Genomic DNA, 144,179 nt, shown 5'->3' with positions numbered 1-144,179 from the left:
AGCGCTGTTTGCTGCTCGTGATCTCAATCCTACGTGATGTGGGGTGCAACATGGAGCACGTGACATGATTTCAGGCCTGACTTGGCACGTGCTGACAACATGATTGAAGGTTGATAATGCGGCCACGAGATGATCCGCAGGCATCATTACCTAAATTTTATTGAGCAAAATTCAATTGTAAAAACAAACAAGGACGTACTACTGCGACAGTCTATTGACAAATTTTCAGAGTCACTCGACGACCAGATAGAAAAGCTTCTTGTTGAAGACTTCTTGTTAAGGATATTGCAGATGTTAAAGACTAAGAACAAGCCGGAGCTCTGCACTGGTGACATCAACACCACATACCCACATCATGAACCTCTGGAGGAGTAGGGAAAGGGCAGGTCGAGAAAGGTACTTTCAAGAAAGGATTATGAGAAATTGGTGACTGTGCCAAATAACAGTAAAGGCCAAAATATGCCCTAAGAATTTCAGCCGGGATAAATGGCTAGACTATTGTGGCACTCTGTTGACAAAGTCATTGTGGCTCTTAGGTCTCGTGCCGCATCTTGCGAGCTATGAATGGTAAAAAGAAGACTAGCAATAACCTCGACAACATACTAACCAGAAACGGTGTGACTGCCGAGGAATCAGAAAATGAGGCAGCATGCACAATTTCTCCCGCAACCCTGAGCTACCACTCGATATTTACACCCAGGTGCCGTCTGATAAATTCGAAGGCACCAGTGCACCACTTCGATTTTTCAGCTAGCCCTCTCGCAAGTGAAGCGGAACAATACTCCCGGACAAGGTGAGATTTCCTGGAGCATGTTTCGCAGCGCAGACACAGACACTAAGCACAAGATGGTGGAGTTAAGAAGCACTGGAAATCTAAGCACTAGATGCATTACGATGCCCAACTTATACCAAAACCTGGCAAGGAACAAACGCGGCTCGGCAATGTGTGACCATTCTGGCTTACCCTAACCCTTTGCACATTGTGGGAAAATGGTTATCACACACTTCTCCCGCCATCCCAAGGAGTCCGGCTACTTCCACCCCTTCCAGACCTCAGTGTGGCCGCAGTTAGGCATATAGGACAGTCCTACATTCTGTATACCGCCATCAATCCACAGAAAAGGTTTTACAGAGGACGACTGCACACTTCAGCAGCAGTTGACTTGATGAAAGCTTTTAACACTATTGGCCAACCTGCTATTTTCAAACCTGTCGAAAGTATCCAGGCAAGCACCAGAATGGTCGACATTGTAAAGTTATTCTTAACAGAGGACGTATGATTACACATCTCTCCCGATCATTTGGCCCGGCACCTCACGAACTCTAGGGTTCCCTTTGTTCAGCCTCATAATCACCAGACCAAGTTCTCAACGCCAGCGTACGAAGACGAGCTGTTCGACGGGATTCTTCGGCAAGACACCAAGTTTTCGATACAGAATCATCATTGTGCAAGACGAAGGGTAAGAAAGTGTCCAGAGGTCTTCGCGGTAACCTTGCATACAGGAGGTAAAATGGCCTATAGTTCGTGGCTTTGTGTTTCGCCGTGTTGTAAGCGTAAGTGATGAAGGACAGCATGTCGTCCCAGTTCTTATGATTGCAGGAGACGTACCTGGCAAGCATGTTGGTCAGCATTCTGTTTGTCTTTTCAATGAGGCCATTGGCTTGAGAACGATACGGCGTGGAATGACGGAACTGTGAAGTGTACAAACGAAGTAACCCTTCAATGGCATCAGCAGTGAACTGGCGACAACGGTCGCTGATGATGACACGTGGTGGGCCATGACGAATGACCACGGAACGGAGCAGAAAGACCGCCACGCAAGCAGATGTGGAAGACGGTATGGCTTCAGTTTCTGCATACCATGTAGAATGGTCTACGCAGGCCATTATCCAATTGCTTCTAGCTGTTAGATAACGGGAATTGAGCGAAAAGGTCAATGCCTACTTACACGAACGGCGTATTGGGCGGTGTCGATGGCCGAAGGGGACCCAGTGCTGCGGTGGTCGGTCGCTTGTGACGTTGGCACGTTTGACAAGTAGCGACATAGCGCTTGGTTTTGTGCATCTTGGGCCAGCAAAAGCGCTTCTACGTGCGGTGTAGCGTTCGTACAAAGCCGAAGTGGCCGGATGTCACATCGTCATGCATGGCGCCTAGAACGTCGCAGCGCAGACTCTCGGGGACAACAAGTAGAAAACGCGCTCCATGCGCGGCGTAATTAGTTTTGTACAACAACTTATCATGCACAGTATAGCGACCGCTGCCTTGAGAAGTACGGGCGTCGACAAAATCTGATCGAGGGTAACATCATTCCGTTGTTCTCGCTGAAAGTCCGCTGCGTCAGGAAACGTAGAAGTAGCAGCAGCGAGACAGTCATCAAAATTCTCTGCATCGCAGTCGGCAGTCGCAAGAGGAATCTGAGAGAGGCAGTCTGCGTCAGCGTGACGACGGCCACTCTTGTACGACACCACAAAGTCGTATTCCTAAAGGCGCAGCGCCCAACGTGCGATGCGACCAAAGGGATCACGTAAACCGACCAGCCAGCACAAAGAGTGATGGTCGGCGATGATCTTGAATGGTCTACCGTAAAGACAAAGCCGAAACTTCTGTATGGCAAAAATAGCTGCCAGGCATTCCTGTTTCGTTCCTGCTCCGTATGAACAATATAATTGCGTTCATATTTGCTTATGCAATGCTCGCACAAATATTAAATTCTGAGGTTTTACGGGCCAAAACCACTGTCTGATCATGAGGCATGCCGTAGTGGAGGACGCTGGAAATTTCGACCACCTGGGGCTCTTTAAAGTGCAGCTAAATCGAAGTACACGGGTGTTTTCGCATTTCGCCCCGATCGAAATGCGGCCGCCGGGATTCGATCCCGCGACCTCGTGCACAGCAGCCCAACACTATAGCCACTGAGCAACCACGGCGGGTAACGGCGGGCATATGCGATATGTTCTGCGCTACTGTGGCGTTGTACAAGCACCGCTCCTATCCCGAGTCCACTAGCATCAGTGTGAACTGAAAGTGACGCGAGATAGTTGCTGAGGTTAGTATAAACTTCAGTTCTGAGAATGATGAGTTCAGAGAACTTGCCGACGTTCTGGTGTCTAATTGAAAGACGCGTATTGTCGCAAATTACTTGTCAACGGATAAACGATGTCGGCAAACCGGGGAACAAAACGACGAAAATACGAATATAGGCCAATGAATAAGTGAAGTTCTCGTGCTGACTGCGGTTGTCTGAAGGAGCTCACCGCTTCAATCTTACGAAGATCGGGTCTGACGCAATCTTTGTCGACTAAGAGTCCCAGGACAAATGTTTGACGTTCGCGAAACCGATATTTTTTTAGTTTAGGACAAGTCCGGCTTTCTTGATGCAGTCGAGAACAAGGCTAATGCGCTTGTTATGTTCTTCAAACGTGCGGCCAATGATTACATCATCGAGGTAACACATGTATATCCCCTACTTTAGACCACATAGTACTGTGTCCGTGAATCTTTCGAAGGTGGCAAGAGCATTGCAAATGCCAAAAGGCATAACATCAAATTTGAATAGGCCATCTGGAGTCGCGAAAGTGGTCTCTTCCTTGCCGGCAGGCTCCATAGGTATTTGCCAATACCCCGATCGCAAATAAAGTGTTGAGGAGTAAGAAGTAGCGTGTAAGCGACCAATGACGTCATCGATTCGCGGTAGTGGATAGACATCCTTCTTCGTCACTGCATTTAGATGTGTGTAATCCAGGCAGAATCTCCAGGAGCTTGACAGGAGTTTGAGAGGCCGGACTGCGGTACGATCACGCTACGGCTCATCGTCCATCTCCTGTAAATAAAACAATTTTTTTCGCTACTCTTCGTAACAGTTGTGGTGGAAGGCGCGGGGTAATCGACACCCGAAGGCGGAGGCTGAACCACAAGTCCTTCGACGGAGCCGTCGCCTTGCTGAACTCCCATCGAATCCACCGGAGTTTAATATGTACCACGACGCAGACGAACAACGGCCCGTTCCAACTGCCACGCCGACCAGTTCCGTTCTACAACCGGGAGATGCACGTCCCTTCGCCGGAAGATCAGACGAAGACGTCGAGGAATCGTTCATCCATTATCAGCAGGTGATTGCCGCCAACAAGTGGACCAGTGCTTCTCAGCTTTCGAATGTTGTGTTCCTTTTAACGGATACTGCGTTAGTGTGGTTCGACAATCACGAGTTAATGTTCACAACATGGGGAAGATTTGTATCGGAAATTGAAGAGCGATTTGGCGACACTGCGACAAAAAAGGGCAGAGCAGACGCTACTGCAACGCGCGTAAGTGCCATGTGAAACCTGCACGACCTACATTGAGGCAGTAATAAAACTGTGTAGGATGGTGGACTCTGGAGTGTCTGAAGAAGACAAAGTCGGGCACATCCTAAAAGGAAATGCCGAGGATGTTTACAGTTTCCTCATCGCAAAAGGCAACATGGCTTCCATTGCCCACATCATTCGGCACTGTCGCACTTTCGAGCAACTGAAGACGAGGCCGAAGTTACGCTAGTTTGGCCTCGCCGAATGCCGAAGTTTGGTAGGCTAGCCGATGTGACGACCGTTGCAAGCGTGGACCGCAACCGGCCCCTCGATCTTGCATCAACGACCCGACAAATTGTGCGGGAAGAGCTATGCCTGCACGCGCAAGTGATGCATTCATGCACTCATAGCTTCCGCCTACCACCAGATTTCTGGCCAAACGTGGCATACTTCTCCCCGTATCCTGCGAGGAGGGGCATAGAGGATTATGAACTCGCGCCCCGGCAGCAGCCTCGTCTCTACGACAGAAGCCCTACTTATAACGCTCGGCCACAACGAGAACAGACGCGGGTTTACCCGGAGGACTTCTGACTTATGTCAGGTCACGACAAGAACAGCACCGACTGTACGACGTGACTTATGGCCGATATAACGGACTTCAGCGAGCAGCAGACACACGTTATCCACATGACAACGAACTTTCTCGCCACCCGTAACAGCCTAGCATTCGTTTCGAGGAAGATTCTGTGCACCGCGACCCTCCCGTGCGCTACAACTGCGGTTGCACAGGCCATATAACTCGCTATTGTGGCCAAGGCTGTCAATCGGGAAGGACACCATCGATATTCTCGCCACCCCGAACCCATACTTGATATGACTTTCGGACGACCGATTTTATTCCAGTGGACCACTTCTCACACGAGACCAGACGCAGCGATTCGCCAGCGTCTGAGCGGAGTTTGATGCCACCAACTAACCGACCTGGCACCTCCACCACAACTCTTAAGAAGAGTCGCGCTGAAATGGTCTTATTTACAGGAGATGGACAATGGTCGTAGCGTGATCTTTCTGCAGTCCGGCCTCTCAAACTCCTCGTTCTCTTCGTCTTCTTTTCTCTCTCTTCTACTTGCCTTTCGCATCTGTTGCAATATCACCTTGTTGACGGCCGAAACACAGCTACACAAGTTACATAATTGACCGGGCTCTGACACGCATGAAGCTCTAGTCTGCCGAGACGCCCTATGTAAGTAAAGATATCAAATATGGAAGCTTCCACGTCATCTTTTACACCAACGGACACGAAATTCACCAACTGGAATATAATACTCCACTGTACTGGGTGTCATAATAAGCAAAGCTGAACAATGCAATGAAGATAATTTGTGTGCATCTACCGCTTGCTTCATTGAAAAGAAGCAAGCGCACGTCGTGATGCACAGTGGCCATTCTGACTGCACAGCTGCATACCTTGCACTACAAGCCGTCGAAGAAGCCATTCACTTCTGTGATGGGCAAGCAAAAGCCAGTTCACATCCGCACTAAAAGTCAAAAGGCCCTCAAGAGTTGACTCCCCTACCTACACGACTACCCTAACGCACCACATAAAATACGTCTGCCGCCACCTGCGAGATAATTAACGCGTACGCCTTCTTGTATCGTGACGGACGCCAACTGCCTCCTCGCCAGTGTCATCGGAAAATCGATAGTAAAACACTGGGACAATCCGAATAATTGCCACAGACGACACTAGAGATTGGAGCCTACAATGAAATTGAGGCTACCACCAAAATTCAACGCAGCTGTGCCAGTCTCCTGCACAGACTAAGACTGCGGGTAGCATTTACACGCGGATACGCGCGGAACGCACTGAGTCTCTAGACTGTGAGTTGTGCAAGGTTAATTAGACTATACGTCATGTGCTTTGTGACTGCCTTAAGTACGTGGAAGAGCGTCAAAAGTTGAACGATGAACTTACGTGTCTCGACAGCCCACCATTGTCGGAGGACGTTATCCTAGGCCCTTGGCCAGACGCTCAACCCCGTTTCAAGAGCATCCAGGCGTTACTGAACATTTTACAAAGTACGGGCCTGGACTGTAGGCTTTGAGCATGCCAACTTGCTTGCCATATGTTTTGCATCCTCCTTCTCTCATCACCGTCACCCACCGTGCGTCTGTTTCTTCCCTCTTTCTTTGCCTCTTCCCCTTCCCCCAACGCAGAGTAGCTGGCTAGAGCAATATACGTCAGGCCATCATCTCCGCATTTCGGATCAATAAACTTCTCTCTCTCTCTTCTTGTATAGTGGGCACAAGGCCGTAACATGACAGTAGCGGGGAAGAGCGCGGCCCATAATGCTGCAGTCGCAAAATTTAGACGGGAACTGGAATACCCGATATTCTAGTTGAGACAATACGAAAAAAATATAGCTGGTTGGTCCATGTATGCATAGGGTAGATAACCGGTGACACATTACTGAATGAGCAGCCAGGGAAGGGAAGCGCAGTGGAAGACGGCAGAAAATTAGGTAGGGTGATGAAATTAGGAAATTTGCAGGCTCAAGTTTTAATCAGCTAGCGCAAGACAGGGGTATTGGAAAATCGCTGGGAGCGGTCTTCGTCCTGCTGTGGACATAAAGATAGGCTGCTGCTGATGATGATATACAAATATACATATATGCACGCATGAGAAGTGTGATGACGTAAGGCCAAGTGCATGCCGTGCCACTTCGTCATCACAGGCACTGATATCAGAAGCGGTTAAGCAACCGCTGCCTATAAAAAGCGTGTCCAAAAGAATATACGCTGATTTCTTGTTCTGCACCGGCCACTGTCGTTTTCTGGAGTACGGCTTCTCAGTTGCCGCATGCAAGGCAGCTTGAGGGGCTCAAATTTTGCTATCACGACCATAAGAAACTGTACATTGAAGCCACGGAAAGCATAGATGAAATCGTCTGCTGTGGAGGAAATTGAAATCTAGCAACATGTCGAACAATCTGCGGACACTACAAGGATATATTTAATTATTTCCAACCAAGAGAAGTCGTCAATGTGCATGCGTGATTGGCATAACATATCGCTCATGAAGCACAGTAATACGAAGGCAAATTAATGAGTAACCTCAGTAAGCTAAGGTGGACCTTCACTAAGTCATGAGCAGGTAGATTCATGCTCAGGTAGGTCATGAAACCGTATGGTATCTGCGCCAACAATTAATCTTAGTCGAACAAAGGGTGAACATCCTCTGTAGGACCTCGGGGAAATGCTTGATGCAATTCGGCAATATCTCCTTTCCTGTTTTTCTTCCTGGGAGATCAATCGATTATTCGTGAATAAATCAATACTCGAGAAAATGGAGTTCGAATAACCCCGCACAACACATTACTGGTAACAAACTCACTTCGAACGCTTGTCGATTGCGCACCGAAATGTAGCCGTTGACCTGACTTGGGGGGCCGAGCCTTCCATTCCTCCCCCCCCCCCCCCCCCGATAAGAAATGGAGGCGAGCCGGGCTCCCCTGACTTTCAGCACTGGAATGCCCAAGCTACCCTGCGAACAACGTCTGCTCTGCTCCTGTCCTACCACGGTCAGCTTCAGGAAAAAGCACACACGACCAATAAGGGTGCGTCATACGGCTACTGGGTCACACCGGAAGGAGACACCGCCAAAAGAATTAACGCTTTGCGTGTCTTCGCTACAGAGGTAGCCATCCTTCATTTCACCTGATCCCTTGCCCCCATCTTAGCTGACAGGACATACTTTATAACAAAAGTCTCAATCGGACAAACTGTAGATTTTTGCCATCGCACAGGCGCGCCCCAGACATTCCGAGATCGTACAAACTGCTTTAAAACGTGTGGCGCACTGCTCGTGTTAAGCCATAATTCTCGAAGTACGCATTATAGAGAAATATTGACTCCTCATCCCGTCCCTGCAAAAGTAGATGCCCAGCGAAGCTCTCGAAAACCATCACTACAACAGCTGAGGGAAGTATGTAATGCTTTATTGCTTGAGAGTAATAGTAGTAATGTTAATTTAGAATAATAGTAGTAATGGTAATAATGGTAATTTTGAGAGCAAGACGCCACTGGTTGTCGTGCTGTTGGTTTCTCCCTTTCCCGCTCTTATGAAATCTGAACTATGCGTTGCCTACCTACAGTGGTGCTTCGCTGCAACAACAATGAGAAAAATTGCTAGGCTGATTCTTTTATATAGAAAAGGCTACTGGCGTGAACCTGGGGTCGCCAGCTTGCGCTGTCGTAATCTTTACCGGGAAAGTATGCTGCGAGCGCTACGTGCTTCGCATTGTTATCAGTGGCTCCTTACCATCAATTATATGGTTCGGATGCCCGTTTAGCGCTTGTTTGGTATCGAAACGAATGCTGTTCCTTATGTTGTGTGCGTAGTTCCAAAGAATCTATGCCCTTTTTACCTCCCCTTGCTGAGTTGTTCAAGCCAGCTTCAGCTGGATCGCAGGTCAGCCCGGTGTTTCTGCACCTCCGGGATCAATTCGCATTTTTGCCCACGGACGGCGCCACGGAAATGCCGACCAAGGAGAGTATAACAGCCTCGCTGTAAATGTGCTGGCGTGTTGAAAGAAGGAGTTTGTTGTGCTGAATCTCGTCGTCTGCTTGTCTCATGTGATCCATAATTTGCCTAATCTTGAACCCTTTTGAAAATCTGAAGTTATTATCTGCTCACGCCAAACTGGCTCCTCTTAATTTCGATGCTTGTTTTTAGTTTCATTGATATAATTTAAAGTGAAGGGCCTTTGTCCCTCCCGCGTCATTACTATCTGATTCTCCAACAGTGGGCATGTGGCAAAGTAGCAGTGGTCATAATCATCATCATTGTCGGAGCATCGTCTCGTGTCCGCAGCACCTTCCGCCTCGCGGCTACGTTCTCTTCGCATACCAGTATCGAAACTTCGCAACATGATAGACCAAGGTGAGTGGAACGGTGGTATTTGCCTTTTTATTCTAACGGAAGAAGGAGTAAATTCAGCTTTCAGTAGATGCAGCTCGGTAGGCCCAACAGCTGTGCTCTCAGCTGCATCCAGGTACCTGATGAGGCGATAAGGACGAAAAAGTGACTCGCCGATGCAACGGTTTGCGCTACTGAATGTTTACAGCCAAACAGAACTACCGATATGTATTGACCAATTCATACATAATACGATAGTAAAAATACTACCTAATATTATTCACTAGTACAGTCCAATACAATTTTGACAGAAGGAGCACGGCAGCCCTATTACACGCCGACATATTAAAGAAGCCGATCTCTTGTCTCCAAATTTTCAGCATTCGCTTGCATACAACAGCGTAGCTTCGTTGTTCCAGTAGGCTGCGCTAAGCAACCCTCCGCGCAGTGTGGGTTGTTGTATTGCGCCAAGCCATGGTGAGGCCTAGCAACCAGGAGCACGGCGAAGACCGAGGTGAAGAAGCGTTAAGCCGAGGCGGCGTCTCCGGGGAAAGGATCTAAAAATTCGATGCATCAGTGTCCGCGCCTCTATTCCACCGGGCAACCCGCCGTAGTTACCAAGAGCCCACAGGTGATCGGAAGAGCCGCATGAGCGCGTACTCTCGCCCAGTCACACTAACGGGGTCGTTGCGTCTTCCTCTTCCTCTGTGTATTCGCCATGGCGATTGCACGTTAGACCTGTTTCCCTTGCCACTGCGTTTGTTTGGACCTACGCCGCCTTCGATCAAGTCTGGCATGCGGCTGCCACCACAGGAATGTATTCGGTTTACGCACACATGTGTCGTCCGCTTGCATCTCCGTACTGGCTGTTCCCTAAGTATCATGCCGAAAGACAACTAGAGCAGACACGCTTGAACAGGACGGTGTTGCGACATTTAGCGGACTCTGCAAAGATTGTCAATACGCCACGACAGTAGGCAGCTGCAGGGCACAACACCCATGAAGGGTGGAAGCGTGGGAATCTGTAGGTTGACTAGTTATTATTTAGGCGAAAGCCTTATGAGTCTCATTTGTCGAACTTGAGCCAAAACACGTCGGCGACGTGAATGGATACGAAAAGGCTACGAACCTTCGATATTTGGTGGGAGCCGAACCACAACGTTTGTGGGAATCCAACCCATGGTGTTAGTGAGGAAGTTAATTACGATAGCGCTAGGGCACGCGAACCCACTACTTTTCCCACCACCTTTGGTGTTAAAGAAGCCGACGTTAATTCAGGTGCATTTCAATATGATAGAGTTAACGCAGTCGAACGCATGAATTTTGGTCGGAGTCAAACCCTCCGCCTTTGGTGAAAGTCGAGTCCTAGACATTTAGAATTAAGAGGGATGACTAAGTGAAGTATATTAAGCGAAGTTACGGAGATGAGTAAGCAAATTAGAGGATGGGTAAGCAAATTACCATCACGAGCAAGCGAACTAAGAGGAAGCTTTAGCTAGGGGGCTGGTATTTATGTGCAGGAGAAGGGGAAATTGTTTTGTCGGCAACCACAGCACCAAATTTGATTATGTTTGTTGCATTTATTAGAAAATGTTGGTAGAAACTGCTCGTAGCGTATTTTCGATACAGGCCGTCATCGTTTAAATAAAAAGTCTGAAAACTCACATTTTCAGAAAACGAGCTATGAAGTTTACAACTCTGTAACGCAGAAATAAGCAATGCGACAAGAATTCCGTAAACTGCATCTAATATTACATCTAAAGCGGACAAATATGATGTATTACATAGGGCTGTGAAATGTATGCCTAATATTTAAGCATGATTTTTACAAAACCCTTGTGAACGATGTACCAACTGCACCTAAGACATAAACTCACATACCTAATTTGTGCTTTGAATGTTCTAGTGGATGCAGTATACCCAACTGTGATATCGGTTCCAGGTGCAGAGCGACGAATTTGTAAACTTCGTACTTCTATTTTTTTACCTTATCAAGTTTAAAAATTAATCTTAATGGGACCCTCACCAGACCCCGTAGCCAATTTCAGTTATACGCTGTAAGTTGCTACGTGTCCTCTAGGGAGCGTTCTGCTGCAAAAATTTTTCAAGTCGGCTCATCAACAGCCCAGATAGAAATTTGTCCGAACCGCGAACCCATAATTTCAGCAAGCGAGCTCCACTACGAAGCAAGACGCTCTCTCCATACACCCCATCTAGCCTCCGTAAACGAAATTCCTTCCTTGCGTTCTCTGAGAACGGACCTGGAGGATGACGTGGCACACACGTCACGGGCCCCGCCTTCACTTTTTTTATGCGAAGCATATTACTAGAGCTCAACCCAGCTCCTCAGGCGCGGCGGTGTCGCCTTCAAGGGTGACCACGTGACACCGTGACGTCACGACAAAGGAGAAACCCCCCGCTCCAACTCGCGCCGTCGCTCGCGGCGTTATATAAGCAGCTGCGCTTGTTTCTAGATTGCTTTGGCTCAACTCTTGCAAGATGGGCTGGGTGGGAATCGAACCAGGGTCTCCGGAGTACGAGCCACGAGTACGATGCTTCAAAGTGGTACAAAAGCGCCTCTAGTGAATGCGGTGTTGCCTTAGAAACGAGCTGTTTCTAAGGCTCAGGCGTGCGTCGCTTGCTCAGGCGCACATTTCGTTGCCGCGCCGAACGCTGCGTTGCTCGACGCTCACCGCGTCCAATGCGGGGCGCGTAGTCGCTGCGCCGTAGCCCATTGTCTTACACCCCTTGGCGGGTCGACGGGAACGCTGTCGCGTTCCACTCTTGAAGGCTAAGCGGAGTAACGCATGAGTTGTTTCTTCGTCTAGCCGAACCAAATATAGCCAAGCAACAGCAGTTCACCAGGCTAAACAGTGGTTCAACAACTAAAATAAAGGCTAGTATGCTTCGCATCCTGGGCTTAACCTTAGCTAAGTCACAGCCATTTTTTCTCCTTGCTTTATGGCTGCACGGCGCACTTCCACTGAAGGCGTCGCTCGCAAGCTGTTGTGATTGCCTCGCTTCACGCCGCACATGATTTTGCGCAATGTGCTCAAGGACACCTGTCTAGCCGCATAAATCAGCGCTACAGGAATACTGAGGAATACAAGCTAATCGGAGAGCATGATCCCGCGCTTGAACACAGTAGAAAATAACATAGTTTGTTTGCGCACGCGAATGCACGACGCGGGAACAAGAAGACGAAACGCAAGAACGTCTCCTTTGCTGCGGTGCGAAGTAAAACAAAAACATGCAGACATTTGGTTTGTGTGTTTCATTATTTCGCCAAGTTTTAATTTATACTCAAGTCGCGTATTACACAAATAACAGATGTTGACTGCAGAAATATCGAAGTGATGTGTCACCATGAGCGACGTCACAGTACAAAGCAGAAAAGTGCAATGTAGCCATGAACGTAGGCCCACTAGCACGTGTGCGTCATCGTCCGGCTTGGAGCGCGTCGGCCGCGAGTAGAAGGGAAACGCGGCATTCGCTTTTAAATTTCAGATCTTCCCGCGACGCGTAGCGATGTAAAACTTTGCAGACGCGATCGTTAGCGCACAATGTATGCTATGCGCTTGTCAGCTGAATATGGCCAGACCTGCTCAGCGGCCCTTTAGGATACCCTGGCTCTAAATCGAACTTCCGCTTGCAACACTCAGCAGAATTTAACTTTCTCTCACCAATGCAACAAATTTCTTTAAATTAATTCGGCGGAGTGGTTATGTCAGAAGTGCGTTTGCGCGTTTTACATGTATTTGAATAGGCGGCATCGTAGTAGGGCCTGAGCTAAAGCTTCCTCTTAAGATAAGTAAGCGAATTAGGAGGGATGACTAAGCGAAATAGACTAAGTGAATTAAGGAGGATGCGAAGGTCATGGGTACGATCTTGTACGCGCTCCAAAATCGAACGCAGGCGATCCGTTCCGTTGCATTCATCCGATAGCAGATGACACGGAATGATTGACAGCAGATATCAAGTCACAATTGACGTCATGGCGTTCGTCGCGGTTCAAATTGACCAATCGTGTGCGGCTCGGTGCAACGGACCGCCTACGTTCTATTTTGGAACGCGTACAAGATCGCACCCCATGTGTCCGTATTTAATGTTATGCCACTTGGGCTTTCGCCTTCAAGTTGTCTTAGGGATAACGTAAGAGACCCTGTTAATTTGTATGAGGCGTGAAATCAATATGACAGTGCGTTGAAGGTACTGCATATGAAGAATTATTATTCAATCTGAATACCTTCGTCGCTACGCAAGTAGCAGTCTGCAGAAAATATAGCACGGTGTCCTAGATTTATCACTATGTCAGCTTTCTACATGCCCATTCAGCATATTATACAAACGACTTCAGATTCCAGCGCACCATTCTTTTCACGCATTTCAATTTTCAATATTCTAAAATATATGTGAATATCGATGAGACTGCTTATCTTTCTTCGAAGACTAGTTATTGCTTTCATAAATATAGCTATCAGCCAGATTGTCCTTCTTTCCATAAGTGCAGCATATTAGGGTATGTTAAAAACACTGTACGTAAAGAATGTGTTGATTAAAACCCGTTACGGTTATACGAAAGTTCACACCTCACATATGAAAGCTATCTGGTCATTCGTGATAGTATGAAACCTCCGCGCGTGAGTCGACTTGACTTGTTTCTACTGTTCTGTGAATTTACACGAATAATTATTTCCAGATTAAAGCATTGCCTATGCTTTTTATCGCGAAGCGCGAATGGTGTGCTTTACAAAAAGTATTCGTGTTTCATGCAGATACTCTTAGCGCTTTCTGCTGGCGTAAACGAATATGCGGTCTTTCTTTTCACCAATTCAACCGCATCACAGGACCATTTATTTTGGAAGCTTTTTTTGTTGATGTTCTGCGTACGTCTAACAGCATTATGTTTCCTTTATTGGCACAGATCCCCATTATTTGGCCGACGATGTGGGAATGCGTAAGTATGAAAAACAAGCACGCCAAGTCATTCGTTCTTATTTATCGTGGTTTGAGCGAATAAATTTGTAATGATGCCTGAAAGGCTCGTGTAACAAGGCACAGCGAGCCTGCCTTTGTCGTGCCCGATGTGCTTAAACGCTTTGCTCGGGTATGGTGACGGCTGGACTGCGGAGAACGTGGTGGCTGCTGGTCAGAGGCAGGGGCTCACTGAAACAACATGGAGAGGAGGAAAAGCGGGTGTGATTGAGTAATTCACGCCGATCGCTTGGCGCAAAGCTAGGACTCCATAGAGAAGCGGCGACAGAGTGTTTAAAGCACGCGTTCCTAAGGGAGTTAGTTGTGCGCTCATGGTACACTGTCGTTTCATCAAACTGGCCTGCGAACTACACATGCGAGCAAAAGCTGCATATTTATCGATTGCTCCAGTGCGTGGCATGTTCATGACTGCCCGAGTGAAAGCATTTGTTTCTTATTCATGTAGAATTCATTAATATTATCATGCAAGGTTAAGTGAAATCAATCTAGATTCACCTGCTTATTCACGCATTTGACATTTGCGTTTTAGGTAAAATTTTCTAGGGGAGACGGTCTTTCCGTTTGGGTACCATAAGGGGTCCATTGCTACACATGCGCGACAAGAATACCTATAATACTATTATTGCATCTACCCTGGCAACTGAAGTAATCACACGCCTTATTCTGGTGTCCTTCTGTAGACGAAAAAAGAAAAAAACCACACTCCATACGTGGGTCAGTTCGTCAGTCCGAGCGGGTCACATGGTGCATGTGAGAGCGTATCCTGTCACTGTCGGTACTATTCATGCAGCTGAAACATCTGCACATCGGGAGTTATAAACATGACAAGTCATTTGTTGCAGTAATGTTATGCTTGCTTAGCTATGCCGTTCCCGCGTTCAGGACGTAGGCTGAAGACACCCGGATGTAAATTTGCCTCCACCACTCTTTGTCAAGGCGGGTCCACTGCGTATATACGGAGCAAGCACGATTTGAAAATTAGACGGCAGCATTCCCACTAGCGTAATCCTAGGTTAAGCATGCAATGTTTGCAATGCGTGAATAAATGTGACGCTTTGCTTTGTAATCCTTGTGTATATGTAGAAATAAGACGCCATTGATCAATGATCCAAGTGTAGTGCGCGCAGATGTAACAGTGCTGCGGGAATGCATGACGCAATCATAGCTAAATTTAGCCTCCCACTCGGCGTTCAGTGAGGTATAGCTTGATATTACATTTATCGATCACAGCCGCAGTGCTTGGGTTTCAGAAAGCTCACTTTGCCAGCGTACTTATATTCCATTATGTTCAAACCATTCCACATTGTGTGTTGTAAGGCTTACAAATGTGGCATTTGTTAAGAAAGTTTCACGGTTTATAGGTCAGGACGCCCCCTGTTTCGACATGTAGGACCCAAAAATGTCGCCGATAAACTCGGGCGGCAAGACAGGCAGATGCCCATTCACGCCCCTCACCTTTTTTCACGGAGGCCTCACTACATAAAGGCAGCGAGTACTATCGATAGATTAGACCATAGGACTCACACTGGCAGTCCCATAAATTAAACGTTGAATCTTTGGGAGGCGTTAATAAATGTCGCTTAAGTAATGTGTTGTCGTTTTGGTGCCCTAGTGCCCATACACTCTAAGTGGCACAAAATGTTTAACTCACCCCACCGCGGCTTCATCACTGACGGAGCCTTCCCGATTTTCCATTTTTGCAGTACATATCGTTACAGATGTTGGGTACAAAGCTGCAGTCAGTATAGTGAAGTTCGCTTTAGTTTTCGCTAAAGACCATACATGATACAGTACTGAAAATGTGCACTTAACTAATATAACATGGAATGGGAGATATGTAACTTTTAGGTGCATTATACTTTTCATTGGCTCTATCAGCGCGTATGCGAGTCATTGTTGATTCTCTAACTTACGCCTAGACATTTCGCACCACGTGGCCACTGTCGCTTTGTATCTCAACTAACGCTGCATTTTTCATTGTACCACACGTATAGCCTACGGAGCCACCCCATATACGGCCACACCTTATGGGGCCGCACCACAACAGCTTACACGTAAGTACTAGCTGTCCTAGCGTACAAAGCCTCAAATGTTGTTCCAGCAATACTTTTACTAAGTGTAGCACATGAGTGCATATATCATTGTGATTTGCAGTAGACCATGGTACCGATTTCCCAATCACGTACAGTCTCGGTGAAATATTCTCTGTTCGAGATGGTGACTTCCCTTGTGCAGGGCTTTTTATTCGATTCTATGAGCTCCGATTTAGAGAATCGGAAAATTATGCTGTTTCTACCAATTAACCACTTCCGAGTGTAATAGCTACTAACCTTAACTTAAGAGCCCTTCCACTGATGCGAAAATCAACTCGTTTGTGCATAATCTGGCCTCCCAACTTTTCATAGGAGAATAGATACATCCACCAAGAAAGGGTGGTAAATAAAGTAATCTTTTGTGTTGATGCTACAGCTTGTGCATTATTTCTTTGGTAAAGCACATAAATTCTCAGCGTAGATGGCAGTTGCACCTATCTGTGTGTGACACCCAAGCCGAAGATTGATTGATTCCAAAACGCAGGCACTTTCTTTATTGATGTTAAAAATAAAGGAGTAATATTGTCCATCACTTTTCAGCGAAAGGGGGTCCTGCTGTGAGATATATGCTCTTTGTCTATCTTTTCGTGATGTAAAAATCACTACCTTACGAAAACGACTGAAGCAATATGGGGCTTACAAGCGCCTTTAATGCTTCAAACATATGGCCCGCTTATTCCTGTCAGCATGGGTCTGTTCGCAAATTGTACAAATATATTTTAAACTACATGCGCAACACCAGAACGCTGGTGTGCGTAGATTTACGACCACTTCAATATAAGTTTCATATCTTCAGTATGTGGATATTCTACAGTACTTATTTAGTCAACCATCTATCTCGCATACTACGTGTTTAAACTATTGTTTTCAAAGGCCACCTATAGTCGTCTCTAATTCCCTCAACTTTCTTTGCAGCCCCTCAACCATCCCAGAACCAAGGTGAGCGTAAATAACCAATGGAAATATCTTGTGAGCATTCTTCGTATTTTTCGCGAGACATGTGAATGGCGTTAGGGAAGAGAAGTAAAGCTCTCGCTGTAGTGACAGACAACCTTGAAGCCTGAGGGTTTTTAAGTGTCCGGCTATTATTGGGCACTTACAGCATGCGATACTGAAAGCGGTATTGCTCCAAATTTCACCATGTTTATCTCGAAAGTTTATGGCTCAACGTTTCGCACTACGTATTTAAACGAACAGTTCTTTTTAGAAACGTCCCAAACATTACTCACAGTGGCTGTTGATGGACGCGCTGCCGCCGTAGCTGTCTTGAGGAATAGGCCATACGCAGGATATCAGTCATATAACTAATCGGCTTTTATGGGGCTGCATCTGCACCACCCGCCCAGATGGGCCAGAGAAGGTGTCCCTTATCTGCGGATATAAGGGATGAACCAAGAAACCGTGCTACAACATCCTTACTGCAACGAATACACGATTTAATGCGCGGCATTATTTAAGTTTCGCATCTGCAGTGTGTGTTTATTCTACAGTACTTATTTAGTCCACCATCTATCTAGCATACTACGTGTTTAAACTATTGCTTTCAAAGGCCACCTATAGTCGTCTCTAATTCCCTCAACTTTCTTTGCAGCCCCTCAACCATCCCAGAACCAAGGTGAGCGTAAGTAACCAATGGAAATATCTTGTGAGAATTCTTGCGTATATTTCGTGAGACATGTGAATGGCGTTAGGGAAGAAAAGTAAAGCTCTCGATGTAGTGACAGACAACGTGGAAGCCTGAGGGTCCTTAAGTGTCCGGCTATTATTGGGCACTTACAGCATGCGATACTGAAAGCGGTATTGCTCCAAATTTCGCCATGTTTGTCTCGAAAGTGGGAAGGTGAACGTTTCGAACTACGTATTTAAACGAATAGTTTTTTTAGAAACGTCCCAAACATTACTCACAGTGGCTGCTTGATGGACGCGCTGCCGCCGTAGCTGTCTTGAGGAATAGGCCATACGCAGGATATCAGTCATATAATTAATCGGCTTTTATGCGGCTGCATCTGCACCACAAGCCCAGATGGGCCAGAGAAGGTGTCTCTTATGTGCGGATGTAAGCGATGAACGAAGAAAACGTGCTATAACATCCTTACTGCAACTAATAGACGATTTAATGCGCGGGATTATTTAAGTTTCGTATCTTCAGTGTGTGTTGATTCTACAGTACTTCTTTAGTCAACCATCTATCAAGCATACTACGTGTTTAAACTATTGATTTGAAAGGCAACCTATAGTCGTCTCTAATTCTCTTAACTTTCTTTGCAGCCCCTCAACCATCCCAGAACCAAGGTGAGCGTAAATAACTAATGGAAATATCTTGTGAGCGTTCTTGCGTGTTTTTCGCGAGACATGTGAATGGCGTTAGGAAAGAGAAGTAAAGCTCTCGCTGTAGTGACAGACAACGTGGAAGCCTGAGGGTCCTTAAGTGTCCCGCTATTATTGGGCACTTACAGCATGCGATACTGAAAGCGGTATTGCTCCAAATTTCGCCATGTTTGTCTCGAAAGTGGGAAGCTCAACGTTTCGAACTACGTATTTAAACGAATAGTTTTTTTTTTAGAAACGCCCCAAACATAACTAACAGTGGCTGCTTGATGGACATGCTGCCGCAGTAGCTGTCTTGCGGAATAGGCCCCCATACGCAGGACATCAGTCATATAATTAATCGGCTATTATGCGGCTGTATCTGCACCACCAGCCCAGATGGGCCAGAGAAGGTGTCTCTTATCTGCGGAAGTAAGCGATGAACCAAGAAACCGTGCTATAACATCCTTACTGCAACGAATACACGATTCAATGCGCGGAATTGATTTAATACCGCCACGCTCTCACCGTTATACTCTGAGGTTCGGAATACGTGGTCGGTCGGATTGCCGGCGTATAAATTGGACCTATTCCAAAGACAGTGGAACAGAAAACAGCGCCCATTGCAGAGACAGTATGATCCGCTCTCACTTCGTTCACGTCACTGGCACGGGCAAAGTCTCGGCGTCTCGCGCATTAGATGCGTAACTTCTGAGCCGCCAAACGCAGTGCAGTAGATGAACCGCTTCACTAAATTTTATTCACCGCTTTTCAGAAATTTCACTTCAGATAGTCTCCAACGTGTGCTGTATATGTATTTTTTTTAGAAGTCTGCTTATTTGACGGTACCTTAGTTTCTTTTCTTCGTTGACTGTCGGGACAGAGCGCCGCGGTTGGGTTTTCAACGTGTCTCCAATTATAATGTATGTTTTGTACAAAAGGTATAAGGAATAATGAAATGAAGCCTGAGAAAAGAAAAATACTATCTTTCTTGAATACAAAAAAAAACATGCCCGTTCTATGTTGTTACAGTATGAGATATAAATGAACAGCTTTAAAATGTGCTAGACTACATAAAATGAAAACAAGGGGCCCTATAACGTAAACCTATTCCAATATGTTTCTATTCCAACCTACTGACGTCAAATTTGCGTAACCACCAGCGCAAGCACCGTGCGGTCACCCGCAGGGTTGTCTGAACAGACCAATCAAATGCTCTCCTCGTTCATAGGAGGTCACTTTTGTTTGCTTGAAAAACGAATAACATTGCCTACACTGAGCGCCTTGTCGTATCTAATTGGCTGACAAAAAGCGAGGAGAACACTCTAGTGGAGAGGGATTCGGTGGGGCCGAGCCACTCCACTGAAAGTCGATAATCGGAAGAAGGGGGTGGTGCCGGTGTGTACGATTGGTCGGCTTTCCCTTACTTAGCTTGCGGTGGCTGGTCGAAAATAGCGGCGGCATGCAACGGAAGCTCCAGAATGACGCTAAAGCGGACCCTCAGCAAAGAATAGTTGGCATAATGAGGGGGTAAACGTGCCGAAAGTGCTCGAAAACGTTATAGGGCCACGCAAGAAGATTTATTGTACGCAAATATACCCATGCTCTCCGGGAGGTGCGAGTAGCCAGTGCTTGAGCGATCGGCGGCAGCCATCTTTCATTCCTTTCGGAACGTGGAAGCCTGCGGCTATTACGAAGAAAATTCAGTTTTGTTCGGCATAGTATTGCATCTTTATCGCGTACACATCATTTTGACACGGTGAGTTCTTGCGGTTTTGTGACGTCGCGTGACAGGCAGGTGAAGTGGGTGCAGCCCGAAAACTTTTTACCAATAGCCGAGGGCTAATGGCGAAAAGGTGTCGAATCAGAAATATCTGTTTTTCTTTATTCTGTCAAATCCTGCATAATCAGTGTGTACACATCATATCAGATGGGGAGGTATCGCGGTTTTTGTGACGTCGCGTGACAGACAGGTGAAGTGGGGTTGGTTGAAAAAAGTTTTTGAACAATCGTGGAGGGCTGACAGGAGAATTGGAATAGAAAAGTTTGGAATAGTTTTACGTTATAACGCCCAAGGTGAAAACCTGACACACGTGAAGGCTGTTCATGTTCTAGAGACCAAAGTACGCCGGTTTTCCAGCAATCGCGCTAGAAATCTACTGCTTGCAATTCTATTTCACAAGCAGTGAATGCACCTCTTTGTGCGTGTGTAACTCCATAACATTCATATGGTCTGCTTCTTGTACACCTATTTGCAGAAGCACCACAAGCGTAAGCAAAGAAACGGTATTTTTATTTGGCGCATTGCTTTCGTTCACGAGCAGTGGCAAAATTTTTCTCGCTTTCTAGGGTGTCATTGAACTAGCAAATTCTATAGCCTACAACGGTATTTGCTACTTTATTGCACTTTATTTATTACACAGCCTGCAACATATTCATGCAAGAACCTGTGCCAGACAAGCAAAGAAAGCTTCATTCGGAATCTATAGCAATGTCTATCGGTAAATTTCCAGCCATGCTATGCTTGTGATTTTAGCCGGAATTTCTTTTTTAAATTGAAGAACGCTTAAACTTCACCTTTAAGAGTGGAATGCGATATCAGTCAAAGATCCCCGACTGCTTCTCACGCTTCCTGGCAACTTCAGCGTATGTAACCGTAGTAGATTGTTTCAGTTGCGCGTCTTTGCGGTACGCTCCGCTTCGAGTTGCCCCGCTAAGCCACAGCGGAGCGACGGGCGATATTAACTTTTTAGTTGCACTTTTACCCTTGAGGGATGGATCTTTCGTAGTTACTGTGCCCTCCGCCCTAATTCAAGGAAATGAAGAAATATAAAAACGCCCATTGATCACTTTTATAAAGCAAGACGAATATACATAACTTATTTGTCCATGAAGTATCAAGACGTGTTCTTGTAATGCGTTTCCAGTCCATTTTACACAGTGGAAAATAAAGCGCCGCATTGGGCAAAGCCACGTGATAGCCAGCGAACTTGCTTTCTGCATCCAATACAATCCTTTCTGAGGCCAACGCTAGTCAACGCGCTGCGCAGCACGCTCCGCTCAGGCAGCTTCTCAGCGGACCGTGTTCCTCACACCGCCATACCGATTACGGCGCAATTACATGCGCAATTGCGCTTCCGCTCCGTTCACCTGCGAAGCGGAGCGTAAACGCTCTCACCTAAAACACTCTAATGTTGGGCTCGCGGCTAACGCTATAAACGAAGGCGTGCTTTCTGATAGAGGCGCGGCCTCTCGCATGGGCCGCGACGCGGTTGAGACAAGCGCCATCTGGAAGTGTTTCAAGGAAAAGACGCGCTGCTCCGTGGGCTCCGAGATATATTCACAACGGCGTGCCCAAATAGCGGACGCCGTCTCCGGTCTGTGCATTGTAGAAACGCTGGAAAAGGTGCTTGTGTGAGTTCTCGCGTAGCAGGATTAGGTTTTCTCGTGTACTAAAACTACAATCCGAGAGCTATCATGTCTGTAAGTTGCGTGTGAGTCGTAGTTTAGGATTTTCTCATGAATTTTAGCTTGAGAAATTCACTTATTTCAGTCAATTGAATTGTTTGCGTCACATGGAAGACCTGGGTATGCGTGGTCCGGAAATATTTTTGCCGGAACGACGTCCGACGCTGTCACCGGATTTTCTGCGACACTTGCTGCTTAACGCCATTTAACGCCATCGTACTTCGGGGAAACCAAAAATCTAAAAGAAAGGATTAGACAACACGAGAACAACGTCAGAACATTTAACCATATTCGCAGCGCCGTCGCTGAACACTCTCAAGCGCCGACCACACTATCGCTTTCCAAGAAACTAAAATCCCCCAAACAGAAACCAACTCGCGGAAGAGACTACTACTGGAGTCATGGCACATTCAGAATACGGGGGGTAACATAAACCGCGTGAAGGGCAACCTACCCTTGATGTATGCCCATGGCCTTCGCGACATGACGAAAATATGAAAAGGACGCACAGCCAGGTAGACTCCCGCTTGTTTTACAGACACAAAAACTTCGGCGCGACCCTGTAACCTCCCGCACCCCCCGCCTCTTATCAAGGGCACTCTCGCGGGCACTCTCCCCAGCACCGGTCATACCAGCCCCCCAGCACCACGGCAGCCGTCAAACTCCCCCCCCCCCTTCCCTTTTGATTTCGCCCCACATTCCCGTCTTTGAAGTGTCTCCCTACCTCCCGTGCTCCCCCCTTCCTTTCTTTACAAAAGACCCCTTAAAAGCATCACACCGCCACCCCCTGAAGAAGGACCCGAATGAGCTCCGAAACTTCGGGCTAATAAAATTCAGTTATTTGGTTGCAGTCAGTCTGAATTCCTAATCAATTTCCCAAGAAAACAGGCAATCCTGTCGAAATGTTTAGCTTCATCTATTTTTATTGCCATTAATGTATAATTCCTTAAAATCAATTAGTAAGTTCAAATAATTTCGCCTCTGTTTTCTTTGATGTCTTTCTTTCGTTGTTCGCGTTTCATGATATGATTAATATAAATCGCACCCCTTGGTTATCCCGCTCTTTCTCGTTGTTTAGTTTTTGTTGTTTTCACTGTTTTAGTGATAAGTTCTCAGAAATCGCCCATCCTTGCATAACGAACACTTTGACAGTACCGACACATGCCGTTGCTGTCGTTGAGTGCCAGTGGCTGTTTGCTCGGACAGACTCATAATTTTAGCATGTATAGAGTCTGAATCACAGCGCGGATGGAACACAAACTGAAAGGAATATTAATGAGCTTCAACACAACGAGAACGGTTGCCCACACAACTGCTATACGCGAACTCGATAGTAAGTTCATTTCTAATACAGCAACGTAACTTCAAGAATCGCAGGACGTGTAAACAGGGCATATCACGATAACAAAATTGAAAGAATCAAAATTAATACAATTTTTCGAAATCTTTTTTGTGCAAGAAACGAAAAAATAATTCGTTTATGGTGCACTTTAAATGCTTGTACGTTCGTGAACACGCAAAGAGTTATGCGATGGTAAATCTCTTCACGAACTTCACACACAATAAAACCTGCAGTCTTTTGTTTGGACTGTCACACAAACATCAGGAGTTGCCGTCCACAATACATAAACCAACGACTGCTTGAACTATTCGCTACACAGGTTAGTTGGAGACGGTACTCCACTTCATTTTGAGATTACAGGTTACAGAGGTCTTGTACGCAATATCCTCGGTCAAATATCACTAGTGGCCCGACTGCCTTTTCGTGTGCCGTCAATCGCCAGCAAATCTCCACCTTCTTGTCTTTTTTTTTACGTTGGCTTTCTTCTAGAAGTTTTTGTCCACGCAGAACTCATGTCGTTTAATTTTTGTGAGCCCATACGGGCACTTACTTTTGTAATGACCATTTTTCATGAATAAATCATCCAGCACGGGCGGCGCCAAATGACAATTGAATGTGCTTGCCATTGAAACTGCTGGCATGGCGCATGTGAAGCTCAATCGTGATTGTGCAGAACCTTTACTGAAGTTCGCTCGTAAAGCAGAGTGTGATGGCGTCATAAATGATCCCGCTGGCTAGAGTGCTAACTTCTCTAACGTTTGTGACAGCGATTGTGGATACTCTGTGAGTCAGTTGCGAATGGCATGATTCCCCCGTAGCAAGGCAATATATGTAATCCACACCTGAGATTTTCGCCATTTTCTGTTTTCTCTGTGTATCTTGATTAGTAACGCATGTGTTGTGTCCAATCTTGTGTCCTCGTTTTTTTCGCTGTGATGACATGTCGATTGTTAATCGCCAACTCGCCCGTGCTTCACTTTATCAAAAATATGCATATTCTCTTCTATCGCGAAGTCATGTCTAGGCCAACAAGTGGCGATCAGCTTACTGACGCACCCATCACCTTTGATCAAGTGGCTATGCAGGGTCTCCCTCACCTCTCGAGTGTCGTAGAAATATCTGCTATGGTGCACACTATCCTTTACGCAATATGATATCTCGCACCATGAACAAAGCAAAATGGTGTTCAACTAAAAAAAATGCAATATCTCTCCTGTGCTATATCCCCTTGAATTCTTGGAGGCAACGTTATTATCAAACCTTATATATTTCATCTTTTACTCCGCAGTGAAATCGAGAGCGAGATGCCGTGGAAACTGATCCTCGTTGCCTGCTCGCTGCTGCTCTTCGGCTTGGTGCTGCTCATGATGTTCGTGGGCACTCACATATTTGCAAGTAAGCAAAAATATGTTTCTGCTTAGCGTAACACTGATTTTCTTTTTGTAGCTTGCATTTCAAATAAAAATATTCTTTAGCCTATTTTAAGGCACATTCGTGGGATTTGTGCCTTTCTTTATTATCAGGTGAAACCAAAATAAGGCTGCATTCAATGGGAAGTTCGCTTGTAATGCAAGCCTTTTCCAGCATATTGTGTACCACATGTGCCCCCAAATGGTCTCCCTCGTCGCTTAGCTAAGGTTCCTAATATTAACGAACTACGGAAATGTACCTCATTTGACCAGGCTTCCAGCTCATAGGTTTTTTCGGTACACTTTTGGAGCACACCCACGTTCAAGACAGACAACTTGAGCACCTTGACACTTGAATTGAGTTCTGCAGTTTCACCTATCAAGTTCGCCACGCCCACTACGGCGTGCCCCATAATCAAATTGTGGATAAATTTTTACCACCAGGGGATCTTTAACGTGCCCACAATGAACGGGTCACGGGCGGTTTTTGCATTTCACCCCCATCGAAATGTGGCGGGGATTCGCTCCCACGACCTCGTGCTTAGCAGCTCAGCACCATAGCCAATAAGCCACCGCGGTGGATGGTGCACCGCCGGGCTTAGCCACCCATGTACAAAATGTATGTAATGAGGGGACTTTCGTTGACTATATTGGGAAACCGCTGTTGAATCTTAAAGGGCCAATGGTGTTCTCAAAATATAATGGTTCGCTGCAATAGGTACGCCGAAGAAATGATGGCTAACATTAGTCAAGCCAACCTGCAAATCAATGAGTGAAGGTATTTCAAATAAAAGGCTATCAGCATAGTTTCAGAAGGCTACAAAGTAGATATCAGGGAATTGGTGGATATGAAATAAAAAAATTAAACGGGGTAATTGTTATCGATTATTCGATTTTCTTCTCGAAGAACCAGATTTGCCTATACGTGGCAGTTGGCCGAAGATCTAAGATTTTTTTTGGTGGGTGTGCAGAGTTTTTGGCAGCAGCAAAAAAACATTGTATTTTGATAAACTCTTGAGCTCACGCCAGCGGATGCCTTCTTTGAGTGAACAGTCACCAGCTCTCTCGGGTTTACATTAAACGGAGCCAGAGAAGCAGGGAGTGCTAAATTAGGAAAGGCGAGGAAATGCACCAAGCGTGCATTCAGTATGCTAACCTACACACTGGGTGCAGGAAAGGGGGGAATAAAATATATTAAAAGAAGAAAGGAAAGAATAGGAATGGAATAGAAATTAATACTGCGTGCATGTGGAGGGATGCACAGGAGTACTACGAACAAAAGCACAGGGTGGTACACTTCGAAAACTGCATTGGTGCGCGAACAACATTTTGCGCGAGGGGCGAGTGTTGGCTTTGACTCAGAAAGGACATATATGGAATTTAATATTAAACAACATTTTTAGCAGTCGCTTGTTCCAGAAAACATCATTCTAATGCATGAACTGGGAGGCACACATTCCAGTTTCATGGATGCAAGTGCGTATTTGATGAATGAACAAGATTGCCGTGTTTAATTTTTGAACATCTTACTTTAAGGAACATACTTTATTTTACAATTTATAGCCAGTGACGTTGCAACGTATATTCACTTGGAATGAATCGCGGGCATGGCACTTGCAAGTTAAGCGCCGTCAAACTTCCTGTTAAATTGTAGTTTTATACAAAGCACTCTTTTATGCATTCAAGCCTCAAATTAACTGCAACGCCACTGTATTTCGTTTCACATTCTGTCAATGATTATCTCACGGCTGCTATAATTCTGAGAATTCGCTCGAAGTGATTACGCTTCCTGAACTCACCTGTTACTATTTCAAATTGCAACGTAACAAGAAACTTAATCAGTGAAAAGCTGTTTGCATGTCTTTTGTCCATTTCGATTTCTTGTGCATATACGAGGTATGTTAGAAAAGTATCCAATGTTATTTTCTTTTTCGAACGCCTGATGGATATGAAACAAGCATCCATGCATCAGCCGACCTTGAACCTTCGTGCGCATGTGCGAATTTTTCCCCGCCTGCCGATAGCGTCTGTCGCTGGGACGCAGCGTTTGACTGAGGTAGTGCGCAGTGCTCCCGTCGGTTTTTTATTGCAAGAAAAATGGCGGAGCGACTGCAGCAGCGCTACTGCATCAAATTTTGCCAGAAACTGGGCGACAGGCAAGTGGAAACCATTCCGAAGATTCAGACGGCGTTCGGTGATGATGCTATTTGCAGCACACAGATTAAGGAGTGGTACAACCGCTTTAAAGACGTCCGCACATGGTGGAGAGCGAGACACTCATGCACCGGTCGGCCATCAACATACCGAAATGACCGGGGCATTGCCGAAGTGAACGCTGTGGTGATGCGGGATCGTCGTGTGACTATCTGAGAAATTGCAGAAGGGGTGGGCATCCGCCCTTTTTCTGCACATTCCATTCTGACGGAAGATTTGACCATGAAGAGCGTCGCGGTGAAATTCATGCCGAAGCTGCTCACGGTGGAGCAAAAACAACTTCGTGTTGAGCCTCACAGGACATGCTGGATTCCACAAACAGTGATGCCGACTTCATGAATTACCTAATCACTAGTGACGAGTCTTTGGTGTACGGGTACGACCCGGAAACCAAATCTAATTCGTCACAGAAGAAGCATTCCACGCCACCAAGACCAAAGAAGGCCCGCTAAGTGCGCAGCAACGTCAAAGCGATGCTGACTGCTTTATTTGACTCCCGCGGTGTGGTACACCACGAGCACGTACCACAGGGTCAAACAATCCCCAAAGCGTATTGCAGGGATGTCCACCGTCGCCTACGTGATGCTGGGCGGCGCAAGAGACTGGAGTTGTGGTCAATAGGAAATTGGCGCATCCATCATGACAATGCTCCTGCACATTCCTTGCACATGATTCAGACTTTCTTAGGGAAAAACCAGACTGATGTAGATCAACAGGCTCCTTACTGTCCTGATATGGTCCCCTGCGAATTCTGGCTTTTTCCAAAAAACAAGAGGCCATTGAAAGGAGCGCGATTTCAGGCAAGATATAACATTATGGCTGCAACGACAGCCGAGCTAAAACCATTCCAAAAGAGGCCTTCTCGGTATGCTTCCAACAATGGTAGCACCGCAGGAAGAAGTGTGTGGAGTCCCAAGGAGACTACTTTGCGGGTGATTAGGTTTCCAACGCTCCAGTTATGCCAGCTTTTTTTCTTAGGCCAGAGGCCTGATATTTTTCTGGCAGACCTCATGTTGTCCCCGTCGTTAATTCAGCAGAATGACTGCAAGATACCAGTAGCTGTATAACGTATTTTTCACATACCGTATTATTTGAACTGCAGAGTAAACAAGATGGGCTAGAAACCCCAGTAAAGTTGCCTGACGTCGATGAAGCCCACATCTAAAATTGACTGGCTCCATGCGGCTAGACAGCCCAAACAAGTAACAAAAAATCCGATCACTTGTAAGCGCTGCAGAGCGGTCCTTGGAGTTATGAACTCCTCGCAGGCAAGGGAGCTCGTTGAGACGCATCGCTAACGGTTCCTAAATAGCGCAAGGCCGGTGCTCTTGGATCTGTGACGTCATGTACCTTGTCCGACTGCCATAGAATCTGATAGGGACGCTGTCAAGTTGCCCGCGCGCATTTTGACGTCACCGCTTTCGCCACGCGGAACTTAGCAGCGAAAATCTTGGTCCAAGTAGCGTGACGTCATAAAGTAAGGTACGAAGGCTTGCTATGTAGATGGCGCTAGTATAGCACAGTCTGTAACACCGTCGCTCCACTTCTGAGCGTGGGGTCGTGGCGTTCGAAACTCATTACCACCGTTTAAGAGCGTAGCCCTTAGGCGGCTTTTCCTGCGTTGAGCGTCGGTGTCCCAAGGCGGGCCTCGGCGTCCCTCGTAACCGAGCGAATGAGCACCGCGAAAGATGAAACAGCGAACGCAGAGCGCAGCGGCAGATGAATGATGGCGAGATGCAGGAGAGCGCGAGGAAGAAAGCGGAGGAGGAGAGAGTGACGAAATAGTGAGGAGGAAAGCGGAGTGCCGCACAAAACATGCTCAGTCGTGGCGACCAGGCATGAGGTGAGCCCTATGGCAACGAAGCACTGGCGTGGACTTGGGAGCCATCGCGCATGCGCTACTTCGCCTGCGCTGCCGCCGCTAGAGAATGCGCTCCACACGAGTGTTCGCGCTTTCTTTCTGAGCAATGAGCGACTCAATGATCAATGAATAATGAGCAACAATGAAATGAAAGACGCTGACTTTTTTCACTAAATGGGCCATTTGACGCTTTTGCATGAAAACGTTGTGCATTTGTGAGCACATTTTCAAAATTGAGAAGGCTTCACATGTGAAGGCTTCTGTGCACTGGAGGCAGGCGCATGGTCATGCCGAGAACAATTAGCTCATCGTTGTCCATTCTCATTCCAAGAAAATCAATCTTCCAATTCGACAGGCCTTCACTCACTCGACCGTGCATCTTCTACTTTCCTCGCAATCTTTCATAAGTGGAGGAATTCTCACTGCGGTGACTGCAGGTCGGGGTGTGCCTTACGGCAATCGTCAGTTGCGTTTAGGGATAACTATGTGAAGACGAGAACTGTTGTCTCAAATTATCTGTTCTTGCCTTGGGAGCGGATGCCCGCCAGCTACTTTGAACGTTCCGTTGACCCGCCATGGTTGCTTAGTGGCTATGGTGTTGGGCTGCTAAGCACGAGGTCGTGGGATTGAATCCCGTCCACGGCGGCGGCATTTCTATAGGGCGAAATGCAAAAACACTCGTCTACTGAGATTTCGGTGCTCATTAAAGAACGTCAGATGATCCAAATTTCCGGAGTCCCTCAGTATGGCGCGCTTCATAATCAGAAAGTGGTTTTGGCACGTAAAACCGCATTATCTAAAATTTAATTTAAACATTCTCTTGGACAGAGACAGTCATCAGAGGGTACTTAGAGGGGCGAAGATAAGAACCGAGCAACCTCAACACGGTGAAAGATTTATCATAGAGAACACTTTCTACAAGTTGCCTTAGTTCGATATCCATGAAACTGGAGTTCGTGCTTACATTTGATCTCATATTAAAGTTATGGAAATGGCAACCCAGGCGGATAAAAACAAAAGACTCAAATAGTGATATCTACGGCAGCCGATTGTTAAAAAGTTGGCATAATAAAAACACCTGCTGTAATTTAATGAGACCGACGCAATTTAGTAGGCAGTAAGAGTGAGAGTATTATTTTCATTACTTTTCCAATTGGCTTATAGTGCATTGCGCACATGTCAATCTGACGCTTGCGTGTATGAGCCCTGCTGCCACCTTATTCTCAACAGTGCAGCTCAATCAGAGATTCTTGTCCTTGCTGCTGAGCATAGCAAGTGGAAAAGTCCGGCCGAATGTGTCGGCCTGTTATAATGTGCTTAGTAATGCAGCTTTAATTAACCCATTAAAGACCAGCGGGACCATATGGTCACGTTAGTGTGCACAGTGGATTTCAATTAATTAAGATTGACAAAACGGCACCAAAGTCGCCTTTGACATGACGTTAAACAGATGAGAGTTCCCTTTACGGATATCAAGTGGTAGCAGGTGTCAGTCAATTTGTGGGAGCGACTCGCAAAGGCGGGAATAAGTGTTGCTGTGCGAGTAGCGTCACCATGCATCACTCCAAGGGGTAATGTTTTTTTTCCACTACTTGTTTAAGCAATGGTCGGATATCCTTACCTGCATATCGCTCTTTGAATATGTGACCTTCGATGATCATTTGTGAAATATTAATGTTTGATTTATCCATGAACAAGCGTGTTATCTCGCGCGTTGTCATATGGTCACGCTGGGCCTTTAGGTTACCTAACTGTTTATTTTTTTATAAACTGCATTCTCATCTCTTGCACGGCTGCTGGCGCGTTCCCACAGTGGTTATTTCTTATTCTATGGTCTGAATAGGTTGACCTTGGAATAAATGGCGAAGATACTCGAAGAAGAAGATGACGACGTGTCAGTGATTTATATAGACCCGCGAGAGTGTAGCACCTATTCGAATGAAGAGTCGGCCGATGAAGACTCAGGCGGGCTCATTGACAATCTAATCGGGCGGAAGCTATGAGCCGGCGCTGAAACTGTTTTCTCTGACGGACGCCGCATTGGTGGATCCGACTCAAACGATGGAAACCCCGGCAGGCAAGGTGATGGAACATGAGAGGTTTCTTCTGCTGTAGTTGATGCGGCCATTGCTGCGAAATTATCCACTGCTTCTAAGTGGACGAACGGTGCTCTGCAGAAAAGCTTGTCACATTTCCCTACTCAAACTTTGCTGGTTACAGGGACTTTTCACCTGTTGAATTGTTCGAAATCTTTTTTGAGGAAGCCGTCGCGGAGCTGCTAGTCGTACAAACAAGAAAGTGTTTGTTATTTTTCAATATTCCCGTTCCGGAGGTTACCAAAGAAGAAGTAGGTTTTCTTGGAGTGTTCGTTTTGTCCGGCGATAACCGCTTGCCAGGGAAAAAAATGTTATTGGGACAGCGGCTTGGATCTGCGCAACACGATGACCTATAATGCTATGCGAAGAAATCGCTTCGTACAGATAATGCGATTCCGGCACTGTGCGAAATGCAAGCCTAACGCTTAGTGACAAGTTGGCAAAGTTGCGTGCATTGATGGTACTCTTGAAAGCAAGGTTTCTGGAGCACTTTAAACCTGTGCGTCACCTGAGCTATGACGAAAGTATGATTCAGTATTATGGTTGTCATGGCTGTAAACAGTTCATACGCGAAGGCCTATCCGCTTCGGGTATAAAGTATGGTGCCTAAATGCCAAGAACGGATACCTTGTAAACTTCAATGTGTATCAAGGCAAGCAGGGGATCCCGGAACATATGAAAAATATGAAAAGGACTTCGGAAAAGCATCGGCGCAACTTCTTCAAATGGCACACTCCTTCTGGCAGCAGAGACGCACGACCTTCCTTTCTTTTTCTATTTTGATAATTTATTCACAGGCATGCCGCTACTCGGGCATATCAAGGCACAGGGCTACGAAGGCACGGGCACAGTGAAGTAGAACCGTGTTCCCAAAGAATGCCCTATCGCTCGACCCCAATTCGTCAAGCGCCAGCCTCGCGGGCACTCAGAGTCAGTGCTGAGCGACAATGGGATAATTGTTGTCCGCTGGATGGACAATTCTGTAGTAACGATTGTAAGCACCATTCACGGCGTAGAACGAATGACATCTGCAGACAGCTACTCTCGTGTTCAGAACAAGCAAATCAAGGTGGCCCGAAAAAAACACTGTTGCTCAGTACAAGTCTTATGGGAGGTACGGAACAGATGGATGCAAATGTAGGCGCCCACAGGATTGTAATCCGAAGCAAAAGGTGGTGGTGGCCGATTTTCACTTGAATTTGTGATGTATCTATCAGCAACGCTTGGGCGCTAATTCGTAGCACAGGGTTCACGTCACGCAGGTGGAATTCCGCACACGAATTGCACAAAGCTGCCTGATGCGATGGGACAATAAACACAGAGGACCTGGTCAACCCCGAATCCCGAGGGCTGGTGATGCCCTGACTGGTACATGGTATGACCATGTGGCCCACTTTGTTGCGCCAATACCTAATGACAAGAGGTGGAGGCGTGCATGAGATAATTGCAACAGAACAGTGCACACACAGTGCACAAAGTATGACGACGGCATGTGTATTTCATGATTTAAACCATATCACACTAAATAAGTGCTCGACTATTCGCTATGTATGTTTTTTGTGATGTCTCATGGCTTAGAGAGCGATAAAAACATTTATTGAATTATAAACTGGAATTCTCGCGGATCGAGGTCTTCTCTTCTTCACGCTGTCTTCTCGTCGAAGGGAAGCCTCTTCAGCACGGTTGGTCCCTCAGTCCAGGGCTCCACTGAGTTTGGCCGCGTCCCGTGCGTGCTCCACCATCCTTCTTTGGACGGCGAGTGCGCAGCTGACGAGCCGGCTCTCCCAATGCTCCGCACTCGGGGGTTTATGATCGCGGAATGCGTCGTTTCGTTCGCACTCCCAAGTTATGTGATAGAGTGTGGGTGTAGCCCCGCACCAAGGGCAGGTGTCCCTATACTGCGTTGGGAACATCTTGTTGAATATGAAAAGGTTGGGGAAGGTGTCTTGAAATAAATGTTTTTCACTTCGCGTATTTTGCTGTAGCGTTAGGGCCCAGTGTGACCATATGGTCACGGGCTATATTTCAAAAACTAATTAGGCAAGAGTAATAATTTTTTGCGTGTGAACTATCAGTATAAAGGTAAGTTATTGTATTAGATTTATTTCAAGATAGCAAGAAAAAAAATAAACCGGTCCCTAATGGGTTAATATAATTGCACGCATGTGTCGTCAGCGATGGTATCACGCATGAAGTTATTGAGAAGGCTGTTGAAGCTTTTGACTCCATTTTTCTGCTAGCAAGGATGCAAATGAAGAGATTATATTTTCGATCTTTATTTCTGATGAGTAACTTAGCTTCTAGTCATATTTTTACTAGGCATTGTCGAATGCGCCCCACATACGCGCATAACCAGAAACGGCTTCTTGTGGGAAGGTGGTCCTGCGTATGCAAAAAAAAAAAAAACGTATCAGGATGACGGTTTAAGTATTCTTCTGTATTCATTTCTTTTTCCATTTTTCTTACTTAGCTGCTGATGAAGACGCTCCTAGCACCGGCGACGGCAACAGTACTGTGCCTCCCATTACACATAAAACACCGAGGCGCCCTACAAACCAAGGTACCCGAGGTGGCTCTGGTGCAAGCGCAAGAACCATCAGGACAGCTTCCCCAGTACGTCCATTAGCAAAGCGATTGTCAAGCTTCGCGCGCGTTCCTAAATTTAAAAAAGAAAAATGTAATGTCACTACCAGCCAGACACACATCTGCGGTTTGAGAGGCAAGTATTTGAAGATCGGCGAAACGCGACAACTGACACTACAATTAGGCTTTCACGCACGTTCAATAGCATCTTCACTGACCCGCGATAATACCATGATCTGAGGTTCTTCTGCGGTACTGTTCACATTTTGTACTTCCTGGGACATTTGGCTCAAGACAATGTAAACGAACACCAATAAACTATTTAGTTTATATATACATAGAGATAACGTTTTCCGCATAGGCTATCCTTCATATCATTCGGAATATACCCCTTCATGGAAGTTCGCCGTACTTAAGCGGCATCGGATAGACTTAGTGACCTGGAATATTGTTGGTGCCAACCACCGGTATGATACCGTGCAACAGTCGTCGTGGCCAACCTTGATGCAGCCAGTTACGGTGTACACGCACCTGATTTGATGATGACCCCCTTCACCCCCCCCCCCCAAGTGACTCACCCCAAATATAATAGGGGTCATATTGAGGAAACAGACAGTAGAGCGTAACCTCTGTTTTGATGCAAACGGCACAAAATTGTTACATGTCGTATTAGGCAAATTATGCGCAACTGCAACAGCTGTAAGCTTGTGGCAAAATTATATCGCACAAAGAAGATCCATTCTACAAATAGAAGATGTCATTGAAATTGGGAGTGCCGGAGAAATAATATACAGGTGTGGCACTCTTCTGGCAATGTGTCAATTCTGTAATTTTTCCGACGATTGTTTATTTATTCGTCCTGTTACAATTAACCAGTCCTTCCAATCATTTAGTTATCTAGAAAAAGTTCACTTACATGAAAAAAAGAGCTGCTTTTTATTTGATTATGCCACTACGAACAAAATTCTGCTTAAGAAGACTTCTTCCATGTACTTAGGAATAACAAAAACAAAATAACTAAATAAGCGTCACCTTGTAGGGAATGTCTGTTTCGCAGTATAGCAGAAATAGTAATTTCATTGAAAGAAATTACCGACTCGACGTGATAAACGATGGTAATGCTGTATTAGGCTTGCATTCGTTTGATCGTAGATTAAGGTAGTGAACTTTGTAGCCAACATCAAAAAGTTCACAAGCGCATTTAGAACAGATTTCCCGAATATCTACACGCTTTATATGTTGGAAATATAGGAGCAGTGGCTCGATAACAGGCATGTTAAGGCATGTAATTCATACCTACTAAAAGTTAGAGAGCCATATTGTCGACTCGGTATGTATTTCTTTTTCATTTATTAAAAGAATGCCTAAAAATATACAACGATACATGCATAATGCAGTAGTTTCAAAAACGAGGCTTTCGAACAAACCACTCTCTCCAAGTGCAACTATTATTAGTGCAACACTCTTAGTGCAACTAGATTATTGAATCATTCTGCACTTTTCTTTATCCTAATTCCATAAGCATGGGTTATTTTACTAGATGATAATGCGCAGAAAAACGAATTTTAACACTGCCCATATATTACGATAGAAGTGCTCTCCTTTTTCGGCTTTCCAGTGTTAAATATGGGTGTATTTGTCTAAATTTTATTATTTTCAACCTCCACGCAACGAACCATAAGACAGAGTTAATGGTACCAATAAAAAAGTAATATATTCCTTCCACAAGGCGGATGAAAAAGTGCTGCCAATGAACGCGTTTTATTGGTAAATTTCAAGTCTCCTATATTTGTAGTGTGGCACTGATTGAACCCAATCTGCAGTAAATTATCTCAGTCAAGCGGCGGTGAAAACACTGAAGGCATTAAAGAGGATTTACCTATTCCCGAAATCCCGTATGAAACATAATTTAGAACTTATTGGCCACTGATCGCACACTCTGCAAAAAAAAAAAAAAAAGAGAGCAAGAGCTGACGGCTGATCCAGAATAGGTGAGTAAACAGAAACCTCAGCATACAGTATTTACTCTGATGAAGTTTCAATTAACCACTTGAGATATTAAAAATTAAATTTTTTATGGCGGTGGGAATAATTGGACACCCAAAGTGCAGTTCCGCCGTCGGCGTCGCCGTGGCCGTGAGTGTCCGTATAAAGTCCAAGGACGATAACACCGTCCTTGCGCGTCCTACGCTGTATGTGCGACTGAAGGGGCGCGACGGGACCCGACCATCACGGCTCAATCTCGCTCGTGCGGAACAGGGGCGCTATAACGTAAAACTAGTCCAAACTTTTCTATTCCAGTTCTGCAATAGGCCCTCCCCGATTGCTCAAAAGTTTTTTTGGACCACCCCCATTTGACCTGTCTGTCACTCGACGTCACGAAAACCGCGTTAGCTCCCCATCTGATATGGCATGTACACACTGATTAGGCATGATATGACTGAGCAAAAGTAAAATAGTGATTTCTGATTCGACGCCTTTTCGCCATTAGCCCTCGGCTATTGGTCAAAAGGTTTCGGGCTGCACCCACTCAACCTGCCTTTCACGCGACGTCACCAAACCTCAAAATCTCACCATGTAAAAGAGACGTGTACGCGATAAGGAGGCATTAATATGCCGAACAAAACAAAATTTTCTTCTGAATAGCCGGAGGCTGCTACGTTCCGAAAGGAATAAAAGATGGCTGCCGCCGATCGCTCAGGCACTTGCTACTGCTGTCGAAGAGCATGGGCTTATTTGCGTGTAATAAAACCTTTTGCGTGGCCGTGTAACATTTTCGAGCAATTTCGGCACGTTTACGACGTCGTTCTGCCACCTCTTCTTTGCTGACGATCCGTTCGTCATGCTTAAGCTTCCGTTGCATGACGCCGCGATTTTCGATCAGCCACCGCAAGCTAAGTAACGGAAAGCGGATCAATCACAGATGCTGGCACCAGCTTCTTCGTCCGGTTATCGACTTTCAGTGAGCTGGGTTGGGCCTAGCGAATCCCTATCCACTTGAGCATGCTCCTCGCCTCTTGTCAGCCAATTAGATAAGACAAACCGCTCAGTCTAGGCAATGTTATTCGTTTTTTAAGCAAACGAAAGTGGCCTCCAATGAATGAGGAGAGCTTTGATTGGTCTGTTCAGGCAACGCTGCGGGTCACCGCCCGACGCTTGCGACGGCAGTTATGCAAATTTGACGTCAGGAGATTGGAATAAAAACATATTGGAATAGTTTTACGTTAGAGGGCCCAGACGAAGTCAGGCAGGAAGCGCACCGTCTCCCTTCGTGCACGAGGCACACGACGGTGCGAGGCATCGAGGGGGAGGGGAGATGGTGGGAGAGGGGGTTAAGGCCTTCTTCTCCGGTTGCAACTGCACATGTGGCGGCACGCTCGGAGTCTCCCGACCGTATCTCGATAGAGGACTGTGGTGAGGGCAGAATCTAAGTGCCTCGATGGGGCTCGTAGTTTTGTGTGCGCGGTCTATTCTTGGCGCTCACTTTTCATGAAATTGATTGACAGCTAGAATCTCACTTCGCTCGCTGCTGCTGCCGCGTTATCTCCCACCAGCGTTTTGACAGGGAGTTGCCGCAGTCATCGAGCCAGATATGTTCATGCTTGCTTGAGTGCACGTGACGCCATGGTTGTTAAATTAGTTGTTGAGCCTATATCTTTACAAGCTTATGCGGCCGATAAATCTACTATCCTTACTTTGTATAGCTGTGCACTATTTTTCAATCGCGATGGATGTTTCGCCTTTCGGGCAAAACTGCTTTATTTTTTTAATTCGGCAAATAATTGCGAGCGTTAAAGCACTGTAGCGACCGTCGTTTGCTTGTTGCGGCCTGTGATGACGGCCGTGCAGTATCTGTCGCACGTGATGTTGTACACGGTCGGCTCACGCTGCTACACTCGAATCCCACCCAATCCGCAAGTGGCGATCTTTCCGCTGTTTCGCGAATTTTTCGAGTTGCACGTGGGTAGCCAACGGCGACACTCATTTTCTTTTAGTCGCTTCGCTAGGGGACGATGTAGAAGCTACCCCATTTTTTCCAAAGCTGAAGGCCAATGACAGTGGGGACGAAGTCAGTGGTGAAATGAGGGACAGCGAGACCGGAACCAGCGGCGTCAGTGTTCACACTGACTAAGAATGGATCGGGTTCATTCATAAATAACTTAGTTAATTCTTATTATCTGCAGGTTAATCTAATGTCTACAATGAAAGCTGTTTGACGTGTCTGCTTGTGTGACAACCTGTGAAATGGAAACGCTGTTTCAAAGTAATATTTTGCTCGAGATTACAGTCGATAGTTTCAACACCCCAAATCACAACGTCATTTTTAAATTTTTTTGAGACCTAGAAGCCTCTCGGCGTAGATAACCTCCTTGTAGTCATTGCACCCTCCCCTCAAATTCGCTTCCACTTTTCGCAAATGTGAGTGCGAGCATTGTGGGAGTTGATGCATTACAGCAAAAGACCAGCACTGCGAAGAATGTCAACAACAAGTATCCATAGTTTCCTGAACAGCTTGCGAACAGTCTTGCTATCGTACGTCCGTCGTTGCTATCGTATTGCTATCGTACCTTAATTCAAGGATTTCTCGGTGAGAAGAAATTGTGTGTCGAATATCGTGTGTTATATTTTCACTTGTGTAGTTTGCAGTAGTTTCGAGTACGCGGTATTGCCTATTCCTTAGATGATACGCTTACGTGGTTGCAGGAAATGTTTCAATATATGCGCTTCCTATTCGCATTCGTATGATTGATGTATTCGTGACGGCCGTGAGCATATTGATGTATCTGTTCTATACCCAGCTACATGCATTTCGAATGCCTTGGCAGCAAGACTGCCTAAAAAAGTCCCGTCCGCGATTACCCCAATATCCATCATAAAAGAAACGGCGCAGTCAATCACAAAATCACTCTGTTATGCCACGTGACTTGCTAAGTAGACGTTTTCGCATGATTTAACACCCAGCTAACCAGAGTTATGTCGGTCTTTAGCTTCTAAACCGCACACAGTATTTCGCAAACGAATGATGACTTTTCAATGTCCGCATCTTCATTGGCTATATTGAAATTCCAAACACCCAAGTACTCCCCCTCCCCTACGCCTACTTATCAGAATAGAAGGTCTGTTTAAAATTATAATCTGAGAATGCTAATGACCTAACTGCTTGCGTAAACCAGTAATGTAGGCTAAACTGCATCTTAGTCTCCCTCCTCGTCTTCTACATTACTTTTTTCTGGGTATATTTTTCACCGTATTGTCAACGGTACATTGCTATACCTCTAAATTATGGTCTGTGTAGTTGAAACGTCAAATTAATGTATTCCTGTGAAGGTTTCGCTAGTAATATTTTTTTAAACTTTTATCAATGGGAGGCGCTACACCGATATGAACACAACATTCATTTCCCTTTACCGTGTACTTATATGTTTCTACGCAGCTCATAAAATTATAGAAAAAGTAATAGTTTCTACCACAATGAAGAACATCAAGAATAGTATGGCCCCTCACAAATTGTAAGAGGCGGCTTCTGGTGTTATTTTTTGACACCATGTTCCAGATCAAACAGGGGAAAGTGATCGCCCTGGTATCTAAAATCCTCCCCTGTATACTACGGATGCGGTCACGGCTGGTATTGTCGATACATTTATCGCATGAGCAGCAAAACCCCATACAAACAATTATTGCAAACAATTGCTCAAAGACCAGCGACTAAATATGGCTTGCCTCTGCTATGTCCGCACGAACAACAAGCAGCCTTCAAAAATCGCGTCAGCGACGGCATGTGTTTGCAGCTAGGAAAGTAACCTCCGTTTTGTAATATATTCAAACCAGTCAATAACGCGAACCAATTTTCAAAACACCGGCTTCGTTGAACACAGCTTTTATGTTCATTTTTCTAGACTTTGAATAATTTTTTTTGCCAAGGGTGAGCAAAGTGACTGCAAAGAAGTTTGTTTATTGAGCAGTTGCATGTATTTAGAGCTGTTTGTGTCTGAAATATTAATGTGTTTTCACAGTTGTCAACTCCGGCGGCTATTCCACCTTCAGTCGCCCCACACCCGCGTGAGTATACGGACATTGCATATTGCTATAGACGCTACGGGAGCGCTTAGCCCTCACTCCTAACACACGATACCAAGTGCGAGGCAAAGTGCCATATAACGCATCGTAAAGAGGAAGAAAATACTGCTGCGACATGCCGTGTAGAGAACGCATGCTGCATCTGGTGCTACAAAAGCTTCAAATAATAGTGCGAGGGAGCGGCCTGACAGCGTTCAAGAAATGGGCCTCTTTGAAGGTCAGTCCAAAACAGATAGGCATCAAGACATACATGAAGGGGTGTTCCATCCAAATGAATTATTCCACACACGGTCTACTTGTGCATACCTTAAACTCGCGGTGCTATAAGTCCGAAAAAAAATAATGTACGTAATACTGAATTTTGAAGACATTCATAAAGACACAGCTTACTTAGCGTATCGTAGCAAAAACGAAGAATCCGTTTTCCTCTAACTTCTGTGGAACAACATAAGCTACTACTGTAATACTGCTGGCTGTTCGTGGTCTCGCTAGATTTACAGGCGAAGCATTCCATTGCGAACATTTGCCAATTTTACATTGTCTATATATCTAGCAATCCACCGGCGTCTTGGGGCTCTTGTGGTCGTTTAGTTAACTCGCTATTTGCCAAAATTCGCTTGATTGGTCGCGGGATTGAATGCCGAATACGGCAGCCGCATTTCTATGGGAGCAAAATGCGAAAGCACTCGTGTACTTAGATATCGGTGCACGTTAAAGAACCCCAGGAGGTCGAAATTTCCGGCGTCTCCCAATGTGGCGTGCCTCATAATCAGAACGTGCATTTGGCACGTAAAACCCCATAATTAAAAATTTAATTTATACATTCCCTAGGACAAACACAGTCTTCAGAGGGTACTTAGAGTGGTCAAGGTAGCACATGAGCGACCTCATCAATGTTAAAAATGTATCATGGAACACACCACGCCAGTAACAGTGAAAGTATTCATTTCATCACTTTTCAAATTGGCTTGTAGTGCATTCCGCCCATGTGAATTTTTATCTGACGCTTGGACGTATGAGCCCAGCTGCCCGCTTAGTCGCAGTGCTGCAGCGCAATCAGAGATTCCTGTCGTTGCTGCTGCGCATAACAAGCGGAATGGTCCTGTCGAATGTGTCAGCCTGTTATAAAGTTGTTAGTAATGCAGTGTTAATTTACTTGAGCACATGCATATGTCAGTGTTGATATCACGTCTGAAGTTATTGAGAAGGCTGTTCAAGCTCCTGACTAAATTTTTCTGCCAGCAATAAGGAAAATGAGGAGGTTATATTTTCGATCTGTATTTCTGTATTTCTGTGGAGTAACTTAGCTTGTCGTCATATTTTTGTAGGCACTCTGGAATGCGTCCCACATATGCGCATAACGAGAAACGGCTTCTTTTGGGAACGTGGTCCTACCTGTACGAAAAACATATCGCCAAGACAGTTAAGTGCTCTTGAGGATACATTATTTTTTTTCAATTTTTCTTACTTAGCTGCAGATAAACACGCTCCTAGCACCGGCGACGGCAACAATGCTGTGACTCCCGTTCAATATACAACACCGACCCGCCCTGTAACCCGAGGTACCCGAGGTGGCTCTGGTGCAAGCGCAAGAACCATCCGGACAGCTTCACCAGTACGTCCATTAGGAAAGCGATTCTCAAGCTTCGCGCGGGTTCCTAAAATGAGAAAAAAAAATGTAAGTTCATTACCAATGGACACTCGTCTGCGGTTTGAGAGGCAAGTATTTGAAGATTGGCCAAACGCGACAACTGACACTACAATTAGGCTTTCACATACGTTCAATAACATATTCACTGACGCGTGATAATACCGCGATCTGAGGTTCTTCTGCGATGCTATTCACATTTTATACTTTCTGGGACATTTGAGTCAAGACAATGTAAGCGAAGACCAATGAACTATTTCGTTTATATATAGATAGAGTTAACGTTGTCCGCATAGACTATCCTTCATGTCATTCGGAATATACCACGTCATAGAAGTTCGCCGTACTTAAGCGGCACTGTATAGACTTAGTGACCTGTGATATTGTCTTTTCCGACCACCGGTATGATACCGTGCAACAGTCGTGGTGGCCACCTTGAACTGGCCAGTTGGGGTGTACAGGCACCCGATTTGATGATGCCCTCCCTAACCCTCCCCCGCCCCAGGTGCCTCACCACAAATATTATAGGGGTCATATCCAGAAAACAAAAAGTGCAGCGTAATGTCTGTTTTGATACCAACGGCACAAAATTGTTACACGTGGTTGTAGGCAAATTATGCACAGCTGCGACAGCGGTAAGCTAATGGCTAAAGAGGTATCGAACAACGAAGATGCATTCTATGAATAGCATACGCATTGAAATTCAGAGTGCCAGAGATAACTAATACCCAGGTGTGGCACTCTTCTGACGTTGCAACAATTCTGTCATTTAGCGCCTATTGTTCATTTATTCTTCGTGTTACAATTAACCAGTCCTTCCAATCATTAGGCTCATGTGTTAGGAAATGGAGCGTAGAAGTTAATTATGAAAAAAATTACTTACGTGAAAAAAAATGGAAGTTGTTTTTGATTATGCCATTAGGAACAAAATTCTGCTTAAGAAGACTTCTTCCAAGTACTTAGGAGTAACAAAAACGAAATAACTAAATAGGCGTACACTTGTAGGAAATGTCTGTTTCACAGTATAGAATAAATAGTAACCTCATTGGAAGAAATTGCCGATGCGACGTGAGGAGCTATGTTAATGGTGTATCGGGCTTGCATTCGATTGATCCTAGATTAAGGCAGTGCACTTCGTAGCCAACATTAAAAAGTGCACATTCGCATTTGGAAAGGATTCCCCGAATATCGATACGCTTTATATGTAGGAAATATAGGCGCAGTGTCTCGACAATAGAAACGTTAAGACATGTAATATATAGCTACTCACAGTTAGAGGCCCGAACTGTCGATTCACTTTGTATTTCTTTTTGATTTATTGAAAGAAATCCTAAAAGTATAAAAAAAGTCACTTCCATCAAGCAGTAGTTTCAATAACGATTATTACATGCAAACCACACTCTCTAAGTGACACTAATGCAAGCTCGTACTGGTTTATTGAATAATTCTGCACTTTTCTATTTTTCCTGAGTCCATAAGCATGGGGGACCTTACAGGATGATGATGCGCAGAAAAAAAATTTTAAACACAGCCCATATATTACGATAAATGCGCTCTCCTTTATTGGCTTAGCAGTGTCAAATATGGCTGTATTTCTGTAAATTTAATTCGCTGCAAATTCCATGCAAAGAACCTCAAGACCGAGGTAACGGTACGAATAAAAAAAATAATATACTCCTTCCACAAGGCGGATGAAAAAGTGCTGCGAATGAACACGTTTTATTTCTATATTTCAAGTCTCTTATATTTGTACTGTGGCACTGATTGAACCCAATCTGCAGTAAACTATCTCGGTCAAGCAGCGGAGAAAACACTGAAGGCATTGAAGAGAATTTCCGTATTCCCGAAATCCCGTATGAAACATAGTTTAGAATTTATTGGCCACTGATCGCACACTCTCCAACAAAAAAAAAAGGAAGAGCTGACGGCTTATCCACATTAGGTGAATAAACAGAAACGTGAGCATACAGTATTTACTCTTATAAAGTTTCAATTGACCTCTGGTGATATTAAAATCAGATTTTTTTATGGCGGTGGCATCAATATGGACACCCGAAGTGCAGTTCCGCCGTCGGCGTCGCCGCGGCCGTGAGTGTCCGTATAATGCCCAAGGACGATTGCACCGTACTTGCGCGTCCTAAGCTGTATGTGCGACTGAAGGCATGCGACGGGACCCGGCGATCACGGCTCAGTCTCGCTCGTGCAAAACAGGGGCGCTATAATGTAAAACTAGTCCAAACTTTTCTATTCCAATTCTGCAATAAGCCCTCCCCGATTGGTCAAAAGCTTTCTGGAAACATCTCCATTTCACGTGTCTGTCACGCGACGTCACGAAAACCGCGTTAGCTCTCCATCTGATATGGCGAGTACACACTTATTATGCATGATTTGACTGAGCAAAAGAAAAATAGTGATTTTTGATTCGACGCCTTTTCGCCATTAGCCCTCGGCTATTGGTCAAAATTTTTCGGGCTGCACCCACTCAACTTGCCTGTCACACGACGTCACCAAACCGAAAAGCTCACCACGTCAAATTGACGTGTACGCGGTAAAGATGCACTAATATGCCGAAAAAACAAAATTTTCTTCTGAACAGCCGCAGGCTGTTACGTTCCGAGAGGAATAAAAGATGGCTGCCGCCGATCACTCAAGCACTTGCTACTCGCACCTGTCGAGAGCATGGGTTTATTTGCGTATAATAAAGCCTTTTGCGTGGCCGTGTAACATTTTCGAGCAATTTCCGCACGTTTACCACCTCGTTCTGCCACCTCTTTTTTGCTGAAGATCCGTTCGTCATGCTTAAGCTTCCGTTTCATGCCGCCGCGATTTTCGATCAGCCACCGCAAGCTAAGTAAGGAAAAGCGGACCAATCGCAGACGCCGGCACCACCTTCTTCGTCCGGTTCTCGACTTTCAGTACACTGGCTTGGCCCTATCGAATGCCTCTCCACTTGAGGGTGTTCTTCTCCTCTTGTCAGCCAATTAGATAAGACAGACCACTCAGTCTAGACAATGTTATTCGCTTTTTAAGCAAACAAATGTGACCTCCTATGAACGAGGAGAGCTTTGATTGGTCTGTTCAGGCAACGCTGCGGATCACTGCCCGATGCTTGCTTCGGCAGTTACGCAAATTTGCCGTCAGGAGATTGGAATAAAAAAACATATTGCAATAGTTTTACGTTATAAGGTCCAGACGAAGTCAGGCAGGAAGCGCACCGTCTCCCGTCGTGCACGAGGCACCCGACGTTTCGAGGCATCGGGGGGAGGGGAGAGGGGGAAGAGGGGGTTGCGTCGCTCCTCTCCGGTTGCAACTTCACATGTGTCGGCATGCTCGCAGTCTCCCGACCGTATCTCGACAGATGTCTGTGGTAAGGGCAGAGTCTAAGTGCCTCGACGACTCGTAGTTTTGTGCATGCAGTCTATTCTTGGCGCTCACTTTTCATGAAATCGATAGACAGCTAGAATCTCACTTCACTCGCTGCTGCTGCCGCGTTATCTCCCACAAACGTTCTGACAGAGAGTTCCCGCAGTCATCGAGCCAGATATGTTCATGCTTGCTTGTGTGCGCATGACACCATGGTTGGTAATTTAGTTGTTGAGCCTACGTTTACAAGTTTAGACGGCCGATAAAACTACTATCCTTACTTTGTATAGCTGTCCACTATTTTGCTATCGCAATGGATGCTTCGTCTTTCGGGTGAAACTGTATTTTTTTAATTCGGCAAATAATTGCGACCTCTAAATTCACTGTAGCGTCTGTCGTCAGCTTGTTCCGGCCTGTGATGACCGTCGCGCCTGACTGCCGAACGATATCTGTCGAACCTGATGTTGTACACGATCGGTTCACGCTGCTACATTCGAATCGCGCCATATTCTCAAGTGACGAAGTGTTCGCTGTTTAGCGAACATTGCGAGTTGCACGAGGGTACCCAACGTTGACGATCATTTTCATTTAGTTGCGTTGCAATGGGACGATATAGAAGACAGCCCACTTGTTCGAAAGCTGAACGCAGGTGACAGTGCGGATGCACTCAGTGGTGAAGTGAGTGAGAAACCGCAATCAGGGACGTCAGTGTTAACACTAAGAATAGATCGGATTGATCATTAAATCATTTAATTCTTATTATGTCTAGGTTAAGCTTATGTGGACTAACGAACGCTGTTTGACGTGCCTGCTTGAGTGAAAACCTGTGAAATGGAAACGCTGTTTCGAAGTAATATTTTCATCGAGATTACAGTCGGTCTTATCCACACCCAAATCACAACTTAAGTTGTAAAATTTTTTGAGACCTAGAAGCCTCTCGGCGTAGATAACCTCCTTGTAGTCGTTGCACTCTCCCCTCAAATTCGTTTCCATTTTTCGCAGAAGTGAGTGCGAGCATTGTGGGAGTTGATGCATTACAGCAAAAGACCAGCACTGCGAAGAATGTCAACAACAAGTATCCATAGTTTCCTGAACAGCTTGCGAACAGTCTTGCTATCGTACGTCCGTCGTTGCTATCGTCCTGCGGTCGTACCTGAATTCAAGGATTTCTCGGTGAGAAGAAATTGTGTTTCGAATATCGTGTGTTAGATTTTCACAAGTGTAGATTGCAGTAGTTTCGAATACGTGGTAATGCGTATTCCTGGGATGGTATGCTTACGTGGTCGCAGGAAATGTTTCAATATATGCGGTTCCTATTCGCATTCGTATGATTGAAGTATTCGTGATTCCGGTGAGCATATTGAAGTATCTGTACTATACCGAGCTACATGCATTTCGAACGCCTTGGCAGCAAGACTGCCAAAAAAAGTCCCGTCCACGATTACCCCAATAGCCATCATGAAAGAAACAGCGCAGTCAATCACAAAATGACTCTGTTATGCCACGTGACTTGCTAAGTAGACGTCTTCGAATGATTTAACACCCAGCTAGGCAGGGTTATGTCGTTCCTTAGCTTCGAAACCGCACACAGTATTTCGCAAACGAATGATGACTTTTCAATTTCCGCATCCTTATTGGTAATATGGAAATTCCAAACATCCCAGTACTCCCCCTCCCCTACGCCTACTTAACAAAATGGAAGATCTGTTTAAACATATAATCTTACAATGCTAATGACCTAACTGCTTATGTAAAGCAGTAATGTAGGCTAAACTGCATCTTAGTCTCCCTCCTCGTCTTCCGCATTAATATTTTTGGCATATTTTTCACCATATTGTTAACGGTATAATTCTATACCTTTAAAATGTGGTCTGTATAGTTGAAACTTGAAATGAATGTATTCCTTGAAGGTTTGGCTTTTAGTATTTCTTATTTTTTACCATTTATCTTTGGGAGGCGCTACTCCGACATGGATACAACATTCAGTTACCTTTACCATGTACTTATATTTTTCTACGCAGCTCATAAAATTATAGAAAAATAATAGTTTATACCACAATGAAGAGCATCAAGAATGGTATGTCCCGTCACAAATTGTAAGAGGCAGCTTCTCGTGTTATTTGTTGAAACCATGTTCCAGATCAAACAAGGGGAAAGTGATCGCCCTAGTATCTAAAATCTTCCCGTTTCTACTACGGATGCGGTCACTGCTGGTTTTGTGGATACATTTATCGCATGAGCAGCACAATCCCATACATACACCTATTGCAAACGATTGCTCAAAAACCAGCCTCTAAATATGACTTGCCTCTGGTATGTCCTCACGAACCACAAGCAGCCCTCAAAAATCGCGTCGGTAACAGCCAGTGTTTGACATCTGGGAAAGTAACCACCGTTTTGTAATTTATTCAAACTAGTCAACAACGCGAACCAGTTTACAAAACATTGGCTTTGTTGAACACAGCTTTTATGTTCATTTTTCGAGAGTTGCAGTGAGTTTTTTTTTTCGAAGGGTGATCAAAGGGGGACAAGCAAGTTTGCTCATTGTGGACTTTCATGTATTTAAAGCTGTTCGTATCTGAAATATTAATGTGTTTTCACAGGTGTCAACTCCAGCGGCTATTCCACCTTCAGTCGCCCCACTCCCGCGTGAGTATACGGACATTGCATACTGCTATAGACGCTACGGGTGCGCTTAGAGCTCACTGCTTACACGCGACACAAAGTGCGAGGCAAAGTGGCATATAACGCATGGTAAAGAGGGAGAAAATACTACTGCGACATGCCGTGTACAGAACGCATACTACATCTGGTGCTACAACAGCTTCAAATAAGAGTGCGAGTTAGCGGCCTCTAAAGCGTTAAAGAAATGGGAATGTTTGAAGCTCTGTCTAAAACAGATGGACATCAAGACATAGATGACCGGGTGTTCCATCCAAATCAATTATTCCACACACGGTCTACTTGTGCATACCTTAAACTCACGGTGCTATAAATTCGAAAAAAAAATAGTGTACGTAATACTGAATTCTAGAGACATTCATAAAGACACAGCTTACTTAGAGGATCGTAGCAAAAACGAAGAATCCGTTTTCCTCTAACTTCTGCGGAGCAACATAAGCTACTACTGAAGTACTGCTGGCTGTTCGTGGTCTTGCTAGATTTACAGGCGAAGCCTTCCTTTGTGAACATTTGCCAATTTTACATTGTCTATCTATCTAGCTAGCCACCGGCGTCTTGGTGCTCTCATAGTCGTTTCGTTAACTTGCTATTTGCCAAAATTCGTGGGATTGGTCGCGGGAATGAATCCCGGCCACGGCAGCCGCATTTCTATGGGAGCCAAACGGGAAAACATCCGTGTACTTAGATTTAGGTGCACGTTAAACAAGAGCAGGTGGTGAAAATTTCCGGAGTCCCCCACTGTGGCGTGCCTCATAATCAGAAAGTGCATTTGGCACGTAAAACCCCGTAATTTAATATTAAATTCATGCGTTCCCTGTGACAAAAACAGTCTTTAGTGGGTACTTATTGGGGAAAAGATAGGACATGAGCAACCTCAACAATGTGAAAAATCTTGCATGGACCACACCACGCCAGTAAGAGTGAAAGTATTCATTGCTTCACTTTTCAAATTGGCTTGTAGTGCATTCCACCCTTGTGAATTTTTATCTGACGCTCGGGTGTATGAGCCCAGCTGCCAGCTTAGTCGCAGTAGTGCATCTCAATCAGAGATTCCTGTCGTTGCTGCTGAGCATAAGAAGCTGAATGGTCCTGCCGAATTTGTCAGCTTGTTATAAAGTCATTAGTAATGCAGTGTTAATTGAACGCATGCATACGTCAGCGACGATATCACGTCTAAAGTGTTTGAGAAGGCTGTAGAAGCACTTGACACCATTTCTCTGCCAGCAATACTGAAAATGAAGAGGGTATATTTTCGATCTTTATTTCTGAGGAGGAACTTAGCTTCTAGTCATATTTTTACTAGGCATTCTGGAATGCGTTCCACATATGCGCATAACCAGAAACACCTTCTTTTGGGAACGTGGTCCTAAGTATACGAATAACATATCGCCAAGATGGTTAAGTACTCTTGAGTGTGCATTTTTTTTTTCAATTTTTCTTACTTAGCTGCAGAGGAACACGCTCCTAGCTCCGGCGACGGCAACAATGCTGCGACTCTCGCTACATCTAGAACACCGAGCCGCCCTGTAACCCGAGGTACCCGAGGTGGCTCTGGTACGAGTGCAAGAACCATCCGGACAGCTTCAACAGTACGTCCATTAGGAAAGCGATTCTACAGCTTCGCGCGGGTTTCTAAAACTAAAAAAAAATGTAAGTTCATTACCACCAGACACTCGTCTGCGGGTTGAGAGGCAAGTATTTGAAGATTGACCAAACGCGACAACTCACACTACAATTAGGCTTTAAGATACGTTCAATAGCATCTTCACTGACCCGCGATAATACCGCGATCTGAGGTTCTTCTGCGATGCTTTTCCCATTTTGTACTTTCTGTGACATTTGACTCAAGACAATGTGAACGAAGACCAATAAACTATTTCGTTTATATAGAGATAGAGATAACGTTTTCCACATAGACTATCCTACACGTTATCCGGAATATACCACTTCATGGAGGTTCGCCGTACTTAAGCGGCATTGTATAGACTTAGTGACTTGTGATATTGTCTCTGCCGCCCACGGGTATGATACCGTGCAACAGTCGTCGTGGCCACCTTGAACTAGCCAGCTACGGTGTACAGGCACACGATTGGATGATGTCCCCCTCACCCGCCGCCCCAAGTGACCCACCACAAATATTACAGGGGTCATATCTAGAAAACAAACAGCGAAGCGTAATCTGTGTTTTGAAACAAACGGCACAAGATGGTGACACGTCGTTGTAGGCAAATTATGCACAGCTGCGACAGCGTTAAGCTTATGGCTAAAGAGGTATGGAACAACTAAGACGCATTCTATGAATAGCATACGCATTGAAATTCAGAGTGCCAGAGATAACTAATACACATGTGTGACGTTGCAACAATTCTGTCATTTCGCGACTATTGTTCATTTATTCGTCGTGTTACAATTAACCAGTCCTACAATTAACCAGTCCTTCCAATCATTAGGCTCATGTGTTAGGAAATAGAGCGTAGAAGTTAATTATGAAAAATGCACTTACATGAAAAATAATGGACGGGGTTTTTGATTATGCTCTTAGGAACAAAATTCTGCTTAAGACTTCTTCCAAGTACTTAGGAGTAACAAAAACCAAATAACTAAATAGGCGTACATTTGTAGGAAATGTGTGTTTCACAGTATAGCAGAAATAGTAACTTGATTGGAAGGAATTGCCGACTCGACGTGAGAAACGATGTTAATGGAGTATTGGGCTTGCATTCGTTTGAACCTAGATTAAGGCAGTGCACTTTGCAGCCAACACCAATATGTGCACAATCGCATTTGGAAAGGATTCCCCGAATATCGATACGCTTTCTCGATAACCGGCATGTTAAGGCATATAATTTATAGCTACTAACAGCTAGATGCCCGAAGTGTCGACTCATCTTGTATTTCTTGTTCATTTATTAAAAGAAATCCTTAAATTATTAACAAAGACACTTGCATAAAGCAGTAGCTTCTTCAACGATTATTACGAACAAACCACACTCTCCAAGTGCAACTAATTCGAGCCCGTAATGGTTGATTGAATCATTCTGCACTTTTCTTTTTTCCTGAGTCTATAAGCATGGGCTACTCTACAGGGTAATGATGCGCAGAGAGAGAGAGAGAGAGAGAGAGAGAGACAACTTCATGTAGTCGCCTGCAGAACGACACCATGACTAAATGGCGCCGTGACGCGGGCCCTGACGTCTTCTTAGCGGGTGGTCTCTACTCAACTCCAGCGCGTGTTACTCCCGCGGTTGGTCGCCCTGTGGGGCAACGTTCCGTCGGTTTCGCTCGGCCTTTGTCTTTCAAGAGCCGCCGAGACCTGCTGGACGGCCCAGGTTTGGCTTTCGTGGTCGTAGCATTCCGCCGCAGCCGCGAGTCGCGGAGGAATCGTTGTACTTGTCGAAGCCTCATTGGGGAACTAGGTGCAATCCCATAGGATGTGCGTCAGGGTGGCCCTCTCCCGCTGGCACACGCGGCACACATCACTCACATATAATTTAGGGTATAGATGAGTCATTAATACTGGGGTGGGTAAAGAACCAGTTTGCCATTGTCTGAACAGCACCGCCTCCGCTCGGCTCAGCCCCGGGTGCGGGGGTGGGAAAGTCCTTCGAGCGAGGCGGTAGAACTGGGTAAGTTCGTTGAACGTCGTAATGCGGTCCTTGGCACTACACCACGTTGGACGGTCGGTTGCAGCGGCGCGGTTGGTTAGCGCTCGCGCCACTGCGTGTGCCGTCTCGTTGTGGTTATCGTGCTTCTCGGACGCATCGGTGCCCGCGTGCGCCGGGAACCACTTGATTCTAACACACCGATTCTGTCGTTGCAGGTCAGCCGAGCACAGAACGCGCACAGCCTCACCACACACTTTGCCCTTTGCATAATTCCGCACTGCACTTCGGGAATCGCACAACACCGTCTGGCACCCGGGATCGGCAATGGCCAGGGCAATGGCCACCTCCTCAGCCTGACACACCTCGCGGACCCGTAAGCTCGCCGCTGCCCTCGTCGCGCCGGACGACGCCTCGATGACGGTAGCTACGAACGCCGCGCAGTCTCCCTGGTATTCTGCCGCATCCACGAACCTTGCGTGCTCGTCCTTGGCGTGAAAGTCGATGAAGGCCTTGGCCCTCGCCGCTCTTCTCTCCTTGTTGTACTCCGGGTTCATGTTTCTCGGGATGAGGTCCACCCGAATCCGGCGCCGGGTTCCGTCCGGGACAGAAACGTCGCTACTCGCCGCTTTCGCTCCGGGCGTGAAGCCCAAGTATTGAAGTATGCGCCTGCCGGCTTCGGTCATAGAGAGCCGCTCCAGCTGGGCGGTTCGTTGCGCTTCCGCAATTTCGTCGAGGGTATTGTGTACCCCCAGGCTCAGGAGCTTGTTGGTGCTCGTACACTCGAGTAGTCCGAGCGCCGCCTTGTAAGCTCGGCGTATCAGGGCGTCGATTTTATTCCTTTCACATTGCATCCAGTTGTGGAAGGCTGCAACGTAGGTGACGTGGCTGATTACGAAGGAGTGCACAAGCCGAATCAAGCTTTCCTCCTTCATCCCGGCCTTGCGGTTGGCGACCCGTCTGATGAGACGTATTGCGTTGGTAATCTTGGCTGTAAGGCGGGAAATAGTCTCGCCGTTGCCCCGTCGCTTGTCTATGATCATGCCGAGCACCCGGATTTTGTCGACCTCCGGGATTACGTGGCCGTTCCTCGTCACGATCTTGATGGCCTCGTAATCCCTCGCTTCGCTCCTCTTACGTCTGACGTATTTCGGTGGTAACACCAGCAGTTCTAACTTGCTCGGTGAGCAGATCAAACCAGAACCGTTCAGCTGGTCTTCAATCGCGTCGACGGCTTCTTGCAGCGTGCTCTCAATGTGACCATCGCTGCCTCCCGGAACCCACAGCGTGATGTCATCGGCGTAGATGGTGTGCCGGACGCCCTCGACGCGAGAGAGTCGCTTGGCCACCCCGATCATGACGAGGTTGAATAACAACGGCGAGATGACCGAGCCTTGGGGGGTCCCGACACTGCCGAGCCTCTTCTCTTGGAGCCGTAGATCGCCGGCGCAGAGCTCAGTAGTCCGTCCCGTCAGAAAGTCCTTGATATAATTGTATGTTCTTGCGCCATTGTTGAGTCTGGACACCTGGGCTAGGATGGCAGAGTGCTTCACCTTGTCGAAGGCGCTCTGCAGGTCCAGCCCCAGAATGGCCTTGTTGTCTTTCGTTAGGGTATCTTCGTCAATTATATCTTTCTTCAACAGAATCATCGCGTCTTGCGTGCCGAGGGAACGCCGAAACCCGATGATCGTGGTGGGGTATAGTCCCGACTCCTCCAGGTAATCCTGCCACCTACACATGAGGACGTGCTCCAACACCTTGCCCACGCAGGACGTGAGCGAGATGGGCCGGAGGTTGTCCGTGTTCGGCGGCTTGCCTGGTTTGGGGATGAGTATGGTCTTGGCAGTCTTCCACTGCTGGGGCAGTGACCCCGCACTCCAGCACTTGTTGTAGTAACCGGTGAGGTTTTCGATGGCCACATCGCTGAGGTTCTTGAGCGCTCTGTTCGAGATGTGATCCGGGCCGGCCGCCGACTTGCTGTTGAGTTCGTGCAGGGCCGCTCGCACCTCCTCGACGCTGATGTCGCGGTCAAGCTTCTCGTTGGCTTGACCGCCGTACTCAGGATGCCTTTCCGTGGGTGTAACCGGAAGATACTTGCTGTTTATGCGTCTGATTACTTCAGTTTCCCCGTTTTCCTTGACTGCTCTGTGAATGATCTTTGCGAGGCGGTCGCGTTGGTGGGACTTTGTTTTAGTCTCGTCGAGCAGATGCCGCATCAAGTTCCAGGTTTTGCCGCTATGCATCTGCCCGTCCGCAGCATTACAGATTTCGTTCCATTGTTGCGTGCAGAGCAGCCGACAATGAACTTCGATGGCGCGATTCAGCTCCGCCACCTTCTTCCTTGAAGCCGATTTAGTCGTTGCTTCTTCCACCTGTTTAGGATAGATTGCTTTGCTTCGAATAAGTGCGCGAGACGGCTGTCAACCTTGTCGACCTGCTCATCCGTTTCTATGATTTTGGTCGCCTCCTTGACCTTCCCCGCGATGTGAGCTGACCATTCTTCTATGTTATTGATTTCCTCCATCTCCGTTGGTAACAGGCTACGGAAGGCATCCCAATCCGTAAAATAACGTTTTCTGGTGTCCTCCGAGGCCTTGACCTCTTCCGGTATGATGACCTCTACGATGTAGTGGTCGCTGCCGAGCTCTGACCCCGTGTTGCGCCAGGAGATATTCCCCTTCTCGTCGTTCTTCACGAACGTGAGGTCCGGCGTCGTATCTCTGGACACAGAGTTCCCAATCCTTGTAGGATCAGTCGGGTCTGTGATGAGGGTGAAGCCCAGGTCCAATGTGTCTTGGAACAGGTCTCGCCCCTTGGCCAATTGCTTGTTATATCCCCATGCCGGGTGTGCCGCGTTGAAGTCCCCGCAGGCGACGAGCCTGTGAGTCCCCGCCACGGTGCTGGCTCTGTGAAGGAGCGTCTTGAATTTTTGCTTCCAGTGTGAAGGGCTACTGTAGACGTTAAGCAGAAAGGTGCTGTTCTTTTGTTTCTTGCCCGTAACGACCTCGATGAGAGTGTATTCAATTTTACTATTGTGCAACTCGTGCTCAATGAAGGTGAGTCCCTTGCGAACCAATGTGCATATCCCTCTGCCGCCGCTGACCTTTGGAGACTTGGCGTATACGCGATAACCGGGTAGCGACACTGTATCAGTGCGAGTCTCTTGTATCATGATTATATCAGGCTTGTTTGCTACTTGTGTTATGTGTTGCTGCAAGACTGCCTTCTTGCTAGCGAAACCGTTACAGTTCCAGTGCCAGGTCACGAGACCCTTCACTGCTGTAGTTGTTGTTGTTGCTGGAGCGGCCATGATTGTTGCTGATTGTACTGCCGCGTTATTTGCTGTATTGCGTTCGTTAACTGCTGACACGTCCGCTCGATGGCGGCGAACCTGTCGTTAATCATCGTGGTGAACGTTGTCTTAATATAATCTTCGAGCCCATCGAGGTGTTCCTCGATTTGGTCGACCTTGTCTTTCAGGTTGTCCACCCGGTCGTTGAGCTTGCGCTCCTTCAGGTTCTCGATCGCTCGTCTCTTGGGTGCTGGTTCCTTCTCAGCGGATGTTGATGGTAAAGCGCTGCTGATGCTGGGTGTTGGTTCACATGATACCACTTGGGGCGTTTCGTTATTGGTGGAACGGGTCGTGAGAAGCTTCTTGATTTCCATGATCTCGTTTGCCATCTTGCTAATAGTGGCCTCTTGCCTACTGACTTTTGTCTCGAGCTCGTTGTTTTTGCGCCTGAGTGCCTCGTTGTCTTCCTGCAACATCCTCATCGCCTCGTCTTCCTTCGTCTTGCTCTTGTTGTTGCCATCGACGGTCTTGCTGGTGCTAATGGTCGTTGCGGTGGTCGTTGCGGTATTGGAGGTGGTGGTGGTGGTGGTGGCACCCCCCTGTGCTTTCTTGGCACCGTTCCTTGCTGCATCGGCCCAGCTCACGCGGTCACGTGACTGCGATCGCTTGCGGCTAAGGCTACGCTGTCTACTCTCGCTGGCCCTGCGCTTCGAGACGGAACGTGACGCTCGGCGACCAGCTGGGCCGGCAGGTGTTGCAGTTGCTGACATCAGTGATGGAAATTCCTCAGCTCTGAGAGATGTTTGCTGTTGCTGCTGCGCTTGTTGTTCGGCCATCTTGCGCTCCCATTGTCTCCTTGTAACTACGTATGGGACCTTGAACCTATTCTTGCAAACCTTGTCACCGGTCAGATGTGGCCCTCCGCACAATCGGCAAGTGGGGGTACAACTATGGTCTTCCTTGGGGTCAACGGCCCCGCAAGCAAAGCAAGCCCTCACGTGAGGGTTTGGACAAACGTCGCGGCGGTGGCCCACCTTTCCGCACTGCTTACATACATCGAATTGTTTTCGATATAGGCTGCACTTGGTGAGAACGGGACCATAGCACACGTAATTCGGGACCTTCAGGCCCTTGAAAGCCACGATGACTGTGGTCGAGGTACCAATCCTCTTCGCGCCAAGTGCCAAGGGATTTCTCGAGTTTACAATGTTCCGGTCGATTGCGGCCGTGGAGTCCTCTATTGGGATACCTCTAATAATGCCTTTAACGGTGCCATATGGCGCGGTTTGATATGCGCCAACCACGTGTTCCTTGCCACCAATGCAGATCGATTTTATTTCGGCGTAACGTGAAGCACGTATATCGTCGGGGGTACTCACCACCATGATGTTTTGTTGCAAGTTGGGGCAGAAGGTGTCCGCTGCTCCATCCTCCCTTGATACGTTCGCCGCCGTCATGATGGCTGATGCCACGGTGGCGGTCTGGGTCCTCGCGATGTTCAGGCCTCCCCGAGGCCGCACTATCACCTTGGTCTCCTCCCTCGGTAGAGCGTCCGGCATCCTTGCTGCCCTCGTCACCGAAGCTTTCACGTTCCTGGCAAAGTTCTTCGTCGTAGGTCTTGACTGGTGAGCGGCAGTCCCCTGGCTGGCCAAGGTCTTTACACGCCGGCCTACATGCGACCAGTCTGCATTGTCGTTGAATTCCTCGGAAGAAATTTCTTCCCCTTGAGTTTCAACACACATCTGGCTAACGCCGGAATTCGCCGGGTCCCGAACAATGGACGTCTCCATCTTGGTCGACATGTTTGTATAGCCGCCGCCCGAAGACGACGGCCTTTCCTCGCAGAGGATGGGCCTGGCTATGGGCAGATCCAAGCTGTTCGATTAGGCTTACTGGAACGGCGCCGGCGTCCACGGAAAGTCCGGGGAAATTGGCGAAAAATCGTACCTTTGGTAGCAACCGGTACCGGTTGATGACCCGCACTCTCACAGACACAGTGGTAATAGTTATACCGCGGTAAAAAATAGTTAGCACTGCAAAATTGGTCATAAAATCCGGAGCCGATGTGAGCACGTCAGCTCAGACTGCCCAGACATTACTTTAAATGTGCTCTGCTTTTTCGGCTTATCAGTGTCAAATATGGGTGTATTTGTGTAAATTAAATTCCTTGCAACCTCCATGCAACGAACCTTAAGACAGATTTAACGGTACCAATAAAAAAAGTAATATACTCCTTCCACAAGGCGGAAGAAGAAGTGCTGCCAATGAACGCGTTTTATTTGTCAATTTCAAGTGTCCTATATTTGTAGTGTGGCACTGCTTGAACCCAATCTGCAGTAAATTATCTCGGTCAAGCAGCGGAGAAAACACTGAAGACATTAAACAGAATTTACGTAATCCCGAAATCCCGTATGAAACACAATTTAGAACTTATTGGCCACTGATCGCACACTCTGCAACAAAAAAAGCACGAGCTGACGGCTGATCCAAAATAGGTGAATAAACAGAAACCTCAGCATACAGTATTCACTCTTATAAAGTTTCAATTGACCTCTTGTGATATTAAAAATGAGATTTTTTTATGGTGGTGGCAATAATATGGACACCCAAAGTGCAGTTACGCCGTCGGCGTCGCCGTGGCCGTGAGTGTCCGCATAAAGTCCACGGACGATTGCACCGTCTTTGCGCGTCCTAAGCTGTATGTGCGACTGAAGGCGTGCGACGGGACCCGACGATCACGGCTCAATCTCGCTAGCGCGAAACGGGGGTGCTATAATGTAAAACTAGAGCAAACTTTCCATTCAAATTCTGCAATAAACACTCCCCGATTGGTCAAAAGCATTTTGGCACCACCCCCATTTCACCTGTGTGTCACGCGACGTCACGAAAACCGCGTCAGCTCCCCATCTGATATGGCATGTACACACTGATTATGCATGATTTGACTGAGCAAAAAAAAAAAATAGCGATTTCTGATTCGACGCTTTTTCGCCATTAGCCTTCGGCTGTTGGTCAAAAGTTTTCGGGCTGCACCCACTCAACTTGCCTGTCACGCGACGTCGCCAAACGGAAAAACTCACCACGTCAAAGTGACGTGTACGAGGTAAGGCTGCATTAATATGCCGAGCGAAACAAAATTTTCTTCTGAACAGCCGCAGGCTGTTACGTTCCAAAAGGAATAAAAGATGGCTGCCGCCGATCGCTCAGGCACTTCCTACTCGCACCAGTCGGAGAGCATGGGTTTATTTGCGTATAATAAAACCTTTTGCGTGGCCGTGTAACATTTTCGTGCAATTTCGGCACGTTTACCACCTCGTTCTGCCACATCTTTTTTGCTGAAGATCCGTTCGTCATTATTAAGCTTCCGTTTCATGCCGCCGCGATTTTCGAGCAGCCACCGCAAGCTAAGTAAGGGAAAGCGGACCAATCGCAGACGCCAGGACCTCCTTCTTCGTCCGGTTCTCGACTTTCAGTGCACTGGCTTGGCCCTATCGAATCCCTTTCCACTTGAGCGTGTTCCTCGCCTCATGTCAGCCAATTAGATAAGACACACCACTCAGTCTAGGCAATGTTATTCGTTTTTCAAGCAAACAAAAGTGACCTCCTATGAAAGAGGAGAGCTTTGATTGGTCGGTTCAGGGAACTCTGCGGGTCACCGCCCGATGCATGCGTCGGCAGTTACGCAAATTTGACGTCAGGAGATTGGAATAAAACATATTGGAGTAGTTTTACGTTATAGGGCCCAGACGAAGTCAGGCAGGAAGCGCACCGTCTCCCGTCGTGCACGAGGCACACGACGTTGCGAGTCATCGGGGGGAGGGGATGATGGGGGGGATAGGGGGTTGCGTCGTTCTTCTCCGGTTGCAACTGCACATGCGGTGGCATGCTCGGGGTCACCCGACCGTATCTCGACAGATGACTATGGTGAGGGCAGAGCCTAAGTGCCTCGACGGGCTTGTACTTTTGTGCGTGCAGTCTATTCTTTGCGCTAACTTTTCATGAAATCGATAGACAGCTAGAATCTCACTTCGCTCGCTGCTGCTGCCGCGTTATCTCCCACCAGTGTTCTGGCAGGGACTTTTCGCAGTCATCGAGCCAGATATGTTCGTGCTTGCTTGTGTGCGCTTGACACCATGGCTGTTAATTTAGTTGTTGAGCCTGTGTTTACAAGTTTATACAGCCGATAAGACTACTATGCTTACTTTGCATAGCTGTCCACTAATTTGCTATCGCAATGGATGCTTCGCCTTTTGGGCGAAACTGTTTTTTTTTATTTCGGCAAATTTCGAGCTCTAAAATCACTGTAGCGACTGTCGTCTGCTTGTTGCGGCCTGTGATGACGGCTGTGCAATATCTGTCGAACCTGATGTTGTACACGATCGGCTCACGCTGCTACATTCGAATCCCATCAAATCCTCAAGTGACGAAGTTTCCGCCGTTTCGCGAACTGTGCCAGTTGCACGTGGGTGGCCAACGTCGACACTCATTTTCGTTTAGTCGCTTTGATATGGGACCATATAGAAGCTACCCAACTTGTTCCAAAGCTGAAGGCCGATGACCGTGGGGATGAGGTCAGTGCCGAAGTGAGTAATGGAACGGAATGAAGGAAGTCAGTGTTGACACTAAGAATAGATCGGGTTGATCATTAAATTATTTATATCTTATTATGTCTAGGTTAAGCTAATGTCGACTAATGAACGCTGTTTTACGTGCCTGTTTGTGCGAAAACCTGTAAAATGGAAACGCTGTATGGAAGTAATATTTTCCTCGAGATTACAGTCGGTGGTTCCCTCACCCCAAATCACAACCTAATTTTTGAAATTTTTTGAGACCTAGAAGCCTCTGGGCGCAGATAACCTCCTTGTAGTCATTGCACCCTCCCCTCAAAATCGCTTCCATTTTTCGCAAAAGTGAGTGCGAGCATTGTGGGAGTTGATGGATTACAGCAAAAGACCAGCACTGTGAATAATGTCAGTAACAAAGTACCCATGCTTTAGTGAACAGCTTGCGAACAGTCTTGCTATCGTACGGCTGTCGTTGCTATCATCTTGCTATCGTACCTTAATTCGAGCATTTCACGGTGAGAAGAAATTTTTTTGTCGAATACCGTTTGTTAGTTTTTGAAAGGTGTGGTTTGCAGTAGTTTCGAATACGCGGTAATGCGTATTCCTTAGATGGTACGCTTACGTGGTTGCAGGAAATGTTTCAATATATGCGCTTCCTATTCGCATTCCTATGATTGATGTATCCGTACTGTACCCAGCTACTTGAATTTCGAATGCTTTGGCAGGAAGACTGCCAAAAGAAGTCTCGTCTACGATCGCCCCAATAGCGATAATGAAAAAATTGGCACAGTCCATCACAAGATGACTCTGTTATGCCACGTGACTTGCTAAGTAGACGTTTTCGCATGATTTAACACCCAGCTAAGCAGAGTTATGTCGGTCTTTAGATTCGAAACCGCACACAGTATTTCGCAAACGAATGATGACTTTTCAATGTCCGCATCTTCATTGGTTATATTGAAATTCCAAACACCCAAGTACTCCCCCTCCCCTACGCCTACTTAACAAAATGGAAGGTCTGTTTAAAATTATAATCTTACACTGCTAATGGCCTAAGTGCTTGCGTAAAGCAGTAATGTAGGCTAAACTGCATCTTAGTGTCTCTCCTCATCTTCCGCATTAATTTTTGTGGGCATATTTTTGACCGTATTGTTAATGGTATATTGCTATACCTTTAATTTGTAGTTGAAACTTGAAATTTATGTATTCCTGTGAATGTTTGGCTTGTAATATTTTTTTATCATTTACTATTGGGAGGCGCTACCCCGTTATGGATACAACATTAAGTTCCTTTTACTGTGTACTTATATTTTTCTACGCAAGTCATAAAATTATAGAAAAAGTGATAGTTTCTACCATAATACCGAGCTTCAAGAATAGCATGGCCCCTCACAAATTGTAAGAGGCAGCTTCTCGCGTTTTTTTTTTTGTGACACCATGTTCCAGCTCAAACAAGAGGCAAGTGATCGCCCTAGTATCTGAAATCCTCCCGTGTGTACTACGGATGCAATCTCTGCTGGTATTGTCGATACATTTATCGCATGAGCAGCATAATCCCATACATACAACTATTGCAAACGATTGTTCACCGACCAGCTTCTAAATTTAGCTTGCCTCTGCTATGTCCGCACGAACCACAAGCAGCCCTGAAAAATCGCGTCCGCGACAGCGTGTGTATGACATCTGGGAAAGTAACGACCGTTTCGTAATTTATTCAAACAAGTCAACAGCGCGAATCAGTTTTTGAACATAACAGTTATGCACATTATGAACAAATAACAGTTAAGAACATTATGAACAAAAATTACCATAAGCAGTTATGTTCATTTTTGTAGAGTTTTAAAGTTTTTTTAGAAGAAACAGCAAAGCGAATACGGCGATGTTTGCTCATTGTGCACTTGCATGGATTCTACGCTTTTTGTATCTGAAATCTAATTGCATTTTTGCAGGTGACAACTCCGGTGGCTATTCTCCCTCCAGTCACCACGCTCCCGCGTGAGTATACGGACATTGCATACTGCGACAGATGCTACACGAGCGCTACTCCTTGCAGACGACACAAAGTGATACGCAAAGTGCCCTAATACTATCGAAACGCGGAAGAAAATACTGCTGTGACATGCCGCGTAGAGAATGCGTGTGGCATTTGGTGCTACAAGAGCTTGAAATAATAGTGCAAGGGTTGATGGCGTTCAAGAAATGGTACTGTTTGCATGTCAGTCTATAATAGATGGAAATCAAGGCGTACACGAAGGGGTGTTCCCTCCGAATGAATTATTGCACACACTGACTACTTGCGCATACCTCAAATTCGTGCAAAATACTGAATTCTGAACAGACATTCAAAAACACACATCTTACTTTGCGCATCGTGGCAAAAAGGAAGAATCCGTTTTCCGCTAACGTTTGTGGAGCAACGTAAGCTACTGCTGAAATACTGCTGCCTATATGTGTTCTCGCTACTTTTAAAGCCGAAGCATTATCTTGTGAACGTTTGCCAATTTGATAGTATCGATCTATCTATCTAGGCACCTACGTCTTGGTGTTCTCATAGCAATTTCGTTAACTTGGTATGTGCCAAAATTGGCATTGTATTACAAGAGGGCATGACGAAGACAAAAAATAGGTCCTGACCCGAATGTCGTAATATGCGTGGCATGTAGGTTATGAAACAGCCACCTACGTCTTGGTGCTCACATGGTAGGCAGATACCACTGGGCGTGAGATCAGCCGTTTTTTTTTTCAATTTCGTTCGCGTATTTCCGCTCCTTGCATTATGAATGGCACCGACGCCTCTTCTATTTCAGCTTAAAAAATTACAAAATCAGCAGTGGTTTAATAACACATATTCCTCTAGCCAATGTATGGACAAGGAATCCGAAAAGCGATTGTTTCCTTGGGTAAAACAGGTCTCCTTTTCGAAGCGTCGGTTCCAGTGATATTCCTTGTTCGATCAATGGATACAAAGCAACTAAAGGACCCCTCAACAGGCCCCATTGAAAATTTTCGTTCTTCACCGCAAGCCACAAGATGTCGTTTGAGAAGCGTTTCACGCCAAGAGTTTCTGAGAGGCATTCATTATTACAGAAGATAAAAGAAATTCAAATGTCGCATTACCATGGTGCCAGAAAGTGAGCGTCAATGCCAACGCAGACGCTCGCTAATTCTAGCTCTGCATGTCACAATACATTTTTCACCATCATATACCGTACAAAAAAGATGGCGTCAAGTATATGTGAAGAGCCCTGCCTTCTGCTTTTGTTTGTCTTCCTATCTTTCCTTTTCTGGGAAGCACACTCCCAGTGGTAGTAAGGACGCGTTCTGCATGGATGGCTTAGAAGGGTCACATGCTATGATGAGTGTAGTGGCAGACACTGCACCTTTTATGCTTGCAATTCTGCGTGTAACCCTGGCTCTCTGGTAGCAACCCTCGCTTGTAAGGAATGGCGCGTGGGCTTCTCTTTGACCTTTCAGCTGTTTTCCTGCCGTGCATCAAATTTATACTTCTTAAAACACGACGGTCATCTCGTGACCTACATTCCGCGCTTCTGCGTGGCCCAAACGTGGTGAGGGGCTCTTAAAAAGTTCTCGCCAATGCAAGAACAACCGCACGTTTGTAGCAAAGGTAGCATTGTTTCTCTTGGTATTTGCACCGTTAGAAGTGACAGAACTTATATAGACGCTCAAGTGAGTGCCTCAAATCATTTGGTGTTCATTCGTCTTCCTCATAGCCGTTAAGCACAGGCGACCACAGGCGTACTCTGTGATATGCACCGTCGGCTGTCATGGAAGGTACGCAGTGGAATTCCCACGCGATGGCCTGTGCGACTTCATCTTCCTCGACTCCCTCTACGACGGATGCCCAGACCAGTTCGTGCAACGTAGATCGCCCAGTAAGAGCTGGCGGAGATTCCAAGCATTAGCTGCGTCAGGCATCAAGACGCAGTTTGGAATTTCCATCGATACGCTGTGAGTATACATTGGGCTTCACTTACAGCGAAGCTGTTAATAGGAGCTCTGTAACGATTTGCGCGTGGCGGCGGAGGCCACCTACATCAACGTACGGCTGGGTTCCTGGTATCAAATGTAATTAGAAAATATGTTCGCATATGAGTCTGATCAACTTCTACATCAAAGACAGCGAAACTACGGAACGCTTGCCACGTTTACGTTGCGAGGCGGGAAGGAGACGGCGCTACGCCTTACGACGCAATACCAAGGCGTCTGATCTCTACAGATTACATTCTTAGCGCAGCTGAATGCCCAATCGACGCAGAAAGGGAATGCGTTTCAGCAAACTCCGTTGACTGGATCTCATATTGACAAGTAAACTCGTTTATATTTTACGGGTGAGCCCTTTTACCGTCCGCGAAATGTTACCCCTCAGCGCAGGACGCGTCTACATGTATCGGAAGATTCTAGAATGTTATGGATGCTTCTATCCGCTGCCTGTTATCGCTGAATCTTGTGTAATCTGATCGCATGTATGCGCGACGCGAATAGCGTAGAACTTTGTGGAAGGCATGCGGGTTCTAGCGGGTACTCTGGAACATTCGATGACTGATCCATAAAAGCCGACGCGCTTTACCCGCTTATCAGATTTTCGACGATCAACGACTGTGTTCGCCGCTGTCGCCGTTCTTTGAGTGTACCCTGTTTTTGAGGGCACAAGTTCGTCCAATAAAACGCTTGTTTCGTCTTTCCCAGTATGGCTGCTTCATTTACCGTCACTACCACGTGACATCTGGTCGAGGTGCTTTGCGTTAATGTACCGGACGCCCCCACAAAGCCGTGAACCAAGCCCGAACACGGAAGGCGTCACCAACGTCAACAAGAACCAGCGCAGTAGCCGCAGGCTGCAAGGACTGCCCCCGGAGCACGGACTTTTGCCTGAAAGGCGCAGGAAGATTGCCACCAAGCCCACCCAAATGGCAGCCGCAGCGTCGAAGATCGTGCTGCAGCAGCCCAGGGAGTCTCCGACGTTCCGCGATTCAACGTTCGAGGACTCGGAAAGCAGGCTTGAGACGTATGAGAGACTCGCTACATTTAACATCTGGGACAGCGACGACAAAGTGCGACATGTCTTCTTCGCAATGGAAGACGCTGGCTGGACGTGGTTCGAGAACCGAGAAGCCACCTTAACAGCCAGAGACCTGTTCCGAAGCGACTTCCTGTTGACGTTCGCAAGCGTCGTACGCTGAGAACGAGCCCAAGCGCTATTAGAAACCCGGGTGCAGCTACCTAGTGAGACAACTGCGATCACCACGGAGGAAATGAGCCGTCTATTCCGCCACGCTGACCCTGAAATGCCCGAGGAGAAGAAAGTCCGCCTCCTCATCCATGGTGTGAAGGAGGAACTTTTTGCCGGAATGGTACGAAGCCCACCGAAGACCGTCGACGACTTTCTTTGCGAAGCAACCAGCAAGACACTCGACATGCGAAACCGGCAATTCGACTTCCGCACGAACTCTACAAACTACGCCAAAGTTCAATCACTGGCAACCGATGATCTACGCGAGACTATCAGAGAGGTTGTACGGGAGGAGCTGCAGAAGTTCTACCCAAAGTTGCAGTCCCAAGTGGATTGAATCGCTGAAATTGTCAAAGAAGAGGCTCAGCGATCGCTTACAGTCCCTGAAGTGCAACGGCGATCACCACAACCTCAGCCGCAAGCAATGACTTACGCCGCCGTCGCCCGCCGTCAAGGTCCCCCTCCGCGACAACGTCAGGGCCCTGTAACGCCGCCATTCCGTCGTCCACCACCGCCGCCGCCAGCACGCCCACCCGTCGCCCGACGCAGCTACGTGAGGAAGACGGACATTTGGCGAGCCTCCGACCACCGCCCGCTCTGCTACCACTGCGGCGAAGCCGGCCATGTGTACCGCCGATGTTCATTCCGCGACCTGAGATTGTGAGAGTTCGCCGTCAACGCACCGCGCCCTCGGGAAGGCGAACACCCTCGTGACATCGCGGACTACCTCGCCGCCAATCAGTGGAGCCGTCGACGGCCGTCCCGTTCGCCGTCACCAGGCCGCTACCTGTCGCCGCAGCACCGTCCATACACTGGAACAGCACGGGGCCGCTCTGAGAGCCGTTATCCGGAAAACTAAAAGCAGCAACCGACGGAGGTGCGGTTGCTGTTCGTCCAGCTGACGAGGAACCTACGCCGCCGATGAATACGCCGGAAATTCTGTCTAGGCGACATGGCAACGAGACGCCGCCATCCCGACGTAGTCTAGAAGCAAAGGATACGCCGACGAAAGACGACCTGACGACGCTACGTACCAGCCACAGGTCAACTCGACGCAGCCGTCATCCTACGCTAAGGCCTAAGTGTAACGCAAGACAAAAAACCACCGACGTCGGCGTGCTTCTCGACGGCCACGCAGTCACCGCCTTAGTAGACATAGGAGCCGATTACTCCGTCATTAGTGGACCCATCTTATTTAATATGGGGTTTTACATGACGAAACCACTTTCTGATTATGACTCACGCCGTAGTGGAGGATTCCGGAAATTTCGACCACGAGGGGTTGTTCTAAACAAAACCTAAATCTAAACACACGGGTGTTTTCGCATTTCGCCCCCATCGAAATGCGGCCTCCGTGGCCGGGATTCGATCCCGTGACCTCTTGCTCAGCAGCCCAACACCATAGCCACTGAGCAACCAGGGTGGGTGAGTGGAACCTCGCCGCCCAGTTGAAAGTTATGACTGCATGGGAAGGCCCGTCAATTGGGACCGCTTGAGGACACCTCATAACGCCGACTGGAATGTGCGCAGCAAGAATTGCTATTGATGACCGGACTTACCCTGCCACCTTCTTTATCCTCCGGCAGTGTTCATGAGACGTCATTCTCGGTATGGACTTCCTGAACCAACACGGCGCAATCATCGACCTGAAGTCGATGTCAATAACGCTGTCGGAAGATCTAGCGATACCGCCGGACAGCTCTCGTAGTCACCACGCCTAGAGTGTGCTCGAAGATCAAATGAGCATCCCGCCACGCTACAGCATTGTTATTTCGGTCGGCACCGAAACACTCGCTCACGTAGAAGGCGTCATCGAAGGTGGCCAACGTCTACGGCTCGACCACGAAATTTGCGTCGCAAGAGGGATCGCTCGACTCCATGGAGGAAACACGAAAGTGTTGCTGAAACCCGCCGTGGTTGCTCAGTGGCTATGGTGTTGCGCTGCTGAGCACGAGGTCGCGGGATTGAATCCCAGCCATGGCGGCTGCATTTCGCTGGGGGCGAAATGCGAAAACACCCGTGTACTTAGATTCAGGTGCACGATAAAGAACCCCAGGTGGTCGAAATTTCCGGAGTCCTCCACTACGGCGTGCCTCGTAATCCGAAAGTGGTTTGGCACGAAAACCCCATAATTCTTTAAAGTGGTGCTGACAAACTTCAGCCAGGAGTTCAAGCGCATCATCAACAAGTGCACTACGATCGCATACATCGAGGAATTTCTGGAAATCAGCAATGCGTTTCCCTGTCGGATTCTGCCGCATCTACCCCGACGACCGTAGTTCCGGAACCAGACTTCGACATAAATCCAAGTCTCCCCACGATTAAGCAACAGCAGCTCAGAAGTCTACTTCGACGATACAAAGAGTGGTTTTCGACGTGATCAAGGATTCGACAAACACCATTCGCAAAGCATCCCATAATAACCGAAGAGTGTGCTCGACCACTCTGCAAGCGCCCTTATGGAGTTTCCACGCGAGAACGTGAAGCTATAAGGCATCAAGTCGACGGAATGCTGCGCGACGACCTCATCCAGCCGTCATAAAGCCCGTGGGCATCTCCTGTAGTCTTGGTGAAGAAAAAGGACGGAACCCTTCGTTTCTGCGTCGATTATCGTTGCCTGAAGAAGATCACGAAGAAGGACGTATACCCCCTTCCACGAATAGACGACGCGTTGGATCGGCTCTGCAACACTAAATACTTCTCTTCAATGGACCTCAAGTCTGGCTATTGGCAAATAGAAGTCGACGAAAGAGATCCCGAAAAGACCGCCTTCATCACCCCAGATGGCCTCTACGAGTTGAAGGTTATGCCATTTGGACTGTGCTCGGCGCGTGCAGCGTTCCAGCACGTGATGGGCATGGTTTTAGCAGGATTGAAGTGGCAGACCTGTCTAGTTTACTTCAATGACGTCGTTGTCTTTGAAGGAAATTTAGACAATCATCTTAGGCGGCATGCAACAGTACTTGAGGCCATCAGCTCATCAGGGCTTGCTCTGAAGCCGGAAAGGTGCCGCTTCGCTTACGACAAGCTGCAATTTCTAGGCCACGTCATCAGCAGATCTGGAGTCCGCCGTGACCCACAGATGGCAGCCGGCTTCGCAAATTTGCCGCAGCCCACCGACAAGAAGGCAGTGCGTAGATTCCTTGGCATGTGCGCCTTGTTTAGGCGCTTTGTCAAGCACTTATTACGCATCGCGGAGCCGCTACCAAATGCGATGTCGAGTTCAAGTGGGAAACGCCGCAGGCCGATGCATTTCAAGAACTGCAACGACGCATGCAGTCGCCGCCTGTCCTTTCACACTTCGACGAGAACGCGGATACCGAAATCCATAGTGACGTCAGTAGCCTAGGCCTCGGTGCCGTGCGAGTCCAGAGGAAAGACGGGCTTGAACGGGTGATATGTTATGCTAGCCGGTCGCTGTCAAAAGCGGAAGGCATTTATTCTACGACAGAAAAGGAATGCCTCGGCATCATTTGGGCCACGGAAAAGTTCCACCCTTACCTATATTGGAGGCCATTCAATGTGGTCAGCGACCATCACGCGTTTTGTTGGCTAGATAACTTAAGGGACCCTTCAGGACGGCTGGCATGGTGAAGCCTCAGAGTACAAGAGTACGACATCACTGTAATCTAGAAGTCCAGACGAAAACACTCAGATGCCGATTGCCTATCACGCGCCCCCATTGACCCGCCACCGCATGATGACGAGGATGACGACGCCTTCCTTGGAATAATAAGCGCGAAAGAGTTTGCTCAACAGCAACGAGCAGACCCGGAGATCAAAGGCCTCGTCGAGTATTTGGAAGGGCAAACCAACTTTGTCCCTAGGGCATTTAGGCGCGGACTGTTTTCGTTCACGCTTCAAAACAACCCACTCGTGAAGAAGAACTTCTCACCAGTCCGCGCCTAATATCTTCTTGTTCTACCGTCAGCGCTGCGTCCAGAAATACTGCACGCCCTACACGACGATCCAACCGCTGGGCACCTCGGATTCTCCCGGACGTTATCGAGGATACAGGGAAGGTATTACTGGCCGCATCTAGCCGCCGATGTAGCCCGTTACGTCAACACATGCCGTCACTGTCAGCGACTCAAGACGCCACCGACAAGGGCAGCGGGATTGCTACAGCCGATCAAGCCTCTTCACCGACCTTTTCAGCAGATCGGGAAGGACTTGGGACCGTTTCCGGCATCAACTTCCGGAAATAAGTGGATCGTCGCGGCGACGGACTATCTCACCCGCTTCGCTTAAAGTAAAGCTCTACCGAAAGGCAGCGCAGCCGAAGCGGCGAAATTTTTCGTCGAGAACATCCTGCTGCGACATGGTGCTCCAGAAGTCCTCATCACCGACAGAGGAACTGCTTTTACACCAGAATTCACCTAAGCCATTCTGCAGTACAGCCAGACAAACCACAGGAGGACAACTGCCTACCACCCGCAGACGAATGGTCTCACGGAGCGCCTGAACAAGACCTTCGCCGACATGCTAGCAATGTATGTCGACGTCGGGCACAAGACGTGGGATGCCGTCCTGCCGTACGTAACCTTCGCTTACAACACAGCAGTGCAAGAAACAACACAAATCACACCGTTCAAACTGGTTTACGGCAGGAACGCGATGACGACTCTCGACGCCATGCTGCCGCACGTGACCGACGAAGAGAATCTTGACGTCGCTACTTGTCTCCGGCGCGCCGAAGAAGCCTACGGATCAAGTGCCAGCAGCATACCGACAGCCGACACTACAACCTCCGGCGACGCTACGTCCAGTACCAGCCTGGGCACCGTGTTTGGGTTTGGACCCCAATACATCGACGAGGACTCGGTGAGAAACTATTCCGGCGCTATTTTGGACCCTACAAGGTCATCCGCCGTATTGGCGAACTGGACTATGAGGTAGTGCCAGACGGCATTCCGCATTGACAGCGGAGCCGCTCATGACCTCAAGTAGTTCATGTTGTGCGTATTAAGCCGTTTCACCAGCGCTAATAACTTTTGGGACGTCGCATAGCGGAGCTTTCGATTTTTTCTGGACTGTGTCACTTTGGACTATGTTTCTTTGTCGTTACTCTGTTTAACAAGTGTCCTTTTGTGTTTCTCTCCTGTTATGTTTGCAGCATCGGGACAATGTATTTTGAGATGGGGGAATTGACACGTGAACTCGCTTACCTTTTACGGGTGAGCGCTTTTACCGTCCACGAAATGTTATCGCTCAGGTCAGGACGCGTCTACATGTATCGGAAGTTTTTAGAATGTTATCGATGCTTCTATCCGCTGTCGGTCGTCGCCGAATCTTGTGTAATCTGATAGCATGTATGCACGACGCGAATGGCGTTGAACTTTGTGGAAGGCATGCGCGTCCCAGCGATTACTCTGGAACATTCAACGACTGACCTATAGAAGCCGACGCGCTTCACTCGCTGATAAGATTTTCGGCGATAACTGATTGTGTTCGCCACTGTCGGCGTTCTTTGAGTGTACCCTGTTTTTGAGGGCAGAAGTTCGCCCAATAAAACGCTAGTTTCGTCTTTCCCAGTTTGTCTGCTTTTTTTACCGTCACTTCTACGTGAAAATATCAAATCGCACATATGATGCAAAGTGTGGTTTAGAACACGTAAGAAAGTAGCTTCCCCCTTCATGCGATATCACTGATTCCTGTAGTGCCCATCAGGAGAAACACGAGTGTGCTTCTTTTGCGGACAGTGCCTGTTGTTAAAGAAATGATTTCCTGTAACCCATGAATGATTATCACTGCATATTATGCGATTAAACTTTGAAAAGAGAATTTTGCTCCCACATTATTAGCTACAAGGGGAGTGAACTAGGAAAAATTTAGTGTCCTTTTCTACAGTATTAATGTCGTAGCAATGTCTTCGTTCCTAATAAGATTTCGCGGGCCATAATGATCATTTTATTACCAGGATGAGATCGCTAACCGAGGCATGGATTCATGATAATAAACACGGAACCTGTCACGTAATTACCAATTTTTGCATGTTGTACGTTCAGGAATTAAAAAGGTGGTCTTTCACTACAAAGTATTTTGTCAGCATGTAAAGCGTAGCGAAATTTTCTTAACGGACTGGAGTTTCACGGAATTGTAAAAGATCTAGGCACATTGCGCAAACAACTTAATTGACCGTACCCTCTTCTTTTTGTCGGAAGCCTAACTCGGTAATCTCTGAGGTAATATTTGAAAAGCGTAGCTATTTAGTAGCCAGACCATCATGAATATATAGCTGTGAGTGTTCGCCATGGCTATGTATCTCTGAGGACGGTGAATCCCTTGCATGGTCAGGAGAACCAATGACTCTTGGAGGCAGTAAGAACGAGAGACAGACCCTTTGAACGGCACCAATAGCTATATTGTCGGTAGGTGTCTCTCACATAACCACTGCTATGACAGATTAAGGAGTACTCAGGTAGTAAGAGCTACCTACCTTCAACCAAAATTGAATAAAGATAACCTCAATAGATGCGTTGGTGGCGTAGAACATCGAAAGACGAAGAAAGGACGTGAGAGTGCATGACTTGCTCTTCTTTAACCCTGCAGCCGTACAATACTTAGCTTACCGTCTGCGTGGCGCCTGTAAAAAGGAAACGGTCAACCAACTGTCGACGCTACAAAAGACAAGGTCGACGGACATGCTGATTCAAATGATCCGAGCTGCAAATGTTGTTTAAATGCTTAAATTGTGGCTCTGTCTTTTCTTTTCATGTTGCCTACCTACCGTCAACTCGCTGATGTATTTCACGTTCAATAACGTTGGTGTTGTCGTTTCTAACTTGAAAACTACCTTGGTTGTTTGTTTGTTTAGCATTTGAAACTTTGAATTGCTCGTCACGACCCAGTTTCGTTGTTGCTGTCTTACTCTACCGTGAAGCATGTGGCCTAACAATCCCGAGTGTTTATGAGGCTTCTTCCAAAGACACGCTCAAAGCTATAGGGTGACACAGTCGCATGACCTGAGGATCCCTGTTCTCTCGGCTTCTCTGCCGCAGTTCCCCTCCCTGCCGAACTTGGCAAATTTGCGCCCTCTAGGGGAGAGCGCGGCAGTTAGGTTGATGTGGGCGGCGGGGCGGCAGAGGGCGACCGCGACACCGGCAGTCACATTCCACCTCGTGTACGCATAATTATATCGCTTTTTCTTTAATATATCCTGAGTCAATAATTGTGCTACGCTTATTCGGTATACAAATTTATCATTTGCTATAATTTTTATGTTCATACAACATTTACGAGTCACCTAATCGACTGTTCATTTTCTGGAAGTTATAACCATATACCCGATCTCAGGTACGCCAAGTCTGTCTCGGCTCAGCTAAGACAATGTATCCTAAGACTGCGACACATGTTCGTACTGGTTCCTACCAAACAAGTTACGACACGTCGGTTTCAAATATTCTTGGCCGGCCATTCAAGCCGTACCAATGTGGCTGCGGAACTTATCTTAATAGAGAAACACAGCTTGCGTCGTAGCCCCGAATTCGCTTTGAAAAATTAGTCAAGAGGTTAAAAAATTTCGAGCACGCATAAGCTTCGCCTTAAAGAATGGAACGCGATAGCATTCAAAGATCTCTGAGGGCTTCTGACGCTTCCCGGCAACTGCAGCTGTCTAACCCTAATGTTTACCAGGAAACGCTGGCGGCGAAAACTAAGGACGAAGGCGAGGTTGGTGTTTTTCCTTTTGACGGTGTGCAAAGAATCGAGGGGTCCCCGCTGCTCCTAGTAAGACAGTCTGACGCTGGCCCAGTAAGACAGTTTGGCGTAACAGAATTACGTTTTCTCTTAAATTGAAATTACAATCCGACGCCATCATGTCTGTTAGTTGTGTGTAAGTCGTGCTTTCTGATTTTCCTGACGCATCTTACATTGAGAAATTCAATTAGTTCAGTAACTTCCTTGCACTAGATGGAGGGCTTGTGTGGTTGGGTATGCGTGGTTAGGTATGCATGGTCCGGAATGATTGTTCCCGAAACGATGCTGGACGTGGGACGCCGACACCGAATTTTCTGCGACACGGGGCCCTTAACGCTGTTGCGTTAGGAGTGCCTTGCGTGTACCTACTCGAATAACAGGAGCTGATTTTTCTGACCTTGCTATTCTAAGCAATCACTAAATTTTGTGTGAAGTTGCCTTTCTCCCACTCCATTTGAGTAAATAGGCCGCACCAACAAACGCTTTCTGGGTATCCAGTCCTAGAACATTGGCTGAAATAAATATTTGTATTCTGTATATAGTGTTGTGCCGTACCTTCTCCTTCGTATGAATGCATTGGGAAAACGCAGGTATCTGTTCAAAACTCCAGTATATTGAAACATACAAAATACTCGGCCATAACGAATGAATAGCACCGTATGTATTGAAGCACTTGCAATGTCTAGGGTACACTTCGAGCAGTGGCAGAACACGCCCCTAGGACTTCTTAAGTGTATGAGAACTCACTTATGCAGCTTAGCTGTCATTTATGAATGAGTTGAACGTATTGATGCACATACCCGACTGCTTTTCTTTTAACACAACCTAACTGCTGTAGCGTACATTAGGTGCCCTTGACTATCGATTCTTCTCACACCTGATGAAAATTATTTAAATAAAAAATAGCTTAAATAACATCGCCCCGAGCAGACACCTTCAGCTGCATTTCTGTCCCGAGGCCTGTCCTTAATACGTCTAATAACGCCATTTCTGTGTAAAGTGAGTCAACTACTTTCCTACGTGCATTCATTTGACTAAACGATCACCAGAATTGCTCGTGTTCGGTCGGGGAGCGTTAGTTATAGAGAAAAGTGAACATTGTCTGCGGTCCGTGCTTTTTTTGTATAATAGACGTTGATGTTAACCAGAAGAAATGTCTCTTGTCAACTTACTAGTTTATGGCCTCTAAAGCCGGCACATAAGACACTGGAAGAATTAATACAGCCACACAGGTAATAAAATCGAGTTCTAGAAACTGTATTTCCGCCAGCAAAACTGCGCGTAATTGCTGTGCGTCATTTAATGCTATAACCAGCGCGACAATAATGTTTTCTGTCAGGCGTGTCTGTGAGCTGTCTCTCTTGCCCGTGCTGTCAGTTGTAATCACAAGGCTTTTCTTGCCGTCACTGTCAGTGCCTTTGTGACCGCTATACCATCCAGGGCGCATGCGCGGCCGAAGTGGCGCAGTGCCCAAGCGGCCCGTGCAGTTTGTGTTACCGATTGTGGGACCTGGTGCGGGTGCCAGCTGCAATGCGAGCATGCGAGTGCGAGCCGACGAGGCTGGTGGCGTCATGCATGCCTAGAATTGGAGGTCGCATGATCTGCTGAGGTTTGAAGACACTGTGCGATCGAAAAGGAAAAAAAAAACACTGTATCAGAATTTCACCGCTGGGAAATTTGTCATTTAATGAGTAGCGTTCCTTTAAATCATTATTTCTGGAACTTATATTCTAACTTAAGATCCAACACTGCCGTATTTTAAGAGATAAGCCAATCAAACAGTCCAATCAAACGCTCTCCTCGTTTATAGGAGGTCAACTTTGTTTCCTTTCAAAACGCATATCATTGCTTGCGTTGAGTTGTTTTTCTTGTATAAGTTTCTGACAGGAGGTGAGCAGTGCGCTCAGGTGGCGAGGGTTTTTATAGGACCGAGTCAGCGCCGTGAAAATAATTAACGGATGAGGAGGGTGGTGCCTGCGTCTTTGAATGGTCCGCTTCCCCTTACTGCGCTTGCGACGGCAGGTAGAAAATCGCGGCGGAGTGCAACGGCAGCCTAAGAGTGCCGCTAAAAGGGATCTTCAGCAAACAAAAGTTGACATGGCGTTGTCCTTTACCTGACGAAAGGGATTCATAACGTTATAATGCCACACGAAGAGTTTCATGATACGAAAATAAATCTGTGCTATCCGGCAGGTGCGAATAGCCAGTGCCTGAGCGATCGGAAGGCAGCCATCTTCTATTCATTGCCGAATGGGGCACTCGCCGACTATTCAAGAAGAAAATCAGTCTTCTTCGCCATGTTAATGGATCTTTTACTCGTATACGTCACATTAGCGCGGTGAGTTTTAGCTATTTTTTTCACGTCGCGTTACAGACAGCTGATGTGCGCGCAACTCGAAAGGATTTTACCAGTGACAGAGGGCTGGTGAAAAAAAGGCGCCTTATTAGAAATAAGTATTTTTTACTTTGGTCTACTAAAGCATAATAAGTGTGGCACGTCATATCAGACGGGGAGGTATTGCGATTTTCGTGGCCTCCCATTACAGACACACGATAGGGGGGTGGCCCGAAGGTTTTTTTACCAATCCTGGAGGATTGACTGCAGACTCGGAATAGAAAAGTTTGTAATAGTTTCATGTTATAGCACCCTAGGTTCCTATCTAACCTGGAAAGTCAAGCCCGTGGCGTGATGTTCTCAATATCCAGTTTTTGTACTAGGCGTCCTGTATTATAATCTTGCCATCAAACTACTTCAATGGAGTTTATTTCATTATTTCTAGCAGAGTACTTTGACCAAATGATCAATTAAAAAGCCACGAAGCCGTTTGAAGCAAGAATAACGTACTTTAGGTAAATCCATGTTATGATTGGCAAGCTAGCTGAGCCACTCCGTTTGGAGCTACAGATGACCCTAGGGCAAGACTCCCCTCAAGTAATTATTGTGTGAACCTCTATCATTTGGTCCTTGGGCGGAAACATGTCGGCACCTGTCACGTTCCTGGCAAAATATCGCCTCATAGGCTTGTCCGCTGACACGTCGGTGCAGCTAAACGTGGAAAAGTTGGTGTAGTGACAGAAATTCATCTATGTATGGAGTCAAGTACGCGAGAACCTAGCTGCTGCAATCACCAGGCCGGCGTTCATCGCGTGTACTTTGTTGCCGCGCTTCATGGCGCGCGTGGACACTATGCATGCTTGGTTGGTAAGTCAATGTGACCATAGTTCAAAGAAACCGTGAGACTAAGAGCCTTAGTTGTGTGTAATCATCTAATATATTCCATCGTTCTGAATGTTGCACGTTTCTGTCAAGATTAGCTACCACATCTCTAGCTTGGCTAATTTCACATGTTGAAACATTTCCTGATGAGCATGCATTGTGCAATCGATAATAGCCGAGCAAGGAGGTGCAATTAAAATATATCTTGCTCCAACAGAGCGAGTTCTTGCGGCGCTTCGAATATTTCGAAAAGTGTTAGCCTCAGCTCGTTGGTTGCACATAGCACGATTCGTTTCCAGCAGAACGTGTTGACACGGACAGAAAAGGACGACGATACGCAATGGCCGCCATATTCATTACAAACAGTGTGTGTGAAACTGATGAAGGGCGCGGGTCTGTGTCCGCGTAATAATCTGAGTATATCAATCTCTGTGACTCGCACCGTGGGTGTTGCTGCAACATATTTTATCTTCTTTGAAACGTGTATATTCAGGGAAATTCAAACGTTCCTCGGACACCTCATGAACAGACAGAGAGCGGAAGTGTGGGCTTCGCAGAGCCTTTGGAACAACAACATCTACCATTGGGGCGTCATGAACATCCACCAAGTTTATCTGCAGTCACGGCCGGCGTTACTAAAGGAGGCATTGGAAGCTCTCAAGGTTCGTCGTATCACTTTCTATCCTTTTTATCTTTGAAAATAGCGGTACACGTTCAGAGTGCAGCTCAGAAGATTTTCCATGGTTCAGTGGTGACTAGAATTTGCGAGTTTGTCTGCCACTGAAATCATGCTATGTTTCTGTTCGAATGTAACAACAGATTCCTGTTTCCTTTTGCTACATGGACGCCAATGTGCTGTTCTATATTGTTCTCTTTAATGTATTAAGGATAAATATATATGGAGGAGGGAGGATAGTTTTCAATAGGAATCGCGTATATAAGGACATTTTTTTTTCGAAATTTCTGCGAGAAACGCAGCAGAGTAATAGTTTGTGCTTTGTGGCAATCTGCCTTTTCTTTCCAACACGGCATTGCGGGCATATATGACGTGCAATATTTTCCTCATTGCACACATTTGATTAGGAAGGAAGCGATCATAGACGTTCGTTGTCAAAAGGTTTAATTAGCCACTTGAGAGCGTTCAGATCGGGTATGTTTTAGTACTGAATTGCTATCCACGTTTCCGGATGCGGATTTATTGAAGGGTTAGTTAATTTGCCATAAACATCCGGCGAGCATGAAATTGTTTCTGCATCCGAACGGGGCTATTATCAATAAACAACGTCCGAATACATGCAACTAATCTAGCTAAAACAAAAATAACAAGGAAATTATTGTCAAGGACGTTAACAACACCATTGCTTTAAAAAATTCCTCTAGAAACCGGATCAGCATAATTTTCGACGTTTATCAGATTAGGATTGAATAAATATCACGAATGATTGTATTGTCAAAGTCGAAATGGGACATCTCTGAGGCGTGTACTCCAACTGGCTTCATTTGTCGTCCTTCCCTCTGAGCCCATACCTACATAACTAGTGAGAGAAGTGTACGTCTTGAAGTTTTATGGAAGGGCGGCCCATATGTGTGATTAAAGTTGACGTGAACAAGATTTATTAGGAGTGGCACGTAACCATTCCCACATACATAGTGACCCAAGTTAACAAGTATTGCTGAAAGGGTGAGCTCATGCATCATAGTCTTGCCTTGCATTAGTGCAACACAGTTATAGTATGAAGAAGGTCAGGTGACAGGATGATCCGGTCGCCTGTCATTTTCCTTCACACTCGAACTGAGTTTGTCTGGAGAAAAACAAGAATATGACCCCATCGGGCTTGCAAAAAGGTGAATCGAAGAACGGCACATGCCCAACGGCACATATCGAATGGCCGAAGGCTATATTGTACAGGCTTATTGGAACGCGGCACATACTATGTCTTGCTATACACACTAAGCCATGTTCGTCCGACAGTTCGTTGCGATCACGTTTTCCTCAGCACGGTAGCTCGATGCCGTTTGCATTGGCCCATGAACAGCCTAGTTACCCACAGTAGTGTGAATGAACCCAGCAAAATGATGCCGAGAATCGGTATAATATAATAGTGTAATATCAAGAGCTTAGTAGCACAACCCACCGCCTCGTTTCAAAGGGGACGCTCATAACATCCATGCATCCATTCATCCATCCGCAGCAGTGCCGGCGCCAGCCGGGTGGTGGAAAGAAACACAAGAGAGCCAGAAAGCTCGCCTTCCTTCACCCACGGTTGCGTGGTAATGAGGAAGTAAACGCTTCTTGCGGATTGTATCAATTCAAATTGCGCTACGTGTGCAAGCGCATGCTGCCCATGAAACCGTGGTGCGTTCAAGGCGTCCGTCGTACTTGCCAGTACTCAGCCACTCTGCTTAACAACTGGCTCGGTATGATTTGGGTGTTTTTATATGTGTGCGCGCGCTTTATATATTTATTATATTTAGATTCGAACTCGATGGATCTGTCGCATCTTCTCATCTGCTGCATCTAGCTATTCACATATTTACCGCAGATGGCGCGGTCTAACAATCTAGACGGATAAAGGTAGCGCTGTTTAATATGCGGTCCGTTTGCGTGGTTACGCGCCAGTGGCGATGTGCTGCACTTCAGTGATCCTCTTTGACGCCTTCTTTGGTATGTGCCATTGGTCATGTGCCGCCCTTTAATGAACCTTTTCAACGCCTACCTAGATATGCGCGGACTTTGCTGCGAAACCAACGGAAAACCCAGCGTGTCCAGAACGAAGCGCAAGAGACGAGCTTGGCTGCAGGACACTCCTCACACCTGACGCGTTTCCGCTATCCGCACACAAGTATCGCCATCGTATGTTAGCTCTGCCTGATCTTTTACCCCATGGCGCCCGTTTACGATCTAGGATACCGATGGGAACCGACCGTGCCATTCGCGTGGCTATAGAAGCGAGGAAGTATACCCACCTTCTATCTAGATAGCTGATCTATGCTACAGGAACGAGCCATTGCCGCTAAATGAAAAAAAAAATACTTTTTTTCTGGAACTATGGGGATTTGAGGTGGTAACCATACGTAGCAGTTTCACTGAAATGCCTCCCGGCTATCCTAGTGAAATTCTACAAGCAGGCATTAGTCCCCCACTGACGCTGCATCACTAAACTTTGTGCGCGGTGATGTTGTTCTTAGTGAGCATTGTTTTGCAAATCATCTTCAAGACTGGCATCACAATGAGATACAGTAAACGCGCGTCAGCTTTCGTACAACTATGAAAAAAATGTGTTTTTCATGGTGGTTAACACAGAGGAACAACATAACTGCGCCAAGAATGAAAGCAAATAAAGAAGAGAAAATCAGACATCCACCCAATCGTAGCAACGAACGCTACGAACGAGTAGATGTCTGATTTTCCCTTCCTTAATTACTTCTCTCCACCTTGCGGGTTTCCGCAGAAGTATTACATCAAGAAAGAAAGCAATAAGCTTCCATTGCACTAAATGCGTCTGAAAAATACCAATTACCATAGTAACGTAGGCGCAAAAATATGAAAATAGTGGTTATTCCAGTTAGCCCCGTGCTCGATCAAGACAGAAAGCTGCTCCAGTTCGTACGTTTATATTTTCGTGAACGAACAGCGCAAAGCAGACCACGCACAAGGATTCTAACAAGAGCACTGACCCATACCTGTTTTTTTCTACTGACTCTATTGGATTACATGTACAAAGTCACGTGATGCATGCCAGGTATCCAATGCGGATCAGGAATTCATGCCACTCATAAACTCTGCTTGTTTTTGATGCAAGGTAATGGAGGTTGCACTGCGACTTAATGATTAAGGAGTTTCTTCCAGGCGGTCTTACCTTACACGCATGTGATAATCACGCCGTAGAGGGCTGATTGTATCTTGAGACAGCCTTTTTCCAGCCTTCATTTCTATGAAAAGTTTGAAAGAGTGAATTCGTGACCAGAAAACCTTTGGCGCACGCATTGATTTTTCTTTTCGGGTTTCAAAATGAGTACTTCGTGCGATATATACATCTTTAACAAATTAAGTGTACTCAGAAACTGTAAAATGTACAGAAGGTGAAAAATCATAAGCGTCTATTTCAGGGTGGCTTGCGTCAAGTACCTGTTCGAGCACGTCATATGGTCACGTTAGGCTTAGGACGTTAACCTCGGGTGCTGCAGTGGCGTAAAGCTATTCCAAACTTTTCCAATACTCCAACCAGGCCTCCGCGATTCGTCAAAAAATTTTAGGGCCATCCTCACTTCGCCTGACTATCATGCAACGTCACGAAAACCGCGATAGCTCCTTATCTGATATGACGTGTACATATACTGATTATATATGTTTAGACCGAACTAAAGAAAACAAGTTGGAGGACCCTTAAGCGGCGCCTTTAAGATTGGAACGCGATAACATTGAAAGATTCCTGACTGCTTCTCACATTTCCCGGCAATTGTATCTTTTGTAGTCATAATGCTTACCTTTTGTAACATATAGCTTAACGCTATGCATGAAGGCGAGCTTTCTGGTAGAATCGCCGCGTCTTGCGAGGGCCGACCGCAAGGTAGTTAAAAGCTACGCTAAGAAAATTCCATGTTAAGTTTTGTGTTGTTTCGCACTCCTCTGAGAAGTCTGAGAAGGTTTAACATATAGGCATGCACTTTCATTGTTTTGTTTATGACATTGGTTTATGGGCATTCATTCTCCCAATCCTGAGGGATAACTTCGTCACTAATGTAAGGCAATATACCAGTAACATTAGTGACATAATGTTGTCGCAATATAACCCGCATACAGTGCATGTTATATACGAAGGCATGGTATACACATATACCTAAATACATACGGCAGCTCTCGCACACTAGACGCCGACGCCGTACGATGAACCAGATTTTCTGCTACAAGGGGCCCCTTACGCTATAGTGTTAAATTTATTTCTGATTTGACGCCTTTTCGTCATTAGCCCTGTGCTATTGGTCAAAAGTTTTCGGGCTGCACCTACTTAGCGTGTCGGTCAGGTGACGCCACAAACCGCGAAATCTCACAGCGTTGAAGTGACCTGCCCACTTTCAAGGTGCATTATTGTGCCCAACAAAATATTTTTTTTTTCCTGAATAGCCGGAGGCTGCTTCGTTCCGAATGGAGTAGGACACGACTGCACGCTGATCGCTCAGGCACTGGCTACTCGCACCTGCTGGAGAACATGGGTCTATTTTGTTATAATGAAACTTTCTGCGTGACCTTATAAAGTTTTTGATTCTTTTAGGCACGTTTAGACATCGCGCTGCCGATTCATCTCTTCTGAGTATTCGTCTTAGCGGCATTCTGAACCTTCCGTTGCACACCACCATGATTTTCGATGAGCAACCGCAAGCTAAGTAAAGCGAACCAGACCGATCGCAAACGTTGGAACCACGCTTTCTATCCGGTTATCTATTTTCACTGCGCAGGATCGGCCCCATCGAAACGCTCTCCACTTGCTTGTGTTCCTGGCCTTTTGTTAGCCAATTACACAGGAAAAAGTGCTAAATGTGAGCAGTGTTATTCAGGTGAATGCCTTAGACCTCTCTGTTTCAAGGTCGCGTTGTGAGGTACACAAAATATAAGGTGACCCAAGGAAGGCCAGAAGAGAAGCAAAGCATGTCCAGCAGTTTATGACATGTTATTTATAATTAGCAAAGTTCATGATGCATTAGTTGATGGATTAGTTGATATTGACTTACGCATGATTGCGCAGGATTGCGGAGGGGGGATAAACTGCATTAGGCTCGTTATAGGTGCATTAAGGGTGGTCAAGGTGGATTAAGTTTATGATGGAGGATAAGGGCGGATTAGTGTGGGTTAATGTCGAAAAAGGAGGAATCATGTGGATTATGGCAGATTAAGAAGATTAAGGTCAATTATAGTAGGCTTTGCAAGACTTACGACTTCGCGTCTCATAGGCAATAGCTGACGACACCTGGGGCTCTTTTGTTCTTAAAGAAGCGACCTACAAACGAAGAGACAGTTTGATTGGGCTCTTCAGACAGCGCTGCAGGTCTGTGCCCTATGCTTGCGTTGGCGGTTACGTATATTTGACGTCAGGAGATAGGAATAAAAATAAATTGTAATAGCTTAACGTTACATGGCGCCTGCTATTTCTTCTACATTATGTCCTCAGTGGTGAAGCTGAAAGACATAGCTTCGTCCTTTATTTCCAACCTTGCCTTTCATTTTTTACTACTGCCTTCCTTAAGGTTGTTTCAGCTCGGTGTTGCTTTATCAAACAGCTTCTAATCGCGAGAGAATCATACTCTATCGATAAATCATAGGTTAATTTTTTAGGTTTAGCATCGGATAATATTATGCGCACTAAGTGTAAGCCCTGGTTCAGGCATTGTCAGCCTAAATATTCGCAGGTGCGTGAGAGGCAATCTACCACCCACAAAAGCGCGTCACTATTTGCGGAGGGAGTCCGCTCCGTTCGTAAAGTGAATAGAGACCACTGCCTGTGTCTTCTTTCCTCTGTCTTCGTTTTACTTTATTCTGCTGGCTCCACACAAATTGTTTCAACTTGGTACTGATTTAGAAAAAAAAAGTGATCCACTTAAAGGGTCACTAGCCAAGCCACATGGGGATTTTCGGTTATACGCTTGAAGTTGTTACGTGTCATCTGGAAGCGTTCTGCCGCAAAACTTTTTCGAACTGCTTCATGAATGGCCGAGGTAGAAATATTCCAGTGCCGCGAACCAATGATTTCAGGAGGCGAGCGCAACTGCCAAGAGAGACGCTCTCTCCACTTGCCCCGTCTAGTCTCCGCAAGCGAAATTCTTTCCCTGCGTAATCCCGTAGGGCAGCTCGAAGATTGCGTGACGCATACGTCGTGGGCCCCGCCTTCATTTTTTCCCCTCGCTTTTGGGCAGCGCTTCGCGCTTCTGCTGACGGTGGCTCGCGCGAGCTATTGCGTTTGTTTCGTTTGGCATAGCGCGCGATTTTGCGCGGTGTGTACGAGAACACTTTGCTCGCGGAATAAGTTAGTGCTGCACGAATATTAAGGCAGGCATAAGCGAATAACAGAACATATTTCCACGCTGGAACACGGTAGAAAATAGAATAGTTTGGGTCATTGCGCGCGCGACTGCACGACGTGGGACGAAGAAGACAAAACGACAGCACATCTCTCTTGCTGCGGTGTGAATTAAAACAAGAAGCCGCCGATATTCGGTTGTTTTATTGTTTCTCTAAGCTTTAATTCCTGTATTCAAGCAAAAGATTACAGAAATAACAGGTGTTGCCTTGAATAAATCACGAGGTCGCATGTTTCTGCGAGCGACGTCACAGCACAAACACATGTACGTAGGCGCACTAGCACGTGTACGTCACCCTGCGGCTTGGAGCACAGTGGTCGCGAGGGGAAGGGCCAATAGCGTTTCGGTTTAAAATGTCAGATCTTTACGCTGCGCTAGCGAAGTAATATTTAGCAGACACGATCGTTAGCGTGCATTATATGGCCTGCGCTTGTCAGCTCAAAATGACCAGAACTGGTGAGGGGCCCTTTAAGAAGCATGACGTCGACCTGGCAGAGCAGCTGAAAGCGTCACTGTAGTCGTAAGGTGCTGTATTCCCCTTGGTAGGGTCGGCAGAGTGGTTGATAGGTCACATTTCCTACCGGCAATTTTAGGTATACAATTCGAGTCTAGGCTGCACGGATTTTCTTTTTCATCGCTCTAGTTTTGATATGGACTTCTGAAAACACTTCAGGATTACTTCGGTGAACATCTGAAAAGCTGGGTTACTGAGATTATACAATATATTGTTAAAAAAACGCAGCGTGCATTTCATGAAAAAGCGCATGGAGGACAACCTGCAACTTCAATACATCACCCTTTCTAATTAGTCTCATATCTCGCCAAAACGCCGATTTTACGGGTTTAAGAATGCGATTTACACACACGTTCACCACCTTTTAGGGTACAATTTTCCTTTGTGTGACGGGGAAAGCCAATTATCATGCTGAAAATGCTTGGTAAGTAGAATGTAGAACATGCAATGGATGTAAACAAAGGATTACTGTACCAAATAATAAGGAGACTCTGGCGCACCCTCCAGTGATCCGGAATTCCAAAACGTGCTAGTGGTTTGCTCGTGGCCTCACAACCATCACATACAAGCAAAATCTTGATTGAATCTTGATTAATGGCTCAGTGGCTGTGGCGTGTTTTTTGAGGCACGAGGTTGCGGGTTAAATAACTGGCAATGACGGCTGCATTTTGATAACGTGTAATGCGAAGAATTGGAAAAAAAAGAATTTGTGTACATCACTCTCGGTTAACTATGAAGGTAAGCTTTGGCTCCGAGGCTGCTTATTGAATAAATGGCAAAAGAAAAATTGTTATTCTCGCCACCCTCTCCACTAAGTTTGATTCAGTTTATTGAATTTCAAACGGAAAGCTGTAATGCAGTAATGGAAACAATCTGTGCTCGTGTTTACTCCATGAATATTGTTAGTAAACATTGTCGAGAATATGCAAATTTCAAAAACCCCCAGTTTGAAGTATAACTCGGTAACACAGCCTCAAAGGAGGATCCCACAATTCAATACATTGCACCCAATAACACATACAAAGTGAACAAAATTTCCGTAACACATGTCGCTGCGCAGTGAATCCTCAGTTCCCGAGTAGTAAATTTGCACAGTCAACTTAAACACTGTGAAACTTTTTTGTGCAATTCACAGCCGTATCAAATGGGATGTCTAGCAACGTGAACTCAAATGTGATCCTTGTCTAACAATGTTTGCGCATTTGTACGAGTGTCCGCACTCTTCATGAACATTTTGGTTGATTGAGTTATTATAAGTCACTTTCCACTCCAACATGCAACACTTTTCATTCAAATTTGTGAGATTGTTGTCTTTTAAAAACATTTCTTTCTTTAACCCGTATTTCTGTATTGAAATGGGACCTATACTCGAGCAAGCATTTTTCTTCTAGACAACCGCATGTGGTTGAAATTAATCCTGAAGATAATACTGCGGCTTGGCTTGCTCTGGCTGATCTTCGCACTTTGATCTAACCTAAGTTAAAATCTTTATCAACGCTGCCACTTGATGAGGAAATAGCATGTGTTTGGACATTGCAGCGCGAACATGTTAACGCAATCTGTCACATTCTCACCAGGAAGCAGCGGAATTCTCGCAGCCGTCACCGACAAAAAGAGTCGCCTCCTACACCTTTCTTGGTTTCTACACCCCTTTGCCTAGCGGCTGCGATTTGATGGGTCAGGAAGCAGCGTGAGTAGCTGTTCCGTAGTTATTAGTAACACTACTTTGAAATAAAAAGAAATTAATCCAGTGGACTGCTGAACCAAACTAAAAAGGTCGTGGGCTTCCACAAAAAAGACTCCGCATATTATAATATCTCAACTTGTTTTGGCAATCTCCTACTCATCTTGGGAGCTCGTACAGTAGATAGACCACCTCATAAAAATGTTAGTGTTCCAGAGATTGAACACCGTACCAGCTTGAACTTCATCTGCTACTTCGAATACTTCCTTCTAATGAAATAATGTGCGTCTCCATTGCCACTACTTTTTGCTGTAAGGCAGATGACAATTTTTCACATCGTGAATCTACCTCTGCTTTCTGGGCTCTCATAAACCTGATATGCGATGCAACACTGGTATGCATTCGCGCCAGAGTTCAGTTGGAGCTGTCATAATTGAGGATTGTGGCGCTCCAGCTCTTTTTTTATTCATTTTTAAGCTTACGATATTCTTTAGATCTGCATATTTTGAAGTCAGTTGCAGATCTTTGGCTAATCCTAATATATCTGTGAAAATTTTAGTAGTGAGACCTATTGTACAGCTTTTTTTCTGAAATACATTTATTGTGCGAATAGCAGACATTAAAAAAATAATCAACGCACGTGATCACATTGTCATCCTGATTCGTTGCATACACAGGTGAACCTGAAATTTCAAATACATGTATTTATGATACCTTCCTTGCACAGTTTATATATTTCGCTTGCACTGGTATGCGAGCAGTGGATTAGAAGGTGATGGATGGTCTTAGATGTGAGCACAAGACACGTTACACATATTTTTTTTCCGTGGCCTCTTACTGCTTCAAAATGAAACCCTTCCCATCATTTTTATCACAACGCCTCTATAAAAGTAGCTGCGTTTTTAATACTTAGGTCTCTGTACACCATTGCCTTGTAATAAAATACGCCCAAAAACTGATTACGCACAAGCTAGTTATAGTACGAATAGGAACAACCGTGGTACAATATAATTTACTGCTTTTTCACAGTAAATACAAAGACGTCGAGCTTACCGATACTCGGTTCTTTTTCAGAAATTTTTAAGGAAAAATCTCATTCTACGGTCGCGATTTTTTTCTGTAATATGTGGCACCTTACACGCCGGCCTTCTCAGAAAAAAAAATGACAGCTGGCGTTCGGCTATGCCACTCTAAGAGAGTTATGCTTAACAGATGGCAGCTATGGCACTTCTGGCATCTTCTGTACATAAAGCATGGCTTTCGAGAGTGGATTCCGGTATCCGTTGGGCTTGGGGGGGGTGGGGGGAATGTGCAATTGAAACTGTAAGAGCCCTATGAAAAAGCAAATTCGCACTTTTACAGCAAAACCAGGCAAGCAACATTGCCAAGTGTTATATTGAACTATGGTAATCACAAAATACGATGTTGCCAAATTTCTGTTAAATTACTTTAGCCCTAAGCAAACATTCTAATTTTTTACTGCATTTGCAGAAAGAAAAAAGAAACGCAGGCCTCTGTCTCTCGGCAGCCTGCCTCCTTCTTAGATATTTTATCTGCAGACGAAAAACAGCAGCTTTTTATCATGGGAATATATGTGAATCTGATCATTCTAGAATATGCTCTTCAGTGAAAAACCTTTCCGGCTAGAATAACTTCAAGAGTTTGCGAGAAAACACGAGGTCATAAGAGTGACGTAAGCACATCCAGTTCCGTCTATTGCGGTTTCTGAACAACAACGTGGTTCAGCCCCAAGAATTCTTGACTAGAGTCCTTTTGAGAGTTTTTTTTTGCAAGAAAATACCAGCATTAGTGGGGCGTGAAAGCGTAGAATTTGTTAACTTTACGCCCGAACGCCTTTACATTTAAATGCCTTGCTAGAGCCATCTGGCCGTGCTCTGATCAACTCACGAGACCACTCTGTTGATGTTTTCAGGTCTGTTTTTATGCCAGACGCAATCGTTGTGCTTGGACACATCTCGTTTCAAGAAAACAAAATTCCGTCTTTGCGCTGCGTCCTGCTTCCACCTAACATATACAAGATTCCTCCAGGTGTTCATGCAAAGATTACGCATGCGCACACTTTCGTGAGTATATGTTTTGCAATGTATATCATCAAAATTTCGGAAATTTAGGCTGTTACCCCCTCTCGGGGTCAGACAACAGGCACGCTGCGAACATAAGAGTGTTTTGGGCAATATTTCTGGTATTAAAAACCAGTGAAACCTATTGACTGAAGTAAACCGCAAGCGAGCTGGTCCTTTTTGCTGGCTCAACTAACCCACAGCAACCTATGTACTGAAAGGGAAGCAGGCGCCATACGCGACCTAACTTACAATATTGTGATGTTTATAATCTCGACCACCTTTCGTTTGGGTTATCGGGCTTGTTACGCGCAAGCGTTGTCTGTACAAAACTACACAAAATGCCGACATAGACTATAAATCATCATGCAAAAAGTTGTGAAAGTATAAGCTACAAAAGGAAAACTAACACACAAGAAAAAAAACATGTCGTCGAGAGCTACACAACAATGCATAACCACAGTAATGCTGCTCCCACTGTGGTCAACAAGTCCCATATATTATTCTATTTCGCATTTATAATTCTCGGCTGCATCCTTAATGAACACATTTTCCTATAAACGATGCTCGCTGCTTGTTCTGGATGGCACCGTACCTTGCACAGCACTTCCTGCAACTATTGTGTTGAGCCTACATTTACTATCAAGGGGCTGCTCTTCCGGTACCACTCTGGGATATGGATTGCTCCCCGCTTCTACGACGGCAGAGCCATCTCTTCCTCACAATGTTGCTGCTGATAAAACTTAGATGAGTAAAATCACTGACTAAAAAAACTCAGTGCCATTCCACTCTGTGAAGAAGGATGACCAGAGAAGCTGCGTGTGTGGGTCCCTTAATGGCCAAATGCACCTCCGCCACGCATCGGCTCGGCATTGCACTATCTCCGGGATCGGCGCAAGTATGGGGAATGCTTAGGGCTTGCTCCACCTCCGCCGCGGGTTGGGCCGGTATTCCGCTATTTCCGGGATCGGCCCACGTATGTGGAGTGCTTAACGCCTGCTTCACCTCCGCCACGGGTCGGCCGAGGCTTGCTTCACTTCCACCGCGGGTTCGGCCGGTATTGCACTATCTTCGGGATCGGCCAGGCATGGAGAGTGCTTAAAGCCTGATTCACCTCAGCCGCGGTCAGCCCGGCATTGCACTATCTTCGGGATCGGCCCATGTATGTTGGGTGTTTTTATTACTACGACAACGACCCGAAAATTTCTTTGGATGTTAGCAGTATACAGCTTCGCTGTAACAATTATTCTAGGTATATTCAGCCACTTGGTACTCGTATTACTTCCCTGTATTATCCCAGAATATGTGATTACTTAACGCGTGCGTAATGCTTTTCAGCAAAGTGGTAATTCACAGCATTATTCAGCCACGTCAGGGTTGATGGTACCAACGTGATGAACGACAACTACGGTTAAGTTGATCTTTAAGTCGCTGTTTTCGCAAATCTGCTTCACTAAATTTTGCACATCCAGAAAGCGTTTTGTTAGCATACCTAAAAAAATTAGTTTTTGTCCATGGACTCGCCATTTATCAGCACACTCTCAAGGAAAGTTAATTTCTCAACTGCATTAGCGTTACGTAAAGCAGCTATGGTGATTCTATAAATAACTAAATAGCAATTCTCACAGTAACAGTATGGTCACCTGGCACAATACTGATTGTTAAACCTACTGTCTATTTAAGCTATTTAAAATTTATAACAAATTTTCTGCCACGAAATCTTCCAAAAATATGCCACTTGCGTTTCCACCCGGTATTTAAATATGGACAGTGGATATTTATTTAGCCAAATCATTAGGCAAGTGTGACACAGAAGCCTACGTATTGGCAGCAGTGCGCTATTCGGCTTTCTGAACTTGGTAGCTGCGCTCTGGGGCTTGGGATGTTCAAGCTCGGAGGACGTCTTGTCTTTGTTGCATGCATCAAGGAATGGTTGTGTGGCCGTACACTCCTCTTTCAAGGGTTCCTATGACCAGTAAATATCGCACCTTGAGGAGATGCACTCAAGAGTAACCGAGCATAAAATGCCACTGAATGTCAAGTCTTCAGCAACATTTGTTGCTCGATGGCTTCATATAATTTCAAGCCTCCATCTTAAAATGAACTTCTTTCTTTTTTAGACTTGATGAGATCCACGTGTATGCGTGCTTAGGTGGTTTAGAATAGACAAAGTGTTGAGCCATGAAGCCCAAATACATTATGGACATATTTCTCCACATATTTACCAGCCTTCCATGGCAAACTTCCTCCTCGCAATAGTCTTAGCTTTTCTCTTTCGTTGGCCTTTGAGCAAGACACCTGCAATCTTCATACAACTCTTCCTATGGAGTGCGGCTTGAGCACGCTGTTTGCCATGCATAGCATGCTGGTTGCCGCGGAGTTTCCACTTTTTCACCAGCTGTGATGAGAAATGAGACTCTCCTGTCTTCTAAGTATTGCATTTGAACAAGCTAACTCTGGTTCTATTCAAGTATATACAGAATTCGAACTAACATTGACAATCTCTATGATGCACCGAAAAGCACGTGGCCTCTAGTCGTGTGTAATGTTATTTTTGGTGAATCTCTGAAACTCTGAGAAGTCAAAAGCAACTTTAATGCGAGAGCTTTGGATGATAAAAGAGAGAGAAATGATTTTTTATATATTTCTAGCTCTTCTGAGGAAAGAGCTCTGCCGAATTGTATGAAGCCATGACAAATTTCATGAAAGTCAAGTAATTTTGGCGTGACGTTTGAAGCACTTCTTGTGCTCGTTTGGCATGTAATTTGCAGGACATATTCTTGAATAAATCAAGCATTTCCGTAGCAACCTAAGAAAATATATAAATGTTCTTGGGTTGCCGTTGAGTGGAATAACCGGAACCTTTATATTTCGGTACCATATCGTTGATCGGGTGTTCTTGCATTCATGGCTACATGAGCGAAACCCACCTCAGAGACAATCGACGATCATGCGCTTAGCATTGAATCGATACAGGGACACAGCGCAGTGCCAACGTCCTAACGAGTTATGTTTGTGGCATGTAGTGCAGAGGGATTGTTCTTTCGCGCGTCTCTAAGAACATTCCACACCAGCTGGCGCCGCCGCCACGACGGCTGCGCTTGGCTTCCGAGGTGCGTGGCGCACAATGCGTGCGGGCGCTGAGAAACGCGTCGTGCGGCAACAGGGCTCCTCCGTCGCGCTTCGTTCGGGGCACGCTGCACCATCTAGTGATCCTGCCTAGACGTCTATGCGTAGCCTCCAAAACGAGAAACGTGATTGCACCGGTATCTGCGAACGCTGAGCCCCATACTTCGCTTGATGAGCACTCAGTGGCATATACTCTTCAGTCCATATTGGCGACATGCTTATTTAAGAGTGGCACCCACCTACTGCATTCATGGTGCCGCTCGCCAAAGTGTTGACCTGGAAGGCGTTCATCGGAAAGTGGCACATACAGAGTACATTTGTGGCGCAGCCTGGTCATGCGTCGGGTTGGTGTCCTTGAGAAACACATGTGACGTGGGTTCCAGTGCTCTCAACATCAGGTAATTTCAACGGATGAAGACTAAGTTGGTGTCCTAAGCAATAGGCATATGCCTACTGGCCCATACTGCGTGACCCAAATTGTATAAAAGAGGCTCACTGAACACCAGCACAGACGTAGTGGCACATGCTCCGTGCTCCAAATCGGCGTAAGGGAGTTTCATCGAATAGTGATATCTACCCATTTATCACCCGCCATGTCGGCATGAAAAAGGTTGGTTGAAGAACGGCCCGCATGTACACACTGACACATACTGTGCGACTGAACTTGGTGCCATGGTTGGTTCCAATTCCTTTTCTCCAAGCACAGCAACCCGATGAACACCACAATGCACGCCACGATGCACACAATGGACCACTGACTACCCGGTGACCACGGAAGGCAGGAAAGTAATTAGATGTAAACATACATCGATACAGAAAGCATGCATACGAATATATATATATATATGACACCGTGAAATTCCCTTAGGTGGTACCTTAAAAATTTTTTAAGGGAATAGCTTACCATATCCTCATAAATCTGGCAGTTGCCCGAAGCAACCTTTTTACTCTTTCCCTGAAACCTGTCCCTATCCTCTCCTTTGTTATACGCACTAACCACACTAGTTCTGTTGTCCAGTTTGCTAAATACTGTTACATCGTGTATGCTCTCCCAGCTGATTCCCACATAATGCAAAAAAAACCGGTTCATACGTCTTTGGTACACTAAAAACTTGGCATAGACATATACTAAACAACGCTATACAACACCGACAGGTAGAGCTGTCGCCGTAATGTACCACAGTCCTTTTTTTTCCTGCAGCACGAAGCATGCCTGCTCGCGCAGTGTCTTCGCACGCAGCAGAACATTCAGGTTCCCATTGGCGTATCATTCACCATGAAGGGCCGCTGGTACCGCCCGAAAATTGACGACTACGAAAACGATGACATCGGCGAGTACGGCCTATTCAAAGACTGCGTCGTCAGTGACGAAGATCAAGATGCAATTCCAGCTGCGGTAAGTAAGACGCCATGCTGAGGTGGTTAATTGCTGTGCCAGACGCCTCATGAAAACTTAAAAATGGGCATCACACAACATAGAGACACGCTCAAGGACACGTGTTCACCCCTCTGTGAGATACAGCATGAACAGTTAGGACTTCGAGAGTGACTCCAACCAAATAAGTGAATTTTTTTAGTCCGACGTTTCGGCGCCCAATCGTATTCTCCGCAGGTGGCGGTGTGCACCTTTTAAGAGATCCTTCGTAAAAATGAAGGGAGAGCGCGGAATGTGGGGAAACATTTGGCCGGGAATCGTTTCTGAACAGACGTGAAGGGGCGAAAGTATGCGATGTCTGCGGTGGTGCTCATTGGCTGGGATGACTGATGGATGGCCGGTGATAAAAACAACCTGTCACTACAGACAACAAACAACTACAGACAAATATCCATTTTGCCAGTATTTTCAAAATGCCAAAAAAATTATTAACACTGAGAATGACCGCTTTCTGCGAAAAACACAATATTATTACTGACTGTCAGTTCGGTTTTCTTAAGGGTCGCTCGACAGAGCTAGCTCTACTAACACAAAAGGAACTATTACGACAAGCATTTGAGCAAAATTTAGTGACAAAACTTGAAATTTACGGTTCCAGGGGCCCATTAATTGGCCTAATCAAAAGCTATCAGCAGTTCAGGTGCCGGAGGATTTGAATTAGTAACTGTACTACCGATAACTTAACCATTCATTCTGATGTACCTCAACGAAGCATTCTTGGACCTTTGTTATTTAATATTTACGTAAACGAAATAATGTATATTGACACCACTGTGCCATTCATCATATACGCTGATGACACTATAGTCTGTTCTGTACATCTGGCTGTGCAGGGGACCTCCTGGCTCTTGCGAACGCTGCTTTAAGTGAACGTAATCGATGGAGTTCATTGAATTCACTTTCTAGAAATTAAAACAAGACAAAGGCTGTACTTTTTCAACCTAAATACAAAAATTTCTACATTGACAGGCATTTGCAAATGGGTTCCTCGATTATCAACTTTGTGCCATCCATTAAATGCCTCGAGGTCGTATTTCAAGAGAACTTACTTTGGAACCTTTCTACAGACTTAGTAGCTAACAAAATTGCTCGTGTCGTGGGAATACTAACGAAACTTCGATTTTTTTCTCTTGAGCGTCAAAAAACTGCTTTACAACTATCTGTTCCTTTCCCATCTGAATTACTGTCATTTAGTCTGGGGAAACACCACGATGTCTAAAATCACAAAACTTCTTCTATTGCAGAAGAAAGCATTGCGCGCTATCGCGAATTCTTTATATGACGCTCCCACGCAGCCTCTTTTCAGCACCCTTAATTTACAACCGGCCACCTCCATATATCGTAGTATTTTACTCAAGCATTTCACTACCTTGAAGAAACCAAACACGCAATTTTTCGAGCATTTACCTCTATTGAAGATAAATTCTAACATTTATAACACACTTCACAGAGAAACACGGTACGTTCCTAAAGCGCGCACTAACTACGGTCAACCAATCTTACGCCACGCACTGCCTTCTTTCTTAAACTCACTCGAAATTAAATAGACACCTATCTCTCCTTTTAATGGGCTCATTGTGGATTTCTTTTTTTTTTTTGCTCTGGTATACACTGACGCCGTGAATGCTTAACCAATTTTCTCTGCTTGTAAATAACTTATTATTTATAGATGTGAATTTCAAGGCTGTATTATTTGTATCATTTTATACTATTCTCTTTCTGTAATATAATTTCTTGAAGCATTCCATTGTTGATTTTTTTACCCGTATGCATTTCTGTTATGCAATGTTCACTAATGTTCATTTTTTTTGTCATTTATCCATTATTGTATGTTTGTGTTCTCATTATTGTGCACAGTGCCATTTCTGTAGGGGGTACAGACACCGTCAAGCCGAATTCATTTGGCTTTTCGTCGGTACTCCTGTCATCTGTGCAGGTATAGATGCAAATAAACTTGAACTGAATTGAATTGATGCTGGGGGCGCTTGACGCTCCGGATTCTTTTCTTTTGCATCGTAAAGACGGGGCAAGTTGAAAACCTGCAGAGCCACATGAATTGCGTCATCCCGGATGTAGTGTTCACGTATGGGGGCGAATAGAACGGATTGCTCCGATTCCTGGATGCACAAGTTTCAACACTAGACGGGATTCTTAAATTTTTAGTGTATGGCTAAGCAAAGCACACGTGGCGTTTCACTTCGAACACCTTAACTTCGAACGTAATCATGCGCCAAACCACAAGGCATTTGTTGTGAAATTCTTTATCCAAAGAGCTGAGACTTATTGCTCATTGGAATCAGATCAAAAGAAAGAAAGTAGAATGGCTCTGAACGACTTTACACCAATGACTTCTTACGGAAAACCACCCGACAACAACAACTACAAGAGACTACAGGACCTTCAACCGTACACTTCCCCACTACCCCAGAAACGAGTGTATATAAGATACGTCAAAGGCGCCAACGAAGCTCTTAGACGAATATTGAAAAAAAAAGTCCTCAATGTCGCACATCGATCTATCAAAACTTTGAATATCCTTTTCCTTAAAAACAAGAACTGTCCACCGAAAAAAAAAGCAGAAGGCGTCGTCTATAAAATCAGCTCTGCCGACTGTCCGTTCACATATACATGGGAAGCCAAAAATTTGATAGAAAGAATCAGGCAACCTGGGAATGACGTCAGAACATTCAACTCAATAAGTAGCGCTGTCGCCGAACATCCTGAAGACTCAGACCACAAAGTTGCTTTTCAAGAAACCCAAATCTTTCAAACAGAGACGAACTCGACAAGAAGGCTGCTACTGGAGTCATGGCACGTAGAGAAAAGGGCGGGTAATATAAACTGCGTGAAGGGCAACCTACCTTCTGTGTATATCCATAGCCTTGGCGACACGACAAAAAGACGGAAAGGATACCCAGCCACATAGATCCCCGCTATAGGTCACCAGCACCAAAACGACTGCGCTCCCCTCTCACACGTCCCACTTCAACGGCATTCGAGAGGGACAAGCGCCCCCAGCATCGGTCATCCGAGCCCATCAGCACCGCCGCAGACATCGCATCCTTTCGCCACTTCACGTCTGTTAAAAAAAGGTTCCTGGTCAAGTGTTTCCCCACATTCCGCACGGTCCCTTCATTTTTACGAAGGACCTTTTAAAAGCTGCACACCGCTACCCCGGAAGAATACTCCGCAAAGAAGGAGCTGAATGGACATCGAAAGGACGGGATAATAAAATTGACCTATTTGGTTGGAGTCACTATCAAAGTCCTAATAAATTTTCTCAACCAGACCGGTAACTCTGTAGAAATGTTTAGCTTCAAGCATGAAGCGTGCTCTAGACTACAGCAGCGTTGTTCTATAAGGGTAGAAATGTCATGGTAAAGCTAGGTGGCATCAGCAATAAGTATATTACCTCTCAGAAACTTACGTATAGTTCTGTGGGTCGTATTGAGAGCCTCGTATTTAGGCTTCCAATGATTGTGTTGCTGAATTGCTTTAGTGGCGAGATAAATTAACCACTTACTTATTTCAACGAAAAATCATTCGCAGCGACAGCCTTCAAATCTTGTACGATGTTCATTGTGATGTCCTTCAATAACTAAAATTCTAAGCATTCGTTGGCGCTGCGCCATTGGTCAAATCCTTTTCTTGTCTAGCATTCGATTGGCCAAACATACTGCAGCGGGCCTTCATATTCTATAGGGTAGCGACATTGATCTTCTGCAGATGGCTATTGTCCCAAGTCCACAATTGTCATATTTCACCGTCGTCATATCGCTGTGCGCAACTTGTTGGACCTTCTGAAATCTCGGAAATAGTTTTGCTGCCCTTAATGACACCGCTATTACGCGTAACCAGTGCATTTTTTTCTCTTTGAGCAGGTCTGCAATCAGACGAAAACAAACTACACGAAAAACTTGGGTTTAGATAGCGCCGATATCACGATGAGGACATACGGCAAAGGTGCAATAGAGAAACATACACAAATGTTTGACAATCGAGCGACGTACCTCAAGAAGGTGAGTGACGCGTCTTGAAGAGTTTTTTGTGTTTCGTTGCCGAGACCTCATCGCGCTATTGAGAAATATCACTATGCACCTTAGGAAAATAAACAAAAAAAATAAAATACGCAGTTACCGCGTTTAGTGGCTATCAGTTGAATTGCCAAAACATCTTCTGCTCGTCCTACGCAAAAGCACAACGTACGGAATTTCTTTCGTAGCGTATTAATATTTCGTTGTTTGAAAAGGAGGTAAGAATGAAAGAAAAAAAACAAGAAAGAAGAAAGGAAATGAACGAACGACTTAATATGAGGGCCCTTTGCGTGGACGCTATCAGACACTTTGTGAAGGTGTCCCATAGTTATCAACAGCGGCAATGTCCACTGAGTTATACACTGCGCCTTGACAACATGCCGCAGTACAAGCCAATGTGTCATGGGAAACGAAACAGCGCCTTTATATCGGCTCACGCTCATGTCCGTATTGGCGAGTGTCAAAGGGTTGGGTCTTCTAAGAGTTTCCGCTCGTCCAGCATGTATGGCGTGGTTAAAACTGCTAGTCCTTGCTGGCTGTGGCAAAGGCAAAAACAAGGCACGCAGTTGCTTCACCACAGTTGCAAAGTTCCCAAATATGGGCTATCGGCCGTCCCAATAAAACAGGAGTACATATTATAATACGCCACATAACTTCCTAAAAATCTTCCACGAGTGAAGGTGGTTCAACGTGTCACGCACTCATTCTTCCGCTTCTCAACATAAATGCATCCTGCGTCTCTAAGAGCTACTTCGTGCGAGAGAACTACAGGTGAGACCATACATCTTTAAATATGACAAAAATATGTAGTGCACAAATTTGCCTTTTTTTACGTTTTTGCTTTGAGAAGGTATTCTGAGCCTATTTCTTGGGATTTATCTTTGTAACATACCAGCCATCATAATTTTTTAAAACAAAAGACGTCAGTAGCAGTCGCAGTAGTGCACATCCATTCCTAATGCAATGTTTTGCATTTATTATGCAATATTTGTTTTGTATGGTTACTTTTTATAGACGCATCGCTGTTCTGTACCAAAAAATTACGTTTAACGAAATGCGTGTATTGTCCATTTCTCTCATGGTGGCTAAACCGTCGCATTAGCTGCTCCAGAAAACACTAGCGCAACAGTTTTGTAAAGTAAATTTTGCACGAAACATTGTGGAAAGATTCCTCTGCTCGTGTGCAAGCATGCGTCTGTTTCCTAACTTATAAACCACCGGGCTGCTGCATTCAGGAAACGGGATTCAGACGTTAATTTCCTAATTTCTGAGGGTTTGATTGAGGCTACTGGGCCGGTCGCACGAAGAAAAGCGGCAGATCGTTGTTAATAGCGATCCGCCATATTGACTAATATCATTCTGATCCAACACACCAAAGAAGATGGAATGCTCTGAAGAAAGCGTGGTTTCTATTCAATGCCTGACACCTGCGCATAGGGCATGACCTCATAATTAGCGGCCTGCCGTTGCCTTTTGCAATGTGATAAATTTTCATGGAATACGGGCGACTTTCTATTGGTCCGCCGTTTGTTATAGTGGAGAATGCGATGCTACCGGGATTAGAGGCAGTAAACGCTTGTTATGGATACATAACATAGCAAGTTTCATAATCTGGTAATTTCTTTTTTATTTTGCACAGATATGTCCTGCTTTCGCTAGCTTCTGTTCTCTAGAAACACGCTTTAGGTTTCCAAACAGAAAACCTGGATTGTGAACAAGGCACCCATGTAACAGGTAGAACGTATCACATTGATTTAAACTTTAGATTCCGTAGTCGAAGGTCCGCTTCCTTTCTTCCTTCCTTTACCTTTTTTTTACCAGGAAACATATGGCGTTGCTAGCACACAGACGCATGGGTGGAATAAAATAGCAACACTTTTTTGCTCTTTGTCATCAAACCGCTTCAATTCTAGGCGTAATAATTTACGTACTTGGTAATTTCCCTGTAGGCCATGACAGAAGAAACTGCTGTAATGTGCATATTAAGCCTGTGTGAAGTAATTACCAAAGCGATTAACCTTATTTGGCTCTATGGGCCGTTTTCGCGGTTAATTGGCCGTACGACGATGGGTTCACTTGGGGGAGGGATGACGAGGCCACTCACCAAGAGAAAATACGCACGCATTTGGGCAACATCCTCTATTGTTGATTCGGGCAACCGAGTTGCGAAGAGAGCTAGGGAAGCGAGTGGAGGGATGGGGCATCGTGTTTGAGAGAGACAGAGATTCCTGGTTGGGGGTGGGCGAAAGGTGGGGCTAAGTGCAGCGCGGTAACTGTCTCTCAACAGAGAACATCTCAACCGCACTGCACAGTGGGGAAGGGAGAGAGAGTGTGAGCTCTCTCGTAAGGCAAGATGCGTGGATGGGTGAGCATCTTTGTCGCTCGTTAGCGCACTCATACGTGGCGGAAAGGTGAGGAAACGGGCGCATGCTCTCCAGCAAGCGAGCAGCTAGCAGGAAGGGGAGGGAGCTGTACGGAAGGATGTTACTTACATGTTCCCCTCGCTTGCTCATTCATCTTGCCTTTCGCTGGCCCCCCGGTGGTAGCCAGGCCATTGTGCATGATGCAGTGGACGATAATGAGCAGCGGATTCTCCACCAAGAAGAATTCAATGAAGGAGCAGGCAAGCATTTCGTCCAAGGCTCAAGGCCTTGACGCTTGCGCAGCAAAGAGGGCTAGAATTGGATGTGTTCGCTCTCCCAGACGGCCACGAAGGAACCCCGTGAAGGCGAGGGAAGGCGCCCAGGGGAAGCTTGCGGGCTCTCGGGCAACCTCATAGCGGGGATGGGCGGTATGGCGGGGGCTGACTGTCTTTCACACGCGCCTTCGTTCTTTCGTTAGTTCGGGCAATGCGCTTACGTTGAATATCATTGTGGCCCATGGTTTCTCCATAATTTGTCCGCGGGTGGAATAACGTGTCTCTCTTACGCCCCGAGAAAACGTTTCACTTTGTCTTATGATCGTGTTCCTACAAAGAATACATTGTCTGAACAAATATCACAGAACATTTACTTTCGTGGTTCTTTTTGGCTGCACAATTTTAAACTAGCATTCTAAGGGTACTTCACACATTTTCTGCACGCATCGTATTTATCTGTAGATTTATCTACGTTTGTATCTATGTACCTATTTATGTGTGTTTGTAGATAACCATTTTCCCGCCTACCTGGGTTACTGGGTATACTCAGCGACCGGATGAGTGGGGCAACGGGCTGCTGTGCTGAGGGAACAGGCTTCAAAAGCAACCATCGGAGAACTTGGTTCACTGAGTATGTGACAACATGTACATAAGTATGCAAACGTTATCACATACTCAACCAATCTTCAACGAACTTCTTTGACGTCGACTGGGACTACTGGGTATGTGCTTCTCGATGTCAGCTGGTCAGCTTCAATAAGCCTGTGATGCAAATTTGCGTCACTGGGTATGTGTCAGTAGGTGTATGACACTCTTCAATTAAAACCTTCGACGGCAACTTGGGCAACTACATATCGGCTACGAAAAATATTTCATAAGTTTTTCCGATGCTGAGCGGAATCGAGTCCCCGAATCAATGGATATCCTGCTGGACAGTAATCCGAATGCATGGGGGACTGTGCCAAAAACACACCGTGTATAGGCTCCTTTTCAATGAACACCTTTCACGCCAACGCTTTGGTAAGCTGTGCCATGAATGCACTCTGTATGGGCCGCTCTTTAACGAACCTCTCGCTGGTTTTGGTTACTCAGCATATGCCACTGAGGTTGCGTGAATTTAGGGGAAGTTGTCAGCGTTAGCGGGCACCGGCGTGCCATACCTCCTTGTATCTAAGTGCCACTAGACGGCGCAACCTGTCCAGAAAGAAGCGCGACAGGGGGCCCCGCTTGCGGCATGATGTCTTTATAATTCGCCCGCAGCTATTTGCACAGAAGAAAACATTGAGTCACAGTGGAGGAAAGAAAATCAAGGGAGCATACCAGCAAGTACGCGACTGCTATGGTAAGCAACATGGCAACAAAGAACATCAAACGCAAAGTCCCAGAGGCTCAAACATTGGCATGGGTGGCAGCAATGGAAACTAAACCTCCTATGAGTAACCATCTAAGAGTAAAAAACGAAATCAGGAATGAAACAATTTCATCATCATCATCATCAGCCTAGTTACGCCCACTGCAGGGCAAAGGCCTCTCCCATACTTCTCCAACTACCCCGGTCATGTACTAATTGTGGCCATGTTGTCCCTGCAAACGTCTTAATGTCATCCGCCCACCTAACTTTCTGCCGCCCCCTGCTACGCATCCCTTCCCTTGGAATCCAGTCCGTAACCCTTAGTGACCATCGGTTATCTTCCCTCCTCATTACATGTCCGGCCCATGCCCATTTCTTTTTCTTGATTTCAACTAAGATGTCGTTTACCCGCGTTTGTTGCCTCACCCAATCTGCTCTTTTCTTGTCCCTTAACGTCACACCCATCATTCTTCTTTCCATAGCTCGTTGCGTCGTCCTCAATTTCAGCAGAACCCTTTTCGTAAGTCTCCAGGTTTCTGCCCCATATGTGAGTACTGGTAACACACAGCTGTTATACACTTTCCTTTTGAGGGATAGTGGCAACCTGCGGTTCATGATTTGAGAATGCCTGCCAAACGCACCCCAGCCCATTCTTATTCTTCTGGTTATTTCAGTCTCATGATCCGGATCCGTGGTCACTACCTGCCCTAAGTAGATGTAGTCCCTTACCCCTTCCAGTGCTTCGCTACCTATCGTAAACTGCTGTTCTCTTCCGAGCCTGTTAAACATTACTTTAGTTTTCTGCAGATTAATTTTCAGACCCACCCTTCTGCTTTGCCTCTCCAGGTCAGTGAGCATGCATTGCAATTGGTCTCCTGAGTTACTAAGCAAGGCAATATCATCAGCGAATCGCAAGTTGCTAAGGTATTCTCCATCAACTTTTATCCCCAATTCTTCCCACTCCAGGCCTCTGAATACCTCCTGTAAACATGCTGTGAATAGCATTGGAGATATCGTATCTCCCTGTCTGACGCCTTTCTTTATAGCGATTTTGTTGCTTTCTTTGTGGAGGACTACGGTTGCTGTGGAGCCGCTATAGATATCTTCCAGTATCTTTACATATGGCTCATCTACACCCTGATTCCGTAATGCCTCCATGACTGCTGAGGTTTCGACTGAATCAAACGCTTTCTCGTAATCAATGAAAGCTATATATAACGGTTGGTTATATTCTGCACATTTCTCTATCACTTGATTGATAGTGTGAATATGGTCTATTGTTGAGTAGCCTTTACGGAATCCTGCCTGGTCCTTTGGTTGACAGAAGTCTAAGGTGTTCCTGATTCTATTTGCGATTACCTTAGTAAATACTTTGTAGGCAACGGACAGTAAGCTGATCGGTCTATAATTTTTCAAGTCTTTGGCGTCCCCTTTCTTATGGATTAGGATTATGTTAGCGTTCTTCCAAGATTCCGGTACGCTCGAGGTTATGAGGCATTGCGTATACAGGGTGGCCAGTTTCTCTAGAACAATCTGACCACCATCCTTCAACAAATCTGCTGTTACCTGATCCTCCCCGGCTGCCTTCCCCCTTTGCATAGCTCCTAAGGCTTTCTTTACTTCTTCTGGCGTTACCTGTGGGATTTCGAGTTCCTCTAGGCTATTCTCTCTTCCACTATCGTCGTGGGTGCCACTGGTACTGTATAAATCTCTATAGAACTCCTCAGCCACTTGAACTATCTCATCCATATTAGTAACGATATTACCGGCTTTGTCTCTTAACGCACACATCTGATTCTTGCCTATTCCTAGTTTCTTCTTCACTGTTTTTAGGCTTCCTCCGTTCCTGAGAGCCTGTTCATTTCTATCCATATTATAGTTCCTGATGTCCGCTGTCTTACGCTTGTTGATTAACTTAGAAAGTTCTGCCAGTTCTATTCTAGCTGTAGGGTTAGAGGCTTTCATACATTGGCGTTTCTTGATCAGATCTTTCGTCTCCTGCGATAGCTTACTGGTTTCCTGTCTAACGGAGTTACCACCGACTTCTATTGCGCACTCCTTAATGGTTCCCATGAGATAGTCGTTCATTGCTTCAACACTAAGGTCCTCTTCCTCAGTTAAAGCCGAATACCTGTTCTGTAGCTTGATCCGGAATTCCTCTAGTTTCCCTCTTACCGCTAATTTATGATGCCTCAATTTATGATGCCTCAAAGGGAAGCTCCTGGCTTTTTGAAGCGAGACCAGGATGCCTTAGAACACGTATTTATAAAAAGAGGTGCACGAATGAAGGAGAATGTGCTTGCTGCGCGAAAACTTGGGTAATAATGAAACATATCTTATTAGAATATGAATATATCTGCACAGCTGTCGGTTTAGGCGCATCTGGGCACCTTGAACCCATTGGGTTCAGGAATAACAGGGGGAAAGTAAATAGGTCCGCAAAAGAGATTAGTAAGAGGCGATTGAATGTTTGATGGCAGAAAAGTAGACATACAACAGACAACTGAAGCGCACAAAAAGAAATTTCCCAGTACTGGTTAAGAAATTTGTTGCTGGGATTTGTTTGTGTGCGCGGTTTTTTCTTCTTAACATGATACGTAAGACATTAGGTAGAATGAGAACAAGAGCTTGGTGGCACAACCAACCACCCCGTTTCAAAGGGGACACTGATAGCATCCATCCGTCAATCGGATGCGCGAAAGAGTCGTTCCATTGCAATAAATGTCCCATACATAACTTGTTTCTATGATGACATTACGTTCTGTCACGATGTTGATTCCGTGATAACGTGTTACCATTGAGAATCAACGTGAGACGTGTTCTAGCAGCCCCAATTCTAATAACACCCGTATGTATGCTATATGGGCATAAGCACTGCGCAGTTATGTTTACCTGTTATTTGGTCGATTTTCAAATACAAAGAAAATTCCTTGCCGGCCTTGGTCAAATTTTACAAGAAACGAAGCCAGAGACAGCAATTGTTAGTGGGATTTTACAATGCACTCTTATGTTTGCATCACATTTTTCTATGTCTTTTAACTAGCTTGGGCTCGACATAAATAGTTGTGCCACGATTATCAGTCGAGCATGCTTAGGATTGTTTTGAAGCAATAGCCATGCCAATGAGCATCCGTGAGGATTGCGCACATTGCGATGTGATCTTTCTTTCCATTGTTCAATATAAGCAGAAATCGCCGGAAGACTGTTGACGCTCTGATTTAACACAGAAACGCGCAAACTATACAGAAGAATGTAGACAAATGTGTACACAACTAAACGCCGCTTCCTTTCCGCTGCGCCTTCTCTCGCCATCACGCTTGCCTCGAGAACTCCTCCGCAACCGAGGGCGCTGCTTTTTGTGGGAGTTTGTCGAAGCTCATTTTGCCGAGTGCCACCTTATTTCTCAAAACAGCAGAGCATACCATCCTCAGGTAAATGGCCTCACTGAGCATTTCAATCGAACTGAGGGCAACGTACTCGCCTTGTGTTGTGCCATACGTGACCACCGAGATTGCAAACTCATTGTGCCATCTCTCTTATTCTCCGAAAACAAGGTCACCCAGACAATCAAGTGCGTCACTCCTGTCTGCTCTACGGTCGTTACCGATGCCACAACATGATTAGCATATTGTTCTACTGAACTGCAGCTTCGGAGTTTGGCTGGGTGCCTGCTTGTGCTGCAGCACGTCCTGCCTCGGAGCGCCGAACGTTAGCTTGCAATTTCATCACCGCTGCGCAGCAGCACTGTCAATGGCTCGTTTGCACAAAGACCATAATTTCGTAGAAAACGCTGACATAGTAACCCCTTTAGGGAAGCGGCGGGAGATATCTTGATGGAAAGACATATCGTCATCTGCATAAATGATTCTTTGTCTCGTTTAAAGATGTTCTTTAAACAAGTATGCTGTGCTAGCCACCTTATCATTAAAGCGGTGCCTTACGATATAGGCCACAAGTAGCAGGAGATATTTAGAATGAAAGTTGCACTGTGTCGTCAAGAGCACATCATTTTATTTGCTATATTTCTAATCTGTCTATCAGCATTGCTAGTTTGATGTTTACGAATGACTGGTGAGACATAATCTAAATTTAAGCCATGATTCGTTCTGACATTGAAACATGTTGCCATTTTCCCTCTCTGCGGAAAGCGAAATAGGTTCAGGAAGAATGCGAACATTTATGCTTTGAAATATCAACTATTGTAAGTTGCAAATTTCAATGGTCTACTTGCAGTGGCTTTTTCTCACACGCTCGCAGGACGCTGTGCTCGTATTGTGCAAGAGTTTTGAAGGTGCCATTCATGAAAAGTTGTCATCAGTTCTTAATAAGCATGAAATGATTACCAAACATATATATGGTTTCCAAAAAATAAATCTGGTAAAGGGGCATTAAATATAACTAACGATAAGATTATTGAAAACATAAAAATAAAAAGTTACGTTGGGTTTATTTTTGGACACAAAATGCCTTCGACTCCCTACATTAACAAATATAATTACAGAAACTGCAAAGGTATAGCGTACGTGCGATTTTTCTTGAACCTATATAATATTACTAGCTCTGTCCCTTTTCTTGCGTATCTATGCAAGAAACAAACAAAATATATTACCACTAGCACTACTAAATTTAGTCTGCGGCACAATATTTGCACGCAGTGTGCGTTTCTTGCAAGGATGTGTGAGAACGGACAGATAAAGAGCACGGAGCAGTTGTGAATCAATAGCGCATTCATTTATTGTGTAATGAGAACGCGTCGCTACGAATTGGATGGTTTAGTACTGTTACACTGTGTAAAAATGAATGATTTGCTCACCTTTCTGTTTGTGTTCTTCCCAATGCAGTTCTGCTACGCAAAGGACAACCTCACGCAAGCCCAGTTTTCCATTGCGGTATATGACGTGAACTTTGATAGCAGCGGCTCCATCTGCCCGCCAGACAAGATTGTCGGAAACTTCACCCGAACTCAGCTGCTATACAACATCAATACCTTCCTGAAGACCGGGAATGACCTATCAAATCTTACGGCTTGCATGACAATCACTAGTTAGCGCACTTATTATGCATTTGTCCCAATTTTCATCCATATGAATGCACTTCTTAGGGCCGCATATGGAGCAACTCGAATAAACACATGCCCTTTGTTTAGGTCATCGCTCAGTGTGAATCATGTGAGGCGGGCTATGAATCATGCGGTCATGTTTCTTGAACTAGACCCTGCTTATGTCTCTCCTTGGAGACAGTGCAATCACCAATTTGAGTTTCTGCAAAAATTATTTATATTTTCACAGCTTGTTGCACGTGAACCGCAATGGGAGTTCTGGCAGAACAATTGCTTCCAAGAAACGGTGGCCCTCTGACACGTGCTCTTTTCCTGTGCTTCTTTTGGAGTAAAGGATTTCTTCCTATGTTTAGAACATATTCTTTGTGTATTGGGCTTTTTCCTAAAAGCCCTAGCTCCATTTCCACAATTTTATTTATTCTTCAGGTTTTTCTTGAATGTGTGCTTCAGGTCTGCATTACTCTTAAATCGCCAGCCGCTCTGCACGCTTACGTTTGTCTGGAAAACTTTGCATGCCCCACACATGTGCACAAATTTAGGTTTACACTAGGCACGCACAAGCAGCGTATACCCAAATGTTGGTACCTTTGTGTGGCATGTGTAGTGTTCAGCACGACCGCAGGGAGGCTTGGGTCCCTCTGAAATATAAAAATTCCTGCCGGTTGTGTACGCATGAAGATTGCACCATGATTTCAATGTACGCATTGTCATGTATCTGCTCCGATAGATAGGTTCGTTATGTGATGCTTCTAACCAATGCAATGTATATATATATATATATATATATATATATATATATATATATATATATATATATATATATATATATATATATATATATATATATATATATATTACAAAGGCTAAAATCATTGATCACTGTAGCATCATCAAACAGCACGAGCCCTCTCGCAATCCCCGCACAGGTCATCGTTCGTCGTTGTCGTCTTCGAGCTGCCACCGAAAGCATGAGGCGTGTTTGCTTCATTACATTTGCCCCGGGCTTAAACGATGTCGTCTTGTCCACTGAGGGAGCAGACTAGAGGAGGGGGTCGTAATATGGCTTTAGCCGTTAATATGCAGTGTCTCGTGAATTCAACAACGATGGTATGGGGATGGGGTGACAGGCTCATCAATATGCTTGACAGGTGACGTGGCGTCGTTGATACATTACGGACTGTGGTACGTTCAAGTAGTTTACAAGGAAGGCCAGGTGTGTGAGGTTGTTTCTAAAGCCAAACAAGGGAGCGCCCAGGAAATGTGGGTATGGCCTAATGACTGCCAAGCCATGTCGTCTGAGTCTTAAGCGTATCGGTCAATTTCAGAAATTGTAGTACAGAAGGAGGCCGGTAGGACAGGATAGAATACAGTGGAAACGAAGGTCACGTCCACGCTAGATAACAAAAGGTGAAAACCAGTGGTCGCTTTGCGTCACGGTGTAATATACGAACATAACGAATTTGAGTACTGTGTGCGAATTGGTGTAGTCGGAGGAAACGTACACCCTAAATATGTCGCCGAAGGTTCGGCTAAACCGCTCCGTGAAACGCGGTCGATTTCTGGGGATTGATATTGCACTCGTAAAGGTGGGATTGTATTGCGCCAGACGAGAAGACACGGCATCTGTCGCGGTGATTAATAAGTACGTAGTTAAGTAGAATGAACATCGGAACGCCGCGCGCGGTCCCTTTGGGAAGGCCCTCGCCGGTAATCGTCGTGAACAATAATCCACTGGTTTCCTCATCCGTTGTATGGAAGCGGACCATGGAGGTTGACGCTGACATGGTCGAACGGTCGTGCCGGACACGGTAGCGGCTGTAGCCCGGCCAGGAGGGCAGTGAAGAGGGGTCTTCCTTTGTTGAAAGGCGACTAACCGGTACATTCCACTCCAGTAATATCGTTAACGCAGCCTTGTGGAGGTTTTTAGGACGCTGGTGTCGGCGCCTTGGGGGTCGGCGAGGAAGTACGCGGACATATAGGAGCGCATATAACCGCCGGGTATGTAGTTCGGCGTCCCAACTATATACCCAATATAAATATATAGATGATCAGCTTAACGGCGTAGCGTATGCGTTGGAATGACCAATGGAGCAGCAAAATAGTCGAGCAGTAGGGCATATGGTTGGTCATTGCGTTGCTCGGTAGGTATATCAATGGCGGTCTGTAGTGACGGGACTAAGGACGTAAAGGGAAAAGAGAAGCCGCATCAGGTGTCATCGGCGAGTAGGAGTGCGCGGTAATGTCGGAATGATTTCTACCGGGGCGGTACACGGCAGGAATGTCTTGTTCCTGCAGGCGAAGTTCCTGCAGACGACTAAGGAGACCCGACGGGTCTTTCAAGGAGAGCCAACAAATGTTCAGTTATTATACTGACAGAACAATAGTAAAGGTAAGGCCGAAACTTGTCCAATGCACAAGTGATGTCTATGCAGTCCTGCTCCCTGACGGCGTATTTGAACTTAGCTTTCTTGAGGTATACGGCTCGCATAAGGGACTTCATCATTCGCTGCTTTCCGTTGGGCCAAGACAGAACCCATGCGCACACCGCTCGCGTCGGTGTGAACCTCTCTCCCCGCAGTCGTATTGCGTCGTAATGGGTTTAATGGCGAAGAATCCGCGGTGAACCTTTAACAACCTTTAAAAAGATTCATCTCATGCTGAAGACCACGCAGAAATTCTGCTTGCGGTAAGCAGAATCGTCTAAGGGGCGATAATATATGTCAAGTACCCGACTAAGCGACGAAAAATAGGAACACCGGCCAACATCGCAGGGTCTTGATAGATGTGGGCTTTGTGAATTCAGCGACTCCGTGAAGCCTCCGGAGAGAGGGTAGTGTCGCGTCTTTGGAGACAATGTGACCCAGGATAGGTGACTTTGGGGCAGCGAAGCGGACTTCTTCAGGTTGAGCTGTAGGTCAGTTGAAATGAAACAAGTTAGAATGTCACGCAGGCGGACGAGATGTCTCGGAAAATCCCATATGAAAACAACTATGCCATCTACCTAACAGGAAAAAGTTATCCCACTTGTGGCTCGGAAGGATGGTATCAATCATGCAATCGAACGTAGTTGGTGCACTGCGAAACCCGAACACCATAACGTTGAACTCCCACAGGCCATCGGGAGCGACGAAAGCTGTCTTTGGGCGGTCAGCCTCAGCCATAGGATCCTGCCAATAGCCAGAATGGATATATAAAAATATAAACGTATTTTCCACCTTACAGAAAATTAGGCGGCGACTATCAACATAACATCGAATGAATAGGTCTTTTTTCGAACAAGAATGACAGGCTAGAACCCAGTATTTTGCGGACGCTGAATGACGGCGCGCTGTAGCATATCGTCAACTTGTTCCGTGATAAGCGCGCGCTCTTCGGTGGAAACGCGAGAAGTACACTACCGCAAGAGGGCATGTGAGCCAGTGTGAGTAGCTTGTCAGACAAACCTAGTTTTCCTCTAGGATGATTGCTTGCAGTCGGACGAAGAAACTAACTCGTTAAGGAATGTATTAGATTGGGTGCGATGAGATGACGAAAATTGAGCGGCGATGGCGCATTTGAACACGGCTGAAGGCCGTGCTGATGAGACAGAAGTAATGGCGTCAAGATATGAATGGGGGGTAAAGATCTTCCATAGACTTTACAGCTTGCACAATTCCTTAGGTCTCACCACGCACTATGGTCCCTGATTGCCGGTGCGGACTACATGTGAGTATCAAAGCGGATTCAGACCGGAAATGAATAAGGACGGCAAATGGGAGAAATTAGACCTTGCGGTAAGCAATAATGTCATATGGCTCAAACGCCATAGAGTAGTTGGCACGGCAGCACAAGACAAGGTCACAAGCACCGACGCCTCCGGAGGTAAATCAGTGTCAACGAAGACATCACCGAGGTCGGCGGCGGCCGATGTGAGTCACATAACAGCGAAAGGGCCGTTATTCGATTCTTCGATTCATCGAGCATTTGCGTGCTTGAAGAATCGATGATTGTACGGTGACGTGACAGTAAGTCCCATCTGAGGAGGTGATCATTAGAACAGGATGGCAACAAACAAAAAAAATTGGCTCGCTATCCCGGCCCTACGAAAGAGAATGTCCAGAGCCACCGCTGGTCGGATTGCGATTTCTTTATTCGTTTGTAGCTCCTCAGATTTACGCTGCTTCCCGGTACTCTGCTCACTGCCGTTGCCCATGATGCGTTGCCTGCTCATAGCAATGCTACAGCAATAGAATTAATTGGTAGGGTGGTGTTACGTTTCGCCTCCGTCGTGCGGTATAGCCGGCGCGGATGCAACGGACGCCGGGGCTTCGTTCAAAGCGGCGGACATTTTGGCCAGTTCAGCGCTGCCGCAACGCCTCCCGGCAAGCGCGTCCAGGCATGTTTCAATGCCACGTCTCTTCGTGTGTGTGTGTGAGTGTGTTTGCATGTTGGTGCTCACGCTTGTCAAAGCGCGGCAGCCGGGGAGAGGAGCTCCCCAACTGTGAAGCGAGGAGGTCTGAGCGGCGCCGACCCGGCGGATGCGTCACTTCTTGTCTCAATGTGTCCGTATGCCGCCGTCACGTGCGCCTCATCCGATTCGTTCCTTCTTGCCCTCGACTCCGAGAGTATAAAAGCAGATGCCCCCGGACGCCAAGAGAGAGGCTTCGAATTCTTCCGTCGAGTAACGTGCTCTCCCGTCTCTCCACTTCGGTCGACCTGACCGGCCGCTCTTTTGCGATGCTATAATAAACAAGTTGTTCTGTTAGCAGTCGACCCATCCTTTGCCAGGACCTTCGGATGCTTCCAGCTGTGCCCTAGTCCGCCAGGCCAACGCTACCCTTCGGGCTTGCGACCCATTTGCAACAACTGGTTGCCAGCAGTGAGATCGCGACAACGGAGGCCAGCAGCGAAGATATGCGGTCTACTGTATGCTGAGCAGCACAACGACCATCCGGGAGCAGTGCAACGAGCCCTGTGTGATGGCTGGTTGCCTGCAGCGGAACGACTGCGCTGAATTCTTGGCTGCGAGGTTTGGTGAGTGCGGGACTTTCTTCTTCTGAGTTTTGCCAGGCTTTTGTTAGTGTCAGAAACAGAGCTGGTAATTGTGGTTGTCGTTGCTGCCGGGTTAGTTCGCGGCAAGACAATAGTAGGCAGTAGAGAAAGCAGCATTCAGAGCAGCCATGGATTGGAAGTCGTTGCGCAAACCGAAATTGCTGGAGCTTGCAAGAGAGTTGGGTCTGGATGTCTCAGACAAACTCAGAAAACCAGAACTACTAAGGGCTATTCTTGAGTTAGAAGCTGAGGATGACGAGCTGTCGGAATGCCTTGAGACCATTGAGGAGAGGGAGTGCGAACGTAAAGAGCAAAAAGAGAAGGAGAAAGAGGAGCGCGACCGTCAACACGCTTTGGAAAGGAAGCGTCTCGAGGTAGAGATGGAACGCACTCGTAATGGAAGTCAGGCACACGGTGCAAGAAAACGAGTATCGTTCAAAATGACTGAGCTGATGCGGCTGTTTAAGCTTGGAGAGGACATTGGCTTGTTCCTGGTTAACCTTGAGCGAACGTGCGAGAAGCAGGGGTTTTCTCGGGAAACGTGGCCACAGCGCTTGCTCACTTTGTTACCCGGCGAGGCGGCCGACGTAGTGGCTCGCTTGAAGAGAGAGGAGGCAGAGGCTTTCGACCAAGTGAAATCGAGTTTGCTGAAAAAGTACAGGCTGTCAGCGGAGGCGTTCCGTCAGAAGTTTCGGGAAAATGAGAAAGGCAGAAGTGAGTCATATACAGAGTTTGCCTACAGGCTTATGTCAAACATGCAGGAGTGGCTCAAAGAAGCGAAAGCGTTTGGTGACCACGAGAAAGGTCTGCAGTGTTTCGGGCTGGAACAGTTTTGTAGTCGGTTACCTGAGAACGTGCGGTACTGGGTCTTGGATAGGCCAGACGTTAGTACGGTGGCCAAAGCCACCGAGCTAGCCGAGGAGTTTGTGACGCGTCGGGCTCGCGGAGCTAAGGACGGTCAAAAGGGTGAATTTGGCTCCAAGTTTGAGAGGCCGAAGTTCACACCCAAGAGAGCAAGGGGGGACACACGTAGTGCGGATGCGAGTGAAAGCAGTCCGACCGAACGTAAGGAGACGGCGGCAGCCGAAGCCGAACGCAGAAAGCGGTTCGAGACGAGGCAAGCGCGCGTGTGTTATACGTGACAGAAGCCGGGTCACTTTTCGGCGCAGTGTCCAGAAACAAAAACAAAAGGCGTGTTTTTGTCATTACGCAGCAATGACGAGAACTAGAAGCTTCTCGAGCCTTACATGCGAGACCTCCTCGTGAACGGGAAAGGGTGCGGAGTGCTTCGTGATTCCGCAGCTACAATGGATGTAGTTCACCCCTCTTACGTAGGAATAAATATGTTCACGGGCGAGTGCGCATGGATCAAGCAAGCCGTGGAAGCTCATAGCCTGTGTCTGCCCGTAGCAAAAGTGCTTATTGAAGGACCTTTCGGAGCACTTGAGATGGAGGCCACAGTGTCATCTATGCTGCCCCCCCCCAGTACCCATACCTATTATCGAACAGGTCCGATCACCTCCTGTGCGAGAAGGGGCTTTTGTTTGGTGAGGCTAGCGTTCAGGCCTTAACCAGATTGAGAGTTCGGGAGCTCGCTGCAAAGGCGGTAGTTGCGGGGCCGACGTTGTCGAACTATGAGAAAGGGTCGGAGGCGCAGCAAGCTGATATTCAGAGCACGTCCGAACTCAATAAAATTCAGCCTGTAGCGTTGAAGGCACAAGATACTGGAGGAAATGCCCGACACGGGAGAGTTAGAAGAGCTATCTGCAGGTTTGCTCATCGCGCCTACGTTAGATGGATTAATAGGTTGCTAAAAGTCAGCCGGTCGGCTTTGATAGCCGAGCAAAAAAAGGATGGCAGCCTAGAAAACATGCGCTGCAATGTCAAGGAAGGTATCGCCAAGAAAAATGTTCGTTTTGTGGAAAGAAGTGGGGTCCTGTACCGCAAGTATCTAGACCGCAGGGGAGTGGAGTTCGATCAGCTGATCGTGCCTCAGTGCTACCGTCAGGATCTGTTGCGCTTGTCGCATGGGGGTTCGTGGTGCGGAGACCTAGGAGTTAAGAAGACTGAGGACCGTCTCTTGCAAGAGTACTATTGGCCAGGGTGTTTTCGTGACGCAGAACACTTTGTAAGGACATGTGACACCTGTCAGCGGGTGGGCAAACCAGGGGACAAACCGAGGGCGCCGTTGAAGTTGGTATCTATCATTACGGAGCCTTTTAGACGGCTCGTTATTGATACAGTGGGGCCTCTGCCGGTAACAACCACGGGGTACAGACACATTTTGACTTTGATCTGCCCAGCGACAAAGTTCTCTGAAGCAGTGCCGCCCAAAGAACTGAGCTCAGTTGAGATTGTCAATGCACTACTGTCCATATTTGCGCGAGTTGGTTTTCCTGCGGAAATCCAGTCAGATCAGGGTACAGTGTTTACTAGCGCTTTGACGACAGCCTTTCTGGAAAGATGCGGGTAAAGCTGTTACACAGCTCAGTGTACCACCCAAAGTCGTATTCCGTTGAGAAGCTCCACTCCGTCATGAAGCGCGTGTTGAGAGCATTGTGTTTTGAACAACAAACGGACTGGGAGCTGTGTCTGCCTGGGGTGATGTTTGCATTAAGGACCGCGCCGCATGCGGCTAGGGAGTTTTCGCCAGCTGAGCTGGTGTACGGTCGCTCGATGCGGTCTCCGCTTCGCATGCTTCGAGACTCGTGGGAAGGCAGGAGCGACGACCCAGTCGTGGTGGAATACGTGCTTAGGCTCCTCGAACGCTTAAGAAGGGCACAGGAGTTGTCAGGTGAAGCAATGGCAAAGGCGCAGCAGAGGGCCAAGGTTTATTATGATCGGACAGCCAGGGCCCGTCGTTTTGAGGTGGGCGATGAGGTAATGATATTGCGCACATCGCTAAAAAATAAACTCGACGTGCAGTGGGAGGGCCCAGCACGGGTTGTTCAAAAACTGTCGGACGTTAACTACGTGGTGAGTCTGCCAGGAAAACGGAAAGCACAGCAAGTTTACCACTGTAATCTGCTCAAACCCCATAGACAAGGAGAAGTAGTGGTGTGTTTGCTGGTAAACGTTCACGAAGAGCTTCCGGTCGAGCTTCCGGGACTAGGCTCAATGACGAACAGGGAAGACACCGATCAAGTCATTAGTGACCTAATCAGTAAAGCACCGCTGTCGCCTGAGCAGAAAACCGAACTACACCAGCTCTTACAAGAGTTTCAAGGTCAGTTCTCTGAGAGGCCTCGTAGGACTTCTGTCCTTACTCATGAAATAGAACTTACCTCCCCAGAGCCGGTACGATCCAAGGCGTACCAGGTGTCACCCCGCCAGCGCGATATTATGGAGGCTGAGGTAAAGAAAATGCTACAGCCCGGTGTTATTGAGGCGGGTGAAAATGATTATACCTCCCCATTGATTTTAGTTGAGGTACCGGGCAAGGAACCTCGTCCTTGCGTCGACTACTGCAGGTTTAATTCCATCACTAAGGATCAAATTCATCCGATCCCTAACATCGAGGAGCGCCTTGAGAAAGTCAGTAGCGCTCAGTTTATTTCCACCCTAGATCTTGTCAGGGGTTATTGGCAGGTTCCACTTACAGAAGAGGCTAGTAGGCATGCGGCGTTCATTTCACCAATGGGAACATTCCGTCCTAAAGTTTTGAGTTTGGTTTGAAGAACGCGCCGTACTGCTTTTCAAGCCTAATGGACAAAGTGTTGCGGGGACAGGAAGAATTCGCTTTACCGTATTTAGACGACGTAGCGATATTCTCGGCATCCTGGTCTGAGCATAGGGCACACTTGCGGGCAGTGCTAACCCGCCTGCGCGAAGCGGGCTTGACAGTCAAGGCTCCCAAGTGCCAGTTAGCACAGACCGAGGTTGTCTACCTCGGTCACGTGATTGGACAGCGTCGTCACCGCCCCTCTGAAATAAAGGTGGCCGCTGTACGAGACTTGCCGCAACCGCGCACGAAGACCGATATTCTGTCGTTCTTAGGTGTAGCCGGCTACTATCAGAGGTACATCCCCAGGTACTCTGATATCGCGGCTCCCCTGACGGATGCTCTAAGAAAAACAGAGCCCCAAACAGTCGTCGGGGACGAGACAAGGGAAAGAGCTTTTAGCGCCCTAAAGAGCACCCTAACAAGCCAGCCTGTGCTACGATCGCCAGACTACACAAAAGGGTTCGTTGTTCAGTGCGATGCTAGTGAGCGAGGCATGGGCGTTGTATTGCGCCAACGGGAAAATGGAGAAGTGGAACACCCCGTCCTGTATGCTAGTCGTAAGCTGACCAGTCGTGAGCAGGCGTACAGCTCCACCGAGAAAGAGTGTGCGTGTCTCTTGTGGGCCGTTCAGAAATTGTCATGCTACCTAGCCGGCTCGAGGTTTATCATTGAGATGGATCACTGCCCTCTCCAATGGCTGCAGACCATCTCTTCCAAATATGGCCGCCTCCTGCGCTGGAGCCTCGCTTAGCAACAGTATTCCTTTGAGGTGCGTTACAAAAAGTGGATTCTCAAAGGTAACGCCGATGGCTTAAGTCGAGGCCCCTAACGTAGGAATCAGCCTCAAAGTTATTTGTTACTGATGTTTTTCTTCCTGAGGCAGGATTTTTAACATATTGCTTTTCTTTAGTGTTTCAAAGTCATGACGTGCTTTCTAGTGGAATTTCCCAATTTGTGGACGCGTTCTGAGTGCTGCTAGACTACTGTAAGGAACTAGGCAGTAGTATAAAAGGGGAAAGAGCCTGGCATGGCTTAGTGAGGGTTGTGTCGTGCTTACTGACTGAGCGGTTGAGTTTCGGCGTAGTTGTAACGATTGCTGGGAACGAGAACAAAAATGGCAACTCTCGCGAAGTCACTTTGCAGTGTCCTTTGTGAACCTGAACGTGAGGACGAGGCCTTCTCTGCGCGCTGCGCTCAAGAAACGCCGAGAGACGACCAACTTCGGCTATGACCATCATCGAGCGACATCCCTCCGGACAGCGGATGCCGTCCCTTTACCATCGGGATCTCCTTCTCCCGGCGGAGCGGTCTGTTACGTTTCGCCTCCGTCGTGCGGTATAGCCGGCGCGGATGCAACGCACGCCGGGGCTTCATTCAAAGCGGCGAACATTTTGGCCAGTTCAGCGCTGCCGCAACGCCTCCCGCCAAGCGTGTCCAGGCATGTTTCAATGTCACGTGTCTTCGTGTGTGTGTGTGTGTGTGCATGTTGGTGCCCACGCTTGTGAAAGCGCGGCAGCCGGGGAGAGGAGCTCCGCAACTGTGAAGCGAGGAGGTCTGATCGGCGCCGGCCCGGCGTATGCGTCATTTCTTGTCTCAACGTGTCCGTAAGCCGCCGTCACGTGCGCCTCATCCGAGCCGTTCCTTCTTGCCCTCGACTTCGAGAGTATAAAAGCAGCTGGCCCCGGACGCCAAGAGAGAGGCTTCGAATTCTTCCATCGAGTAACGTGCTCTCCCGTTTCTCCACTTCGGTCGACGTGACCGGCCGCTCTTTTGCGATGCTATAATAAACAAGTTCTGTTAGCAGTCGACTCATCCTTTGCCAGGACCTTCGGATGCTTCCAGCTGTGCCCCAGGCCGCCAGGCCAACGCTACCCTTGGGGCTTGCGTCCCATTTGCAACAGTGGTTATCTTACATACGAAATGCTGTCGACGTCACTCAGCAAGTCGCAAGCTGCCATTACCGTGGCAGCTCGGGCAACAGCAATCTTTGTCGGCAAACATATGCGGGGATCACTGCATGTTTCGCATTGTTATTGAGAGCGCCTTTCAGCAACTTTCTGGTTCGGATGCATGTTTAGAGCTTGCTCTTTATTGAAAAGAACGCTGTTCTGTATCTTGTGTGCGCGACTCCATAGTACGCCCGCAGTTTTCGCTTCGCTTTGCTCAATGCGTAACCCTGCTTTACCTCCGCCGCGGGTCGGCCCGGTATTGCACAACCTCCGGGATCGGCCAACATATTTGCCTACGTACATCGAAAAAAGAAACACCGACTAACAAGAGGCTAACAGCTTCTCTGTAGAGCTCGATGGTGTACAAAAGATCCTAAATGACTACACGAGTGGTGCACAGTGCGGTACCGAGAAGCGCTTGAGCGGCTGCTCCTCCAGAATTGACATAGGTAGCTGAAAATTTATATATCCTAAATATATATAACTGAAATATATATATATAGCTGAAATATATATATATATATATATATATATATATATATATATATATATATATAGTATGATTTTGAAGATAGAAAAGTGACTCTGCTCACTAGGCGGGTATTCCACTTCGGACCCGAAAGCACAGTATCCATGAGGCGTTGGAACGTAGCAGCGGCAGAGCACAAGCCGAATGGCAAGACTTGAAATTCGTATAGACCGTTTCATCGGCGAGGAGGCTAGAGTGCGCGGAGAGCCTTTCCTGCTCTCTGGCTTGGGCGATCCGGTGCGGCGCAGCTTGAAAGTATTACTGTCGCGCGCTGCGGAACGATTTCGACATGTTTTAGATGGTAATTTGGGAAATTTACGCCATGTCAGTTCATATAAGGTCGTCAGAGAAGGCTTTAGATGCATTGGTAACTACAGTAGGCGGAAATATCTCTTAGGGGTACAAGAATGTGACGCGCCTCATCACCTACGGTTTACGCACATTATCAGTCGCGGTGTGTGTATGTGTTGCGAACTATTTTGCTTATATCGCTTTTAATGCAACAAAGAAAACCAGTGTCTCTATATTAGCACCATGAAATGGTAAATCTGCTCACTATCTGATCGCTTGGCGTAGGGAGTAAAACATAAAGCATAAGAGCGCATGCTCGTGCACGGCCAACCTAAGGCAACCACGAAACATCTAAGCTGCAGGCGCTATCAAATATTTGTGATGCACCGGCATCGCTCTCGCGCATTTCAAGCCTAGTAGGCCTCAAGTTACCGTATGTCTACGCTAGCCTTCCTGCATGAGGCCAATGGTGCTGCTCAACGCAGCGATCACTGTGGTTGGTGAACCAGCACGATACATATGTAAGCTATGCGCTTCGGCATTGCCTTTTTGGCCTGCATACAGCCCTAATATATGAGAGGTTCCACATAAAAAGAATGCGATGCCTACTTTTGAGGGCAAAAGTTCCGTAAAACGTGTGAGTGCGTCGAAGAGAACGGAACGAACGCAACCGAAGAAAAAATTCGGTTATCATTCTCTATCTCGAAAAAGCAAGAGAAAAGGGGCTGACGCGGCAATAGGACCTCGCATAGTCACGCCGCACAACGTTTATGAATATATAACCGCTGATGCCATATGCTTGGACCATGCGGTATATAGAACAAAGAGATATGTAATCCAGAACCTACCACTGCTTAGGACGCTCGCTCAGTTCGTAAACAGCTCCTTTGCTGGACAAGCTTAATTCAGACTGTAAGGTATGCTGCTATTATTTGCCAAAACTATTTTATTCATGGGCGGAAACATCATCCATCGAACCAAGTAGTCACGCAATGTAACCTGCATCGAGCAGTTTGAACGCTTGTCAAAGTATAACATCTCAGCTCCTATCGTAGCAGAACGGTACCCATGCTGTTACAATTGTCGCGTATGTTTCATGGCTCCTAAACCTCAACTTAGAAATGGAGGATAATACTGCAATAAGGTCACATTAGTGATTGCAACATTCAGAAATACACAATTGATCTCCGAGGCTGATTGTAGGCTCAATTATGCGCGCACACATCGCGCTGCGTGTTCCGTCCACCTCAACACCAGCAGAAAATCCGGCCATGACGCCTTAAACCCGTTCCGCACGTGTCACAGAACCGTTTACCACGTAGAAGAAGCGCGTCATACTAAACAGACCCCACGACCGCAAAAACAAACGCCAGAACCTACCGCCGAGAGTATAACTGCCATGCAAAAGACCGCTTTCACCCAAGCCAGTATGGCGCTGCTCATAGGCGGCGCCACTGCGTTCGGAATATGGCGGCGCCTACGAAAAGCGGTCTATAGGTCATCTGGCTTTACAAAATCAGGTTTTGTCATGGTCTCTCATCTACCTCGATGTGCCAATACCCGCTTTTTTTGTCCATTGAAGAGAAGTAACGTGCGTGACGAATCCTGTCGAGTGAATTGTCTATATGGGGAAGCGCGTACGCGTCTTTCTTTGTCACTTGGTTTTGTTTTTGGTAGTTCACACATAAACGCAGGCTGCCGTCTTTTTTCTTGACTAGAACTGCTGGAGATGCTCAGGGTCTCGTTGACGGTTGAATCACGTCGTCTTCGAGCATTTTTGTCTTGTTGTTGTATGGCCTTACGTGTTTTTGGAGCAAAACGACAAGGATTTTGGCGAATTGGCTTGCCGTATCCTCTGTAGTTATTCGATGCTTCGTTAGAGGCGTCCGAGTGACGCTGCACGTCGACGCAAAGCAGACGTTGAACTTGGACAATAGCGTAAGAAGGCGTTCTTGTTCGTACCGCGACAAAACAATGCTGACGTCAAGTGCAGCAACTGGGTCTTGCGTAGGCACTTCTTAGAATAGTGAACAGCATTGGCGAACATCTGAAACACCATCAAAATAAGCTATAGCCGTGCCCTTCGAAAGGAACCGTCGCTCTGTGCTAAAATTTGTTAGCAGCAGGCTTGTCGCGCTCGTCGGTGACATTTTATATTCCTCGTGCGACCAAGATACCATGAGTAAGCAACAACGTGGTTATTAGGTCGGCAACTCTCTCGCAATGAAACGGTGGATCACATGCTACCGAAACAAGGATACATGATCGAGCTGGGATGACGATGTCGCCTTCTGCTAGACGAAAGGAGTTGCGATGCGGCGATAAGCAATGCGCTAAAGAAGGGCTCTTATAAAACGTCACCATACGGTACGGGATGTTAGTTGCGGCGCCATATTGTTTGAGGAAATCCGTTCCAATAATCAAATATTTACAGCCCACAGAAAGAATAATGAAAGCGGCTACGAAAGACAAGTCTAATTAGTCTCATTAGACTCGTCTAATTAGTCTAATTAGTCTAATTAGTCTAATTGTTAGACGAGTGTAACAATTAGCATCGAGACGATGCTAATTGTAGCAGTACATCTTCGAGTAGGCGTAAGTAATTGCCCGCCTACTGTCCTTATGGGAGGTCCCGTCCATGGCGTCATTACATTCTTCAGACGGAGGACGGGTTTCTGGCTCATTATAGAGAAGTCGGCACCAATGTCAACTAACGCTGTCACCGGCTGCCTATCCACGGAAACATCAATGTCGGCGCTCACAGTTTCTGCGGTGTCGGTGTTTATCGGGTTCAGTCGTTGTGCGGCGAGAGTGTTGACGGAATATAATTGGCTTGCGGCGGGCCTGCAACCTAACCCCCAGAGGTCGCCGCCTACAGTTTCCCCGGAGGGGGCTGGGCCACCTTCGTCTTCGGAGGTCAGCAAAAGTACGTCCAGTAAGGGAAGTCATCTGACGTGGAGGGGTTGGAGAGCGCGACCGACGGCCGCAATCGGACCGATCATTGGGCACGCATTCGTCACTCGGGTGCGCTGCTGAAGTTCTCTGAAAAGCAGCGTCGTCGCGGCGTAGCATGGAGTCATCATTTGCTCGTCGACCATAGGAGCACGGAGGAAAAGGTCGAAATGATGTGTCGCGATGCCAGCAATGACGCGAAATGTGGCCGGTGCTTCCGCAGTGAAGACAGAGTGGGCGCCTTTCAACGGTGCCCCATACGTCCGGTGTCCGGAATTGCTGCCTTCCCGTAGTGTCGTTTTGCGGCGTTGACCAAGGCGCGGGGAACGACGGCTGGTGGTATGACTCTAGCGGCATAACGGGTGCGCGCCTCGAAGCCTCCTCTTGCGGCCGCGACCAAGGAGCGACTGCCGGAGGCTGGTGGTAGGGCGGTGTGGTTTTAAGAGTTGGTGTACATCGGACAGCGGTGACAGTTAATGACATCTTAGTTGAAATCAAGAAAAAGAAATGGGCATGGGCAGGACATGTAATGAGGAGGGAAGATAACCGATGGTCATTAAAGGTTACGGACTGGATCCCAAGGGAAGGGAAGCGTAGCAGGGGGCGGCAGAAAGTTAGGTGGGCGGATGAGATTAAGAAGTTTGCAGGGACGGCATGGCCACAATTAGTACGTGACCGGGGTTGTTGGAGAAGTATGGGAGAGGCCTTTGCCCTGCAATGGGCGTAACCAGGCTGATGATGATGATGATGATGATGATGACAGCGGTGGCGTAAATCATGGGCCTCTGGTGGTCTTGAAGATCGGCTGCCGGAACGCCTGCCTGATTTCGACGCGCAACACTCCGGTGATTAACGCTACGGGTATATCCACTGTCGTTGTCAGAATATTGTCAATTTCCTCTCTCACGAGTTCTCTGATCAATTCACGCAAGCGGTTCTGATTCTCGTCAGTCACTGCGGCGACATTAATTGTCGTGCTTGTGGATATTTGATCGTACTGCGTGCATGTTTGATGAAGGGCCTGGTCAATAGCCGTAGCCGCTTTGATTAAGTCAGCGACGGTGACTGGTGGATTCCTCACAAGCCCCGCGAACAATTGCTCTTTTACACCTCGCATGAGGTAGCGCAACTTCCTTTCTTCAGTGATGTTCAGGTAGGCTCAAAGAAAGAGGCGGGCCCTGTCCACGGTGAACATCGTGATCGATTCATTAGGTTGTTGTACCCGCCGCTCTATCATCTACTGGGCGCGGTCACGTGGGTCGGCACTCCCAAAGTATCCGTGATTTTCTGATGAAAGTCATTCGTTGTCGTTAGGATAGCTTCGCCGTTCTCGTACCAAGCACGGTCATTGTCGTCAAGGGCGAAATAGACGTAGGAGAGCTTTTGCCGCTCAGTAGACTGGCTAATCTGTGCGACGCGTCCATACTTGTCAAGCCAGTGTTCAATGTCTTCGAAGACTGCACCACGATAGCGATATGGAAAAGGAGGATGTTGAACGGCTGCTTGTTCTGGATTGGAAAACTGGCTGCCTTGAGGGGCTAGCGGTGGGATTATTTCGGCCATTGCGAGATGTGTGGAGCTCCTGCAGAAAGGTGGTTGAAGATGAGAGAACTCCGGGGCAAGGCCTACCAGTTGACGACTAAAGCGGTGCACGGGCGTCGTAACTGGCGATAACGCATACAGGCTAGATGAACGACTACGGGGCATCAGGTGCGGTCAGTACCCCGCATCACCAGCAGTGCCGCACTACAACGAGGCTAGAAGAGCGGGAGACGATCTTCAGTAACAGCAGGACAACCTGTTCAGAAACAAATAGGACAAAGGCACGTCTTCGTCATCCTCGCCGAATCTCACTGTCCAACTAGACCGAGTCCGTAACTGTCCATATCGTCGTTCTCGTCTGCTTAGAATACACGCGTCCATATTGGTCATATCGTAGTTAACACAAGTCATTTCAGTCATTACTGCTCACTACTGAGCATATCTAGTCATTTGTATTCAATTGTAGTCGTTACAATTCGTCGTTAGAGATATAGTTCACTTCGTAGTCATTTCAGTCATTACTGGTCATTACGAAGCATTTTAGTCATTTTTGACCAGTTGTAGTTGTTATAAGTTGTCGCTAGACATAGTCGTCATTTCATAGTCATTACTGTTCACTAGTAAGCATTTTTAGTCATTTTTTGGTCAATTGTGGTCATGACTGTTTGTTGTATTCATAAAGTTTGTGGCGAAGTACTGCACCAGGGTGGCCAATCCTGTGCTGGTGAGGGAGTGCGTTCCGGTCTCCGGGATCAGGCCGCACTCCAGGCCTGTTTATGTAATTTTATCAACACGCGGATTTTTTTCATCCGGTGAAAATTGCGCGGCACCGGGATGCGAACCACGGTCCTCAAGCACGCGAGGCGGTTGGTCTACCGGTACGCCACCACTGCACTCTCGGAGGGAATGACCATCGGAGGGAATGACCATCGGAGGGAAGATAACCGGTGGTTTTTAAGGGTTACGAATTCGATTCCAAGGGATCGGAAGCGTAGCAGGGGACGGCAGAAAGGTGGGCCGATGAGATTAAGAAGTTTGCAGGGACAACATGGCCACAATTAGTACAAGACCAGGGTACTTAGTACTTGTCCTGCAGTGGGCGTAACCAGGCTGATGATGATGGTGGTGATGTGGTCAGGACAAGCCATCGTTAGAGTTATTGGTCATATTGGTGACGTAAAAACTGCAAAGCTCAAGTGGGAAATGCTGCAACATCCGCCATAGAGCTCCAGAACTGTCGCCTTAGAACTTCTAAGTTTTCGAGCGATTGAAAAACAGGCAAGGGAATAAGACTCGTGTCGGACGATGGCCTGAAAGAGTCAGTTGCAAACTTTTTTAAGCAGAAACCCGAAGACCTTTATGACACGGAAACCACGCGACTCGTTAGACAGCGAGACAAATGTCTAAATGCTCATGGAGGCTACTTTTAAATAAACTACTCCGTTTCTCATATATACGCGTCGGCTCACTTTCATTTTACTTGCCCTCGTATATATTGCAGAACTCGTGCTTTTTATATGTGCTGTCTGTTGCGACTATAATTTTGGTGCAATTATTCACAATACACGACCGGTGACAGCTGCTCCAGCGCAATACATTGGAACAAAGGACAGCGTCATTGAGATTTTTTCTTAGCCATTGAATTGTACAAAAATGTGAACAAGCTTTCTGAATGGGAAATTTCCATTAAAATATTCGTCCTCAACTTGCTAATTTCACGACCTTTCAAGTTTTGATATCAGTGACATGCACTGCTTCCCTGGTTTCGAACTGATAGAGTTCTAAAGTTCATGCGATACTTTCTTTACTTATTGAATAGACGATAACATGGAAGCTTTGATATCGGTTCTTTCGGGCACAATTTTTGGGAAATATCAGTGTGTTCATTTATGAAAAGATACATACTTTGTCTTGACAGTTGGTAGCGTTCAAAAATTTGCTTGCAGCATCTTTGGCGATGGCAATGCAGTTATTAATCATGCATTTCATCCCTCGACAAATTTTATGAGGAGGAGGCCGAGCTGCAAAGTGAGTCCCGCCGCCTCCACCCGAACGAAATTTCTGGCTACGCCACTGCAATAAACCGATGAGTTCCCTGTGTTTCGTCAGGCATAAACACAACACATTGCGGAGCACTCTTCGTTATGAGATGCCTACAACAAGGTCTTGCCCCACCTAACCGCACTTGCCTGCACAGAGCATGCCCATCGTCACCTTCATCAGTTAAAGTCAAGGAGCCCAATTCGACAACATGCTGCACACTCTAGGCCTAATACTAAATGATCCGTCATCCAGTCAATGCACTGACAGGAATCGAAGTTACCAACACCTCGAAGGAAAGCAAGTGGTCAGCCCATGCACTGGCCCTACAATGCATCGAGTAGACAACGCAGTTGTCACGTCAACCTAAACGGCCTCGGCAGTCAGTATCCAAGCTTGACCACACAAAAGCGAAAGTGCAAGCGCAGCTAGAGAAAGAACGGTCCTTGATGCTCACGTACACCGCACTACCGACGAGCTAGTCGAAGAAACAAATAAAAAGCCCGGAGAACCTTCAGAAAGCATTAGCTAGATTCTGCTCCCAGAACATCCTGACAAACCCAGCTGAAGGAGTAGAAACTCCTTCACCGTCGGACAAGACAAATGCTGCTTTTCCAAACAAAGCACCAAAAATGCATACCGCCGCCCACATCGCAGCCAGTATCCGAAAAATGCGATATGTATGCCAATAAAGAGATTACGCTAGCATTGGCAGATGTCACTAAAATGCTTAATGCCCGAGAGGAGACGCAAGCCGAACTCACCGACTTAACTACGCAATTTGCCAATGTCATGACGAAGCTTTGTGCACTAGCCGCGATTAAAATCAGCAAATGGCGGACCCCAGAGGTTCCGCCCAGGACAAGGTTAAATTTTACAGCGCTGGGCGCCCTTCAAACGAACAGCCATCCCAACCAAAGCGCAGCTCCACTGGAAAGCACAGGTCGGCCCCCTATTAGAAGAAATATGGTGGCCGTTTCCCCCGTGCATACACTTCACACTCTTCATTAGAACTGTCGAGATCTTCGAACCTGTGTTTCATAATGAAATCGTCTCTTCGACCATACAGGTTACTCCAGCGTTTTTTCGCTGCAAACGACCAAGGAAATCTCTCCAAATCTTCGTCATTGCAAAGCTTTCTTTTCTCCATGCATCATGCGTGCTCATTAAGAAAAAAAAAATTACAAGCACAACCGCAATTTTCGCACACAAAGGCACACAAGATGCTGAGCTGGACACTGCTACATTTTGCAATGCAGTAACAGAAATAGTAGCATTGCAAGAAATAATAGCAGCGAGAATATATTACAACAAGACGCATTTAGTCATCGCCAGCACATATTTCAGACCATGGGCAAAATCAAAGGACACAAATTACGATTTGTTAACGCCGCTGAATTATTCCTATCCACATTATGCCATTCTGGCAGCTAGAGATGTTAATGGGGATTTCAATAGGATTTCAATGGGTCTGCCGAAGCTCAAACGAAAAATAATAACAGTTCTCACTGCAGCGAGAGAAAAAGCTAAAATTTTATTGGCCAATGATCTCCGCAATAGTACGCATTTGGACTGGTTGGTTCATGATTACGTGCAGTATACAGTGCTAAACAACACGAATAAGAGAGGGACACAGACCACAGTGCTCTCTAACAACCAAGTGTCTTTATCCTTTCACTCAGCTTATATATACTCTGCCCATTGTTCGCCCTGTTGCTTAGCGCTGTTTGCTGCTCGTGATCTCCTCAATCCTACGTGATGTGGGGTGCAACATGAACCACGTGACATGATTCGAGGCCTGACTTGGCATGTGTAGACAACATGATTGCAGATCGTTAATTCGGCCAAGAGATGATCTGCAGGGATCATTACCGATATCTTATTGAGCAAAATTGAATTGTAAAAAAAAAACAAGGACGCACTACTGCGACAGTCTACTGACAAATGTTCAGAGAGTCTCTCGACCACCGGATAGAAAAGCTTCTTGTTGAAGACCTCTTGCTAAGGATATTGAAGATGTTAACGATTAAGAACGAGCCAGAGCTCTGCACTGGTGACATCAACACCACATACCCACACCATGAACCTCTGGAGGAGTAGGGAACGGGCAGAGCGACAAAGCTACTTTCAAGAAAGGATGATGAGAAATTAGTGATTGTGCCAAATAACAGTGAAGGCCAAAATATACCCTAAGAATTGCAGCCGGGATAAATGGCTAGACAATTGTGGCACTCTGTTAAGTCATTCTGGCTCGTAGGTTTCGTGCCGCATCTTGCGAGCTATGAATGGTAAAAAGAAGACTAGCAATATCCTGGACAGCATCCGAACCAGGGCCGATGTGACCACAGAGGAATCAGAAAATGAAGCAGCATGCACAATTTCTCCCGCAACCCTGAGCTACCACTCGATATTTACACCCAGGTGCCGTCTGATTATATCGAAGGCACCAGTGCACCACTTCGATTTTTCAGCTAGCCCTCTCACAAGTGCAGCGGAACAATGCTCCCGGACAAGGTGATATTTCCTGGAGCATGTTTCGTAGCGCAGACACAGACACAAGCACAAGATGGAGGAGTTAAGAAGCACTGGAAATCTAAGCACTAGATGCATTACGTTGCCCTACTTATACCAAAACCTGGCAAGCAACCGACACCGCGCTGCAATGTCTGACCATTCTCGCTTACTCTAACCCTCTGTATATTGGGGAAAAATGGTTATCACACACTTCTCCCGCTATCCCAAGGAGTCCGGCTACTTGCACCCCTTCCAGACCACATTTTGGCTGCAGTTAGCATACAGGACAGTCCTACCTTCTGTATACCGCCATCAATCCACAGAACAGGTTTTACAGAGGACGACTGCTCCCTGCAGCAGCAGTTGACTTGATGAAAGCTTTTAACACTATTGGCCAACCTGCTATTTTCAAGGCTGACGAAAGTATCCAGGCAAACACCAGAATGGTCGACATGGCAAAGTTAGTCTTAACAGAGGACGTATGATATCACCTCTCGGCCTAAATTTTGGCCCGGCACCTCACGAACTCTGTAGGATTCTGTGTGTTCAGCCTCTTAATCACCGGACCAAGTTCGCATAGGAGTTAGACGTAGTTTAAGACCATTGGTTTAATGTGTAGGCGGATGATATTGTTACTAATAAATGCGAAGACATGGTTTTATTTACAGGAGATGGACGATGGTCGTGGCCTGATCCTACAGCACTCCGGCCTCTCAAACTCCTCGTTTTCTCCTTGTTCATTTCTCTCTTCTTCTACTTGCCTTTCCCGTATGCAGTGAACTCTCACTTGAGTGAACTTCAAGGGACCGAAGGAAATCGTTCACTTAACTGAAAGTTCACTAACCTGAATATTTACTAGACCAGCATAAGACACGGCATACAGAGACAAAAGTTTGAAGTGCAACTCATGCAGCAAAAGACATGGCATCCGTAGTGTTAGAAATATGTGAAGTGGAATGTGTACATATCAATGAAAAACACACCACGTGGGTCATTTGTGTGCACACGCGGAACCGACGAGACTGGAAAGAAAAAGACCACGACCATGCCACGACTAGCCGGTCGGAAAAAAACACACACCAAGTGGTTTGTCGCGTGACAGATCACCGCTTTGCTCTGGCGGCGTTGTAAGCGCCAGCGATGTTACTTTGTTCATGGCCTCCAAGATTACATGCTTGCTCGTATTGTGCGGGCAATCTCGGAGGCCATGCCTCGTTGCCGTTCGTTTTTCGCGCCGCAGCTTTAGCCCAGGGGCGCTGTAGCGCCAGCGACGTTACATTGCCGCGGGAGCGGCGGTTTGATGAGGGCGGACATCGGTTGCGCCTGCAGTGCAGTGCAGTGCAAGCCTTGGTTCTCTGAGCGAGTTCGTTAAATTGAAATATTGACTGTTCCGAAATTCGTTTAAATGAAACATTTTTGCATATAATCTATATAAAAACTACCGGAGATTTTTATAAAGTTCGTTATTCTGAAATATTCCATAAATCGACGTTCGTACAACTGAAAGTTTACTGTATTACATTTCCCCGCAAGCAGACGAAGCTCGTTGGGTGAGTCAGGATGGACAAGCTGGGTAGAAAGCCTTCAGGTGAGCAAAATGGGTCAGCTGAGTTCTGCTTGATTGCCGACCATTGCACAGGAGGCAAGCTATGACGTAACTGAGTTCGTTCAGGCGGCCCAAACTACAAATGGGCCTCAATATTATGACAAGAACTTTTATCAAAATCCACGCTTGGGTTGTGGTGTCCAAAGAAGAACCAAGTCACCTTTTTCGAATGGTTCTTGTACGTGAGGTTCGTCGTCAAACGAATTTGCGAGGCCAGAGTACGAAGACGAGCTATTAGGCGGGCTTCTTCGGTGAGACTGAAAGTCTTCGATACAGAATCATGATTGTGCAAGACGACGGGTAAGAAAGTGTCCACAGGGCTTCGCGGTAACCTTGCATACAGGAGATAAAATGGGCTATAGTTCGTGGCTTTGTGTTTCGCCGTGTTGTGATGAAGGACAGCATGTCGTCCTAGTTCTTATGATTGCAGGAGACGTACCTGGCAAGCATGTTGGTCAGCGTTCTGTTTGTCTTTTCAACGAGGCCATTAGCCTGTGGATGATACGGCGTGCAATGACGGTACGGGGAAGTGTACAAATGAAGTAACTCTTCAATGGCATCAGCAGTGAACTGGCGACCATGGTCTCTGCTGACACGTGGTGAGCCATGACGAAGGACCACGGAGCGCAGCAGAAAGACCGCCACGCAAGCAGCTGCGGAAGACGGCATGGCTTCAGTTTCTGCATACCATGTAGGATAGTCTACGTAGACAATTATCCAACGCTTCTTGCTGTTAGATAACGGGAATGGACCCAAAAGGTCAATGCCTACTTGCTCGAACGGCGTACTGGGCGGTGTCAATGGCCGAAGGGGACGCGGTGCTGCGGTCGTCGGTCACTTGTGACGTTGGCACGTTTCACAACTAGCGACATAGCACTTGGTTGTTTCCTGCATCTTGGGCCAGTATAAGCGCTCCTGAGTGCGGTGTAGCGTTCGTACGAAGCCGAAATGGCCGGATGTCACATCGTCATGCATGGCGCGTAGAACGTCGGAGCGAAGGCTCTCGGGACAACATGCAGACAACGCGCTACATGCCCGGAATAATTAGTTTTGTAGAGTAATTTATCACGGACAGTAAAGCGACCGCTGCCTTGAGAAGTACGGGCGGCGACAAAAAGTCGATTGAGGGTAAGATCATTCCGTTGTTCTCGCTGAAAGTCTGCTGCGTCAGGGAAAGTAGAAGTAACAGCAACGAGACAGTCGTCAAAATTCTCTTCATCGCAGCCGGTAGTCGCAAGAGGAATCCCAGAGAGGCAGTCTGCGTCAGCGTGACGACGGCCACTCTCGTACGACACCACAAAGTCGTATTCCTGGAGGCACAGCGCCCAACGTGCGAGGTGACCAGAGGGATCACGTAAACCGACGAGCCAGCATAAAGAAAGATGGTCGCGGATGATCATGAATGGTCTACCGTAAAGATAAGACCGAAACTTCTTTTTGGCAAAAACAGCTGGCATGCATTCCGGTTTCGTAACAACATATTTGCGTTCAGATTTCCTTAATCAACGAATGGCATAAAAATCAATATATGGGGTTTTTACGTGCCAAAACCACTTTCTGATTATCAGACATGCGGTAGTGGAGGACTCCAGAACTTTTGACTACCTGGGGCTCTTTAACGTGCGCCTAAATCTAAACACACGGGGGTTTTCGCATTTCGCCCCCATCGAAATGCGGCCTCCGAGGCCGGGATTCGATCCCGCGACCTCGCGCTCAGCAGCCCAACATCATAGCCACTGAGCAACCACGGCGGGTAACAGCTGGCATCTGCGACATGTTCTGCGCCACTGTGGCGTTTTACAAGCACCGCTCCTATTGCGATTTCACTAGCATCAGTGTGACATTCAGTCGGGCAGGATGGATCGAAGTGACGCAAGATAGGTGCTGACGTCAGTATAAACTTCAGTTCTGAGAATGATGAGTTCAGAGAACTTGCCGTCACTCTGGTTGAAAGATGCAAAGCTGAAAGCTAGCTGATCTGCCAATTGAAAGACGCATTTTGTCACAAAATACTTGTCAACGGATAAACGATGTCGGCAAACTGGGGAACAAAATGACGAAAATACGAACATAGGCCGATGAATAAGCGAAGTTCTCGTGCCGACTGGGGTTGTTTGAAGGAACTGACCGCTTCGATCTTACGAGGATCAGGTCTGACGCCATCTTTGTCGATTAAGTGTCCCAGGACCAGTGTTTGACGTTCGCCAAACCTATATTTCTTTTACTTTAGAACAAGTCCAGCTTTCTCGATGCAGTCGAGAACAAGGCTGAGGCGTTTGTTATGTTCTTTAAACGTGCGGCCAAAGATTACATCATCATCGAGGTAACAAATGCATATCCCCCACTTAGCTCCGTGGCTAAGGTGTTAGGCTGCAGAGCACGAGGTCGCGGGTTCGAATCCCGGCCACGCCGATGGTGGCGAAATGCGAAAACACCTGTGTGCTTAGATTTAGGCGCACGTTAATGGACCCCAGGTGGTCGAGATTTCAGGAGTCCCCCACTACAGCGTGCGTCATAATCAGAAAGTGTTTTTGGCACGGAACACACCATAATTTAATTTTAACCACGTGATACTGTGTCCGTGAATCTTTTGAAGGTGGCAAGAGCATTACAAATGCCAAAAGGCAAAACATTAAATTCGAGTAGGCCATCTGGAGTCACGAAAGCGGTATTTTCCTTGTCGGCAGGCTCCATAGGTATTTTCGAATACCCCGATCGCATATGGGCTGTTAAGAAGAATGAAGTACCGTGTAAGTAATGAGTGCCGCCATCGATTCGCAGTAGTGGATAGACATCCTTCTTTGTCACTGCATTTAGATGTGTGTGATCCGCACAGAATGTCCAGGAGGTTGAGAGGAGTTTGAGAGGCCGGACTGGGGTACGATCACGCTACGGCCATTGTCCATCATCTGTAAATAAAACCATTTTTTCGCTACTCTTCGTAACAGTTGTGGTGAAAGGTGCGGGGTAATCGACACCGGGAGACGGAGGCTGAACCACAAGTCCTTCGACGGAGCCGTCGCCTTGCTGAAATCCCACCGAATCCACCGGAGTTTAATATGTCCCACGACGCAGGCAAACAACGGCCCATTCCAACTGCCGCGCCGACCAGTTCCGTTCTACAAATGAGAGATGCGCGTCCCTTCGCCGGAAGATCAGACGAAGACGTAGAGGAATGGCTCATAGATTATCACCCGGTGACTGCCGCCAAGTGGAACAGTGCTTCTCAGCTTTCGAATGTCGTGTTCCTTCTAACAGATACTGCCTTAGTGTGGTTAGACAATCACGAAGAAACGTTCACAACATGGGGAACATTTGTTTCGGAAATCAAAGAGCGATTCGAGACTCTGCGACAAAAGAGAAAAGGGCAGAGCAGATGCTACTTCAACGCCCGCAAGTGCCAGGTGAAACCTGCATGGCCAACATTGAGATAGTAATAAAACTGTGCAGGATGGTGGCCTCATTAATGTGTGAGGAAGACAAAGTCGGGCACATCCTAAAAGGAATTGCGGAGCGCATTTACAGTTTCGCATCGCAAAAGACAACATGGCTTCCGTTGCCGACATCATTCGGCACTACTGCACTTTCGAGCAACTCAAAACGAGGCCGAAGTTACGCTAGTTTGGCCTCACCGAACGCCGAAGTTTGGTAGGCTAGCAATTGTGACGACAGTTGCAAGCGTAGACCGCAACCAGCCCCTCGATCTTGGATCAATGGCCCGACAAATTGTTCGGGAAGAGCTATGCCTGCGCGCGCAAGTGTTGCATCTAGGCACTCAGCTTCCGCCTACCACCAGATTTCGAGCCAAACGTGGCATCCTTCTCTCTTTATCCTGCGGGGAGAGGCACTGACGATTATGAACCCGCGCGCCGACAGCAGCCTCGTCTCTACGACAAAGGCCCTACTTATGACATCCGGCCACATCGAGAAAAGCCGCGTTTTTGCCCTGGGGACCTGTAACTTATGTCAGGCCACGACAAGAACAGCCGAGAGACTACTACCACGACGTGACTTATGGCCGATATAACGGACTTCAGCGAGCAGCAGAGACACGTTATCCACATGACAACGAACTTTGTCGCCGCCCGCAGCAGCCTAGCATTCGTTTCGAGGAAGGTGCTCTGCACCGCGACCCTCCCGTGCGCTACAACTTCGTTTCCACAGGCCATAAAACTCGGTATTGTGGCCAAGGCCGTCATTCACGAAGGACACTATCGATATTCTCGCCGCCCTGAACCCATACTTGACATGTCTTGCGGACGACTGATTTTATTCCAGTGGACCACTTCTCACACGAGACTAGACGCATCGATTTGCCAGAGTCTGAGCGGAGTTTGACGCCACCAAATAATCCACCCCGCACCTCCACCACAACTGTTACGAAGAGTTGCGAAGAAATGGTTTTATTTACAGGGGATGGACAATGGTCGTAGCGTGATCGTACTGCAGTCCGGCCTCTAAAACTCCTCATTTTCTTCGTTTTCTTTTCTCTCTTCTTCTACTTGCCTTTCGCATCTGTTACAATATCACCTTGTTGACGGCCTAAACACCGCTACACGAGTTACATAATTGATCAGGCACAGAAGACTACGCGCATGAAGCTCTAGTCTGCAAACACGCGCTATATGACTAAACATATCAAAGATGGAAGGTTCCACGTCATCTTTTACTCCAACGGACACGAAATTCACCAACTGGAAGATAAATACGCCACTATGCTTGGTGCCCTAATAAGCAAAGCTGAACAATACGATGAAGGTACAGGTAATTTGTGTGCATCTACCGCTTGCTGCATTGAAAAGAAGGAAGCGCACGTCGTGATCCACAGTGGCCATTCTGAAAGCACAGCTGCATACCTTGCACTACAACCCGTCGAAGAAGCCATTCACCTCTGTGATGGGCAAGCAAAAGCCAGTTCACATCCGCACTAAATGCCAAAGGCCCTCAAGAGTGAACTCGCGTCCCTGCACGACTGCCCCAACACAGCGCATAAAATAAGTCTGCCGCCACCTGCGAGATAACTAACGCGTACACTTTCTTGTATAGTGGCGGACGCCAACTGCCTCCCCTCCAGTGTCATCCGAAAATCGATAGGAAAACACTGGGACAATCGGATAATCGCCACAGACGACTCCAGAGATTGGACACTACCATGAAATTGAGGCTACCACCGAAAATTCAACGCAGCTATGCCAGTCTCCTGCGCAGACTAAGACTGGGGGTAGCATTTACGCGCGGATACGTGCACCTCATTCAACGCACTGAGTCGCCAGACTGTGAGTTGTACAAGGTCAATGAAACTATAGGTAATGTGCTTTGTGACTGCCCTAAGTACGTGGAAGAGCTCCAAAAGTTGAACGATGACCTTATTCGTCTCGACAGCCCACCATTGTCGGAGGACGTTATCTTAGGCCCTTGGCCACACGCTCAACCGAGTTTCAAGGCCATCCAGGCGTTACTGAAATTTTTTTCAAAAGTACGGTCCTAGATTGTAGGCTTTGAGCATGCAAAATTGCTTGCGATGTGTTTTGCATGATCCTTCTCTCCTCACCTTCACCCACCATGCGCCTGTTTCTTCCCTCTTTCTTTCCCTCTTCCCCTTCCCCCAACGCAGAGTAGGTGGCCAGACCAATGTACGTCAGGCCATCCTCTATGCATTTCGTATCATCAAACTTCTCTCTCTTTTTGTATAGCGGGCACAAGGCCGCAAAATGACAGTTTCGGGAAGAGCGCGGCCCATAATGCTGCAGTCGTAAAATTTAGACAGGACCGCCGTCGCAGTCTTTAAGTGAGCCTTCCATTGCTGCACGATTTAAATCGCTCCCCGTCGTCAGTCATTGTACCAGACCACCAGACTGCCCAAGTAAATAACGAGAAGGCTCTACTACGGGCTTTCATAGATTAGGAAAATGAATTCAATTCAGTAGAGGCAACAGCAGTCATTGAGGCATTACGTAATCAAAGAGTACTGGAGGAATACGTGAACGTCTTGGTAAATATCTACAAAGACTGTACAGCTAGCTTGGTTCTGCACAAGAAAAGCAGAATATTGTTACGTGTAGCTAAAGCCCAATGCTATATGCAATTTATTTACAGGGAAGATAACGGAAGGCCAAAATGGCGATGCTATATCAAGCCGGCCCACGTCGTCTTCTTCTTCCTCCTCAGTACATCCACACTGTGGCGGCTGTTCCATAGCACCACCCCCGGCAGTAGAAGCACCGTCCCGGTGCTGAATCTACACATCCGCGGTGAAAGGCGTGTGGTATGGCTTTAGTCTTGCCACGTAAACGATGTCACTTGCAGCCGACGATGACGCTGAGAGGTCGGCGGGGATGACTTCATACGTGACATCGGTCACTTGTCGCACCACACCGTATGGGCCGGTGTAGCGCGACAGCAGCTCTTCGGAAAGGCCAACACATCGAATGGGTGACCAGAGAAGCACCAGAGAACCCGGAGTAAAGTGCAAGTCGCGATGATGGCAATCATAGAGGCGTCTCTTATTCTCCTGCGAGGCCTCGAGACGGGTGCGGGCGAGCTGGCGCGCGTGGTCGGCGTGTGCGATCGCGTCGCGGGCGTATTCAGTGGCTGAACGTGTGGCCGAGGGCAACAAAGTGTCTAAGGGCAACGCGGGTTTTTGGCGATATAGGAGGTAGAATGGTGAATAGCCGGTGGTGTCATGACGCGATGAATTATACGCGAACGTAACATATGGTAAGTGAAAGTCCCAGTCATGGCGATCGGTCCCAACGTACTTCGAAAGCATGTCGCTGATGGTCCGGTTGAGGCGCTCCGTGAGGCCGTTGGTCTGTGGGTGGTAAGACGTGCTGAACTTGTGCTTTGTCGAGCAGGAGCGGAGGATGTCCTCGACGACCGCCGACAAAAAGCTGCGGCGACGGTCAGTGAGTAATTGGCGCGGAGCACCGTGCACTAAAATGATGTCATAGAGCAGAAAGTCAGCAACGTCAGTAGCACAACTTGTCGGGAAGGCTCTGGTGATTGCGTACCGCGTAGCATAAACAGTAGCGACGGCGACCCATTTATTTCCGGAGCCCGAGAGAGGAGACGGTCCAAGCAGGTCTAGACCAACACGGAAAAAGGGTTCCGGTGGGATGTCGATCTGCTGGAGACATCCAGCTGGAGGTGTGGAGGGCTTCTTCCGGCGCTGAGAGGGCTCACAAGCGGCAACGTAGCGCCGCACGGAGCAGGCGAGACCCGGCCAAAATAATCGACGCCGTACACGGTCGTATGTGCGCGAGTCGCCCAAGTGTCCAGCCAAGGGAGCGTCGTGAATTTGTTGGAGAACAGTCGAACGCAGGTGCGATGGAATTACGAGCAGAAGGTCAAGGCCATGTGGATCTAGATTGCGGCGGTATAATGTCCCATTCTTAAGGAGAAACATACGGAGAGTGGCGTCGCCAAGCGTTGACTCCAGATGGTCGATGAGGGCTCGTAATGAAGGATCGCGGCGTTGCTCGTTGCCGATTTCAAGCAACTGGGACACAGAGAAAACGGAAGCGATGGTATCCGCATCAGCCGGTTCGTCGACGGGGTAGCGGGACAAACAATCGGCATCCTGGTGCAAGTGTCCCGTTTTAAATGCCACGGAGAAGGTATATTCTTGCAGGCGCAATGCCCAGCGAGCGAGTCGTCCCGTGGGGTCCTTAAGCGAGGATAGCCAGCAGAGCGCGTGGTGATCAGTGATGACACAGAAGGGGCGTCCGTAGAAGTATGGATGAAACTTCGCAACAGCCCACACAAGAGTGAGGCACTCGCGCTCTGTGACTGAATAATTGCGCTCGGCAGGTTATAGAAGTCGGCTCGCATAGGCTATAACGCGATCATGCCCACGCTGGCGTTGTGCTAACACCGCTCCTATGCCGTGGCCACTGGCATCACTTCGGACTTCCGTTGAGGCAGACGGGTCGAAGTGGGCCGGAATTGGAGGCGTGGTAAGGAGAGTAGTTAGCTGCGAAAAAGATGCGGCATGGTCAGGTCCCCAATAAATTGGGGCGTCTTTTTTCAAGAAGTCGGTAAGGGGACGTGCAATTGTCGCAAAATCCTTCACGAAGCGTCGGAAATAAGAGCACAGCCCTACGAAACTAGGAACGTCCTTGGTAGACTTCGGAACAGGGAAGTTCGTAACGGTGCGAATTTTGTCCGGATCAGGTCTCACGCCTCTGGCGTCCACGAGATGTCCAAGGACGGTGATTTGGCGGGGAGCGAAGTTACATTTTGACGAGTTCAGCTGGAGACCGGCGCCGCGGAACACGTCAAGAATCGCTGAAAGACGGTCTAGATGCGTGTCAAATGTGGGCGAATAAATGATGACGTCATCCAGATAGCACAAACAGGTGGACCACTTGAACCCCGGAAGCAAAGAGTCCATCATTCGTTTGAACGTGGCGGGCGCGTTACAGAGGCCGAAGGGCATCACCTTGAAGTGAGAAAGGCCGTCAGGGGTAACAAATGCCGTCTTCTCTCGGTTCATATCGTCTTCGGATATCTGCCAGTAGCCGGACCGTAAGTCAATTGAAGAAAAATAGGTGGCACCGTACAGGCAGATTAGAGCGTCGTCAATACGTGGCAAAGGGTACACGTCCTTTTTCGTGATTTTGTTCTGGTGGCGATAACCTACACAAAAACGCCACGTTTCATCCTTCTTTTTGACAAGTACGATGGGAGAAGCCCAGGGACTACAGGAAGGCTCGATAATGTCGTTTGCAAGCATCTTTTTGACTTCCTATTGGATAACGGCTCGTTCGGACGCAGAAATACGATATGGACGTCGGTGACTAGAATTCGCATCGCCAGTGTTTATGCGATGCGTCACGACGGACGTTTGACCTAAGGGTCGATTGTCAAAGTCAAAAATGTCGCGATAGCCTTCAAGAACGCGGCAAAGAGCTTCAGCTTGAGCAGGTGTAAGGTCAGAGGAAACCATCATCTCAATGTCGAAGTCCGTACCGTGCGATGACGTCACGGTATGGGCAGAGCTGTGACGATCTTCCACTGTGAATGGCTCGACCTCATCATCATGCAAAGTGCTAATTATAGCCAATGAAATCCCCTGAGGCAGAACTTGCGCGGTTAGCGCGAAATTTCCGAGGGGAAGGCGGGTGCGTTTGCCAGTAATTGTCAGCACAGTGTGAGGTACAGCAACACCACGTGTAAGTATTACTGCCGGAATCGGTGCGACCACGTAATTACCGTCAGGTACAGCTGGTGAGCACAACAAGTCGACGTGTGTCACAGAGTGAGGCGGTAGGTGAATAAAATCCATGCAGCCCAAACGGCTTGGAGGCGGGTCCACAGGGTCGGCCAGAAGGGGCAAGTCAAGGCGAAATGAGCCACCCGAACAGTCAATGACGGCAGAATGATTGGCAAGGATATCCAGACCGAGAATGAGTTTGTGAGGGCAATGCTCGATGACAGTGAAGAGGACGATGGTGTGTCTCTCAGCAATGGTGAGTCGGGCAGAGCACCTGCCAACAACAGCGACAGTCCCTCCGTCGGCGACTTCTACAACTCGGTTCCGGGGCGGGCGTCAGAACTTTCTTGAGCCGACGGCGAATGACCTATCGAGAAATGGGTCTTGCAGCGAGACACAATCTCTCCGATCCTATTCGCTACATGCTTAGAAGAAGTATTCGTGCTATTAATTGGGCTGGGAAGGCTTATGAGTGAACATCAACGGCGAATAGCATGGCAACCTTCACATTGCAGATGACACTATCCTGTTGTGCAGCACTGCAATTTAATGTCAAAGAAGGATTAAGGATCCTTACCGCTAAAGTGCAAAAGTCGAGTAAAAGAGCATCATGCAGGAGCCAAAAGTAAGCTCAATGGCCTGGCTAGAAAACAACAATTCATTAGCCCCAGTCAGCGTCTGGACTCTGTATGCGAGTTTATTTAGGGAAATTACCCACAAGCTGCCCTGACAATGCCAAGCAAATACGCAGAAGAACCAAATTGGGTTGTAGTGCATATGGCAGGAATGACCAAATGCTGACTGGGAACAAACCACTGTCGTTGAAAAGAAAAGTGTAGAATCTTTGAATCTACTTGTGGTAACATATGGGGCAGGAACTTGGAGTTTAACAGAGAAGTTCGAGAACTAGCTACGTACCACACACAGAGTCATAGAACGAAAACTTTCAGGAGTAACGTTAACAGACAGGAATATACAGGTGTCAATTACAGAGTTAAATGGAATACCCGATATTCTAGTTCAGACAATACGAAAAAAATATAGCTGGTTGGTTCATGTATGCGTAGGGTAGATAACCGGTGACACATTACAGAATGAGCGGCAAGGGAAGGGAAGCGCAGTGGAAGACGGCAGAAAATTAGGCAGGGTGATCAAATTAGGAAATTTGCAGGCGAAAGTTTTAATGAGCTAGCGCAAGACAGGGCTAATGGAAAATCGATGGCAGCGGTCTTCGTCCTGCAGTGGACATAAAAATAGGCTGCTGCTGATGATGTTATACATATATACATATATCCACGCATGAGAAGAAGGGAGCTTGAGGGGCTCAAACTTTGCTATCACGACCATAAAAAACTGTACATGGGAGCCACGGAAAGCGTAGATGAAATCGGCTGTTGTGGAGGAAATTGAAATCTAGCAACATCTCGAACAATCTACGAGCACTACAAGGATATATTTGATTATTTCCAACCCACGAAAGTCGTCAATGTGCATGCGTCATTGGCATAACACAGCACTCATGACGGCCAGTAAAACGAAGGAAAATTAATGGGTAACCTCAGTGAGCTAAGGTGGACCTTCACTAAGTCATGAGCAGGTAGATTCATGCTCAGGTAGCTCATGAAACCGTATGGTATCAGTGCCAAATATTAATCTTAGTCGTACAAAGGGTGAACATCATGTGTAGGACCTCGGGGAAATGCTTGATGCAATTCGGCAGTATCTCCTTTCCTGTTTTTCCTCCGGCGAGATCAATCGATTAATCGTGAATAAATCAATATTCGAGAAAGTGGAGTTAGAATAACGCTGAACAGCGCATTACTGGTAACAAACTCACTTCGAGCGCTTGTCGAATGCGCACCGCAATGTAACAGTTGACCTGACTTGGGGGGTCGAGCCTTCCCTCCCCCTCCCCTCCATCAGAAATGGAGGCGAGCCGGGCTCCCCTGACTTTCAGCACTGGAATGCCCAAGCTACCCTGCGAACAACGTCTGCTCTGCTCCTGTCCTACCACGGTCAGCTTCAGGGAAAAGCACACACGACCAATAAGGGTGCGTCATACGACTACTGGGTCCTATCGCAAGAAGACACAACCAAAAGAGTAAATGCTTTGCGTGTCTTCGCTACAGAGGTAGCCATCCTTCATTTCACCTGATCCCTTGCCCCCATCTTAGGCGACAGGACATACTTTATAACAAATGTTTCAATCGGACAAACTGTAGATTCTTGCCATCGCACAGGCGCGCCCCAGACTTTCCGAGATCGTACGAACTGCTTTAAAACGCGTGGCGCACTGCTCGTGTTAAGCCATAATTCTCGAAGTACGCATTAAAGAGAAATATTGACTCCTCATCCCGTCCCTGCAAAAGTAGATGCCCAGCGAAGCTGTCGAAAACCATCACTACAACTACCGAGGAAAGTATGCAATGCTTAATTGCTTGAGAGTAATAGTAGTAATGTTAATTTAGAATAATGATAGCAATGGTAATAATGGTAATTTTTAGGACAAGACGCCACTGGTTGTCGTGCTGCTGCTTTCTCCCTTTGCCGCTCTTATGAAATCTGAACTATGCGTTGACTACCTATAGTGGTGTTTCGCTGCAACAACAATTAGAGTAATTGCTAGGCTGATTCTTTTATATACAAAAGGCTAGTGGCGTGAACCCGGGGTCGCCAGATTGCGCTGTTGTAATCTTAACCGGGAAAGTATGCTGGGAGCGCTACGTGCTTCGCATTGTCATCAGTAGCTCGTTATCATCAATTATGTGGTTCGGATGCCTGTTGAGCGCTTGTTCGGTATTAAAGCGAATGCTGCTCCTTATGCTGTGTGCGTAGTTCCAAAGTATCTATGCCCTTTTTACCTCACCTTGATGAGTTATTCAAGCCTGCTTCACCTGGACCGCAGGTCAGCCCGGTGTTTCTGCACCTCCGGGATCGATTCGCATTTTTGCCCACGGACGGCGCCACGGAAATGCCGACCAAAGAGAGTATAACTGCCTCGCTGTAAATGTACTGACGGGTTAATAAGAATGAGTTTGTTGTGTTGAATCTCGTCGTCTGCTTGTCTCACGTTATCCATTATTCGCCTAATCTTGTGCCGTTTTTAAAATCTCAAGTTGCAATTACACTGCTCACGCCATATTGACTACTCTTAATTGCGGTGCTTATTTTAGTTTCATTGATATAATTTAAACTGAAGGGCCTTCCCTCCTCCCGCGACATTACTATCCGATTCTCCAACAGTGGGCATATGGCAAAGTGGCAGTGGTCATAATCATCATCATTATCGGGGTGCCGTCTCGTGTCAGCAGCACCTTCCGCCTCGCGGCTACGTTCTCTTCCCATACCAGTATCGAAGCCTCGCAACATGATAGACCAAGGTGAGTGGAACGGTGGTATTTGTCTTTTCATTCTAACGGAATAAAAAGTAAATTCAGCTTTCAGTAGATGGAGCTCGGCAGGCCCAACAGCTGTGCTATCAGCTACATCCAGGTACCTGACGAGGCGATAAGGACGAGAAAGTGACTCGCCGATGCAACGGTTTACGCTACTGAACGTTTCCTGCCAAGCAGAACTGCCGATATGTATTGACCAATTCATACATAATACGATAGTAAAAATACTAGCTAATATTATTCTCTAATAGAGTCCAAAACAATTTTGACAGAAGGAGCACGGCAGCCCAATTACACGTCGACATATTAATAAAGACGATCCCATGTCTCGAAATTCTCAGCATTCGCTTGCATACAACAGCGTAGCTTCGTTTTTCCAGTAGGCTGCGCTAAGCAACCCTCCGCGCAGTGTCCGTTTTTGTATTGCGCTGAGCCACGGCGAGGCCTAGCAACCAGGAGCATGGTGTAGACCGACGCGAAGAAGCGTTAAGCCGAGGCGGCTTCTTCGAGGAAAGGATGTCAAAATTCGATGCATCAGTGACCGTGCCTCTGTTGGACCGGGCAGCCCACCGTAGTTGCCAAGAGCTCACAGGCGAGACCAAGCCCCGCATCAGCGCGTACTCTCGCCCTGTCTCACTAACGGGGTCGTTGTGTCTTCTTCCTCTTCCGCTGTGTATTCGCCATGTCGCTTGTAACTTAGACCTGTTTCACTTACCACTGCGTTTGCTTGGAGCTACGCCGCCCTCTATCGAGTCTGGCATGCGGGCGCCACCGCAGAAATTTGTTCGCCTTATGTACACATGCGTGGTCAGCTTGCATCTGCGTACTGGCTGTTCCCTAAGTATCATGCCGAAAGACAACAAGAGCAGACGCGCTTGAACAGGACGGTGCTGCGACATTTAGCGGACGCTTTAGCGGACTCAGCAACGAATGTCAATACGCCACGACAGTAGGCAGCTGCAGGACACAACACCCATGAAGAGTGGAAATGTGGGAATCTGTAGGTTGACTAGTTATTATTTAGGCGAAAGCCTTATGAGTCACATTAGTCGAACTTGAGCCGAAACACGCCGACGACGTGAATGATACAAAAAGGCTACGAACCTTCGATCTTTGGTGAGAGCCTAACCACAACGTTTGCGGGAATCCAACCCATTACATTTGGTGTTAGTGAAGACGAAGGGAATTACTATAGCGTTAGGGCACTCAAACCCACTACTTGTTGCGGGAGTCGATCGCGGCACCTTTGGTCTTAAAGAAGCCGATGTTAATTCAGGCGCAGTTAATTATGATAGAGTTAACGCACTGTAACGCACGACTTTTGTCGGAGTCAAACCCTGCACCTTTGGTGAAAGTCGAGTCCTAGACACTTAGAATTAAGAGGGATGACTAAGTGAAGTATATTAGGCGAATTTAGGCGGATGAGTAAGCAAATTAGGGGATGGGCAAGCAAATTACCATCACGAGCAAGCGAACTAAGAGGAAGCTTTAGCCAGGAGGCTCGTATTTATGTACAGCAGAAGGGGAAATTGTTTTCTCGGCAACCACAGCACCAAATTTGATTATGTTTGTTGCATTTATTAGAACATGTTGGTAGAAACTGCTGGTGGCGAATTTTCGATACAGGCGTCGTCGTTTAAATACAAATTCTGAAACTCACATTTTTAGAAAACGAGCTATGAAGTATACAACTATGTAACACAGAAATGAACAATGCGACAAAAATTCCGTAAATTGCATCTAATATTACATCTAAAGCGTACGAATATGATGTATTACACAGGGCTGTAAAGCTTATCACTAATATTTAAGTACGACTTTTACAACACCCTTGTGAACGATGTACAAACTGCACCTAAGACATAAGGTAACATATCTAATTTGTGCTTCGAATGTTCTAATGAATGCAGTTTACTCAACTGTGATATCGGTTCCAGGTGCTTCTATTCTATTGTTCTATTCTATTCTTCTGCTATTCTTCTATTCTTCGTACTTCTATTTGCTTTTGCCTTATCAGGTTTAAAAATTTAATGGGCCCCTCACCAGACCCCGTAGCGAATTTCAGTTATACGTTGTAAGTTGCTACGTGTCCTCTAGGGAGCGTTCTGCCGCAAAAATTTTTCAAGTCGGCTCATCGACATCCCAGACAGGAATGTGTCCGCGCCGCGAACCCATAATTTCAGCAAGCGAGCTCCACTACCAAGCAAGACGCTCTCTCCATTCACCCCATCTAGCCTCCGCAAACGAAATTCCCTCCCTGCGTTCTCTGATAACGCACCCGAAGGATGGCGTGGCACACATGTCACGGGCTCCGCCTGCATTTTTTTTTCTCCTCGCTTAATGGCTGCGCGGCGCACTTCCGCTGAAGGCGTCGCGCGCAAGCTGTTGTGATTGTCTCGTTTCGCGCAGCGCAAGATTTTGCCCAATGTGCTCAAGGACACCTGTCTAGCCGCATAAATCAGCGCTACAGGAATACTGAGGAATGCAAGCGAATCGGAGAGCATGATCCCGCGCTTGAACACAGTAGAAAATAACATAGTTTCGGTGTCTGCGCGCGCGACTGCACGACGCGGGAACAAGAAAACGAAACGCAAGAACGTCTCTCTTCCTGCGGTGCGAAGTAAAACAAAAGCATGCAGACATTTCGTTTGCGTGTTTCATTTTTCGCCAAGTTTTAATTTACATTCAAGCCACGTATTACACAAATAACAGACGACTGCAGAAATATCGAAGCGATGTATTACCATGAGCGACGTCACAGTACAAAGCAGAAAAGTGTAATGTAGCCATGTACGTAGGCCCACTAGCACGTGTGCGTCATCCTCCGGCTTGGAGCGCGGCGGCCACGAGGAGAAGGGAAACGCGGCGTTCGCTTTTAAATTTCAGATCTTCCCGCGACGCGTAGCGATGTAAAACTTTGCAGACACGACCGTTAGCGCGCAATGTATGCTCTGCGCTTGTCAGCTCAATATGGCCAGACCTGCTCAGCGGTCCTTTAGGATACCCAGGCTCTAAATTGAACTTCCGCTTGCAATACTCAGCAGAATTTAACTTTCTCTCACCAATGCAACACATTTCTTTGAATTCCACCCAGTGGTTATGTCAGAAATGCGTTTCTGCGTTTTACATGTATTCGAATAGGCGGCATCGTAGTAGGGCCTGAGATAAAGCATCCTCTTAAGTTAAGTAAGCGCATTAAGAGGGATGACTAAGCGAAATAGACTAAGTGAATTAAGGAGGATCCGTAGGTCATGGGTGCGATCTTGTACGCGTTCCAAAATCGAACGCAGGTGATCCGTTCTTTACGTCACGAAATAGGCGGTCCGTTCCGTTGCATTCGTCCGATAGCAGATGACACGGAATGATTGACAGCAGATATCAAGTCACAATTGACGTCATTGCGTTCGTCACGGTTCAATTTGACCAATCGTGTGTGGCTCGGTGGAACGGACCGCCTCCGTTCTATTTTGGAACACGTACAAGATCGCACCCCATATGTCCGTCTTCAATGTTATGGCACTTGGACTTTGCCCTTCAAGTTGTCTTAGGGATAACGTAAGAGACCCTGTGAATTTGTATGAGGCGTGAAATCAATATGACACTCCGTTGAAGGCACTGTATAAGAAGAATTATTATTCAATCTAAATACCTTCGTCACTACGCAAGTAGCTGTCTGCAGAAAATATAGCATGGTGTCCTTGATGTTTTACTATGTCAGTTTTGTACATGCCCATTCAGCATATTATACAAACGACTTTACATTCCAGCGTACCATTCTTTCTACGCATTTCAATTTTCAATATTCTAGTATATGTGGGAATATCAACGAGACTGCTTATCTTTTTTCGAAGAGTAGTTATTCCTTTCATAAACATAGCCATCAGCCAGATAGTCTTTCCTTCCATAAGTGCTGCATATCAGGGTATTGTAAGAACACTGTATGTAAAGGCTGTGTTGATTCAAACCGATTACGGAACCAAGAAAGTTCATACCTGGTATGTGAACGCGTTCTGATCATTCTTGATCGTATGAAACCTCAGACCGTGAGTCGACTTGTTTGTACTGTTCTGGTGAATTTACACGAATAATGATGTTCACATTAAAGCATTGCGTATGCTTTATGTCGTGAGGAACAAATGGTGTGCATCAAAAAGTATTCATGTTTCATGCAGATACTCTTAGCGCTTTCTGCTGGCGTAAACGAATATGCGGTCTTTCTTTTCACCAATTCAACCGGATCACAGGACTATTTATTTTGGAAGCTTTTTTTGTTGATGTTCTGCGTACGTCTAACAGCATTATGTTTCCTTTATTGACACAGGTCCCTATTATTTGGCCGACGACGTGGGAACACGTAAGTATGAAAAACAAGCCTTCCAAGTCGTTCGTTCGTGTTTGTCATGGTTTGAGCGCAATAAATTTGTGGAGAACGGAGAACTGCGGAGAACATGGTGGCTGCTGGTCAGAGTCAGGGGCTCATTGAAACAACATGGAGAGGAGGAACAGCGGGATTAAGTAATTCACACCGTTCGCTTGCCGCAAAGCTATGACTTCATCAGGAAGCGCCGAGAGAGTGTTTGAAGCACGCGTTCCTAAGGGAGTTGGTTGGACGCATATGGTACAATGTCGTTTCAACAAGCGGGACTGGGGCTACACATGCGAGCGAAAGCTGCATATTAATCGATTGCCCCAGTGCGTTGCGTGTTCATGACGGCCCGAGTGAAAGCATTTGTTTCTTATTCATGCTGAACTCATGAATATTATTATGCGAGGTTTAGCGAAATCAATCTAGATTCACTTGCGTATTCACGCTTTTGACATTTGCGTTTTAGGTAAAATTTTCAACGGGAAACGGTCTTTCCGTTTCGGTACCGTAAGGGGTCACTTGCTACACATGCGCGACAAGAAGGCCTACAATGAAATTATTGCTTCTAGCCTGGCAACTGAACTAATCACGCCCCTTACTGTGGTGTCCTTCTGTAGACGAAAAAAGAAAACCACACTCCAGACGTGGGTCGCGTGCCCAGGTGGCGCTGTTGTCCGGCCATGCATGACGCAGCCGGAGCCAAACTTCGCCTCTCGCCCGTACAGCGTTCGTCAGTCCGAGTGGGACACGTGAGGCTTGAGATAGCTTATTCAGTCATAGGGGGTACTATTCATGCAACTGAAACATCTGCACGTCGGGAGTTATAAACATGACAAGGCAATTGTTGCAGAAATGTTATGCTTGCTTAGCTATGCCGTTCCCGCGTTCAGGACGTAGGGTGAAGACACCGTGATGTAAATTTGCGGCCACCACTCTTTGTCAAGGCGGGTCCACTGCGTATATACGGAGCAAACGCGATTTCAAGATTAGACGGCACCTTCCCTACTAGCGTTATCCTAGGTTAAGCATGCAATGTTTGCAATGCGTGAATAAATGTGACG

General features: G+C 46.8%; 2 protein-coding genes across 2 annotated transcripts; both read left to right on the top strand.

The window, feature by feature from the left end:
- The first annotated feature begins 55,618 nt into the window (after positions 1-55,618).
- Positions 55,619-90,206, top strand: LOC142591468 (uncharacterized). Its single transcript, XM_075703795.1, has 5 exons — positions 55,619-55,860; positions 75,460-75,628; positions 84,132-84,244; positions 86,172-86,322; positions 90,150-90,206. Exons 1-5 carry the CDS (start codon positions 55,619-55,621, stop codon positions 90,204-90,206), a joined length of 732 nt encoding a protein of 243 aa, XP_075559910.1.
- A 449-nt stretch (positions 90,207-90,655) lies between these two features.
- Positions 90,656-104,031, top strand: LOC142591162 (uncharacterized). Its single transcript, XM_075703528.1, has 3 exons — positions 90,656-90,844; positions 94,765-94,902; positions 103,748-104,031. Exons 1-3 carry the CDS (start codon positions 90,725-90,727, stop codon positions 103,952-103,954), a joined length of 465 nt encoding a protein of 154 aa, XP_075559643.1. The 5' UTR covers positions 90,656-90,724; the 3' UTR covers positions 103,955-104,031.
- Positions 104,032-144,179: the final 40,148 nt, after the last annotated feature.

This window comes from Dermacentor variabilis, chromosome 8 (genome assembly GCF_050947875.1).
Source record: "Dermacentor variabilis isolate Ectoservices chromosome 8, ASM5094787v1, whole genome shotgun sequence".
Taxonomy (NCBI): Eukaryota; Metazoa; Arthropoda; class Arachnida; order Ixodida; family Ixodidae; genus Dermacentor; species Dermacentor variabilis.
The sequence above is the reverse complement of the archived record's forward strand: the minus strand, read 5'-3'. Positions and strand labels throughout refer to the sequence as shown.

Bases quoted from the DNA above. Each gene is read 5' to 3' on its own strand.
- LOC142591468 (XM_075703795.1), top strand. From the start codon at position 55,619: ATGATGTTTTGTTGCAAGTTGGGGCAGAAGGTGTCCGCTGCTCCATCC. The intron at 55,861-75,459 runs GTGAGCGGCAGT...GTGTATATTCAG, and splicing joins TTCGTCGTAGGTCTTGACTG to GGAAATTCAAACGTTCCTCG. The intron at 75,629-84,131 runs GTTCGTCGTATC...CATTCTCACCAG, and splicing joins AGGCATTGGAAGCTCTCAAG to GAAGCAGCGGAATTCTCGCA.
- LOC142591162 (XM_075703528.1), top strand. From the start codon at position 90,725: ATGAAGGGCCGCTGGTACCGCCCGAAAATTGACGACTACGAAAACGAT. The intron at 90,845-94,764 runs GTAAGTAAGACG...CTCTTTGAGCAG, and splicing joins AAGATGCAATTCCAGCTGCG to GTCTGCAATCAGACGAAAAC. The intron at 94,903-103,747 runs GTGAGTGACGCG...TTCCCAATGCAG, and splicing joins GAGCGACGTACCTCAAGAAG to TTCTGCTACGCAAAGGACAA.